The following is a 144,179-nucleotide window of genomic DNA, read 5'->3' on the forward strand; positions in this document are numbered from 1 at the left end:
TGACGTACCACATGTACGCGACCAATGACATATTCATGTAACCACGCAGTAATATTCATTATCTTTCTTACTCTTAAACCTCCCTTAAAGGTGAGTTATGGTATGTATCCAACACGTCTTTATTCATTATATACATATTTCTACATTCACCTTCAGAAATGAGTCTGCATTCTAAATGTTTATCACAAGTCACATTCTCTTCAAGGAATAGAGTATAATCATTGCGATGTACTTTATTATTTTTTCATACCAATTTGATGGTAAACATTGCTTTCATCTTTTGAAGGATATATTGAGAACCCTTATTGTTCTCCTTTTTATAATTACTACCATGATGACGATTATTATTTCGTTCCTTTCCACGATCATGCCAATTCACATGGCTACAGTAATTATAATGTCTTCTTTCAGACTCATCATCATTATAATTATCAATATAGTGCATTGGGGCCTAAACCCAACATCTTATCTTTATCATGCATCAAGACTGAAACATAATGTCTTAAAATATCATTCAAAATATTTAGGAGAAAATATGAGGCATATAATATAGATTATCTTTACAAGCCTTTGTAGTATATAACTTCTAGTGTCAATATTTCTTGTAAGCTCTTATCAAGCTTATACTATTTATTCATATGCTGCGAATGAAATCATTAACATTATTATTTGTATAAACGAAAAAGTGTAGTTGTAGTTCCAATTTTTCTAATTCTGAGCATTGATTATATGACCCATGTAGTGTAAATTAGTAAATGCATTAAATATGTAAAAGCTATTTAGCTCATATATTTTTGTAATGATAACTCCGTGAAATCACAATGAGAGAGAATAATTACTTCATCCCACAGTTGGCATGTCTTCTACTCAAGAAAAAAATAATTAGAAACAATAATTGGCCAATATTTTTAAACTTATAAATAACTGTGAGTACTAAGCCACGTTTAAGGCCACTTACTGTATAAATAAGCTTCAAAATAAATTATTAGTTCATAACTCATCAGTGACAAATTCAACTTCCACTTAAATAGGAGAAGCTTTAACATATAACCAAAAGTAAAAATACTAATAACCTTCATGTGGAGATCGAATATTAGCCTTAACATAAAGAGCAAGTTTAATTGGAAGAACATAATAATCATAGCACACAGAAATATCCAAAAACAAGAGGGAAATGAGCCAAATATCCTTATGAAAATCATTGTATTTAAATATTTTATTTGGTAGTAAACATGATACTCCGAAGAATCTCAGCTAGCTTAGCACTTCTTGGATATTTTGTAATCCAAACAATTGATTTTAGTAAAACATGACGGAAGTGGTTAGTTCATAAACAAATATGGACAAAGCAAGAATATAATTGGAAAAAGATGTACCTTTAGTCTTTTAGGCAGATTAATATATTGGGAATTAAAGCAGCATCTCTGTACAGCTTGTGAGCCACATCAAACCTCCTCCTTCTTGTATTAAGTTTTGAGGTAGAGAAACCTAAAACTAGGTTGTAAAGTCTTGAAGAAGAAAATCAGGCTTAGCTTGGCGACAATTTTGGAAATTTAATCTAGAGACTTGTGCTATCAACGTGTTATAAAATAAAAGCAATATAGCAAAAATATGGAATTAACTAGGACTAATAATAGAAGAGAATGACAACATTAGAAGAGAGGATTTATTTCTTCGTTTCAGAGAGTATGGAATAAGTTCATCAGTGAACCTATTTATAAAAATATTTTGTTGTTACAAAACCAATCCAAAACCTGATTGAAACATAACCAATTAAAAACTTGTTTTGGATGCATAATCAATCCAAAACCTGTTATGGATACATAACCAATCTAAAACATGTTATGGAAGACATCCATCGTTGCAAGTGGATGGATCCATTTGCAGGATTTATAACACAAGCATGTATGTTGGAAGTAATCCAACCGGTCCATTAATTTATCATCACATTTTTTTTCTTTTCCTTTTTTTTAATTCCGACAAGTAATTAAACAATTTTCCTCTAAGCTACTAATCACCACAGCCACCCCTTGGATTGTTGTTTCTCCTATTGAGCAGTGGCAATATTCTTTGGCGAAATATTAGTAACAGTTGAAGGCATGGTCCATGGAGGATAGCACAAAATCCTTAGAACGTAGCTAGCATGTGACCTTAAATTTAAGGCCGTCACATTTCCTAGTTAAATATAACTACTATTGCATCTTCAACTCTTCAATATCTCCCATCTTTACTACTGTTTTTTCATCACAAACTGCTTCTCAATTATGTCCAGCCTTGTAATTGACTTAAAAGATTAAAGGGTAGAATAAGTGTTGTAATTATAGTATAGATAAATAGAGTAGTGAGCAAATGCCGGAGTTACTTTATAAAAATTTAAAATTTTTATACCTGCTTTCATTATATTTCTTTAACAGTTTTGGGAACTTTTCCTATAAAAGTTTCTTTTGAAAATTGAAGTTGCTGATTTTTTTTTTTTTTCCCAAATTGGGCTTGCGAGTTTTAGTTTTGGTTTCCGCCAAAGGCCTTTCTTTAATTTTTTATTTTTTTATAATTGTTTTATCAATCAAATAGGCCATACAAGGAACTGCAATATATGTGTTTCATTAAACGTGGAATTGCTATGGATTTGGGACTCTAGGAGCATGTGGGATCCTATTGTTGTTTTATATAATTGTCCACCTAGAATTAGTATAGTATTAAAACTTTAATTACATTCGGTTATTAGTTTTGAAAGAATTCTATCATTATTTGTTATCAAATTCCTAGCTAAATATTAGGCAAATTATTATTAGATTACTATTTTATCCAATATAGAACTATCTTTTTAACAAAATATCTAAGGGTATAAAAGTCGATCAATATTTTAAGAATATTTTAGTCGTTCAACATTTAGCGTGAAACATTCGTACTTTTATAATAATATAGATAGATACCTTGTTTGGTAATACCTTGTTTGGTACACTTTTTCAACCTATGTATAACTAATACAAGCATTAGTTATACACCTTATTGTTTGAGCAAAATAAATGCTAAACTAAATAGTAACAATTTAATGTGGTGAATCTTAATTGAACTTAATAATCTCTAGATCAAACGGAATGAGATTTTGATATAATGAGAACAGTATAGGAGTGTTAAGTAGTATGTTCAATGCGTTATGGTTGGCAAAATATATAATATCCTAAAAATACCATAAATGCAAGAAATGACAAGAGTTATAATATAAAGGGGTTGTCACCCAATGATTGTGTGATTGGGCACCTCCTCTTTCTGATGATGTGAAAAGGTATGAAACAGATATGAATGTGGAATCTTCAGATTTATGGATGAAGGTTAAACAACATGTGCTTGAGTAGATCCAATAAGACAATTCTTTCGTATATTCTCCCTTTTTACAATGTATTCTCTCTTCTTTCAAATGACCCCCTTCTTGTTTACTAACCCTCCATGTTTATAAGGGACATTTTCCTAAAAAACACTAAAAGGTACAACATAAAGAATATCCAAAAGGCATATTCTTTATGTCTCTTTCTACGTTTAAACTACCGTTACTATCTCATTTCGGCTGACCGCTCTTGGTCGTCGTCCTTTGTCACAACGGCCATCAGTCGTTGTGTTGTGGTGACCTCGTTCCATGTCTTGCTTATTAACTGTCGTGGTTGCCAAATTTGGACCCATACAATTAGTCCCTCCGCTTGTTGAGATCGTGGCCCTGCACATCCTTGATAAGCGGACATTGTCTGTTTTCATTGGAAAATTTGGCTGTTGAATTGCGACGGTTTGGACAAGGCCGAGAGAGCGACGCGTTCCACGGATCCCTGATTGATGTAGTTTATCGAGATGTGACGTCACTGTTGATACCAAATTTTTCCCTAGGTAATTTTATACCCAAAATATTTCTAAAATAGCATATACGTGCATATGTAAGCACACCTAACAGTTTTGGTATTTTTAATGATCTTTAAACCTACCTATTACCTATTTTTACACCACAAAAATGCAATAATTACTCCCAAATTTATCATTTTGGTGAATAACTCATTTCGTTCTCACGTTTACGCCAAAATATAATTAAGGTAATTTTTGCATATTTTACAAATTTATTTGGCATTTTTAAAGCTAAATTGTATGTAATTGCAATTATAGCCTATTTTATGATTTACAACATTTTATAATTATAAAATTACTTCCAGCATTTTTAATTTAATATTTGTATATTATTTATTAATTTAGTACCTTCAATTGGTTTCAGAAAAAACCTTTTACTATTTTTTATAAAAATAAAATGGGAAAATGGCTATTTAAAATTTAGCCCCAATTACATTTCAATTACAGCCCAATTTGCATCCCAATTCAACCCAACCCCAACCCCCAAATCAATTTCAACCCAATTACCTGATCCAATTGCCCAAACCCACTCGTTTCGTTTTTTACAAATCTGAGCCGTTGATCATTTTTTGACAACGGCCCAGATCTCTTCTTTCCTTTTTAATTCCAAACGACCCCTAAACCCTACCCCATTCTTTTAGAAGCGCCGCCTTTAACTCCTCTCTTCTCTCGAGCTCTCTCGAAACCCTAATCGCTCTCTGCCATCTCCAACCCCAAATCCACCGGAATCTATGGTTGTTTTGACCATGGACGACCTATACTCACCCCCTACTACTCTCACGTGCTTGATACCTGAAGTTTCAAGGTCAGACTTCAAGGGTCTTTGCCCAGACCTTCGTCGATTCGAGGTTTTCAGCCATCTCCGGCCTTACTCCGGCGTGTCTTAGCCTCCTGAGCCTGACTCTGACCTTATCGACTCCAGATCTGATCTTGTTTCTTCCAAGCCTTTCTCATTTCTAGGGTTATCAGAAACCCTAGCCTATTCGAGGTTCTTTTTCATTTATTTGTTTAGATTTGTGCTTGATCTGTGTCATATTTGATGTTTTATGCGTTTTCCCCAAATTTCCTTTTCCAAATCTTTTGATTTCAAACTAGGGTTTCTGAGTCTGTTTGTAATGTTTTGTTCGATTCATCTGCCTATCATCTCTAAGTTCAATTGGTGTTGAAAACCTAATTTTTGGAGATTTGTTTGAGTTTCTGAGTCTATCTGTTTGATTTACTTTGTTTACACCAGATTAGTATTGAAAACCCTAATTTTTTTGGGGTTTTATTTGAGATTCTGAGACTGTTTATTTGTTTCACTTGCTTATCGCCTCTAAACTCTACTGATTTCGAAAATTCTAGTTCTTAGGGGTTTGTTCGAGTTCTTGAGTTTGTTTGTGCAACTCGACTATTTGAAATCGCTCAGTCTGATTCCTTTACTTTAGCATCTCGTTTTCTTTATGTGATTCCTTTGTTCTGAGTTCTTGTTATTTGTCAAACTCGACTATGTTTTCAGAAAGGTTTTCACCTAACTTTTGCATGCTTCTGATCTTTTCTCTATTACTAAGACAATGAAATTTGACCTACGTGACTATCACGCTATTACTGTATGTTGTTTCTTCTTGCCATAGCTTGGTCTCACATGTCTATTACTTGTGCACTTCATTTATATACTGAGTCAATTCTGTGATTGATTCTCAAACTCGTGATTGATTTTCAAAAATTTTCCTTACGAAATTCTGATTTTTTACTCGCCCGTTAAGGGTTAATTGATTCTCTCTCTTTGTTTGGCCTTACCAGATCCTTTCCAAAAATAAGTACATTCCTGTATTTAGACTTAATCCCTTACTATATGGTTTTACTACTCCTTTTATGGTAACAATCATTCTGCTTACAAATTGATCTTCTTTCCTTATATTAATCTTGTTAGTGTCCGTTTGAGCAGTAATCCCTTGATTAAAGGGGAATACCTGTGTTAATGATTCTGACTATGTTTGTTTCCATATTTGTGTTGAAACCTTATTTGTTACCTTATTCTCTACTCGTTTTCAAAACTATAAATACATGTACCTCTTCTCTTTCAAAAAACAAGTTCTAACAGAACAAGTCACTGCTTCTCTCAAATACACTTAGAATTTCTTAAACATTCGAGTTCTGTGGACTCACAAGCTTAAAGCTTTCTTCTCTGATTGTGGTTTGGCTGAAAGAAATCCTGTTTTTCTCTTTGCTTACTTTTTCTGCAACTGGTATGTCTCTCTTTGTTTAAATTCTGCCTCTCCACAACATGTTTATTCTTCAGCCTTTCCTCTGCTTGTCTTACTGTTTCGATGTTGTAATTTCTGCAAGTTTACTTACTTTTTTTTCTCTGTGCTTACATGAACTCCCACCCCCAATTCCCTTTGTATGTTGAGTTATGGTCCAGAAAGCATGACAACGCTTGACATTGTTGTTCATATGTATGGGGTAGACTCCCTTTGTCCTAAACTCTTTCCAATTCCCATTCCCTTTCCTCTTTACATGTATTCTGAGTTTAAGACTATGGTCTAACAATGTCATAATCATTGTCTGGACCATAGCCTGACCTTCAACAGGTCTGTGCTCATATTTGTTGGCTGAACAGGCTTGGTCAGGGGTATGCCAGTCTACCTTATGACTAGGTACGACCACCAGTCTGCCTTGGCACCCCTACCCCTCTATTGCACTTGCACTCATTCTTAGAACATTAAGTTCTGCCCCCCCCCCTTGTGAGCCTTGCTTTGGGATCCATGAGCTCTCTCTGAACTTGGACACCTGAGGGTTGGCTCTTCCACACTGCACTTTAACTCTTTCTAATTAACTTTTTGGGTGTAAGCACTGCCTGGAGTTTCTGAAACTCCTTGGATCTCTAAAACACCCTAGATAAGAGAAGGCTTTGGAAATCTGGATCTCGGAAGTGGTTCAATATCATATTGTTAGATACTAAGTCTGAATTAGGCTGCTCGGATGTAGCTGTAATTTCTGATGTATTTTTATTTCTGTCTTATTTTTTACTGGTATGTACTAATTTGTATAAACTCATGGGATTTTAGTGAAAAGGGGAGGGGGGTTACTTTTATGCACAAAGGGTAGAAACCATGCCTATAGGATTTAATTTCTAGTTTGTGCAACTCTACACGTAGAAAGCATGTCTATAGGGATTAACTTCTAAACTTTCTGCAACTACGCATATAGATACCATGCTCATAGGGATTTATATTTTCTGCACATAATGATACCATTAGGCAAACTGTAGGCTTAATTATAAAGTTGAATATAGATACCATGTTTGTAAGACTCCTGTTAAAAAATGTTAAAATCAGTTAACGTATAGAAAGCATGCCTATAGGAACTTCGAGTAGGAACTGTCTCATTTTTTCAAAACAGCACCAACCGTTTAAGTTACTATATACTTTGGTAAAACTGGCAGTCTTTTGTGATTTTCTGAACCTCGTAAGTTAACAAACATTTTCTAAACAAACTGGCATTTTCTGAAACTCTCCTTTTTCTGATAAAGTTTGTGAAATTTTTTCAACTAGTCTGCATGTCTTTTGAAGTTCCTTTCATTTCTTTTAGACCTATTCAAAACAGAACACTCTTTTCTGAAACTCGTTTCACTCTGGAAAAAAAACTGGTAACTCTTTATAATCAGTCTGCTTTTCGAAATCGTTAGTTCTATCCAACATATAGCTAAAAGTGGACTAGTCTTTAACAACTGCATTCGAGCGAGCCTAATGCGGCTTCCTGTCTAAAAGTATGAGTTGAACCAGTCCGCTTATCGCTTTAATTTTAAAGACCAAACCAGTATATGCAAGACATGCTAAACTCCATGGCTTATCTGATTTAAGGAGGTTTACCGGAGCCTTACCTGCTTATTTGCTTTCCCCTCTACTTGTATTATGTGTTTTTGATTGACGCCCTAGTGTTTTGTCCTTTGAAAGCTCTCAAAAGGCCCCAAATCCCTTTCCCTTTAGGATTAGTAGCCCTAAATGCCTTCGGGATTGATAGGATTGGGACGGGTACTAGCATGCAATAAGTAACGAAACTTTCCGCGTTTTAATACCTTAACGGGGTGGGATGGGTAGAATATGGAGATGATGACCGATGCGCTAATATCACATGCGACCCCTCTTTTTGAGGAGTGATTGTTGGGTATTGCATTGAAGTGATCCATATTAATCGTAAACCTAGGACCCCCTCTTTTTATTTGCTTTCATCTCTTCTCGTGAGACCATTCAAATCTTTTTTTCATAAATTTCTGCCCTCTCTACTTGCCTTCAAAAGTTTCAACCTAATTGCAATGTCATATGCGAGTCCTTATTTGAGCCTTGATTGTTTACTTGTAAAGTCACGATAGTAACATGGTCGGGACCACACTAGTGGATCTTGAGAGGTGCCTAACACCTTCCCCTCGAGATAATTTCTAGCCCTTACCCGAACTCTGGTTCTTCATCTCAATTCTTTCTTAAAGTGTCCTAATGCACTATAATCATTAGGTGGCGACTCTTCAACTTCTAAGACCCAATTCTCTAAAGGGAATAGAGTTGTCCTCCCAAATGTCGTATACCCGATTTCGACTCTTAGAAAAAGGGGGCGTCGACAGTCACTCCTACGCGCATCATCACCTTCCCGAGACAGCGTCTGATTGCTTGTCGCTTTGGTTTTAGTGCCATTTCTTCTATTTCGATTCCCGTGCCATCCAACCCTATAAATAGGTGAAGGTTTTATTTTTTCAAGAACTCTTAGCCCTTTCATTCCTTGTGTATGTATTGCCTCCTTTGGTCATCCTTTTCAGTTCTTTAGCTCAATTCTGGTAGCTCTGCTTCTTCGTCTTTCCGTTCAGTCACCGTTACTTATTCTAGGTTTACCAGCACACCCTTTATTACCAATATGCCCCGAACCCACAGTGCACGTGATGAGGTTTCTGATGCCACACCGTTATCTATGGACCCTCCTTCCGGCAGCAAGGATGTAGCAGTTGAGGAAGGAGACAGTTTTCCCACCGTAGAGGAGATACTCCCCAGAAACCCAATGTCCAGGAACGATTTCCACAAGGAGCCTATCCCTTCCCCCATTCTGGTGATCTCTGAGACCAGGCCAACTCACATAAATGAACTTCGGTCTACGTACAATATTCCTCCTTATATAGAGATGGTTCCAGCTGGGAGGGACCTCGTGGAGGTCCACAGACTAGGATACTATGCTTTTTATGTGTATCCTTTCATGATCGGTCATACCCTCCATCTTCTTCCGTTGGTGGAGGAGTTCTGTCGATTCTACGAAGTCTGCCCAGTGCAGCTATCTCCGTATATGTATAAGATTTTATTGGTACTAACGAAGTACGCGGAGTTGGTTGGGTGTGAGGTCGGTCTTCACCATCTTTTACATTTATTTTTCCCAAGTTTTCATAAAGGTACCACTATACATCTGCGACATCGTGGGACCAGGGCGTTGGTGGTTGGTATGGACGATAGGTCAAGCTGAAAGTTTTAGCATAAATATTTCTTCATCAAAACAGAGCACCTGGAGTCAGACCCCGCTGGATTTCCAAAGCAGTGGAATCATAACCGTAGGTGTTGGTGGCATACGCCTATTGTTTGTTTTCATTATTTCTAATTTTTATTTACCTGTGGCTTTTCTGCATAGTTGAGAGGCATACACCCTTTCCCGTCATCGGCATCGAGGATTGGGTAGCTTACGTGTTACCTCACGAGGTGGGGACTCGAGATTGGCCCGCCTTCCTCAAATATTTTGGGCCGAAAGTTCCGTCTGGTAAGTGTTCCTTTTGTTCTGACCTTTGCTTATTTGTCATCGTTCATTGATACGACTTCTTTGTGGTGATAGGTCGTAGGACTTCCAAGAAGAAGGCTCCAGTCCCGGCATTTCGCTAGGCCGTCGAATCGGCAGGGATGCAATTTACCTTAGCTGAGTCCGCTCGAGGGGATCGTACTAAAACTGTACCAATAAGGGACTCTCCTCATGACGTTGTTATACGGGACGAGGTCGCCTCTCGGCCTATTTACCAACTTGTGGATGAGTCTTCCAACGGGGATGAATCACCGTTGAGGAAAAGGAGGAGGGTGGAGCTCGGGAAGGTCGCCGCCACCGATCTCGAAAAGAAAAGAGTTGTTGCTTCGGGAGTTCCGTCCTCGCGTAGGTCAAGCACAGGAGCCATTTTAATGGTGGACGCCATTTTGGCGGGGAGGTCCCCTAGGGCTGAAGGGGTATGTCATGGTAGGGGATCTGTACGATCTGCTGTGGGTGATACGGCATCTACTGTTGGAGGGGGTGCAGTGGTGCATGCCGAGGACGACGGTTCAGGTTTGGACGTCGATCCTGAAGATATACGAGCATTCTTGGAGAGATATACTCGTGTGGAAGTGAGGAAGGAGGGTCCCGACCGACACATAGTTATCCCAGTGGATTATGACTTGTTGGCGAGTTCCGAGCAGGTAGCATCGGCAGTTGCCCCTTTGTACACTGCTTCCGAGAATGCGGTGCTTAAGGCGATGAGTGATGCAGAGCTATCGTGGAGTATTTCTGGCATGGCTTTGCGGGTAAGTGTTTTTCTCTCTTCTTTTTGTTTTTGAGTCATTTTGTATACCTGATCTATTTAAGCTGGCTTTCTTTCCTCTGCGTGTTAGACCCTCATCATGGAGAACGAGCGCGATCAGAGGGATAGGCGAAAGACGGCCGTTTTTGGGAAAGTGGACTCTAAATATAAGGAGTATTGCACCAAGTATCGTGCATTGGCCGATCTTTTTACTCAGGACATCGATTTTTAGCTGTTTCTTGACGGGCTTAAGTAGTAGGAGAAACAGTTGGCGCAAAAGGTCGAAGAGCTAAAAGAGCGGGACAAAGAGCTGATGAAGGCCATTGCCCGATATAGTGAACTTGAGGCGGCTCTTAAGGCCAAGGAAGATAAATTTGAGGTGAGCAAGAGGTGATGGCCGAGAATGTCGACCTTCAAGCACGGATGGCCACCTTAACTGCTGAGCTTGATAGAAGGTCGACGGAGGCTGTCGACTTGAGGGGCGAGCTGAGTATTAAAGCTGATGGATTGGCACATGCTGAAAGGGATAGAGTGGTTGACATCTCTGAGGTAGTGGCTTTGGAATTCACCCTTCGCATTTGTAGATCTAAACGGGACAATGAGATAGATACGTCTGCGCTCAAGGTAGCGAGGTTTGAGGAAAGTATCCAAGATCTGGAGGCGGAGTTGTCCGTGTTGAACGAACAAGTTACTTCTTTAAAGGCGGAGGATGTCCGACAGCAGTCGCAACCCTCTACGTTTCATGCTTCGGCTGATTCTGTCGTGCCGCGAGAATTATATGAGATATGGGTCCACGCCGAGGCTCGACTTGACATGTACAAGTCTCTTCAAACCAAAAGGAAGGTTTCTAAGGAAGAGCTTCAGGATGTGCATGTTAAAGCACGTACAGCTCGTGAGGCTTGTGGTTACGACCCCGATACGCCTGACGGGGACAATATTGATAATGATGATGCGGACAGGTTCGCCTCTAATTCTTTGGTATAATGAGGAGTATGCCACGGGGGATGATGCGGTGTAGGACTTTGTTGTATTCATTTTTTGCTTCACTATTTTTTTAGGGCATCCTTGAGCCCTATGTAAGAAAAACTTTTGTAATATATCCAGTTGTAATGGATCGATTACCTTTTGTTGTGTACCTCTAAATTATTATTTTTGTTTGTTGTGAGGGGGTCCCTAGTTTTTCAGCCTCGTGTGATGTTTTGTCGTAGACGACCGTAGATCTTAGTAACTCAAACAAGGTTGTATAAAGTAATTTGGGCGATGTCGGATGTCAAGTATCTCGAACAACATCAAAGATTAAATGGTCAGATCGAGGTTGAATTTTTTTTCTTTTGGCGATGGCCTTTGGCCGTAGGGGTATTATTTCGAGTTGGTCGAAATGTTAACCCGTTGTAATTCGAGCGAGGTCGAATATTAAATGATCCGAACAAGGTCGAATTTTTTGTTTAGCGATGAACTTTGGCCGTAGGGGTGTTATTTCGGGTTGGTCGAAATGTTAACCCGTTATAAGTCGAGCGAGGTCAAATATCAAATGATTCGAGCGGGGTCAAATTTTTCATTTGGCAATGGCCTTTGGCCGTAGGGATGTTATTTCGAGTTGGTCGAAATGGTAACCCGTTGTAATTCGAGCGAGGTCGAATATCAAATGATTTGAGCAAGGTCGAAATCTTCGTTTGGCGATGGCCTTTGGTCATAGGGGTGTTATTTCGAGTTGGTCAAAATGTTAACCCGTTGTAATTCGAGCGAGGTCGAAAGTTAAATTTGCAAAAGAATGATGGGGAGTAAAATGTTGCTTTATTTCATTTGCTGAAGTATTGTACATGTCAGTTTCATACATATATTGGAGTTTCCTTGTATTTTGTCCCTTCATCATTCGGCCTGGAGAGCTCGTCGGCAGGCGGGGCGATGAATTATACTTTGAACTTTGAGGCGTCCCCCTCATCGCCTCGTTAAAATCCTCCCGAGAAAACCAGATTGGAACAAAACCCGGGTGAGGGAAAAAGAGTACGACTTGAGGGGCGCCATTTTTCAAAAGTTGAAGTGTTTGAGATGGGCGACGTTCCAGTTGTTTTGTAGTAGTTTTCCTTCCATTGTTTCTAATTGGAATGCCCATTTGCTTGCTGCCACTGTGATTTTGTACGGCCCGTCCCAATTGGTTCCCAATTTTCCTTCTTTTGGGTCTCTGGTTGCTTGTGTTTTGGCCTTGAGAACATAGTCCCCGACTTTTAGTGGTCGTATTTTGGCCTTCTTGTTGTAGTACCTTTCCGCTTGTTGTTTTTGGGTTACCATCCTTACATGAGCCATGTCCCTTCGTTCTTCTACTTCGTCGAGGTCTTATTTTCTGTTCTCGTCGTTGTCTGGTCTGTTTTCATTGGAGTATCTCAGGCTAGATTGTCCGACCTCGATGGGTATAATGGCGTCAGTCCCGTAGACTAATGAATATGGCGTTTCACCTGTGCTTGTTTTTGGCATGGTGCGATAGGCACATAATACCTCTAGTAGCAGTTTCGTCCATAGCCCTTTGGCGTCCTCAAGATTTTTCTTTAGGATATTCAATATTGTTTTATTGGAGGTTTTGGCTTGACCGTTACCAACGGGATGGTATGGCGTGGAGAGTATTCGCTTGATGCGCCATTTTTTCGAAGAACTCGATCGTCTTTTTTCCGGTGAACTAAGGTCCATTATCGCAACTGATTTCTTTGGGGATGCCGAAGCGACATATGATATTTTTCCATATGAATGTGATGACTTCCTGTTCGCGTATTTGGGCGAACGCACCTGCTTCCACCCATTTGGAAAAGTAGTCAGTTAAAACTAAAAGGAAATGTGTCTTACCTCGCCCTGCTGGGAGGGGTCCGACGATGTCCATTCTCCATTTGATGAACGGCCCTGGTGAAATGACGGAGTGAAGGAGTTTGCCCGCTAGGTGTATCATGGGTGCGTACTTTTGGCACTGCTCGCATTTTTTGACATAATCCGCGGCTTCTCTTTTCATGGTGAGCCAGTAGTACCCTGCCCGAATGAGGCATCTGATGAGGGCTCGGTTGCCTGTATGGGCACCGTAGTGTCCTTCGTGTACTTCTTCAAGCTTACGCCTTGTTTGGTTTGGCCCTAGGCACTTTTCCAAGGGGCCACCGAACGTTCTTTTATAAAGGTCATAATTTATGAGGTTGTACCTGGCCGCCTGCACTCAGAGCTTTTTGGCTTCCTTTTTGTCTTGTGGGAGTGTTCCCTCCTGCAAATATGTCATGATGTGGTTACGCCAATCCCAAGTTAAGTTTATATATTGTACCTCAATTTGGTCTAGTGACGAGTGGAGGAGGGTGACCACGTTCTCCTTGGTGATATTTTTGGTTGTTGCTGCCAGTTTGGCGAGGCCATCTACTTCGATGTTTTGCGCCCGGGGTATCTGGTCGAGTCGACATTCATCAAATTCTGGCAGTAGCTTATGGATTTCTGCCCGGTATTTTTGTAGCCTTTGCTCTGTGATTTGGAAAGTCCCAGTTGGTTAACGACGATGTGAGTAGCATCTGAGGATGACTCGTCGTGCACCATATTTGAGGGCCAGTTTTAGTCCTGCAATTGTGGCCTCATACTTGGCCTCATTGTTAGTCATTTCGGGGCACCGTTTGGATTGGAGAATTAATTCGTTGTTGGGACTTCAAGTACGAGTCCCAATCCAAACCCCGACGTATTAGATGCACCGTCAGTGTAGAGGACCCAGAGGTCGGGTTGCCCAAGAGAGGTGCTAAGCGCTTCTTGCTCAACCTCGGACAATATTTCTGCACTGAAGTCGGCGAGTACTTGCAACTTTATCACAGTTCGCGGTTAATATGTTATATCGTGCTTGCTCAATTCTATGGCCCATTTGGCCAATCTTACCGACAGTTCGGGTTTATGCAGGATGCTCCTAAGGGGGAAAGTCGTCACCAATGATATGGGGTGACACTAAAAATATGGTCTAAGCTTCCGTGAAGCTATGACCAATGCCATAGACAGTTTTTCGAGGTAGGGATACCTCGTTTCGGCGTCAACCAAGGTTTTGCTGATATAATAAATCGGAGATTGTGTACCTTTGTTTTTGTGAACCAAAACTGTGCTTACCGCGACTTTTGAGACGGCTAGGTAGATTAAGAGGCGTTCACTGGGATCTGCCTTAGCGAGTAGTGGCGGCGAGGACAAGTACTCTTTTACTTTTCTCAGGGCCTTGATGCAATCTGAATTTCACTAGAGCTCGTTGTCTTTCTTCAGCACATTACAAAATTTATAGCATCAGTCGGATGACCGTGAGATGAACCTCGACAGGGCGGCTATCCGGCCCATCAGTTTTTGTACCTATTTTTTGCTGGTTAACATTGTGGGTATTCCTTCGATGTCCTTGATCTGGTCTGGATTGACCTCTATGCCTCTTTGTGATACCAAGAAACCGAGGAATTTGCCTGAGGTTATGCCGAAGGCGCACTTTTCGGGATTTAGCTTCATTCCATATCGTCTTAATATGCTGAAGGCCTCTGTAAGGTGGTCAATGTGGTCCTCTTTCCTTTTGGATTTGACCAACATGTCGTCGATGTAAACCTCTATCATTTTTCTGAGTTGGTTTTTGAACATTTTGGTGACCAACCTTTGAGACGTGGCCCCTGCATTCTTTAGCTCGAATGGCATGAATTTGTAACAATACGTTCCCTGATGGGTGATGAAAGTGGTTTTCTACTGGTCTTCCTCCTCCATGAGGATATGGTTGTAACCCGAGTAGGCATCTAAAAAGCTCAGCAGTTCGTGCCCTGTTGTTGCATCAATGAGTTGGTCAATATGAGGCAGTGGAAAAGAGTCTTTCTGGCATGCCTTGTTCAGGTCCGTGAAATCAACGCACACCCGCCATTTCCCGTTTTTCTTCTTTACCATGACCATATTTGAGACCCATTGAGGATATTTTGATTCTTGGATAGAATCGTTAGCGAGTAGCTTATCAACTTCAACGCTGATGGCCTTGTTGATTATTGTATTGAACTTTCTCCTTATTTGCCGCACTAGTGGATAGAGCGGGTTGACATTCAGCTTATACGTAGCGATGATTTTTAGGAATGCCTGGCATATCTGAATGGGAGAAGGCAAATAGGTCGACATTGTCAGTTAAGAATTTATGAAATATACCTGGTTCCGAGAGATTGTGTCTGATATAAGCCTTCTTTGTGCCGTCATTATTATCTAGTGGGACGGGATCGAGATCTTCTATTGTCGACGTAATGGCTTCCATGATATTGGGATCCTTGATAACATCTGTCTGTGCGTTGAATTTGGTTCCTGACATTGCTAATTGCTATGCTTCTGCATTCGTTCTCTTTAGTTGTTGGGTGTGTGCGTAATCTTGAGCGATGCGGTAGCATTCTTGCGTAGTGTGTTGTTCGCCTCGGATACTGAATATTCCCCATGGGGTAGGGAACTTGATTACTTGATAGAGGCTTGACGGGATGGCCCTCATGGCATATATCCACGGCCGCACTATGATGGCGTTGTAGGTCGTATCTTGGTCCATGATATGAAACGTTGTTTCTAAGGTGACTCCTCCGGCTAGAACGAGTAGTACTGTTTCTCCAGAAGTTCGGTCGACTGCATTATTAAAATCCGTTTGTGTGCGGGCCTCATCCGTGTGAGGACCCGAGGGTGGATAATACACGTGTCGCTTCCGTCGTCTACTATTATTCTTTTCACATCAGTATATGAAATACGTAAAGTAATAACAAGAGCATCGTAATGAGGGAAGAAAAACCGTTGGTATCTGACTTATCGAAGACGATACTATTTTCGAGGTCATCATACCGTTAATGAGTGATTGCCCACTTGAGTTTGTATGTAGTGGTGAATTTCACATGGTTTATTGCTTCCCCATCGCCTCCACCGATGATAATTTGGATAGTGCGAGCGGAGGAGGGGGGATTTGGAGGTCCTTGGGGTTGTTCACATCCGCGAGCAAAGTTGGCTCGCCCTCGGTCACTCATTAGTTCCCTCAGGTGTCCCTGGTTCAGCATTCTCACTACCTCCTGCTGTAGACCTATGCAATATTCGGTCTTGTGGCCCCGTTCCTAGTGAAATTCGCAGAGAGTGTTCGACTTCCAAGTATTTGAATCGGATTTCATCTTTTGTGGCCATTGTACCTTTGTGCCAAGCTTTTCTAGCGCGGTATCTTTGGACCCATACACTTATTTGGTATTATCATATGTATAACTAATGCATAACAAACCATGGTATTAGCAATACCAAGGCCATTAATGCATACATTAGTATGGTTAAAAACAAAATTATCCTTAAAGTCCCTTAAAGCTAAAGAATATGGAGGACATTTTTGTGAACAACTAATTTTCTTAAAAATTATGCAATACATTTTAATTTAATACACTACATCAAATAATGGATAAGAAATAATCTCTGCATAACTAATGCTTGCATTACTAACCCGTGCATTACCAATCCCTACATTACTAATACACTTTATTCAGCACTATTCTTATACACCCTATCAAGCGACCTTTTAGTTTTCTATGCATCATAAAAATTATAGTTGCAGTTAGGGGTGTACAAACCAAACTGATAACCCGCACCAACCCGAAAACCTCAGTCAACCCGGGAAAAAAAATTTGACTAGTGGTTTGGTTTGACTTGGTTTGGTATTGAAAAATAAAACCCGACCACAATAGGGTTGGTTTGGTATTAACTACAAAAAGTCAAACCAAAACCAAACCAACCCGACATTACATGTATACATATTTTATATATTAGATAGATAAAAATATTTATTAGAATGTAAGTTATAAATATTTCTTAATTTTTATTATAATTTCTTTATATAACATAATATTTTAAGTTAGTATTATAGCCTTGTTTGGCCCATAAAAGAATAATTGAGCCCAAACCAAAACCTAATCCTAAAGCAATAATAGATTGTCCTAAAGCTGTTCTGAAACACGTAAACAATTGAAATTATCTTGCCTCTTCTCCAAAGGCAAAAAACCTACGCTCTTCCTTTGCTCAAACCCTATCATCGGTAAAGCTCTCATCGATAAAGCTCTTTTGCTCTCATTTTACATGTTTTCTTTTAGCTGCATACATATACCTTGCTTTTCCCCAATTAACTAAGATTTTTCTTTTTCCGATTAGCAAATTTTTTTTTGCAAATATGTTGTATTCCTCCCTAATGTTGAATTCATTTGTTTATTTTGTTTTTCTAAGATGATTAACATGAGTAATTGATTATTACTTAAAAAGATATTGAAACTTGTTTACTTATATTTTGAATCATTTGGTTAAATAATATAAACTGTGTAAAATTAAGAGAGATGTATTTTTTACATTGTTATGCGATTTTGTCTTATTCCTCAACGTATGAGCTGGTGTATTTCTTTGCATCTGTCATTTGTTGTCACAATGCGAAGGTAAATTCCATGAGTTAAATAGTAACTGGATATGTTTTATTTGCAGGAACTCTTTCTAAGAATGGAAACTACAACTTCTGGAGCAGATGCGGAGGTGGTTGTCAATAATCCTTCGCCAGTGGCAGCTCAAAAACAAAGTGCAGATACTCCTCATCGACGCACTCCTTCTAAGAAGCAAAAAAGAACGACTCCATCAGAAAAATCTAAATCTGGGAATAGTGGCAGAGAGACGTTCGAGATTTGGAATCACTTCTCCAAATTATTGCTAAAGGTGGTAAATATAGGGCAAAATGCAATTATTGTCCTAAAAAATTTGCTGCAGGTAAAAAGAATGGGACTACCACATTATGGTTGCATTTAACTTCTACATGTCACAAATCTCCCTTTAGAGTCATTGATAAGAGACAATCAACATTAAAACCTATCAAGGAAGGGTGGCTAGAAGGTGGTTCGGGTGCTACCGAAAGGGTAGTGTATGATGTGGATGACATTAGGAGGGCGATTGCTGAATTTATAATTCTTGATGAGCAATCTTTTAGAGTTGTTGAAGGAGAAGGATTTAAGAAATTAATGGCTAAAGCCTTACCTAATTTTGAATTACCTTCTCGTGTAACTGTTGCTAGACATTGTTTGAGGATTTATCACGAAGTGAAGGCAAAAATTAAAAATCTTATTAAGAACCAACGTGCATGTCTCACTAGTGATACATGGACATCACTACAAAACGTAACTTATATAATTGTTACTGCACATTGGAAAGATGATCAATGGAATCTACAAAAGAAAATTTTGAACTTTTTTCCAACACCGGATCACAAAGGTGAGACTATTGCAAAGGGAATTATAGCATGTTTATTTAGTTGGGGCATTGAGAACTTGTTTACAATGACCTTGGATAATGCAAGTGCTAATGATGCTGCCATTAAGCATTTTAAGTTGTATATTGATGATTGGAAAGGGGCAATACTTGGAAATGAGTTTTTGCATGTTAGATGCAATGCTCATATTTTGAACTTGATTGTAAAAGATGGGTTAGATGAACAAATTGAGCCTATTACTCGTGTAAGAAATGCGGTGAAATATGTTAAGTCTTCTCCTTCAAGGTTTGCTTCTTTCAAGTCATTTGTTGAGAAAGCTAAGATAGATACTCATGGTCTTGTAAGTCTTGATGTTGAAACAAGATAGAATTCCACATATACAATGTTAGATACAGCTCAAAAATTTTAAAAAGCCTTTACAAAAATGTATGTGGATGGCCATAAGTATCAAAAGTATTGTCGAGAAATAAGTGCTTTAAGAGGAAATCCATCTGCAGACGACTGGAAGAATGTGAAAGCTTTTATCAAGTTTCTTAACATTTTCTATCAGACAACTTAAAAATTTTCAGGCAGTTTATATGCTACTTCCAACTCTTTCTTCCATGAATTTTTCAATCTTCGAAATGTTATTATAAAGCATACCAAAAGTGATGATCGTACTTTGAATGATATGGCATGAAGAATGAAAAGTAAGCTTGAGAAATATTAGGGTAAGTTTGAGGATATGAATATGTTATTGCTTGTTGTTGTTGTGTTGGATCCTAGATACAAGATGAAGTATGTGAACTTCATTCTTACTGTTGGTTCTTTGTTGGGAAGATTAAAGTCTGAAGATGTGGTAAGAATTTTAACTTGCTTGTATAATAACTACATTGATTCTTTTTTTGTGGCTTCTAGTGACAATATTGGAGGCGATACTAGTATGAGTGAAATTGGTGATTTGTTGCAATCAAAGTGGGAGAAACTTTTGGAAGATGAGGGAAATATTAAAAAAAATCTGATCTTGAGATATATTTGATGGATGATGTGGTAAAGATCAAGGATTTTAATATCTTGGCATGGTGGAAAGTTTCATCTAGTAAATATCCAATTGTTTCAAAGATTGCAAGGGATGTTCTTTCTATTCCTATTTCTACTGTTGCATCGGAGTCGGATTTTAGTACAGGTGGTCGAATTCTGGATTCTTATAGGAGTTCTTTATCACCAAAAATAGTGGAAGCACTTATTTGTACTCAATAATGGATACGATCACCTTCCAAGGAATATAAGTTTGAAGACATGTTAGAGAAAGTCCAGAAAATTGAGCAAATTGAGGAAGGTAATAATTTATTCAATTGTTAATGAGTATGGTTATTTTTTACATTAATTAATATTTAAATATGTTAATTGTTTCTTCTTCTTTTTTCCAGAATATGTAGACTCACCTTTGAGGATTGATTAGAGGGATGATTAACTACAATTTGCTTCATGACTATTTTTGGAAGTGAGGTCATTATGCCTTTACAAGTATTTTGAAAACATGCTCCTCTGTTTGTAATATCTACTAAGATGCCCAACTTCTTAGAGTTTAATATATTCTCTTTTTGTTTATCTTTTAGGACTCTTGGGTGTAATGTCTATTTCTTAAAAAGTTGGTAATAATTCTTATGTAGAGTGCAATATGATATGCAGTTTATATTTTTGGTGATAATTTTCTCATTCTGCCTACTTTCTAATGGGTGGGAGGTAAGGGCTAGGAGGTTAGCTAACAGGGACGTAAAAAATGGATAAATTGACAAAGCTGACCAAAATATATGTAGTGAGAAAACTCTTTATTTTCGTTGTATTTTCGTATTAGATACAGACTTAATTAATTAGTTGTCATAATCACAATGAAGCTCCTTGCTTTCTGGTCTTCAGTGTATATCCTTTAGAGAAGGCCTAGGTGGCGATTATTACACCACATAACAAATTTACTTGTTAGAACTTATACATCAATAAGTTTTCTTGTAAATGTACATCTTTTTAGTTAAGAAGAAGGAAGTAGTTAGTTCCCTATAATGGTTTCTAGAAAACGACCCCAACCTTCGTGAACTTTGTGTGATAAAGTTAGATTATTTTTGTTGTTAGTATCTTTTAATGATTTTTATAAGTACTCTACTTAATCCTATGAATCGTCAGTAAAATAAGGAATATGACTAGAAGGATCAAAAGGAGAACAAAGAACATGCGTAAAGTATAGTTGAGGTCAATGCTAAAAAATAAGAAATGGCTGTTATTGGTAAAATTGTATTTAGGACTATAGAAATATTTGAAGCACAACTGCACAAGTTTATCGGAACGAAAAACCCGAGAAACCCGAGAAAAACCGATATTGAAAAATCCGACTTTTATTGGTTTGGTTTGATCTATAAATTTAAAAATTCGATACAATTGATTTGGTTTGATAATTATAAAATCCGAACCAACCTGACCTATGTACACCCCTAGCTGCAATATGTGCGAGTTGTCGCCTTTTTGTCCTTTATTTTGCAAAGGGAAAAGGGGCTATATTTACCTTGTACCATTAGAAATACTATAGTATATTATTATCGTATCATGGAATAACGACTAAGAGATTAAGAGGGTAAAAGGAAAGTTCGAGTTAAAGACAAAAATAGTTACGCTAAATTGCTGGAAACTTATAAATATTTAGAAAATGAACAATGTGCCACATCAATACAGAGCTAAAGTTGTTTATCAAATGAGAAAACGGAAAGATTTTTATCCTCTATAGAACTTACAAGATAACTTTTACATAGAAATCCTCCAGTTCTTCTTGATTTTTCAGAGATCGATTTAGATCTTGCTGTTATCATTATTTAAGTGTAAATAATAGAAAGAACGTTGTACATAAATTGGAAGATGAATTAAAGAGGTCCAACATAATTTATTTTCTCAAAATGAAAAGGGAAGGACGTTATGTTCCAGCTCATAAATCAGGGGAAAGGAAAGGGTTAAGTGCCCAAATAGCCATTCTTAGGACTGTTATTTAGAAATTAGGCAATACTTATTTTTTTCTAGAATTTTGAACAAAAAAATCTTCAATTTCAAGACAATTCAGGACATTTCTCTCCAAAAAAATTAAACTGAAAAACGAAAATTCAAGATATATTGACTAATTTTTAAATAGTAATACTTTAGAGTGGCTACTTAATGTCATTTCTACAAAAAAGATAATGTATAATCCCAGCTCAGAAGACCGACCCAATATTAATGTTAGGCCCATCAAGTTAACGGGAAAAAATAAGCCCAATTAAACCCATACGGTCTCGCTAATCAATTGACGAAAGAGAAGCAATGCACAAAACCTTTAAAGGGCAAAGATCACTTTTAGTGCCGGGCGCCCGAAACTATTTATACACACACAAAAAAAAAATATTTTTTCGACTATTATTTTGAGAGCGATTATGCGCTGTAATTTTCCAATCTTAAACAGCTTCTATGATCGATTGAAAAAAAAGTTCTAAAGCATTCATATTTGGAGGAATCACTACACTTTGCAATAACATTCAATAATCTTGAATATTGATTTGTTTTCTTATCTAAGGCAATTGTTGCATGAAGTATTTACAATTATTGGATAATATAGACACTTGAAACTAAGAATCAAGTTTTTTTTTTTTTTTTTTAGGAAAAGTTTTTCTTGTTTGATTAGGTATGTGCATCAATTAGAGTACTGTTTTCTATTTTTACGATTTTTTAGAACTTTTAATATGAAAAGCAAGTCTACACTTCAATATTAGATTGATTATTTATGTTTTAGGACTTGAGTAATTCTCATGTCCCTTTTCTCTCAGGAATAGTTTTTTATTATGATCAAATTACAAATTTGGCACTCTTTATTTTTTACATAGATTTTGTTAATTTTTTTCTTTTCTCTACAAATTTCGATGTTCTCTAAAAAAAAATGTAAGTCTTCGAAATTTTGAAGGTAAACAAAAACTGGAAACTGTTTTTTTCCGCATTTTTTTCTCTCTTTCTTTAACTTTATACAAACGAAAAACCACGACCAGGAGCAGGAGCAACGAACAAAAATGCATTTCCCCTTTTTTCCATTATTATTCGCTCTCTTTTCAGTTTCCCGAGAAGATATAAAAATATTCTCTTAATAAATCCCGTATATCGGGGCAGATTGATTTCGACCTCAACGACCCCCTTACATATTGGAATTTCCCGTTATACCGTTGGCTTCTCGCCGTGGGTATTTTTCTCATTTTTTTTTGTTGATCGACAACAGTGTGTGTGTGTGCGTGAAAATGGGGTCCCTAGAGCAAGAGCAAGTTGTTGATTCTGAGCTTCATGTTGACAACTCTGCTTCTGGTCAGTTAAATCTCATATCTTTTTTTGAGGTTTTCTCCAAATATTTTAAAGGGTTTGAGGTGTGCATATTTCTCTATCTTTTGTGGATTTTTCTTTCAAAGTTTTTTTTTTGGTTATCTTGAGGGGCTTGTGGCCTGAGGGTGTTGCATGTTTATCTATCTTTTGTGGGGGTTTTCTTTCAAAGTTTCTGTTTTTATTTACCTTTATTTAGGTTGAGGCCTTGAGGGTATGGCTTCTTCTTGTTTCCTTTTGGGTGCATCCATAAAGTTTTGTTTGTTTTAAATGAAAGAAAGTAATGCTGCAAAATTAGCTTAATTGGTCTTTAATTCATTACTTAGAGCTGCTGGGAATAGGGATTAAAAGAGAAGGTGTGATTGATAAACAAAAAGATGAAATTAGATGTTGTAGTTAATCATTGACTGGAAAATGAAAGACTCTCAAGTGATTTGTATCTTTTGCCATTTTTTATTTTTAGATAAATAGGCCAAAATGAGAAGTACAAAAACTTGGAATGGATGTTGTCTAGCAAAATTTCAGGTCACTGAATTGTGAAAACAGGTTTTGTCTTCTATTTGTGCCTAGCCGGTTATTTTAGTGCCCGCGCTGTTCCATTTTATGCCACTGGTGTTTGAAAGGGCAGAAAGTTTAAGATGTTTAAAGTAAGTTGAAAAGTTAGTTTGATGAAGGAAACATCACAACAAAGTTCAAATTCTGAACAATTTAATGAACTTAAAATTCTTCAAAGTTTCATTCAAATTGAATGGTTGCAAATATTGTATGACGTCACACAAAGGAAATAGTGTTACATAACTTGGGGTGGATGGTTAATTGATTTTATCAAAAAGGAGGGGAATTTATGGATTATATGATACCATAAAAGTATTTGAATTTTGAATACTATCAAGCTGTCGTGTAAAAGGTAATAACTTACTCTTATTATTGTATTTTTCTTTTCTTTTCTGGATTGGATGTATCAACTGTCTAGCCCCTGTGGCTTCTAGTTGAAATTTTAACTGATTGGTAGTAGTTTACTTATTTCATATTTCTGGAATTTGGCAAGCTCTAATCTGGGGGTTGGGGGTATGAGTAACCTTAGGAGGTTTAATTTGGAAATTTGACCAAAATCCCCACCCCTTCGGGTTAATCGAGTGATATCTAGTGCTTCAAGTCCAACTTCGTTTGCCTCGTAGAAAACTGAATCTGCGCCGAGTGTGCTACCAATAAATTTGTAGACTACAACTTCTGAAGCCTATTTTGGCACTCTTTAATCCTAGGCGTCTAGTGATTTGATAAAGGTTTATCGTGTGAAGGTCTATGTAGTCTCTTGTTCATCGTGTATACAAAATTCTAAGTTCTGAAATGGTGATTTTAACTTGGGAAAGTGATTTATATATTCCATCAGGACTCCTTAACAAGCATAATAGGGAGCTAGAGCATCTGAGTCTGACGAACCAGCCACTAAAGACAGTGAAATTCTTCGTTTTAGCTGTTCTAAAGTGTCTTCAAGAGTTCTCAGTTAACAGCATAGTCAAGTGCAGTTGTCTTGTGATCATGCTGCTAGCAGCCGCAGGTGGGATTTTGTTTTTGAAAAGTGGCAGGGCCTATGAGGAGGTATGTTGTTTTGTTCTCATGTTACAATGCATTTCTTCATAGTGGCAGATACAATGTGACTTGAGGAACTTAAATAACACATTTCTAACATCCCATTAGTCTACCATGTTATATGTATACTAATATTCTGGGGCTCTTGGACTTTTTTTTTTTTTTTTTGACAAAGGTAACAGTTATGTATTATAAAAAAAGAAACCCAGCACAAAGGATGTGCTGGTAACCATTTACAGATTCCAAAAGGACTTTTTTGTTTTTCCTTCTTGTTATCCTAGCAAGAGTTCGTTAAATAGTTAATCCTCTGAATTAAAGTTAGAGGATTTAGGGTATAGCTGAAGTAAGGAGCATTATTTCTTTTCTGCTGGGATGGGGAGTGGGGGTCTAGGAGGTGGCAAGTAATGAAGCATTTATGTTTCCTCTGTTTGGACCTGATGTACATTCTTAAGAATCATGGTATCTTTAGATGCTTGTTTGGAGATCATTTTTCTCCCGTATAACATGCTTTCTCAAACTAAATCTACTAAGGCGAAACTAATCTTCATCCAGTATTTCACAAAGAAGCAATAAGAGCAATTTGAATTTGTTCCTTTTTCTTAAATGGACTTTAAGATATATCCTGGGCAGTCAATCTTTTCTACATCATTTTTCCTTCTAAATTTCACATCATAGTGGTAAGACCTCTGTTATCATTAGTTAATAGCTACAGATATTCTTAGACATTGCTCTCTTAAAACTGTGAAAACTTGGGAGTCTGTTCTCTAGTGATTGAAGGAAACAAGCTCCAAAAACACTACAATTGATACATTTTATTCCTGCATGGGTGGATTATCTTCCAATCGTCCTTGCTATCCCGTATCACATGCATGCTCATCTAACTTTTTACTCTTTTATTTTGACTTTATGTTTGCTTTTCTTCAAGACACTGCAGCCGGTTCAGGAGCTTCTCAGCTATCTTCGGTTTGGACTCTGGTGGTTAGCTCTTGGCGTGGCTTCATCAATCGGGCTGGGTGAGTGGATATTTGCTCTTGGCATGTCGTTATAAAATTAAAATAACTCTGTTTGGTGTTTCTTATGACAAAAATGAAGTCTGTTCAGTGTTCTCTATCAAGTGAGTGATAGGCTGATAGCATTGTCTTTAAGTTGTAAGTATTTTCTCGTTGAGATAGTATTTGTGTTCCAACTTTTAGCAATGCACTACTATGGTATGATTGTCATCTATGCTCCTATTTTACCTTCCCTAGTCAATCATGAGATCATCTCTAACAGGAACCGACTATTGTAGGTACTACGTGTTTTTCTCATTTTCTTTAATATAGCATTTTAGCTCAATCCCATTTGTGTTCTGTCCAAAGTACATGACGGGACTTTGCAAAGTAGTTGGCAACTGGACTTGACCATCTTTTCTTTGATCACATTGTCAAGCAGTTCCTGCTTTTAGTATTTGTAGAGATAGTTCTACTGGTTTCTTGAGCAAGCATTTGAAGTTCATCGATGTGTTAGTTTGTGTCAAGAGTATTTTTTAAAAATTTATGTTTGGCGTGGAATAATGATCATTATATAAAAATAATTTTGAGCGAGCTGACTATTCTACGCATACTATCATGCTTTCTCACATGAGCTTTCTTTATTAGAGATCATAGTCGGACTTGTAAGTCATTTCAATTCTGGTTTCTTGACCTAATCTCTCAACAACCAATATATTTTCCTTTATTGCTGATATGTGGAAGTCTTATTGTTTATAGAATTATCTGGAAGTGGTTTTGGTGGTAATTATAGTTGCAGTTTATTTTACTCTTTCACTTATATTTTTGTCATTCCTCATCCTTGTCTCTCTTTGTTCTAAAAGGCTCTGGTCTGCACACTTTCGTCTTGTACTTGGGCCCTCATATCGCTCTATTCACAATAAAATCTGTGAGCTGCGGAAGGGTTGACATAAAGAGTGCTCCATATGATACAATTCAATTACGAAGCGGTCCTTCATGGTTGGATAAGGAATGTTCTGAATTTGGTCCACCATTGTTTTCTTCCCGCGCACGGGTACCATTGACTAGTATACTGAATCAGGTTCAGTTGGAGGCTATATTGTGGGGTATTGGAACAGCTCTTGGAGAGCTTCCTCCTTATTTCATCTCTAGAGCTGGTAAGCAGCATTTCCAATGTGATTTCTTCTTGTACAGAGGTGCTTTACATCGCGTTTGAACTTCTGGAAACTTTTTTACTCCAAATAATTGTATTGGAGGATATTTTTTTTTCTCTGTAATCTTTTTCTTCATCTGTTCTTGGGATGACAAGTATCAATCTTTTTGGCAATCATACTTCAATCCATTTATATTTCTTTCCCTTCCGGCTTCTAAAAAGCTGGCGAGAAAGATCATAATGTCAAGAGTCCTTAGGGCAGAGCACAATTACGCTATGTGAGGGACAGCTACCTCTCCTTCGTGGTAAAGGAAAAAAAGAAAAAAAAAAAAGGAGAATTGGTTTCCTCCTTGGTCTTTTTAATTCTGTTGGAGGTATTTTCTAGTCTGGCTAAGGGCCTGATGATATTGTCTCTCCTGTTGAGCCGAGAGTCTCCCAGAAACAGCCTTTCTACCTTTTTCGGTGTAGGGGTAAGGTCTGCGTACACTCTACTCTCCCCAGACCCCCACTAGTGGGATTTTACTGGGTATGTTGTTGTTGCTAAGGGCCTGATGAAAATTTTACAACTTGTAGTTCTTTATACCTTCAGCTTGGAATACCTTTGGGAATGTTATTTCCACAGAAGCTTTGAAATAGAGTTAAGTTCCTAAATTCCTTATCTAAGCCCACCTACCATCTTCCTTCTACAGCAATAGAACTTCTTTCTTTTTTCAACTTCATGTGTTTTTTTCAGTTCTATAATATTTCGAGTTATCCACAACACTAATAAGTTTGGATATATAGTTCCAATTATTATCTTGCACAGCACCGCTTTACAGTAATGCATTAGTGGCAGAATGGCCGGAGTCACCAGATTAATGTGGTACTGATGTTTTCCGTGCTCTTGAAAATTGCAGCTCGTATCTCTGGTAGCGAAGGGGAACTTGTGGAAGATTTGGATTCTGCTTCAAAAGAAGATAGTGGAATTATCAGCAACCACTTAAAACAGATAAAACAGTGGCTTCTTTCTAACAGACAGTATTTGAATTTCTTCACAATTCTGGTTCTTGCTTCGGTAATCCTATCTCACTATTCACGTTTTGCTGGGACCTTATTTTATCCCTCTAACAGAGTCTCTTCAAATTACGTCTATTACCCCCTCCTTTTGATCTCTGTATTGCTTTATTTTTCAATCCTCATTAAGGTTTTTAAAAAACATAGCTTACGCTAGAAGAAGACCAGTAACCCCCCCCCCCAAGAAGAGAGAAGGAAGTACCTTTTACTGCTTGACTGCTTCCTCATTTTTTATCATTTGATAAATAATGAAATGTCTTTGTTTACGGTCTCTCTCTGGGTTGCTGCTATATTCTTAAAATTTCATCATAAAATAAGAATGAACAAGTAGATTTGATATATTTTGTTTTCTTCATTTTTCTGATGTTTCTTTTTTCCTTATTTCTGGGAACAAGGGCACTTCTGTGCACAATTAGATGCCCCACTTTGTAGCTGTGAAGTTAATTTTCTAGAATCTTATTTTTATTCCAGATCTCAATAGTTAGTTTTATTATTTAATTACTTGCAATAATCATTACTGATTTAGCATGTTTTAGTCCCCCCCCCCCTCCAAAAAAAAAAAAGGTGGGGGTTGGGGTGGGGATCACAATCTGTTCTCGTCTTTTCTAACATTTTTGGGGGTACACAATTGTGTTCTTGTCCTTTACAACGTTTATCTCTTTTTATGTATGATGCTTTTGTTACTGCCTGCCCATTTTTATGTTTGTTTTGATAGCCTATTTAGTGATCTCATTGTTTCCTGTGAAGGTGCCAAATCCTCTGTTTGACCTTGCTGGTATCATGTGTGGCCAATTTGGTATTCCATTTTGGAAATTCTTTATAGCAACACTGATCGGGAAGGCAATTATTAAGACTCACATACAGGTCTGCATCTACCAAATGTTATCATTTGTTGTTAAGCTCCCAATGCTTCTCTGGTTATAAGTATTTGAACACTTGCCAAATATGTTTGCAAACTTCATTTAAAAGAGATTATATCATGTATTTTTTCTGAATCTTAAGGTATAAGACAGGTGGATATACCGTTACCAGGCTCTCCAGCTCCTGCTTTCTTCTCCCTCATGTTTTCTTCTATCCTCACTTCCCCCCACCATGTTCTGCCCAGTCTGCTCCTTCAGTCCGTCCTTGCTCTTATTCCCCCTCGTCATGACAATGGACCATCAATTACTGCACAATCGCCTTTGATTAAATTCCGATTGTCAGGATTTGATGAAAACTGTAAAAATGCCCTGTTTTACAAACCAACATTGCCACACTTAGTATACTAATCACTATAATGCGCTGTAAATTGGATTAATTTGGACAAACTTTATCTATGGTCATATGTGTGGATTATAAGTCTGCATTTTTGGAGCAATTTTGAACTAATTACTCTTCACTTGTGGTCAAGAGCCGAAGAAATAGGATGTCAAAGAACAGAAAACAAACAGTAGCTAGCTTCATATCTCAACAACATATTAAATTTTGGTTGTTGATTTGAAAAAGTTACTTTGCAGACAGCATTTATCATCTCAGTTTGCAACAATCAACTGTTGGACTTGATAGAAAATCAATTAGTTCGGGTGCTTGGTCTCATCCCTGGAGTTGCTTCGCTTCTGCCAAATATCATTTCCAAACTACACGTCGCTAGAGAGAAGTACATGGCAGCATCCCCTTCAGTGTCTAATGTAAAGGTAATACACTGACTCATCAGAAAAATTAACGTAGAGGTAATGCTCTCGCTACTGCTTCATGCAGGTTTTTTCTATGCTAAAAGTAACTTTCTCCTTCCACCTTCTGAGCTGGATTATACCTAGAACTTTACTGTTGTTTTTATAGGTGTAGAAGGTTAGTTCAAAGAAACTTATGCTGTCATCCAGTTGGTATGCATAAATAAGCCATGTAACTTATCAGAAAAGGAAAAGCCTAAGCCTTACGATACTTGTTTATGCCGAAAAGAGTTTTATCATCTCAGAAGAAAAAAGACTTTGACTAAACTAAACTACTATAGAGTTTCCGCTTAACATGCAAACACTATAATCAGAGTCGGTATTCACACCCATAACTTGTCACCTGAAGATCTCCTTGGCTAGATCCTAGTGAACCTGCTTGTTGCTTGACCCGTCAGTCTTATTTGTGTCTGGATGGCCTGTTTTATACAATGATGTCAACTGTTATCCATTGAACAAATATGCAGTTTAAGCCTGTGTGCATACATACAAGACACAATCACCGTATGAACTAAAAATGGTGTTCTGCTGCAGGCAAAAAAGTGGGATTTGTCGCTTGGTTCAATGTGGAATACTGTTGTGTGGCTCATGCTCCTGAACTTCTCAGCCAAGATTGTAAATACAACTGCCAAGAGCTATCTCAGAGAGCAGCAAGAAAAAGAGTTGGCTGCACTTGAAAATAATCGTGCTAGGGGATAACAGATTCATAGTAGTGCAGCATGTGCAAGGCTCTAATTTAGTTGCTGGTTGTTGATTGAAAAAATGATCCTTTTAGTTGCTGGTAATAGATTGTGGAGTACATTTTTGAAGTTCCATAATCTGATTTCTTATATTGGAAATTCAGCGCACATCAGAGGGAGAGGCTTCTTTTTATGTCCTCTGCCCCTACTTCATGTATACACCAAGAATAGTCTGAATTGTACTTGAACCATAATTCAAAGAAGAAAGTATTCAGATTGGAGGAATCAACTTGTGATTTTTTTTATTTTTATTTTTATGTTCCTGACCCACACATCACGGGTGCTGTTACCATTGAACCAAAGCCCAAATGGTATATCGTGCTTGTTTTCTCTCTTTTATTTTATCCTCTCTAGGGATCTATTTTCTAGGTGGATAGAGAATTCTGTTTAGATGCTCCCGAGATCATCTAAGAAGCAATCTTACGTTTTGCGTTGCTCTGACTATACGCAAATGAGCATTGCTTGCATGTTTCAAGAATCTATTGGTTTCAGTTCTGCAGAAAATGTTAGCTCATATAGGAGAAATGAAGAGATCACCCATGGCACTACAATGTCTCGTCCAGTTTCTGTAGCAAAAGATTTAACCGGGCAAAAGGGGCTGTTGCTCCACAATTCTTTGACAAGTGAGTTGATGTAGCAGTAAGTCCAGCTGAAGTTACGGATAATACAAGTTTTCATTCATTTAGGCGTAAATTTTACAAGAATGTGGATGGAATTCAACACTTCTACAGAGCAACAAACCGCCGAATGTATCTGACTACATAGAATTACATACAACGTGAATAAAGTTGTTGATGTTTTGCTGGCAGTAACAGCAATTCTAAGGATCATTATTCCTTTGTAGGACCGAATGCAACTCAGAGACGCATTACCAGTAGCTTTCTCCATTCACACATCTTTACAAGGATCAACTATTTCGACATGTACAAGTTAAGTGAACCCTACCTCCCTCTCCCACCTCAGATCCTCAGAGAATTCTGAGAAAGCAGATCGGGGGTCACCATCTGATACAGCAAAGTAATATTGAGCAGTTTCACCATCAACTTGCATGCTTCTCCTTAGGGAGTCGATCACCTTTTTCTTGCTCCTCTCTGAGGTCAATCTTTGTAACATTGTAGTGAGCTTTGGATCAGGGCCACCTTCCAGATACAAAACTGCCACTTCCCTTTTTGCATATATATCCAGCTCAATATAGCAAGTGCCATTGATGAGGCAGTCTGAATTGTTAATAGGAATGAGTAACCTGTCCCTCGAGTATATACCATGGTCACTCAGCATATTGTTCAAGCGCTTTATATCCATGACCTGCCAATTAAAGGAAATTCTTACTCTGTTTGGATCATTGTCCCCCATCGTTTTATAATGTTGTATTGTATTGTATCGTATGGTTTTATGAATAAAATGTTTTGATAGATTGTATTGTTTGTTATTGTTAAATAATATTTTGCTGTTTGGATTGTATCGTACTGCACTGTAACTAATAAGTTTACTAAAACACCCTCAATTGTTTAAATATTAAATTTATAAAAAATTATGCATAAAAATAATTTTAAAAAATAAAACAGGAGAAGGCAAAAGACCTTAAGAAAGCAGAACAAAGGAGCGAGATAGAAAAAGGCAAAACAAAGGAGCTCAGCTAATTAGAATTGAGTTAAAAGCAAAATAGGAGAAAAAATAAAACTGAAGACAGCAAAACACCTTTAACGTTGGCGGTAGAAGTTCTGGAAAAAAACAAAGTAGGTTATAGGTTGGAGATTTGGAGTTAAAAAGAAAAAAGGTAAAGGGTAAAATGGAATTGTGGAGTAATAAGTTAGGGCATAATTGGAAAGAAAAATAAGAAACAATCCCACCAAACCAAATCGGTTGTTTAAAAAAAGGGACTTTTCGTTGTTTCAGAACAATGGAATTAACAATACAATACAACTAATTTTAATGAAACAATCAAAACAAATATTGTTTTGGGATAACAATACAATACGATACAATAGGGAACAACCATCCAAACAAGCTGTTAACCAAGTAGAAACCCACATCACTTACAAGCACAAATGATTAGTTTAAAAGAATAAGAACAAGTTATGGCTTATCCATTTATAATTATAATAACATATGAAATGAAGGCCTCTCATAATTATTCACAGCGCTGCTTCTTGCTCCTGGTAGCTTATTGTCAACCTTCTCCATTATGTTTAGAGACCATTAGTGAAAACAACGATCACACAAAACAATTTTCACTCATACACCTTGGAAACACAAACACTCCGGCACTAAAAAATGTCTATGATTTTATTCTATTCCTGTTCATTCTTTCACTGATTTTTTCAACATTTTTATCATTCACCTTAGACTTAGAAATCAGTTCAGTTCATTCTTTCACCGGTTTTTTCAACATTTTTATCATTCACCTTAGACTTAGAAATCAAACCTTGAATTAAGGACAAAAAAAAAATGTGAAAAAAAAATATATACATACAGAAAATACACATAGAGACAGAGAGAGGGTATACATGGACGGAGTACTTGACGGCGAGGCTAGCAACGTTATCACCACGGACGATGCGATGAGAAATGGCGAATTTGGAGAGGCTATTATCCCTCCAGAAACTACCGGAGGTAGGATCCCCGATGACGTCCTTGATCTTCCAAGGATCCTTAAATGCCTTAGTCTGCATTTCACGATCGGACGCTACGATGTTCCAGATCCTACACACACACGCCGCACGCGCCAAGTCTGGGAGAGCGAGTTTCTCGAGGATGGCGCGTAGAGTGTCGTGGCATATCAAGGCAGAAAAATTGGAATTCATCGGAGATATCACGGTGTCTCCGCCGTTCACGACGGAGGTTGAGGAGGAAGACGGCGGGATTTGAACGGAGTTTTGGATGTCGGAAGGGTTCAGTGGCTGTAGAAGCTGTTCGTCATCATCACAGCAACATCCCATGGCCAGATAATGGTGTTTGTGCGCATACCGCGTATTTGGATAAGGTGTGGACTAACTTGCACCGCGGATGAATTTTAGCGAGTTGATAAAAGGGGAAATTTATGTGTTGGAAAAGGTACAAGTGGGGATTTGATTTTTTCAAAATACAGATATCAAGTGGGCGTTTGGACATAAGAACGGTAAAATTCCAAAAAAAAAAAAAGTGAAAAAAAATTTCTAAGACAAAATGGTATTTGAAAATTTTGGATATGAATATAATTTTGGGTTGTTTTTGAAGCTTTACGAGTGATTTGAATGGAAATTTTGAAAAACAACTTTTTGGAGTTTTTAAAATTTTCGAAAAATTTCAAAATATATTTTCATGTGAAAATTAGTAATTTTATGAACAAACGCTCATTTCGAAAAAAAAAAAAAAAATTCGGGAAAAAGGAAAAATTTTATTATGTCCAACCGGGCTCCAAGTCGCTTAACCTGAAATGTGAATTATATGTTACTTATATATTACACGTAATGCTATTGCTGGCCATATTTTTTAGAAAGAAAAGAAAAACTAATATTATGACTAATAAAGTCTAGCACGTAGCTTGATTTGTCAAGAGTACATAATTCCTAGACTACATTTTCAAAAGAAGAAATTACAACAGAAAGAGGTAGATCATAGATCATTAAAATGTCAAAAACTTGAAAGTTACTGTAAGTTAGTTTGTTATTGAAAAGTTGGAAGTGAGATTCTTCCCACATTGGAAGAGAAGTTCCCTTTGGAGCTTTTTAAGCACTTGTCCTTTTTATGTGTTTGATTTAAAACACATATTTTTAAGTGTGTGCAATTAAGTACACTATATATTTATATATTATATAATTATATAATCAAAGATTTGGACTTGGAGGTTGGGCGCGGGCCGGGTCGGATCCTAAAATTAATTACTTTATTTTGTGACAGAAAAATCAAATTTATTTGAATTTTAAATTCAAAATTCGAATAAATAATTATGTCTGTTATGAAAGGGTCCAACCAAATATGTTTGTTTGTGAGACAAGACATCCTAAAGTTAAACAAGACACAAGAATTCTAACGAAGTGGCATAGAAAATCACAAGTATTATTGTAGGCTTTGTTGTATCCTGAAAAAAATTGTTTTGTATTTTCCCTAAATTAGTATACATGCGATAACTCTTTAAGGACAGTCGATTTTCACGCCTCAAAGCCATTTTTGTTTATTATTTTCTAATAGTTACTTCCATCCATATTTGACAAGATCGCCCCCTTCTTTGTTGTTTTCTTTGTATATTGGTTTCAGTTTCTGATGATGTCTAATCCACGGGATACATGTGAGCTCCCACCATCAATATGTACCGGATAACTCTATCCACCAAGGTCACATTCCTAGTTCATTGTTAATGCACACTGAGTTGTTTGTTTTCGTGCATATTACTTTATTGTTGCAACTATCTGTTTACTGTTTCTTTTTCACTATTCTTGAGGGTTTACCGGAAATAACCTCTCTAAGGTAGGGGTAAGATATGCGCACACATTACCTTCCCAGACTCCGCTTGTGAGATTCCACTAGATATATTGTTATCGTTGTTGTAACTCTATCCATCAAGGCTTTGATAGATGAGAAGAAATTACTTAATATTTTTGTCTACGCTAGGATTTGAAGCTATGACCTAAAATTCTCAACCCACTTTATTGAGAACTTTGCCACATCATTGAGTGCATTTCCCATCTTGTTGAATACAAAATTTGATTATTTTAAAGTCTCAACTCTTTTTCTTCTACCACACAAGTGCATGTCTTGGAGGGGTATTACTCGGTCACAAATAATGAGGGAGGATTAGAGCAGGCAGGAAAATATAGAAGCATTATGTCACGTCCTTAGTTGTTAACTAAGTATACGTGCGGCACTTAACAACTCGCTCACGATCTTGCACAACTTGTTCACGTTCTTGCTATGTCAAGTCAACATTACTACACTCACGATCACTAAGAGAATGGAAGAAAAAATACAAGAGAATTGTTAAAGGAAGCTTTGTATTAGAGAGATTGTTTGTTTGATGAATTACAAATGAATGGTCCCCTTTATATACTAGTCTCCTAAGGGCTAGTGTGTAAATATTAATTATTACACAAGTCCTTGATATTTACAAGATAAGGGCTTTTTTTAGAATTCTCTACAAGCCTAGAAGATTCCAAGGACTTTTCTAGCAAATTCATACGGATCTAGGTTCTTCCTAAGGAAATGTCCATACATCTCTAGAATCTTCTCACAAATGCTAGCCTTCTTCTTATGTAAGCTTCCACATGGTATTAATATATGTCAAATGGTGCCTATGTGGCATGATGACATGGCGGTTCATCACACTCTCCCCAGCCAATATTGCGACGATCGCGGCGCAATGCTGCTACATAAACTCTCGGATCTTATCTTTGAATTGCCACAAGTTTTCATATCGTTCCCACGTGGCCTTCTCCGGTGATTTCCCTTTCCAATGGAGGAGGAACATAGCGGTGGCTTTTTGCCCTTGTTTTCGCCTGGCCTGGTAATCTATGATAGCCTCAATCTCCCGATCATGCGAGGCGGTGATAGTCATTGGCGCCCGACTTGATTGGCCCCTACTCGGATCATCCTTATCTTTATGATATGGCTTAAGCATGCTGGCATGGAAGACAGGGTAGATCTTAATATACGATGGCATGTAAAGCTTGTATGAGATCTTGCCTACCTTGGCAACGATCTTAAATGTCTCATACTTGCGAATCAGATTCGGATGCATGCTCTGTAGTGCCTTGAACTGTCTTGGGTTAAACTTTACCATGACCATGTCCCCAACTCTATAGTATGTGGGACGCACTTACGGTCCGCAAACTTCTTCATCTTCTTAGCTGCCTTATCCAAGTAGGACTTAGCAGTGTCGAGCTGCTCCCCCCATCTTTTGGCCATATGATAAGCCCCCAAACTTTTTCCCTCGAACGCGGCTGGTAAGGAATGTGGAGTTTGTGGTTGTTGGCCTGTGGCTAGCTCAAATGGTGTCCGTCTCGTGGACTCACTCCGCTGAAAGTTATAAGAGAATTGGGCGATGCCTATGAGCCTTGCCCAAACTTTCTGATGTACGCTTACATAATGCCTCAAGTAGCATTCTAGTAAGGCATTGACTCGTTCCGTATGTCCATCCGTTTGTGGGTAGAAACTAGTAGAAAAGTGCAGCTCCGTACCAAGTATGTCAAATAATTCTCTCCAAAAGTTTCCAGTAAATCGGGGGTCTCGATCACTGATTATATGCTTTGGTAAGCCCCAATACTTCACCACGTTCTTAAAGAATAGCTTAGCGGCTTCCTTGGCTGTGCAACCTGGTGAGGCGGGCATGAAGGTGGCATATTTGGAAAATCTATTCACTACCACCATAATAGTACCATAACCGTCGAACCTTGGTAGGCAAGTGATAAAGTCCATAGTCACGCTCTCCCATGGATGCTCTGCAACTGGTAGTGGCTCCAAAAGTCCTCCGGGTTGTTGTTGCTAAACCTTGTCCTGATGACATATAAGACAAGTCTGCACATAACATTCTATATCATCTCGCATGCGTGGCCAATAGTAGACTAACTCAACCAAGGCCCTGGTGCGATGTTGGCCTGGATGACTAGCCCACATTGTATCATGACTCTCCCTTATAATCCGTCGTCTAATATCTCCAAACTTAGGCACATAGACCCGCTGACCCGTAGTAAGTCTTCTACCCAAAAACGTCTCGTCTTGCCCTGGTTGGCTAACTCGATAAGTTGTTTGGTTGCTTGATCATATTGCATGCCTTCTTTTATAGCCTCCTGAATATCCCACATCGCTGAAGTGATTGCAGCAAGCTCGGCTTTCCGGCTCAAGGCATCGGCTACAACGTTACCTTTGCCCGGCTTATACTCCAGCGCATAATCAAACTCGACCAAGAAATCCTGCCACCTAGCCTGCTTTGGTGTGAGCTTCTTCTGTGTCTGAAAGTAGCTAGTAGCCACATTATCAGTCTTGGCCACGAACCTCGACCCGAGCAGATAATGACTCCATGTACGAAGGCAATGCACAATGGCAGTCATTTCCTTCTCTTGTACTGTGTAACGCATCTCCGTTCCATTTAACTTGCGGCTCTCAAATGCTATGAGATGTTTATCCTGCATCAGGACACCCCCAATGGCAAATTTTGAGGCATCTGTGTTCACCTCAAAAGTCTTGGCAAAGTCAGGTAATGCCAAGATTGGCTCCTCTATTACAGCTGCCTTAAGGCCTTCAAACGCCTTTTGACAATGCTCCGTCCAAACACATGGCTTGTTCTTCTTTAGTAACTTAGTAAATGGTGCGGCCTTTGCTGAGTATCCACTAATGAACCGACGATAGTAGTTAACAAGGACAAGAAGGGATCTCAACTCAGTTACCTTTATGGGTGCCTCCCACTCCTGGATAGCATGTACCTTAGCATCGTCCATGCGTAGCTCGCTATTGCTAATGACATGGCCCAAGAAGTTCACCTTTGATTGTGCAAACTCGCACTTCTCTCTCTTGATGTATAACTCGTTCTCCCGCAAGACTTGGAAAACCTTCCTTAAGTGCTCCATGTGTTCCTCCAAGGTATTGCTATAGATGACTATGTCATCTAGGTAGACTACCATGAATTGATCAAGGTAGGGATGAAAAATCTTGTTCATAAGGGTGCAAAATGTGGCCGGTGCATTGGTTAAGCCGAAGGGCATCACCAACCACTCAAAGGCTCCATATCTCGTCACACATGTTGTCTTTGGCTCATCCCCTTCCGCAATGCGAACCTGGTAGTAGCCCTTTCGAAGATCCACCTTGGTAAAGTACTTGGCTTGCCCAAGTCTATCGAACAAGTCAGCAATTAGCGGGATCGGGTACTTATTCTTCACGGTGACCTTATTAAGTGCTCGGTAGTCTATGCACAAAAGCAACGATCCATCCTTCTTCTTCTGGAATAATACTGGTGCACCAAAAGGTGCCTTTGATGGGCGAATGTGACCAGCATCTAGCAGCTCCTTCAACTGTTTCCTGAGCTCCTCTAGCTCGGGAGGTGCCATACGATATGGGGCAAATGCGGGTGGCTTAGCCCCTGGCTCCAACTCAATCTTGTGATCCACCTCTCGCCCGGGCGGAAAGTGCTTAGGCAACTCCTCGGGCATGACATCTTTGTTTTCCTTAAGCAACTTCTCTATGCAAGGCGGCAATGTCTCTTGAAATTTTTTGTCTTCCTCTAGACTTGCAATGGTTGCCACGAACGTCGGCTCCCCCTTCTTGATCCCCTTGACAACCCGCATACTGAGAGTTGTGCTTGGATTTGTCTGTGTGGCATAGTCACTGTAGGTACCATGCAAGCTCCTTCTCGCTCCATAACCAAGAGACGTTGGTGGTAGGGGTCGATTAAAGTATGACAATGTCTAAAGAACTCTTGCCCCAGTATGATGTCAAAGATATCCATAGCGGTTACGGTAAAGTTTGTCATACCTTTCCAAGTTCCCAATTTGACACCAACTCCACTAGCTACCACACGAGCATTCTGTATCTCGGCATTCACGGTCTTGACGCGAGAGTTAGTTGGAGCAAGCTTCAATTCTAGTCTCTTTGCGGTAGCCTCAATCACGAAATTATGAAGTTGCTCCAGTATCCACCATTGCACGAGCGGGCTTGTTGTTGATGGTGAGATCCACGTACTGATTGCCATTCTCGGTAGGTTGGATAGCTTGTTTCGTGACAGCATCACATACTCCGATCATACCCAACTGTGCGGTTCCCGGACTCTCTCCTTGTGACTGATCCTTCCGCTCACGTACCATGGCACTGAGGCTCTTGAGGTCAGGACAATTCCTGAAGCCATGTGGCCCTCCGCATATATAGCATCCCTTCTTCTCGACCTGCGCCTTCTTCTCGGCGTAGCCCTGACGACCACTCGACTTTTTGAAATCTTGAGTCTTGGAGTATTGTTGTTGTATCTCCTTGACTTTGCCACGGTCTCCCCCACCTTTGGCATTGTTAACCTTTGACTCCTTGACATTACCTTTGTTGTGCTTGTTATGCCTGAAATCCATCAATGATTCGGCCTCCACTATAGCTTGGTCTATAGCAGTGACTTGTCGGCGTTGCAACTCTTGCTTAGCCCAATTTTGTAACCCGTCCATGAAGTGGAACAACAAGTCATCATTGGTCAGGTCGGGGATTTGAAGCATAAGGGTAGTGAACTCCTTGACATAGTTACGTATGCTCCCTGTTTGCTTCAATTCCCTAAGCTTGCGCCTTGCCTCGTACAAGACATTGTTTGGAAAGAACTGTAGCTTGAACTTCGCTTTGAACTGATCCCATGTGCTAATAGTACATAGATCTTTATCCACGTCGGCCATCTTCCTTCTCCACCATAGCATGGCAGTCTCTGGGAGGTACAATACCGCAGTGTTGATCTTGGCCTCGTCGTCCCTCACTTTGTTGTGCCTGAAGTAGTTCTCCAAGTGCCAAAGGAAGTTTTCCACTTCTTGTGCATCACGAACACCTTTGAACACCGGGGGTTTGGGAGCCTCGATCTTGGCCTCCCTCGTCACCACAACATTGTTGGCTACCTCGGTCACGCCAGCATTGACATGCTCCTCGAATGACTCTTCTTTGCCTTTATAGCATCGATAGTACTCAAAGCCTCCATGAGTCTACACTCTAAGGCCTTGATGGTTTGCCTTAGTTCCATCTCAGTCTGTGTACGTCCCTCCAAGTCATTTCGGATACTCTCAATCTCTTCAATAGTGTGCCCCTCAAGAACGTTAAGGGTGCCTTCCACCTTCCCCAAGCGTTGGCCTAAGATCTCCACGGCGTCCATCCCCGTGTTTATCTTCATCACCCACTCTTTACCGAGCGAAACGTCCTCTAGAAGGACCTCCACTTCATCCTCGCTCGCCTCAGTGGCAGATGGTTCTTGGGATGTAAGCCCTTCGTTTGACACAACCTCAGGTGGCACCTCCTGACTCTCGTTGGTGGTATTCCTCTTTTTGCTACGACCGCTCTTGCCAGCAGCATCCTGGATGACGTTGGCTTGGGTGTTGGCAGCGTTAATTTCTCTGTCGTTCGCCATTCCCTTAGTTGAAACTTTCGCTCTGATACCACATTGTCGCGTCCTTAGTTGTTAACTAAGTACACATGCGGCACTTGACAACTCGCTCACGATCTTGCACAACTTGCTCACGTTCTTGCTATGTCAAGTCAGTCTTACTACACTCAAGATCGCTAAGAGAATGGAAGAAAGAACACAAGAGAATTGTTAAAGGAAGCTTTGTATTAGAGAAAACTTGAATTGTTTGCTTGATGAATTACAAATGAATGACCCCCTTTATATACTAGTCTCGTAGGGGCTAGTGAGTAAATATTAATTATTACACAAGTCCTTGATATTTACAACATAAGGGCTTTTTCTAGAATTCTCTACAAGCCTACCAAAGACTTTCTTAGCAAATCCATAAGGATCTAGGTTCTTCCTAAGGAAAATGTCCATACCTCTAGAATCTTTTCACAAATGCTAGCCTTCTTCTTATGTAAGCTTCCACATGATATTAATATATGTCAAATTGTGCCTATGTGGCACGATTGACATGGCGGGTCATCACAATTAGCCATAAAGTTTGAGTTCCGCTTTGATGCTTTGGATGGACCGTCGAAAGCAGAAACTGGACACAGTTGTTAAGCACACAAGTATGCATATTACAAAGAGATTAAATGTATTTGAAGGATTTAGGGTGTAACAGCCAATCATCAGTGTGCCTACACCTCGGACTACATTACAGACTCTCAACTTGATCGGATGCATAGTACAACACTTATACAATAACAAAAATTAGATAGCAGAAAAACTCTGAGCAGGTACCACTATGAAACTGCAGCTAGAGTGGGAAAAAAAGAAAAGAGGAAGAATTTAATGGTATGAATCTATTCTAGTCTTAAAACTTAGAAAAAGCCAACACTGATGATTTTATGGAAAGCAAGTCACATGGCCCACCCCTGACCAAGCCCATATGCATCCATATATCCGGCATGAGCATGTCCATGGCTATGACCATGCTCGTGGCCATGGCCATGGCCATCATGACCATGATGGTGGTGTTGATCACCACTCTGTGCTTCATCAAACATCTTCTGGATATGTTCAGGTACAGGTTCTTCCTCAGTTTGTTTCACAGACTTAGGCAAGGAGGAGACAAATTGATAGATGCTTTCAGCTATCTCCTCAGAATTATGCTCCTAAAAATCAGCAACAAGGTGTTTTAGATCATCTTTCAGCAACATATATAATTAAGCTATTAGTAGTTCTGCTGTCAAAAAGAAATTAGCCCTATAGCATCTGTATAGTTCAAAGTTCAAACTTTAGAGGGAAAAATGGTAAAACTTTGGTATCAACAGGAATGCATATGAATCAAGTAAAGACAAGTTTCTGAAAATTATGCGAGTTCCTTTGTATGAACAAACATGAAGAGCATCTCATTCACAGGCTCACAGCACAGCACACAGCTGATGCCATATCCATGCTCCTTTACACATCAGTGTAGCGGTATAGGTAAACTACTATACCAACAGACAAGGCTATACTTTTATATCCAGATCACGTAGAAACAAGAAAAGTGCATCATGATCATTGCACAAAAGAGACCCCACCTTTGAGACGGGCGTACAACATAGACGGTCACTGACAATGTGTATTTAAATTGCACGCATCTAAAAATGGCTATCCAAAGACTTGGACTAGAGAGGAGAGAGTTGAACTCTTCAAACATTTTTGGTCCAAGACCAAGAAGCAGTTAGTTGAAAAGTTTAAAGCTCAGCCTTCACAACTTATCAGACAGACACTACGTGTGAAGAGGCTTTGCTAAAGTCATAAAGAAAATCTGGCTGCCTTTCATGTACAGTTCCGAGTACTCGTGATTTGATCTGCAAATGAGACTAATCTGCTAAAGGACGGAATTGCATATTTTCTCTTTTCTTTTTTGTCAATAAGCTATGTCCACTGTAGATTACAACTGGAAAGCACTAAACAAGTGTGACTGGAATTTATCCGCGAGAAAGCAGCCAATCAGGCCAAATTATGAAATGGAGCTCATAAAGTGACAAAAAGCTTCATGAGGCTCTAGTTAAGGGCATGATTTGAGGATTATTAAGAAGAAGTTGCCTTAAGATGAATTCCAGATAGAAAATGAATAAGTAAGCAGAAAGATGTACCAAATTGTGATGATTATGGTCCTGTATGGATATTATTGATGATACCAGGCGTAATTATACAAATAAACACATAGGTAATAACCTTATCACCAAACATAAGGTTATGCAAAAAACACATTTAAGGTGGCAATGGCGTAGGTGGTTGTGGTAATGAGGTGGATGGGGGAGAAAGAAGGATAAGGGAGAGAGTGTAATATCACAGCCAATTCCCACCCCCATATCAGCGGGACTGGATGATGTAGTCTCCACATCGGCAGCCATTAATAAAAAAATAGAGAAATGTCACTTTAAATATCAATAGTGCAGTCACTAAGAGAAGCTTAACGGACTAAGGAACTCATTTTTAAAGCTATCAGGTGCAAGATGTGGTAATACCCCTCTCGGCTTGAGTAATAATAATTTCACTTATTTCATTTATTTATTTATTAAGTATACTAATTTCACTTACTACATATTAAGCAAATGAGTGAATGAAGAAAAGATTTGATCATTACAGCACGAGTAACATCGCCATACACGATGATATGGTCAAACAATAACTTCACTTATTCCATTCATTTATTTATGTTTTTATAAGTACTTACTCATTTATAACTTGTATGTGGGGTTCCCATCAAATCAATAAATTGTTATCTTCAAAAAGTAAAAAGACTAACTTCGCTAGTGATGAACAATTCTGCAAATAAATGGATGAAGAACAGATTTGGTAATTAGCACATGAATAGAATCATGATATTAACTAAGGATGCTATTGCCAAACACTTCTCCAGAATTAAGGAGCATTCAGCTAGAAGTCATAAGCCCCTGTGTTTAACTTATTATGCTATTCGACGAGGGGAAATGCAGCACAGGACCATCCAGCTAGCAATTTGGGTATTCTTTTTTCTTTCTCATAATTTAATAATTTCATAAACAAGCATCAAGTAGGTGTAAAAAAAGTATCCATGGTTGCATGTATGACTCAATCCGAGTCATCCACAATCGTCTATCAAGTTTGTCCCGCTTCTTTCATCACAACATGGTATTTTAATCCTTACTCTAAAGATAAAAGTGAAACAAAAGATACTTTTTAGTGCTTTCTATATCTGCTTGAGCTATTTGGCCTCAAGACACATATTTCAAGTGAAAATATTAGGAGAATCTTCTTCTAGATTTTGTGTCAAGAAAAATTAAAGTAACTGATCTTCAACCAGCCTTAAATTGTTTGGCATTGTTATTTGACTGCTATATGCTTTCTCAGCAGAATTTTCAAGAGAAAGACTAATCATGTTAGCATATAAATAAGAATAAACTATCACACATGCCTACACTTCCACATCTGAGGGAGCCTCATTCGGGCATCTTCACCAAAAACTATGACCTTTACAATTCCACTCTATACGTCAAGCAGATCGAAACACACATCTCTTTGATACTCGCCCTAAACTCATTTAAATTTATAGGAATTAACATTTTCAGACAAAACAAAAATGAATACTCATGTTCTTTATCCTCACCTGGGGCCACCTCCCACCAGAATGAGTGACAAATTTCGCCTGTGGGATTGCATCAGCAACTTGACGTCCCTCCTCGGTCCACTCTTTGGACAGGGCATCAGACCAAATTACTTGCATTGGTAGACCTTTCACACCATCTAAAGCAGCCCATTCATTCAAAGCAAAGCTACAGTTTAGGCTCTTCCCCATCCCAACAACAGCTCTTCTTCCATCCCTTCCCTTCAAAAGAATCCTATGACCCTCAGCCTCCAAGTCACCAACCGACTTCGAACAGCACGTTCCAAGTAATCTCCTAAAAGCAAATCCAAATCCCAAAACAACATCCCTCACAACTGGCATTTCCAACACCCACAATGGCAATGCTGTTCCACTCGTCGCACTATCTAGAACAACCACACTTCTAAGCAATCCCCGGTTCTCCGAAACCCAATTAGCACTCAAACCCAATGCAGAATCATGCAAAATCAAATCCACAGGTGACAATCCCATTGAATCAATCACTTGACCTAACACTTTTCCCATCTCTTCAGGTCCCAAATCAATGGCCTTAACGACATTTCTTTTCGAAACCCTGATCTTATTATTTTCCTCATAGTTCACATATCCCTGCTCAACGAGCTGATCAAACCCCCAAAAGATACCCTTTTCTTGAATTTCACTATACATATCCCTAAACCTCTCTAAAACCCCACCATCACCCACACTCTCTTCCTCCACAACTATCGTCTTATCCGAAAACCCAGAACCAGGGAGATCAATAGCAACAGCATGAACACCTCTAACCCCCAAAAAGTTAACAACTTTTTGAAACCCAAAAGAACTACACCCTAGACCATGTACAATAAGTACATGATCAAAAGACTTTGAGGGTCCTTCTTGGATAGTAAAGACTTCAACTTGTGGCTGGTTAGGGGTGATTTGAACTTTGATATTTTGCCCTTTAGAGTAGTGTTGGCGTAGGTTAGGAGGCAAGCTAAGGAACCATGTTTTAAGGTCTTGTGGGTAAAGAGAAATGAGGGTCATGAATATGAGGGTTATAAGAGAGACTGAAATGGTGAAATAGAACCAGAAATGAAGTGGGTTTGTTGTTGCATTTGTTGTTTTTGTGGGTTTGGTGGGATTTGGGGAGGTGGATTGTGGAGGTTTTGAATTGGGTTTTTTAAGGGGTTTTTGGTTCTTCTGTGGAGTAGGTGAGTCTGGTTCTTCGGTTATGATCGCCATTGTTGATGAGTAGAGCTGAGAGGTAGTAGCATGAAGGAGTGGAATCCGAGATTTGCAATGGAGAAGAACAATAGGTGCGACGAAAAGTAAAGGGGGTGGTGTGATCTGTGTGATCTGTGTAAAGTAGCTTTTGTGTTTTTCAAAGGTGCAAATCAGGTGAAGAATAATGGATGTACAAGCTTTAAAAGAGAAATTGGGTATCATCATTGCAGTTTGGCTTGTAATTTCAGAAGAAAAAAAAAAGGATAATAAATACTTTCACTTACTTAGTAAAACACCTCCGCCCACAATCGTTGGGTTATGAGTTCGAATCCTAAAGAATAAGTATAAAAACACTATACATCCTCCTAAATTAGAAGAAATATTAAAATATATATATATTTGATACTTTTCACTTCCATTTGACAATTTGAGGTGTTTGACGAGAAAAATAGGAGTATGTGTTTTTGAATAATAATGAAGCAGTTTTTCTATTTTGATAATTATAAATTTCTACTTCTTTTAATAAGTGAATACAAAAAATTATTTTTTTCAAGATAAAATATCATTATAGAAAATTATATTTTTAGTAAACTATGCCTCATTAATTTAACCATATGGCCTCACATCCAATCTAATGCAAGAAATATGTATCATATGCATGCATCTGTTACTTAATTATAGTAAAATGATATATATTCTCAGTTTAAGTTTTAACAGCTAAGATAATATTACTTAATTTAATATAAATATGGGGTACAATTTTATTTTATTTTTTACTAAATGCAGCTCTCTTCTTCTATTACTTTTTCGTTTCTACCATCTCTCCTCAAGCTCTTGGAGTGAATTTTTAATATTATATTATATTTTAATATTATAATGTAGACAAGATCATGTCGAAAAAAATAAATATACCAGATATCTAACAATATTGCTTTGATTTAATATTTACATATTAATTAAGATTTTTAATATATATTTTATCTTTTATATTTTAATTAAATAAAGAAATAGTAATTTTCATTAAAAAAATTAAAATCAAATCTTTATTTAAATAGTATAATCCTATTAATCCAATCTTGATTTGGTTAGAGTCTGTTTGGTCAAGCTTCTAAAGGCCAAAAGTACTTTTTTGACTAAAAAAGTACTTTTAGAAAAATTTAAGGTGTTTGGCCAAAATGAAAAAAATATTTCTTAGCAGCAGCAGAAGCAGTTTTTCTGCTTATGGAGAGAAGCTACAAATTCTAGCTCCTTCCAAAAAGCAGAGTTAATTTATTCAAGACAAAAATAACCTTAAAATAAATGTATATATTTCAAATTATCCCTTATTAATTTAATTTTTCTTTTTCATTTCCTTTTGCTGTACATTTATTCTCTTTTTTATTTTATTTAAATTTTTATTCTCTTTCTCCTATTCTTAAGAGTAGATTTTAAATTTATATTGAATGATGTATTTTGACATATTTAAATTATCATGTAAATAATAAGTAATGCCAAACACTCAATATTATTGCTTTGGAATACCTATATTTTTATATTAATAAGAATTTTAAATTTATATTTTACTTTACGTTTTTTATTTTAGTTGAATTCTTTTCTAATAAATGTTTAAATTTATTTTTCTTTTCTAAATAATACTAATCGCAAATTGAACATTTATTGTCCTTTTTTGTAATTTTATACTTAAAAGTGCTTTTTTAAAAGATTAGTCAAACACGATGAGCTTGCAAAAAACACTACTCAAATAAATCGGCCAAACACAAATTACTTATTTTGCAAAAGTACTTTTTCATAAAGCACTTTTGAATAAAAGCATTTTTCAAAAGAAATAATTGTTGGGCCGAAGTACTTGTCAGACAAAATATTTCGACCAAATAAAATTTTCCGTCATGAAGCCATTTTTGACAATTAAAGGCCCTTTCAAGTTGTACTCAACAACCATTCTGAGCCTATTTTGAATTAGACACTTTATTTATTCACAACAAAAAATCAATTAAACACCCCACCATGTCAGCCTCATCGGTGAAATCCACCTGAGCTGCCAACCTAAAATTAGTTTTTTTTTTACTAAAATAATGTGGACCCACCTAATTTTCACACCCCATCTCCTCCAATTCTCTCCTCCACCATTCCACCCTCCGCAACCCTAAATTTCTCCATTACAACCAATCTGAAATGCGGAACATAAACTTCCAAACAAATAAAATTTTACACTATCCCTCTGAATACTAAAATGACAATGTTGTTTATTGTACAAGTATAATGTTCGATTCTTGTTGTGTCTTTTTCCCCCTTATCTAGTTATCCATACCCTAAACCTCTTCAACCACAAAAATAAAAAACGACAAAAAGAAAAGAGAGAGGTTAGATGAGATAATTGAAGAATAAAGAAGTAGGTGAACAAAAAACAATTCGACGGAAAAAATATCCATTCAATTATCAGACACAACAATCAATTTCGACGGAAAAAATGAAGGCTGCCGGAAATTTTTAACCCATCTGATTCTTCTTACTCTCTCGTCAAAAAAATGGAGTTTCTTCTTCTGCTCTTCTTTATCTTCATATTCGGACACCAATGACCTGCCATTTTCCGAAAAGAATTTGTAGCTTCAAAGGCGGCGATTGGTGGCGATGCGTCAGAAATGGAGGAGCCGGCGGCTGCTATGTAAAATGAGAGAGGAGATGATAAAGAAGTTATATTTTTTGTTAATTATATGTGTCAAATTTTTATGGCAAAATTACACGTGTTATTTTTTGATTGGTCCATGTGATATGTCACTGAGTTGTTCAGCTGGTTGTATTTAGCCTTATTATTACCCTCCTTTAAATTTTCCTTCAAGTTAAGTCGACACCAAAACTCCAATCTTATCTCTCTCTCTCTCTCTCTCTCTAAATCAATGGAGTCATTGGCAGCTTCATTTTCAGCTTCCACCACCACCATCCTCAATTCCTCTTCCAAACTCCACCACCACCCACCTCGACGTTTCCGCGTCCTCTCCCTCTCCCTCCCCATCTTCCACAAATTCAAAACTTGCCCCAAATTTTCCTCAAAATCTCCAAATCATCTCAATCTTCTAATTGTCCGAAGCTCCAGTTCCAGTTCCATCACCGCTAAGCCGTCCTCGGAATTTCAGAAAAAAGGTGGTAGAGACCGTAAAGAGGAGGATAACAAGCTTCGTGCTCTTCGTGAGCTCTTTACTAAGCCTGGTGTTAACGTTGACGCTTATATTATTCCTTCTCAAGATGCCCATCAGGTTGTATTTTATTGCTTTTCTTGAATTCACAGTCCCTCGATTTTTATTTTTTTAGTAACCGTGGTTTGCGATAAAGTTATGCTTGTTTCAATCGTTGTGTTAATTGTAGGCTCTTGGCTTTAGCTTTTGTGTAGCGTAGTTTTGAAAAACCTAATGACTTTTAGAAGTATTAATGTTATTCCTATGAGTGAGTTTTGGTAATTCAGTTTAAAATAATGTTGCTATATTGGTTCTAGAGCCTGCTGATTTGCTATATACCTGATTAAAAAAAAAGCCTATTGATTTGCAATATCTGTTCATTTTGGTAGCTGTTACTCAAAGATTTGTGTTTCTAAAGAATTTCCGCTTTCTGTTTAGATCAAGATTTGCTATTTAATTAGGCAACACCTTCTTGACATTTTTAAGTGGTCATCTGATGCATATGAGTTTCGTGAGTTAAACAAACTTTTAGTGATGTCTTTTTATTGCATTGACTTGATTCATGACAACATGTAGATAATGAATCTCCTGGTTTGTTAATCCTATTTTTTGGGGAAGGTAGTAAGTAATTTCTGGGACTATCTAGTGGCTGGGAAGGCAAGCAACAAATTAAATGAACTATGTATTACCTTATTTTATGAGTTTTACTAAATTTGAATTGCTCTTATTTGTAGAGTGAGTTCATTGCTGAATGTTATATGCGAAGAGCCTATATATCAAGATTTACTGGAAGTGCAGGCACTGCGGTTGTAACCAAGGATAAAGCAGCCTTGTGGACAGATGGACGATACTTCTTACAGGTTTGTATTATGTGCATGGCAGCTCTAGTTTTAGTGATCAGTTTTCAAGGAAGTAAACTGAACAGTTTGGTTGGTACCCTTTGTCGGTACCTACTGTCTTCTAATTGATTTCTTTTTCTCTTTGGTGTTTGTAAACAGGCTGAGAAGCAGTTGAACTCGAGTTGGGTTCTCATGAGAGCTGGTAACTTGGGGGTGCCTACTCCTAGTGAGTGGCTTAATACTGTCCTAGCACCTGGTTGCAGGATTGGAATAGATCCCGTAAGTAATGCTCAAATATGCTTTCTGATTTGTGCATTGTTTTAACTTTTAAGTTCCAGTAAAATCTAGTATTGGAATGAAAACATGTATACTTATAGGGAGAAGTCAGACGTATTCCTCAATTTGTCAACGAGTTCACATATTTTCATATTTCTGCTCATGCCTGGAGAAGGGGCATGACTCCCCCCTCTCCCCCTTCTACCATTCATCGGACTGCCCGTTCTATGTTCCGGTGTTGGGTTAGTCCAAAACATGACTTATTTATTTTTGACTTGGTGCCTTCTAATACTAGTTCATCTCTTCTAGTTCAAAACTTCAAATTTGTCAATCTTGCAAGCGTTTTTCTATTTGAGTTGACTGCATCATAAGTAACCTTGCATTTTCTCTCCTCTTATATCAGTTCTCTTTGTTTTGGTGAAGGGAGCAGTTTCTTTTTTCATCTGATGCTGCAAAAGAATTCAAAGAGGACATTTCTAAAGGAAACCATGAGTTGGTCTTGCTGTATGATTTCAACCTTGTAGATGAAATATGGAAGGAGTCGAGGCCAACACCTCCAAAGGAACCAATTAGGTTGCATGGCCCGAAATATGCTGGTGTAGATGTGTCGTCTAAGCTTTTGTCATTGAGATCTGAGTTAAGACATGCTGGTGCATCGGCAATTGTTATCTCCATGCTTGACGAAATTGCATGGCTATTGAACTTGGTAATCCTCTTTACTTGTTCTTTAAAATCTTTTTTACTTGGTCAAATGTGCACAAATAGATCATTTTTAAATTAGATTCCTGCTTATGTGAGATTTTTTTGTCACGACCCAAAACTTAACCTATCGTGATTGCGCCTAACATGGTACTAGGCAAGACGACTACTCAGACATTTCCAACACTTTCACTTTGAGATATACTAAAATAGTTAAAATAACTAAAAATCTCATAAAACGGAATAGAATATCATAACTCAATACATAAGTTTTTCCAAAACCGGGGTGTCACTGAGTATATGAGCATCTACATAAAGACATAGCAGTACACTGTCTAGAAAGTAGAACTGAATAAATAAATTGAAAGATAGGGGAGGAAAGTCAAGGTTTGCGGACGCCAAAGCAGCTACTTCGATGATCTCCGAATGTCTGAACTCTGTGAATCAGCAACTGCCGTGATTGGAAACACCTGGATCTGCACACGAGGTGCAGGGTGTAGCGTGAGTACAACCAACTCAGCGAGTAACAAGTCTAACTATTGGACTGAAAGTAGCGACGAGCTTTGCAGATACAGTTCAATTACGGAATTACAATACAGAAATGTAGGCATGCTTTCAAGTTTAACGGTTAAAGCCCAAACAGGTAAATCACGTTAAATTCAATTGAAACAAGATATGGTACATCTCAGTATCTACGTGACAGTTATATAAGCCAACTGAAGTACAAAACAGTAATGAAATCATATGCATACTCTCAGAGTATCAGTCACTCAGTCCTTCCATTCACTCCATCCTCACAGTCACTCCATCCTCACAATCACTCCATCCTCGCAATCGCTCGGCACTCGCGCTCGCACTTAATAGGTACGTGCGCCCAATGTAGATGTGCAGACTCCTGAGGGGCAATTCCAGCCCAAGCGCTATAATAAGCCAATCATGGCATGGATCACATAAACATGTTGCGACATGCAGCCCGATCCCATAAATATCCTCACAATCGGGCTTTCGGCCTCACTCAGTCATCAATCTCTCCAGTCTCTTGGGCTCACAAGAATCATGATAATCAGCCCAAACAATGATGATATAATGTATCAACAAAGGATAACAGAGACTGAGATATAATATGCAAATAATAGCTGTGACTGAGTAAAAACTTTTCAACTTAAGCAATTAATTCAACATGTAACATGACCTCTGTGGGTCCTAACAGTACCAACATGTAGCCTAGGTAGGATTTCTAACATGACCGGCAACTCAATTTCTCTAACACGTGGTGAAAACACAATTAACAACAAGATTGATCAACTATAAAGTTCCATGGAATCAACCAAGTCACAGTTCTTATGGTGCACGCCCACACGCCCGTCACCTAGCATGTGCGTCACCTCAACACCAATCACATAACACGAAATTCGGGGTCTCATACCCTCAGAACCAAGTTTAGAAGTGTTACTTACCTCAAGTTGTGCAAAACTCTAAACCAACAAGCCCTTGCCTCGCGAAACGGCCTCTGACTGCCTCGAATCTAGCCACAAACAATTCGATATAATCAACTCAAGCTATAGGAATCAATTCCATATGAAAATGCTAAGTTCTTAATTAAAAGTCAAAAAGTCTAACTCAAAAGTCAACTCTCGGGCCCACGTCTCGGAATTCGATAAAAGTCACAAAATCCGAACATCCATTCAACCACGAGTCCACCCATACCAAAATTACTCAAATTCGATACCAAAATCTCTATCAAATCCCTAAAATTCGGCCTAAGGACTTTCCTCCATTTTTTTCCAATTTTTCAACCCAAATCACTAATTAAATAATAAAACCAAAGATATAAACATGGAATTTAACCAAAACTAATTAAGAATCACTTACCCCAATCACTCCCTTGAAAATCTCTCCAAGAATCGCCTCCAACCGAGTTCCCAAAATCAAATTTGTGAAATAGACACAAACCCTCGTTTTGAAATATTTAAGTTCTGCCCAGATGCCTTCATCGCGATCACGGAAAATGCTTCGCGATCGCGAAACACAACTATGCTGCCTAGAAATTTAACCCTACGCGAATGCGTCAAACACCATGCGAAAGCGAAAAACTAATTCCTCAACCTACGCGATCACGGCCTTTTTCACGCGATCGCTGAGAACAAACGCGTGACCCCAGCTGCTGCCTCCTATACTCTACGAGAACGCGACCTTAGCCACGCGTTCGCGATTCATTGCATCCCACAACTACGCGATTGCAATCCTCATCTCGCGAACGTGTAGAACAAGGACCTCCACTGCCCAATTAAGTCTACGCGATCGCGTATAAGGAAACCAGATCAGTGACACCAGAAAACTTCAACCAATCTCCAAGTCCAAAATTTGACCAATTAGCCATCTGAAATCCACCCGAGTCTTCCGGGTCCTCAACCAAACATACCAACAAGTGCTAAAACACGATACGAACTTAGTCGAGCCTTCAAATCACACCAAACAATGTTAAAATCACGAATCGCGCATCGATTTAAGCCTAATAAACTTTTGAACTTCTAACTTCAACATTCGATGCCGAAGCTTATCAAATCACGTCCGATTGACCTCAAATTTTGCACAAAAGTGAAAAATGACACAACGGACCTACTCCAACTCCCGGAACCCCAATTCTGAGCCTGGTAACCACAAAGTCAACTCTCGATCAAACTTCTAAATTTTCAACTTTCGCCATTTCAAGCCTAATTCATCTACGGGCCGCCAAATCACTATCCAGATACACTCCTAAGTCCAAAATCATCCAACGGAGCTAACAAGATCATCAAAACTCCATTCCAGAGTCGTTTACACATAAGTCAACATACGGTCAACCTTTTCAACCTAAGCTTCTAACCTTGAGACTAAGTGTCTCAACTCATTCTGAAACCTCCCCGTAACCGAACCAACTACCCCGGCAAGTCCCATAACAACAATTAAGCGTAAAATGAACAGTAAATGGGGAGAATGGGGCTACAACTCTCAAAACCACCGACCGAGTCGTTACATTTTTGGTCTGAGGTATAGGAAGAAACTATCCTTCTATTGTTGTAAATTCGGTTAACTGTGGACAAAAAGTAAGCCTATCAATAGTTCTTACATCTGATAATCTTAATCAGTTGAAAATGGAGCTCGGATGAGTTCCATTTCAGCATAATTATCCTTTTAGTTGTGTCTCTTATGTTCCTCTTCAAATGAACCGGAGCGGGATCGCTCCTGCCGAGACGGCCGTTGCTCACCGGATTTCCTGCAAATAAGCAATACAAGCATATATGGTGCGTAATTTAAACATGATGCAAATTCCCGTCGGACCATGAAGGTTGTCTTTGGGCGGTTAGGATGACGTCCTTAGACCATGATGTCCTGGGCCATGAAGCGTATAATAAAGGATTCGTAGGCCATGAAATGATGCTCTCGGGCTATGAACAATATCTTGAATATTTTACACTTGCTCTAATATAGAGTTTTCCTTTTTTATTCTTGATAAGTTTATAAGACTAGTAATCAATATTCTATGATTAACAATTGGGTTATCAGTTAAATTTCAGGGAACCAGCTTCATTCTGATTACCAAATTTAGTATTTCTAAAACTTGACGTTAAAAGCTTTTTCCAAGATTATCTCTGGCAGTATTCACCGGATGAGAAAAATTCTGGTGATTATGTATTATATATGCTAGCACGTAAAAATATTTTAAGTGACGACATAGATGTAGTTTGATTGTTTCATCAAAAGAAAAAAAAGATAATTTGATTGGTGCACCCAACTTCGACATTCAAGATCTTTTGATTTTTGCCTGCACACTGATTAATTCTTTGAAAAGATGAGATTAGCATAGAAATATGAATTTTAGTGGAAGATTTAATTTTGATGGCCCTATAAATAGTTAGTTAGTGGATTCGTTGTAATTTTAATGGCTAATAATTTTCTGTCTTCAAAGAATATTAATTGTTCAACTTCCAATAGTGGTTCAATTTCTAGTCCTCAAGGATATTTATAACATTGGAAGGCATATGACAAGATTTCAACGATGCACAGCAAGTGTCTTAGCATGCTTTGGCTTAAAGTTGAATGATGACTTAAATTTCTTTCAGTTGTGTGTTTTCTTATTTAAGCTGCTTATTCGTTTAGTTATTTACTTGTGTCTCCAGAGAGGTAATGATGTCCCACATTCACCAGTCATGTATGCATACTTAGTTGTGGAGATAGATGGAGCAAAATTGTTCGTTGATGATACTAAAGTAACACCTGAAGTTATGGAGCATTTGACAAATGCTGGCATAGAATTGAGAGCATATGAATCCATTCTCTCTGAAATTGAAAGGTGATTTTGAAGCATTAGGATTTTCTTTTTTTCTTTTTTCTTTTTTAGAATTGCAAAATTTGTCTTCTCGTCAACAGTTCTATGTCTTGTTTGGTATCACTCTGGCAAGAACAACTGCAGGGAGAACTGCAGCCCCAGAGAAGCTTGCATTTATATTAAGCTCAGCATTTGAGTTTCAACTCTACAAGCAGCATCCTAAACTTAAATGCTAATGGAGATATTTTGCATGCTGCAATTATGTTGGTCCCTGTTTCTAATAGAAGAAACTCTTCAACAACCAAAGCATTAGTAAGATCTGTGCTTTTGGAGAGAGTTTCTCCATGATAAAATTTGACTCCAGAATTTCCCTTTTCAGTTTGGCAGCAAAAGGCGCAAACCTTTGGTTGGACACTTCATCAGTCAATGCTGCTATTGTAAATGCATATGAATCAGCTTGTTACAAATATCCTTGGAATTCTGCAACTAAAAGCAGGAGGAAGAAGACTGCCAACCTCGATTCCAATGGTCAATCTGGAGGACCATGTGCAGTGTATAGGAGTTCTCCTGTATCTCTGCGTAAAGCTGTAAAAAATGATGCTGAGTTAGAAGGGATGCGTAACTGCCATCTAAGGTAATTGAAAATCCAATCCACCCCTTTAAGCATATGTCAATTGTCAATAACTACTGCCTATTATCTCACGATCTATATTTTCAAAAGCATACTATTTCACCACTTCCCACTCTATAAGTGATGTTGCTGCCATATAAGTCCGCCAACACTTTCATTATGCCTTCCACAAACCTCCCCCATGAGGTAGTCTAATATATTTTGTTCTCCATCCTCCCTCTTGCGTTCCGTTTTTGTTCTCCAGAGAGATAGCTCCTCCATGTCAAACCTGCATATCCTTAATTGTAATCTACGTGTCGGAAAAAAAAATTAATAAATAAACAACAATAGTAATAATAATTAGGGTATAAGAATAATAGTATTAATGTCTGGATAACTTTGAATCATTTTCTTTTACTCTATGGAAAACCATACTGTGAATTTTTTTGTTGTACGAGAGATGGTTGCATAGCTTTATAGCGTGCCGTTCATTCTTTTTTGTCTTTTTATGGTGAAGCATTATATACTTACTTTGAGGGATTGCTACGTCTTATTCAAGTATGCATGGCTTAGTAATACTTTAATGGATAATCAATTTTTTTTTTTTTTTTTTACCAAGAATGGATAATCAATCTGTATCTTCCGATGTAGGGACGCGGCTGCCTTAGCTCAATTTTGGGCTTGGTTGGAGGATGAAATCCAAAGGGATGTCATTTTGACAGAGGTAGAAGTTGCAGACAAACTTCTTGAGTTTCGATCCCACCAAGATGGCTTTCTTGATACAAGCTTCGACACCATAAGTGGTATATTGGTTTCTACTATCATGATTGAGCTGAATTACGAAACTTAAATAGTAGTGAAAAGCTAGTGTTTGTCTTTGTGGACTTTATAGTGGATAATAATAGCAGCTTCTTCTCGAGTGAAGAAATATGCAGAATATATACAGCTTCTTCTTGAGTGAAGAAAGATCAGAATATACATATATCAAAATTATATCCCATGCTTATCTATATTTCTTCCAATTCAGCTTCGACCACAGCTTTATGAACTTTAGAATGCTTTAGATCTGGTGGAGATAGAATTTTGTTACTTCGACTTTTGTTTTCCATATTTTCTGTTGATGCTTTCAGTAGGAGAATAATTCTACTCTCTAAAAATATAGGTCTTCCTTACATTCTTCTCAAAAAAAATATATTTTGGTCTTCCCTCTTGTGCTTAAGCTTCTTATAGCTGAAGAGCTTTCACGACTTTGGGTAATCTGAATGTATTTTTGAATAGTCAAAGACAGTAGGAAACATTTGTACTCCCTCCCCTCCCAAACATTTCGAAAATCTAAAACATTAGTATTGGCCGGGAAAAGATGTAGGCCCTTATATTGACCTTTTGTGCTCTAAGGAATAGAATATAGGACAACCTTGTATTGGAAAGAAAAAAAAGTGTTTCCAATAAAAGTTTTGGCTATATACTGTAATGGTATTTTGCTTTTGAGGAGAATGATATTGTTTTCATGTTGGCTAAAAAGAAATTTTGGACTGTTATGTAAGTTGAACAAAGGAAGTAGTTGATGACTTTGGGATGAAACGGCAGGTATTTGCAAGGTCACTTTGCATTGTCCTTTTTATAAAGTTCGGGATTTATTTACAATGGAAGATTCCATATTTTTTAACAATACTCATCTTGGATCTGATTTCACCAACACAATTCATCTGGTAGTTTTTCTCTCTCTTTTTGCTGGATTCTGCTTGTTCAAATGCCCTACTTGTGTCTTGTTGTCTATATACATTCAAGAAATCTTCATCCCATCCTACTAATGGAAAATCTTTATGGCTCCCATTATGTTCATAGCCATGTCTGCATATTCAGTGCCCTATGGCCATCAGTTAAATATCACCATAGATGCTACTTGATAGTTTGTAAAGTGTTAGAGATAGCTATGTAATTGTCCCACATTGGAATAGGAGTAGTATCCCCTTTGTATAGAGTAGCTATAAATAGCACCTCTTGTATTGCATCACATACAACATATCAATATATATCATATTTTCTCCCGTGCCTTCTCACATGGTATCAGAGCTATCGTGAGAGATTTATCGCTGTGCATAAATTCCAGCGATTCCGGGAAGTAAAATCAGTCACCGGAACCCTTTTTTCCGGCGACTTTCAAAGTTGTTTTGCGTCTGCTTTGTCTCGGTCAGTGTTGTGCACAAAATCCAACACTACCACAAGAGTAGTCACTGTCCGGCGACCAAATCCCAGTGAAAATCTCCGGCGGTACTGTAGCTGTCCAAAGAAAATTTTCCGGCGAAGTTCCAACGTTGCGTGGGCCACCTTCTGGTCATTTTTTGGCGACGACTCTTCAGGACAGATTGTTTCCCTTGCAATTCCGAGCCTACCCATCCAGGTTACACCAAATTCCGACCACTTTTTTATTTTTCCGGCATGAATAGTGATTTCAAAAAAAAAAAGTGGACTTCCGGCCATTTTTTGAAAAAGTTCCTTCAGAACAGTTGGGTCTTCTGGTAATTCCGATCCTACCCCTACTGTTTTTATTTCATTCCGACCACTTTGAATATTTTCCGGCTGCAACAGTAACTTTCCAACTGCTACAGTAGTTTACTATTCTGGTTCAGTGTTCCTTACTCTATTTTCAGTGGATTACAGTTGATTATTTCTCTTATTTGGTAATAATTTACAAGATGTCTTTGGGAAGTGATGTTTTTGGGTCTAAAAGCATGAGTTCTGGAAACTCTAATGTTATGATTACCTCGGAACCTTTAATGGGAGGTTCAAACTACTTAGCTTGGGCTTCATCTGTCGAGTTGTGGTGTAAAGGTCAAGGTGTGCAAGATCATCTGATTAAACAGTCTAGCGAAGGAGATGAAAAGGCGATAGCGCTTTGGGCAAAAATTGATGCTCAATTATGTAGCATCTTGTGGCGTTCTATTGATTCTAAGTTGATGCCTTTGTTTCGGCCATTCCAGACATGTTATTTGGTTTGGGCAAAGGCTCGTACGTTATACACTAATGATATATCTCGCTTCTATGATGTGATATCACGGATGACAAACTTAAAGAAGCAAGAATTAGATATGTCTACTTACTTGGGTCAGGTACAGGCAGTCATGGAGGAATTTGAGACATTGATGCCAGTTTCTGCTAGTGTGTCAAAACAACAAGAGCAGCGACAGAAAATGTTTCTAATTCTTACAATCGCTGGACTTCCTCATGATCTTGATTCAGTACGAGACCAGATTTTGGCGAGTCCGACTGTCCCTACAGTTGATGAATTATTCTCTCGATTACTTCGCCTTGCTGCAGCACCAAGTCACCCAGTGATTTCATCACAGATACTTGATTCCTCTGTTTTTGCATCCCAGACAGTGGATGTTCGGGCATCTCAAGCTATGGAGAATAGATGAGGAGGCGGTCGTTTTGGGAGATCTAGACCCAAGTGTTCTTATTGTCACAAACTTGGACACACTCGCGAAATGTGTTATTCCTTAAATGGCTGTCCACCCAAAAATGTCTATGTTGCTCATAGCGAGACTACAGGTAACCAGGGCTTTTCTGTATCTAAAGAAGAATATAATGAGCTCCTTCAGTATCGAGCAAGTAAGCAAACATCTCCACAAGTAGCCTCAGTTGCCCAGACTGACACTCCTATTGCTGGTAATTCTTTTGCTTGTGTTTCCCAGTCTAGTACTCTTGGACCATGGGTCATGGACTCAGGCGCTTCTGATCATATCTCTGGTAATAAATCACTTTTGTCGAATATTGTATATTCACAGTCACTTCCTACTGTTACTTTAGCCAATGGATGTCAAACTAAGGCACAAGGAGTTGGACAAGCCAACCCATTGTCTTCTATCACCCTAGATTCCGTTCTTTATGTTCCTGGTTGTCCTTTTAGTCTTGCATCTGTTAGTCGTTTGACTCGTGCCCTCAATTGTGGTATATATTTTATTGATGATTCTTTTATTATGCAGGACCGCAGTACGAGACGGACAATTGGTACAGGTCGTGAATCAGAAGGTCTTTACTACCTTAACTCGCTCAGTCCTTCCACAACATGTCTAGTTACAGATCCTCCAGATCTAATCCACAGACGTTTAGGACATCCGAGTTTATCCAAACTTCAAAAGATGGTGCCTAGTTTATCCAGTTTGTCTAGATTAGATTGTGAGTCGTGTCAGCTTGGGAAACATACCCGAGCATCCTTTACGCGTAGTGTTGAGAGTGATGCAGAGTCTGTTTTCTCCTTGGTTCATTCTGATATATGGGGTCCTAGTAGAGTCAGTTCAACCTTGGGATTTCGTTATTTTGTTAGCTTTATTGATGATTACTCAAGATGTACTTGGCTTTTCTTAATGAAAGATCGTTCTGAGTTATTCTCTATATTCCGGAGTTTTTGTGTTGAAATCAAAAACCAATTTGGTGTCTCTATCCGCATTTTTCGCAGTGATAATGCCTTAGAATATGTATCTTCTCAGTTTCAGCAGTTTATGTCTTCTCATGGAATTATTCATCAGACATCTTGTCCTTATACCCCTCAGCAAAATGGGGTTGCAGAAAGAAAGAATAGGCACCTTATTGAGACTGCTCGCACACTTCTAATTGAGTCTCGTGTTCCGCTACGTTTTTGGGGCGATGCAGTTCTCACAGCTTGTTATTTGATTAATAGAATGCCTTCATCTCCCATCAAGGGTTAGATTCCACATTTAATATTGTTTCCCCAGTCAGCCTTATACCCTCTTCCACCTCGGGTTTTTGGGAGCACATGTTTTGTTCATAACTTAGCCCCGGGGAAAGATAAGTTAGCTCCTCGTGCTCTCAAGTGTGTCTTCCTTGGTTATTCTCGTGTTCAGAAGGGATATCGTTGTTATTCACCTGATCTTCATAGGTACCTTATGTCAGCTGACGTCACATTTTTCGAGTCTAAACCTTTCTTCACAACTGATGTCACTTCTGCTGACCACCATGACATATCTGAGGTCTTACCTATACCGACTTTTGAGGAGTTTAGTAATCCTCCTCCACCTTCAACCACAGAGGTTTCACCCATACCAACTTTTGAGGAGTCCAGTGTTATCCCTCCTAGTTCCCCAGCCACAGGAACACCACTCTTGACTTATCATCGTCGTTCGCGCCCTACATCAGGCCCATCTGGTTCTCGTCCTGCACCTGACACGGCTCCTACTGCGGATCCTGCTCCTAGTACACCGATTGCACTTCGAAAAGGTATACGGACCACACTAAACCCTAATCCTCATTATGTTGGTTTGAGTTATCATCGTCTGTCATCTCCCCATTATGCTTTTATATCTTCATTGTCCTCGGTTTCCATCCCTAAGTCTACAGGTGAAGCATTGTCTCATCCAGGATGGCGACAGGCTATGAGTGACGAGATGTCTGCTTTACATACAAGTGGTACATGGGAGCTTGTTCCTCTTCCTTCAGGTAAATCTACCGTTGGTTGTCGTTGGGTTTATGCAGTCAAAGTTGGTCCCGATGGCCAGATTGATCGACTTAAGGCACGTCTTGTTGCCAAAGGATACACTCAAATATTTGGGCTAGATTACAGTGATACCTTCTCTCCAGTGGCTAAAGTGGCATCAGTTCGCCTTTTTCTATCCATGGCTGCAGTTCGTCATTGGCCCCTCTATTAGTTGGACATTAAGAATGCCTTTCTTCATGGTGATCTTGAGGATGAGGTTTATATAGAGCAACTACCTGGTTTTATTGCTCAGGGGGAGTCTCGTGGCCTTGTATGTCGCTTGCGTCGGTCACTTTATGGTCTAAAGCAGTCTCCTCGAGCCTGGTTTGGTAAGTTCAGCACGGTTATCTAGGAGTTTGGCATGACTCGTAGTGAAGTTGATCACTCTGTGTTTTATTGCCTCTCTGCTTAAAGTCTATGTATTTATCTGGTAGTCTATGTTGATGATATTGTTATTACGGGCAATGATCAGGATGGTATTACTAATCTGAAGCAGCATCTCTTCCAGCACTTTCAAACTAAGGATCTAGGTAGATTGAAGTACTTTCTAGGTATTGAGGTTGCTCAATCTAGCTCAGGTATTGTTATTTCTCAAAGGAAATATGTGTTAGACATTCTTGAGGAAACAGGGATGATAGGTTGCAGACCTGTTGACACGCCGATGGATCCGAATTCTAAACTTCTGTCTGGACAGGGGGAGCTGCTTAGTGATCCTGCAAGCTATAGGCGGCTGGTTGGTAAATTAAATTATCTCACAGTGACTAGGCCCGACGTTTCTTATCCTGTGAGTGTTGTAAGTCAGTTTATGAATTCTCCCTGTGATAGTCATTGGGATGCAGTTGTCCGCATTATCCGGTATATAAAATCGGCTCCAGGTAAAGGATTACTGTTTGAGGATCGAGGTCATGAGCAGATCGTTGGGTACTCGGATGCTGATTGGGCAGGATCACCTTCTGATAGACGTTCTACGTCTGGATATTGTGTTTTAGTAGGAGGAAATTTGGTGTCCTGGAAAAGTAAGAAACAGAATGTAGTTGCTCGGTCTTGTGCAGAAGCAGAATACCGAGCAATGGCTATGGCAACATGTGAACTAGTCTGGACCAAACAATTGCTCAAGGAGTTGAAATTTGGTGAAATCAGTCGGATGGAACTTGTGTGCGATAATCAAGCTGCACTTCATATTGCATCAAATTCGGTGTTTCATGAGAGAACTAAACACATTGAGATTGATTGTCACTTCGTCAGAGAAAAGATACTCTCAGGAGATATTACTACGAAGTTTGTGAGATCGAATGATCAACTTGCAGATATTTTCACCAAGTCCCTCACTAGTTCTCGCATTGATTATATATGTAACAAGCTCTGTACATATGATTTATATGCTCCGGCTTGAGGGGGAGTGTTAGAGATAGCTATGTAATTGTTCCACATTGGAATAGGAGTAGTATCCCCTTTGTATAGAGTAGTTATAAATAGCACCTCTTGTATTGCATCACATACAACATATCAATATATATCATATTTTCTCTCGTGCCTTCTCACATAAAGAATGTATAATTCTTCCTATTTAACTTTTTTCAGATGTATGGAAGTTTTATGTGATGGAGTGATATTCAATTTTCCTTAACGTGTCACGACCCATTTTCTGAACAAGCCGGGACCGGCACTCGATCACTAAACATGACCAAGCGAACCATCTTTGCTTATCAAATCTATTATAACTCCAAACTTTATATGCAACACGGCAATACTCTAACCAAATGCTTTTGATTAATTTAAATATTTAAATAAATCAACTCCAAAACTTTATTCGTAGTAACTACTGAATTACTGCTAAGTTATTATCAAAAATATCTAAATCTTAACCCAATGACTATGTCTATGAAGCCTCTACTGATAAACTGACGCACTGCTCGGGACATGAGATTTCCTGGCCAGTTTTCTAAGTAAACAAAGAAATAACCAAATAAAGATGACTCAAAGGAATACTCTACGAACAAAAGCGGAACTCACCAATAACACTGGAAGAGAAGGAAGTCCTAACCCGTAGCCTGGTCGCTTGCAAAACCAGTTCCTATGTTGTACCGCAGACCAACGTAAGTTCCCAAAAGAGAACGTCAGTACCATCCATTGTACTCAGTGAGTCTCAATAACAGGGGCCGAAACTTTAATAACATATACATTACGAGCAAAGGTTCTAAATGCATGTAAAACATTAAGCTTATAAGAATAATTCTAAAATAATTGCATAATAGCAGTTTATGAATATTCTAAAAGAAATTCTTTTCTTTTTCTTTCTTATAAAAAAAATACTTCTCTTTATACTTTGGGAGTTCCAACTATCCTAACTTAATTCTGTTTCAGTCACCGTGTGATCGGCACGGGTTCGATCCCAACCTGATCGAATAGGCCCAATCCACGAGGTGCCACTCGCTTCATGGTTCTCAGCGCATGTATCATGCCTTCGCATGGCTAAGTAAATTCTCAGCAACGAGACCCTCGGCTCGTGTGCTCCCTACTTTGGCGCAAGTAGTTTCAGGAAGTCAACGCCTTGGTCAGGACCCTCGGCCTGGTCGATGACCCCTTCTCAGAATAAAGGATACTCCCAAAAATCTTTTCTTTCTAAAACTTCTTCGTCTAGATCTTTTCTTCATAGAACATCATGTACATGCTCATGCTGGTATCCTTAAATGTAAAGCATGGCATAAGAATGAAATAAACATGTAAAAGTATTTCTAAAGATTCTTGGTTCTTCATAAATTTTCAACATGAAAATAGCATATAAGAATAACACAAAAATCTGAAAATTTATGCACGTATATCATAATAAATCGTCTAAACTTTTGTGAGAACAAGTCTAAGTTAATAGGTACTCACTCGCTCTAATTAAGTAAATATAAACTCTTTTAAGCAATTCATCAAACACCTTGTATGCGTGCTTTTGTGAGTTAAACCACTTTAGTAAAGGGTTGTATCAACTCACCTCAAAACTTCTCGAGTCAATACGTAGACCCAGTCCAATTGCACCAGTCAAACAATCGATTCTACAACAACCAATACATTTTAATCAATTTTAAAGTTTCTCACCTCAACATGAAATTTACTATTGATACCGAGAAAGAAGGGAACTAACTATTCAATTCTTACCTATTACTACCGTAGGATAATTAACAATAGGAAATTTTATATACCTGAGTTCAAGAATTAGTGGTTTGTAAAGAACCCTACGATTTTCTTTTTGTTGCCTGTGTTTGCTGCGTTTGCTGCGTAAGAGAACAGCGTTCTGTTCCTTGTGCGAATTTTTACTCCTACTGCTTTCTTTCTTTGGATCTCCTTTACGTCCAAGGTTAGGCTTTTAACGCCTTAAGCCTTTCTTTTTCCAACAGCCCTTTATGGGCTTAGGAATGTCCCTCCAATTTTCTTTTGTTATTTTTTTTTACTTAACTAATTATTAATGATACTCACTTTTAATAATTAGAAATATTATATTATTAATATTCCCATAATTATATATCCAACTATTTATAAATAGGGAAGTAACTCAAAAATCAATCACAAGGGTTTAAATCCATAAAGAAGAAAAAAAAAATTGTGCACTCAAGGCAAGATTAAAAAAAAAAAAATCTATATTTAGCGAGTCTTGAAATTTATATAAATTTGAGGAGTGTTACATAATGGCTTATTGTGCAGTAAAATTTTAGATTACTTATTTTGAGATATCGATGAAAAAAATGTCTGAATCAGCATAAAATGAACAATGACCGGCTAGTTAGGTGTAGAATTTTCACACGATGGTATTCTTTCCGGTCATTTTCATAACTACAAATTTATATGTAGGTGTGGGTGCCAATGGCGCTATAATTCATTACAAGCCAGAGCCAGATAGTTGTAGCATTGTGGATGGGAAGGAACTCTTCCTCTTAGACAGTGGAGGCCAATATATTGATGGAACGACTGACATTACTAGGACAGTGCATTTCGGTGAACCATCTGCGAGAGAAAGAGAATGTTTCACCCGAGTGCTACAGGTAAGCTATACCTTTCTGCCAGCAATGGTACATATGTTATATGGTTGAGTTTTCTGAAATTGGATTATACTTCAATGTAAATCCTTACTAATAGGAAACCTTAGCTGATCGGAAGACTTACATTTCAAGCATCTAATTATAAAACATTAAGAAAATAAAGGGAAAGGAGAACCTAAATTGGAGCCGCCTAGTGCCTCTCTCTCTCTCTCTCTCTCTCTTTAATTGGTAAGTAGTATTGATGTCAAAAGCAGCACTAAGAAAGTGCTGCAGTTACATCCAAAATGTTGCAAGATGGGAGCAAGAAAAAAGAACCTAACAGCTTAATGCTTTCTCTCTGGGGGTGCAGCGTCTCCCTCTTATGCCCTAACTTTGTTCTATTTATAGATATTGTGAAATGACTTTTTTGTAAACCAGAAACTTTTCAGCTGCGCATAGGTGCCATAGCTGTAAATTTTTGCTGAAAATCTCCTTTGATGGACGCCAACATGGACTTCCTTCAGCTTTGCGCATGTTTGAGTATTTTGACCATGTCTTCCGGAAGGAGTGTCCAAATGATGAACCGTGTAATTTGATGGAAACTAGACTTCATGAGCTATGATATAACCAATTTTCAAGCTCAACTCTTTATGGATAATTTCCAGCATATTCTTGAAAATAGAGTTAAAATCCATCTTGTTTATAGCATATTTCAGAGAAGCTCCTTTTTTCCCCCTCATTGGCAGATTTGACAAAATAAAGGTTTCATAAGAAAACATTATTGTGGAATCAAATTGGGTGCCATTTCAAAAAAAAAGATACAATAGTTTCGGACTCCCCCGAGCTTAAGGTTCAATTATGAGTAACGGATCAACTAATGTAGTAAAACAGTGAAAGGAACCTATAAAGTACCTCAAAAACTTAGGTAGCTTAGGTAATTGATTTTGTCCATGTAAAATCAACTCATCAATGACATTCCTTTTAAGTCTCCATTTCAAATGTTACCCTTTGAAGCACATGTCTTGAGGTTGTATTCTTGGTATTCTGTGGTACCCCGTTTTGTTGCATTGCTAGATAAGTGCTTCTATAATTGTTTAGATACGTTGTAGTTGATTAAAACATTTTCAGGGTCACATAGCACTTGACCAAGCAGTTTTCCCTGAGAATACCCCTGGTTTCGTGTTGGATGCATTTGCGCGGTCTTCCCTATGGAAGGTTGGCCTTGATTACCGGCATGGTAAGTGTGCTCAGTTCTGTGTTCTTATACTATTAGGAGGTTTTAGTGACAAAGTATTTCCTTTACACGTGCTCGTTATTTCCTCTAGGAACTGGGCATGGTGTAGGAGCTGCACTAAATGTTCATGAAGGCCCACATAGCATTAGTTTCCGCTTTGGAAATATGACTCCCTTATTGAGAGGAATGATTGTCAGCAATGAACCCGGTTACTATGAAGACCATCAATTTGGCATTCGAATTGAGGTACTTTCCCCATTTCTCCATATTCCGTACCTAGAAAGAATAGAAAGCTATTTTCTTTTTGTTTTTAAATCATGAGTATCTCTTGTATGTTTTAAATTTTTTTAGTTATTTGAATCGATAAATGGGTTCCTAGTGAAACTTCTCTTCCTTTTCTCTTAGGGAAGTTCTCTATACATCTTTTAGTAGATCAGCTGCTAAATTTTGATATTAAAACATCCATAGGTATATTAGTTGAAGCATACACTTCCTTATTTTCTGTTCGAACTTAAAAAAGTATCTGAGAGCTCATAGGTTGCTACAGTTTCAGGTCAAGTTCCTTATTTAATGCTGAAGAAAAAAGTTCATTAAAATCTGATGTTAAAATCTCCATCTTGGTAGAAGCGGAATATGACAGAAAAAATTGCGACTTTTCCTGTAAAAACTTGGAAGTTATAAGCGGTGTGTGGAGCTTCTTTTCTGCATGAATTCTCATTTGATTTGATTGTGAAAGAATTCAGTGAGGATGTTATGCTGTTGTTTGGTGCTCTATTGGCATCCGTGTACTATACTTTTGGTTCGCAATGTAATCATGTTTACCTTCCATACTTAATTTCTTTGCCCTAATGCAGGTTACGTCATAAAGTTGTGTCTGGTTTTTATTATGTAATCTGATTTTTACTCTTGCTTGTTATCCAGAATCTTCTTTACGTTAAAGAAGTAGACACACCAAATCGTTTTGGAGGAATAGGGTATCTGGGATTTGAAAAGCTTACTTTTGCTCCCATACAGGTATGGTAGCTCACAATGATCTATCTTTGCTTTTACTAGTGAATTTTACCCTGCTGTTAAACAGAAAGAGATTGGCCTTGGCAATTCTAGACTGTACAGTTTCTATTACGCACAGGTTGCAGGTCAATCTGTTTATTTCTTCTGTAGTCTACTTCTCCACTGTAAAATTAGGAACAGGCTTTAGGTAATTAAATAAATTCAAAGAGCTTGGAGGTTGTCATTGAGAATGGATGCAACAGACATGAACCAGTGAGACATTATTACTCTACATCAGAGTGCAGGAGATTATGGGATATATATGACATCCCATGCATTTGACATTCCTAAAGACTCATATATTATAAGGTCTGACATGCCCTATCATGTATGAGTGTATATAAGCTTCAGTCACGAATTTAGACTTCAAAGCCATCTTCAGATGACTGATAAATGAATTCCGTTGTTTACCCTTCTGTTCTCGTGACCTGCACTGATTGACAAATCAACTCATTCTGGAGTGTGTGCACTATGCTCCATCACTCTTCTGCCATAATTTCTAGTGATATGACTACTTTTTGCTTCTTATCATCCAGACTAAATTGGTGGACTTATCTTTGCTCTCTGTTGCTGAAGTAGAGTGGCTCAATAGTTACCATTCGCAAGTTTGGGAGAAGGTAAGTATCCCAACCATTTCTTTTGTTCTTCTTTCTGTTCCCATGATATTTAGTATGTTCTGTGTAGAATGAACAAGATCCTTACTTGACTACCAACAAGATCCTGCAACCACTTTGCTGTAATCTAGTATATCATAAGAGATTCAGGTTATGATTGTTGTATTGTAGCAGGTCAACTGTGCTGTTGGCATATGATTCCTCATATGCTGTTATTGTGCTGTCTATTGACTTAGGTTGAGGTAGTAAAATTCATGACGTTTGTTATCAAAGTTAAGAAACTGCTCTTTTTGGCACTGTAGTTGTTTTTGTCCCAGTTTCCTTTGTCCAGGAAAGACAAGTGGAATAGTTGTTAGTTGTTTCCTCCTCCTCTTCCTTCCACACCCCCCCAAAAAACAAAGAATAATTGTCGTTGCTTTTTCATGCTCAAGACTGCTATTTGATGACTGGAAATCATTTTCAGGTGTCACCTCTGCTGGATGGTTCTGCACGTCAATGGCTTTGGAATAACACAAGGCCTCTTACAAAGCTGTAATTCCTGTATAGACACTGTCAATACTACGCTGTTCCATCCTTCACCATTTGTTGTACATAGGAGATAAATAATTTGATAATTAAGAGTTACAGCTACTCATGTACACTATAGACAGGTAAATGAACTTTGTAGTACAATATTAGCCCCCGGGATTTTGGTCTTAGTGGTAAAAGTGCATGACGTGATGTGTGGGTTAAGCGCACATCACGGATTCGAACAGACAAAAGTCCGGTATTCAAGTGGAGAGGGGTAGAGGTTCTGGCTCATTATCCACCGAGTTTCGAACCTTGTGCCACTTGCATTGTGAACTGAGTAGCATTAATAAGGATGGTAAAGGACCTCTGTAAATGTACAATATGATTATTCGATTTAAGGTTTAGCCTTGTGGCTCATCTCAGATATAATGATTGCGGCAAGTATATGATATTCCGAACAGTAATCTTAGAAGTTATTTGTTACGCGAGAAAGCAGTGAAATCCAGCTTTACTCTCAACTTAGCTAAAAAAGATTACTATATAACAAACCAGATTGCTGTGACACCCCCCACCCCCAAAAAAAGAAAAAAGAAAGACTGATATGGTAAATCATTGAATAACCAGAATTGGCCGAATCGACATGCTTTTTGTTTAAGTGTTCAATAGGTAATAGGCTTTCTTTAAGTGCCTAACGGAATAGTTCGAACAAGTTTAAGGGGTTGTCCATGTATCGAGCCAATATTATGTCACATAAAACAGTCATTTTGGATAAGAATATAAGGTATACCGATATAGAATATAATGCACTAGAGCCACATTCAGGTTTCCTCTCAATATAGAGATACCTAGATTATTACAAAATTGGTGAAAATTACAACAACGTACAAAGAAAAAAGGAAGTATGTTTTGACTAATAATATGAAACAGGGAGAAGAACAACAAGGCCAATAGAGATCCCAAATAGAAGAAGTAATAAGCCAGTAAAATTGACAATGAGTGCTTCTTGTCCCTTTTGAAGTCCTAAGGCTATGAATTTCTGAATTAAGCCTGTCTCTGCACTTACTATTCCCATGAAGAAGACGGCTATTCCATAGAGAACATGCCATGGAGCTAATCTAGCCCTTCTCCAGTTTTGCGCCCCGGGGAAGAAGAATACCAACAAGGAAACAATGTACTGTCCAAAATTAACATTATTTTTGTACTTTTTCTAATTGAATATCAGTGATAGTATTATATTTGAGCAGGTTATTTATTTGTTCTTACCAGCAAGGCATATAAGCTAACGGTGGAAATGCCAATCCAGGAATGCAAAGTAAGGAGGTTAGATTTTCCAGTATCATGTTGAAACTTGAAAATTGCAAAGAGACCAACAATGCTAGAACCAAGACCTATGGAATGCAGAAACATGTGGAAGTATTTTCTTGTCCTCCTTTTTGCTGGGATTGTGGTAAATGCCATTATAGCTGAAACAAAGTAAACCCCATATACTCAATATTTTAGTTCGAGACCAAGGCATTCTTTACAATTTTCTTATATTTTTAGAATTTGTTTTTCATCATTGTTTCAGAAATTTGTACCTTCTCCGGAAATTAGGACAAATCCAATGATCATAAAGAATGGATGTAGCTGCATGAGGATCATTGACATCATTAGTAAGAGAAAACGAGAAAAAAAGACCAAAAGGAGGATACATTTGAGTAGCTGATTCATGATAATTGATCAAAAATGTTATGGCACGATTTAAAACAACAAGTTCAAAGGATTTTACTTTATTATGTCAAGGAAGTTTTTTTTAAAAAAAATATTAAATTCTTTGTCCAGTCAAATATCGCCATAAAACGGAGGAATGTAATAATAGCTAGAGGGAGAAGCATTACATTGAAAAGTTTGGTTGAAGTGAAAGAAAGTCCATCTCTGAACTGAAGCAGCCAGACCAACAACAGAGTTGTGATTGCTATGAACAGCAAATGTGCGAAGAAGGTCAGCAGCGTCGACACTGGCACCCCCGCCGTTCTGTAGCTTCCACGGCTCCTACTATTTCCTTTCTCCACCATCTCTACTCCTTACCTTTTCTTTTCTAAACTGATATATATGGACGAGGGAGAAGAGAAGAAGAAAGAATTTATAAGTACATACTACATGATATATGCTGTAAATGTGGTCTTTTATAAAGGTTAGCTAGGCAAACAAAATTTCATTAACTATCTTCATTATTTTTTGTTTCTACTTAAGCAGTCAAAGTACATTATATTATCTTATATTTAACGGAAAGAATTTTGAATTGCTATCTTAACAGTTTTGGAAGAACGTAATTGAAACATTATTTATTTGGTCTTACGGCTCAAGGCACAATTAGTAATTGCCATATGCTAAAGTTAAAATTGGGTTGGGTTGGTAACTACGAGAAAGATATTATCCGGCAGGCCGGTCAGCTATATCAATACATCCCAAGTTTGAACAATATTATCGACCTTTTCAAACCTCCATTAATTAACGCTGTGACATGGTAAGTTTGCTTTTTCTTTTTCCTCTCGAACAGTGACATGGTAAATCATGGAATAACCCAAACTAACTGTGCTGTACGCGTGCGTATGTATTATGTTACATAAAACAGTCATTTTAGATAAGAAATATAAAAGATCCCGCGATCTGCACTCTTCTGTTTTCAACCCAAGATAGTGTCCTCCTACGTGGTACTTTGCAATTACAACCTAGTGTAAAAATTGCAGAATCAACTTCCAACTCCTTTTGTTATTAGCCCATCTTCAACCAAGCATATTATCGCGTGAAGTGCAGCAATAGGTAAAAATTGCACGGGGCATCCTATTTGGTCGCCTCCATTTAACTTATACCCATTTTTTTTTAATAGTTTTAACTTGTACCCACTTTTTAAACAACTTAAGCCTCCTTTCTCCTCATCTTCCTCCTCCTCCTCCTCCTTCTTCTTCTTCTTCTTCTTTCTTCTTCTTTCTTCTGCTGTTGTTGGTGCTGCTATGAAACTTCAGTTCATGGGATGATTGCCATAAGTATGTTTATCAGATTATTTAAAAATAAATTATAAATAATTACGTAAGTTAGTAGACAATAATTTGTGAATATTTCCACGTAATTCTGTTCTTTTCACGTTTATTGTTTTCAAAATTTATGATTTAGATACTGTTGGCAATCTGATTATTTTATAGTAATAATATACTATGCAATTAAAGGGTCATCACCTGTTTTAATTGCATTCTGTGCTTTTGAGGCCTTGAAAACCTCATTTAGAGTCGCCTCGATTTGCGTGCGCAGTCCGGGCGCTTAGCCGGAAAGCTTAAATATGAAATTCTATGAAAAATGATGAAATTTGAGTTTAAAATGAATAAATTTGACTTCGGTCAATATTTTGGGTAAACGAACCCGGACCCGTGATTTGACAGTCCCGAAGGGTCCATAAGAAAATATGGGACTTGGGCGTATGCCCGGAATCGAATTCCGAGGTCCCAAGCCCGAGAAATGAATTTTTAAGTAAAATTATTTTCTGAAAATGTTTAAGGAATTTTGAAATGAAATCTAATTAGAAAGCGATAGTATCGGGCCCGTATTTTAGTTCCGGCACCCGGTACAGATCTTATATATGGTTTAAGTCTTTTCTGTAAAATTTGGTTGAAAACGGAGTCTGTTTGACGTGATTCGGACCTAAATTGCTAAAGTTGATGTTTTACGAAGTTTGAGAAAAATCCTTTGATTTTGAGGTTATTTTGGAGATTTGATCGCACGGATAAGTTATTATGAAGTTGTTGAGTTAGTACGTATGTTTGGTTAGGAGCCCCGAGGGCTCAGGTGTGTTTCAGAGGCATTTCGAAAAGTTTTGGACTTAAGAAAAATTGCAGAAACAACTGATCTGGTGTACTGATGTTTTCTTCTTCGCATTCGCGGGAGAACCCACGCGAACGCGATGCATTAATTGTTGCTGAAGGAATTTCCCTCTACGTGAACGCGTAGCTCAGGTTGCGAACACGATGCACTGGGGGGATATGCCTTCGCGAACGCGGTCCTGGCCACGCGAACGCGAAGGCCAATCGAGCCTGGGCGGGGGTGGGGCAATTGTCTTACGCGAACGCGACCCTTTGGACGCGAACACGAGGGCTCGAGGAGATGACTCTCCGCGAACGTGAGCCCGTTCACGCGAACACAAAGGTCTATAGGCCTGACCCATCGCGAACGCGAAGGGTCTGTCGCGAACGCGAAGAGCATTTTCGGCTAGTGATTTAAAAAGGCCAAAAACAGAATACTTTCGGGATTTTATAAAAATTTCACAAACCTCTTCTTCTCCAAAGCTCTTAGGAGATTTTTGAAGCTTCTCTTCACCATAATCTCTTGGGTAAGTAATATTTAACTTGTCTTATTCATTTTTCATCAACGCCCACTAGATTTTTAGGCCTAAAACATGTAATTAAGGGTAGAAATTAGGGATTTGGGTAGAGTTAGGTCTTTTAGATTATTTGTGATTTAGACCTCGTTTTGGGGTCAAATTTGAAAACAAATTATACATTCGGGCTCATGGGCAAATGGGTGATCGGGTCTTGGTTCGAACCTCGTGTTTTGACCAAGCGGGCCCGGGGTCGATTTTTGGGATTTTGGGAAGAATGATTGGAAAGTTATAATTGAACGTTGGAATTGGATTGTTTAGCACTTATTGATGATATTGAGTCAATTATGTATAGATTCGATTGGGTTTGAGCCGAATTTGAAAGGAAAAGCGGTGTTCGAGGCTTGAGTTTGTCGTGAAAGTTCGAGGTAAGTGTTCGGTCTAACCTCAGCTTGAGGGATTAGGAGTTGAGTCCTATTTTCTACTTGCTTCTTGTTGAGTGCAACGTATATGCATGGTGACGAGTATCTATACGTTGCTATCGAGCATGACCGTGAGTCTTAAATTTGAACGTTGTTTTGCTCTTAGATGGCACTTCGGATGCTTTAATTAATGATCTCCTATATTGAGTAAAGATTGATTTTATCCTTGTAGATCTTAGTTATTATTGAGTATTGTCACTAATTGAGCTGAGTACAAAATGAGTTAGGATTTGGTTATAGCTGATTCTCCCTTGCCGGGATGACTATTTCGATATTGTTGTTCCCTTGCCGGGAAGTTATTATATTATTTTTGTTCCCTTGCCAATATTTCTTGTAATTTTGTGATGACTTGTAAATGGGAGCGGGTGGTACGCCTACCACAAGATATAATGAAATGGGAGCGGGTGGTACGCCTACCACGAGATATAATGAAATGGGAGCGGGTGGTACGCCTACCACAAGATCGATGAAATGGGAGCGGGTGATATGCCTACCACAAGATCGATGAAATGGGAGCGGGTGGTACGCCTACCACGAGATATAATGAAATGGGAGCGGGTGGTACGCCTACCACGAGATATAATGAAATGGGAGCGGGTGGTACGTCTACCACGAGATATAATGAAATGGGAGCGGGTGGTACGCCTACCATAAGATATGAGAAATGGGATCAGGTTGCACGGCTGCAACAAGATGAAACTGAAAGTGAAAGTTGCCTTATTTCTTTTATCCGTGTTAGAAGTTAAATTGTAGTTTCCTTATTATTCTTTGATATTCTGTTTTATCTGCTACCCCGAAGCATGCTCCCCTTTCCCAGCTTGAATTGCTTATTACCTGTTTACTTTTTTCGCCATATATTATATAACTGCACAGGTTTATCTGGAGTCTGGTCCTAGCCTCATCACTACCTCGTCGGGGTTAGGCCAGACACTTACCAGCACATGGGGTCAGTTGTGCTGATACTACACTCTGCACTCTGTGCAGATACCGGAGTAGCTTTTGGTCAGCAGCAGTAGCTCGGGAGCCAGCCTTCAGTCTACCAAGACACCGAGGTAGCCTTGCAGGCGTCTGCAGGAATGTCTCCTCTATCTTATTTCATATTCTGTTATCTCATGTATTCGAGACAAACAGTGCTATATTTCTTTCAAATGGTTGTATTTAGTACTCTTAGTAGTCCGTGGATGTTGTGACACCAGGTTCTGGTTAGAGGCATGTGATGGTCTTTGAGACATTTTTGTTTTTTACTTATTTAAGACTTCCGCTAAATTTCATATTCCGCTGTTATTTAACGGTTTATTTCCTTGTTATTATAATTGGTAAGAAGTTTTAAAATAAAGGAGTTAATGATTTCTAAGTTTTTGGCTTGCCTAGCTTCTACGAGTAGGAGCCATCACGACTCCCGATGGCGGAAAATCCGGGTCGTGACAAAAAATAAGGTGATTATTTATCTAGTATGTTAGAAAGCTTTTTCAAAAACTTAAGCTTATATAGTGCTGAAGTTTTTACAAATGAACTAAATAATTTCAGCATCTTCTGCTGAAGTCTTTGAAGAAGTTTTATGACAAAACTAATGAATCCAGGACAAAAAAACTTCAGTTATTTTAGTGCTGAAGTTTTAACAAATGAACTAAATAACTTCAGCATCTTATCGAGGACAAAAAAACTTCAGCGTATTGCCTTTGCTACTTCAGGCCCATCTACTAGAATGCTGAAGTTTTGCGTGATTGTCTTTGCTACTTCGGCCCCGTATAGTGAAGTTACGCGAAAAAGTGGGTATGCTTGCAATTTTTTTTGCAAAGCGGGCACAAGTTAAAATGTGACCCAAAAAGCGGGTATAGATGCAAATCCCTCCAACAATAGCCACTTTTAAGTCCGTTTTTTTATAAGGGATATTATCACTTTTAGTCCGCGCCAAAACTATTTACATCCGTTACCCAGAAAAGTATATAAAATTTGTATAATATATATATACAAAAATGTAGATTTTTCGGGTATTATTTTTACAACGGCTATACAATATTATTTTTTCTTTTTAAAATATATCCACAATTTACAATGTATTTACAAATTAGCCAATTCACCTAAACTTCAGGACTAAATATCTTGAATTTAAAAATTCAGGACATAGTCCCTAAATTTTTGAGCTACTATTTTAAAATTCAGGACTAAATATCCTGAATTTCTGAACTACTAATTTAAAGATCAAGATATAAGAATCGAACTTCTGGACACGATGTCCTAAAGTTTGAGCGAAATTGGCTAGTGTTTAAATACATTATAAACTGTGAATATATTTTAAATAGCATACCTAAAAGTGGCTACCTGGTGTCATTACCACCATATTATCGGTAATGCCTTTCCGAGTCCAAGCTTGATTGCCTGTTCGAATTCGATATCTTATCGACTTGATATGCGACATTCAGAAGCTCAACCCACAGCCACTATATATATATAGTTTGGTGTGATAATGGCAGAGTCAAATGCGACCATACTACACATGAATCCATAATCAGAGAAACTATGAGGAAAAATGTCCACAACGTATCTAGCACTAACAACTACTTAATTAAAAAAATTGTCCATTTCTTTGGAGGGAGGGTCCTCTCCTCTCGAGTCAAATACAATCATGTAGTCCTTCGGGGCATCAGATAAAGATTGGAATGATACAAAGAAAATTAGCATGATTCCTAGATCGGCCCTTCATTATTTAGGGAAAGAGTAAATTTGTGTCATTCTTGCTATTTCCGTCATCAAGGCTAGGACGAGGAGTTAAATGAAACAATTCCATCCCATACTTTGCCCAAGGTTAAACTTATTTGTCTCCGAAAAACGGTTAAGGGTCTGATTTGCCCCTTTACTATCATAAATAGATCTTATTTATCCTCCGTTTAAGTTTTCTATCAAAATATCCTTACCGTTATACATTAGGGTCATATTTATCCTTACACATTAATAACAACATCCCTTCTTTTAAAATCCACTTGGCATCCCTTTATTGGACCAATTGACCCGCCCCATTTTTTTTAATTCAAACCTGCCCGATCCCAGCAACAAAACTACACCCATCCATTGGTTTGGTTTTGGTTTTTTATTTTAAAAAATCCGATCAAATTTGGTTTTGTTTTGGTTTTAATAAAAAGAATAACCGAAAAAATCGAACTAAACCGATTATAAAAGTAGTTATTTGAATTTATTATTACATACATATATATAATGTTTCTTAAATTTTATGGTACATATTAGTCCGCCCCATTTTAGTCTAGTTCTTTATTGTTACTATAATAATTTAATTATTTGCCTTTACATTCTAAAAGAAGAAAAAAACTTGGGGTGGGTCAATCGATTTTTAATTACGGCAATGTTAATGAAATGTTAGGGAAACATAAGTTTATCAGCTAAAAGTGAAAAAGAAAAAGAGAATCGTTGTCCATTTTAGCAGTCAGATTTGGCATTTATCTTCTTATGGAGACATATCTCAGTGTCATGAGTCAAAAAACTATATTGTTATAACAACAAAGAACTAAACTAAAATGGGACGGACTAATATGCACCATAAAAATTTAGAAACTTTATATAGATTAATAAATTCAAATAACTACTTTTATAGTTGGTTTGGTTCGATTTTTTTGGTTATTTTTTTATTAAAACCAAAACCAAACCAAATTTGATCGTATTTTTAAAATACAAAACCAAAACCAAACCAATAGGTGGGTGTAGTTTTGTTGTTGGGATCGGGCTGATTTGAAATAAAAAAAAAAATGGGGCAGGTCAATTGGTCCAATAACAGGATGCCAAGTGGATTTTAAAAGAAGGGATGGTGTTTTTAACGTGTAAGGGTAAATATGACTCTAATGTATAAATGTAGGGTTATTTTTGATAGAAAACTTAAACGGAGAATAAATAAGACCTATTTATGATAGTAAAGGGACAAATCAGACCCTTAACCGCAGAAAAATTATCTATAATAGAACAGCCGAATATAAATTATTTGAGCATTGTACATATTACAACAAGAAATCTATTAATAACTCGAGTTTAAAAAAAATCCTCTATGAGCTTTCTATTCTACAATAATCATTTTGTTTGGTATTTATTTTGGAGTAAGGAAAGTGTAGGGAACAGCTGAAGCTTTCTCGTCTACCATTGGTCATAGCGATTTCTGGGCTGCTGGATCTGATGTAGAAAGCTCATTATACATATCAGATATTGCTTTGGCAAAATAAGCCTTTGCCTGCGGTCTCTTCACCTGGAAAATTGGAACAGAACATGAAAAGTATATTAATAAAGACATTTGGGATTGTAAGAATACACCATTATGGACCAAAAGAATAGCTTTTTATCATTTGATTTGCTTCAGATTTTAAAAACATGAGACATGCAAGGAAAATTACCTTGAATGTGGGAGTGAGCAGACCATTTTCGATCGTGAAAGGCTCGATAACCAATGTTACAGCTTTTGCAAATTCGAAACCTCTCAACTGTGTCAAGAGTAAAAGGAGAGCATCAACTTTCAGTCCAATTGAAACTTACACTTCTCATCTTAAGAAACTAAAACTCAGGAATTAACAGAAAGCTAAAGTCAAACACATTACCTGCGCTTCCCTTCCGACAGCATCCATCTCAGCAAGAACTGCAGCCTTCGCTCTTGGATCATTACACAGTTGTCCCAAACTTTCATACTGGAGACAGCACATTAAAACCAAGGGATTATCAGCCAGCTTCTTCAATTGGTGAATACATTAGGTTACACTTTAGTTATCTCCTTAAACGGATGATATAGAACTAAATGCTGAAAATGTCTTACTAGTTCATATTTGTGAACTTTTATGTCTTTAAAGTATAATAACATCTTATTTAAAAAAAATATGAAAATAAACCTATATAATTATCCAAAACTGTTAATAACTGATCATTTTACCATGTTGTTTGAATTTTGAGTTTACAGTTTGCTGGGACATGTTACATTCCTATCTCTTTGTCCAGTTCCAGTCTGAATCAGTTCAGACTGTATGGCTAATTCTCCTTGAGCCATCATTTCAAAGTTTTCCGAGAATGTCACGCCAGAGTATGCAAGTCTTGTATCTACTAAGCACTTTCAATTTTAATCGCACACCATTTGGTTTTGCAGCAATATGAAATATTTAGTGATTGGCCATTTTCAGTGACAAGTCAAATTGGTTCCATCTAAAATCTGTAATCATTATAAGTGGTACTTAATGTATTAAGTAATCTTGTAGTTCTTTCATTGAACATATCTAATGTCTAATTTAAAGTAACAGTTAATGCAATAAGTGAGCTTGTGATTCCATTTTTTAAGGTAACATCCACGTACAGCTCCGTGAGAAGGGCAGTGGACAGAAATGGCCGAGTTGTACCTCACTCTCGTCTTTAATGGGGTCTGCTCTCTTCTTCTTTTTTTTGTTGGTAAAGTATGCCAATATGATCTTAATGAGGTGTGCATGGATTTGTCATATCACTTAAAACATTCAGTTTTAACTGCTGAACTTGGTAAATATCGGCCGCTCATAGTAGTTTTGTTCCCTAGCCCTGCATTGTGCAGTTGGCTATTATGGCTGCACGGGATGAGCAGTTTTCCAACAATGGATAAAAACACCAGTTTCCAAGTTTATAGGTGTGACTTAGCTCAATATGCCGGTCCAGTGATTTCCTTGACAAATTTGCTTTAGACTGTTTTATGTGATAAGGTGACTAGATATTTATTGTGCTTAGCAAGCTAAGTGTCAATTTCCTGGATTCACTTGACCAAAGGAAAATCATTCAGGAATATATCAAAATAAGTCATCATCAGAATAAAAAAGCTGGCCAAACATTTAATTACCAGTATATTTTATGGGAAGCTCTAGAAGCAAACTGTAATTTTCTGCCTGTGTGAATATAAGCACAGCTCATGTGCTCTGTGCAGAGTTAATGATAAGATACTCAAAATATGATGGTTAATGCTTGTTAAAAAAAATGATGGTTAATGCAATGAAACACGAAATCTAAATGATGACCTCCACACAAGTTGCTTTAAGTGAAGCATTTGCCAAAATGAAAATGCATTGGCTAAATGTTGAAGATTAAAAGCTACCTTGATTCCCTCAGATGATGCCCATTCCTTAAAGACATCTGGCTCTACACAAACCACTGCTACTAAAGAGGAATTAAAGCTATCACCTGCAATGTTGCAGCAGTGAGCAAAGGAGACACCATTTAATGATTCCGTAAGAGAAAAGTTCATTATCTGCTTACCATAGACAAAGCACTGTGCAACAAATTTGCATTTGGCATAAACATTCTCAATTTTCTCAGGAGCTATGTATTCACCTTGTGCCAACTTGAAGATATTCTTCTTCCTATTCATAATGAGCATTCAAAGATCAGACTACCATTGGTGACAAGCAAGGCTCAGTATGATAGATGTTTCTAATATCACAAGAGGCATACAAACGTTGAAAACCATGTAACCTAATATAAGATTTAATTGATGGAATGGAAGGGTTAACGAAAGCTCCTTCCGACCACCTAGTCGCCCACAAATATGGGGCCCTGGTGGAGAAGTGTTGTTTGTATCTCAAAATGAATTTGTCCGTCCTAATCATATCAAATAGATTCTACCTATCAATAATCTTCAAGCGGCCTCCAGGTAACCATAATCCAATATCACCAGTATGCAGCCACCCGTCTTCATCAATTACCTCCCTCCTGTTAACTACTATGTCAGGCAAATTATCTCGGAGAAACTTGTCGCAATCACAAAAAGAATAATGAAATATCAATGTGCAAAGGTTATGTACGTCTGCACTTCATCTTTGTAATAGCCTTCAAAAATAATAGGACCTCTAACACAAATCTCTCCACGAGGATGAGGCTGATCTTCTGATGTGTAACTCATTTCCGGAACATCCACGAGTTTTATCTCTGAAAATAGCAGTCATAGAAAAGTTGAAGTCATTTAAAGTTTTTCTTTAGCACCCTTTAGATTAACTCTAGGGCTGTAAAATGTAATAGAGGAAGGGGAAAACCATTTCTATGCCTCAAACAGTCCTAAAATTTAGCTCAAGAAGGGAATAATATGGAAGGAAGAGCAAATCAAGAGACATAACTCTTGACAGCAAAGATGTTTATCTGCCATCACTAATTAAAACCTTACCACACGCAGGATTTGGTGAACCAACATGACCAGTTAAGAGATCACTATCGTCCATTGAGCTTATGACACATGAAGTCTCAGTCATGCCATACCCTTCCATTACTAGACAGCCAAAACATCTGCAAGAAGGAATTTGTTCAGAGCATAGCCAACTACTGATAGTCCTCAGCATCAACAAGAGTCACAATATGATGAATAAAATCTTCCAGTACTTTAGAGTAGCAATAATGGTCAACTTACACTCTCAAGAACTCCATCACGTCTGGCGACAATGGTGAAGCACCTGAGGTCATAAGACGAACTCGCCCCCCCAGTTTGTCCTTTATTTTGTTGAATACCAATCTATCCCACATTGGTGATGGTTTTCTACCTGAAAATATGAGATTTGAGTATAAAAGAGATAGAAGTTCATGAAGATGGGCCACAAAAGCAAGCAAAAGTATTTTTTGCAAATCCCAGATGGGTATTGTACAAATATCTTTTCTAGATGAGTGTCCGTCGCAATCATCTAAAGCAACCTCAGGAGCATCACAAAAAGTTTTAGACAACTTACCATTCATGACAGCTTGCTTCTTAGAGTTGTAGGCAGCATTGAACAGTCTCTGCTTCAGAACGCCAGAAGTTTGTACAGCATTTGTGATCCTACAATGAGCAGATCGGCAAAGTCTAAGACACCCGCCTACAAAGATATATACTATTTAGCACATCACATAAACATTACCCAGCATATATCCTGTTGTACAGACGAGGAACACTGCTAAATATTGTAGGTCTAAGTGCCGCCAAATCATCCATCAATTTCAGATTGTCCTGCAGAGTAGAAAAGGTAATAGTAAGTAATGCTTTGCAAAACAGATGCTGTCTATAAGAGCCCTTTTAGTGTTAATAATTCATAAACTGAATTAGTGTAGAGCTAAACAAAGATTCCAAAAGCACCAAATTTTATCTCTACAAAGCGTTTGAAAAAGTGCTACATGTGGATTGAAATAAGCCACTTTTAATAAACCCAATTTGCTCGCTGATCATGAATCCAGGATCAGAGGTCTAAGAAACAAGGCCACACCAAGAAGCTAAGACTAAATACTACATAATATCCAATTAACTGGCATACCCCTTGGTAGAAGCCAACAGCAACACCATAATATGCCGATGTAATTTGGTTGGCACGTTCATAGATGTGCGCGAGAGGAAGATAGGATATGTATCTGTAAGAATATTCACATAAGCACTAAATCAGGATCAAAATCAAATATACACAACATAGCACAAAAATATTTAGGCCAAACTCACATGTCAGAAGGATAAAACTTGATGGAAAGGGTCATGCCCGCAACACTTGCTATCAGGTTCGCATGGGATAGTACGACACCCTTTCAAGAGGGGCAAAGAAAAAGGAAAATAAGAAACTGAGAGCCAGATAAAATCTTGTTAACAAGAGAAATAACCCCTAGAGATACTGGTTTATTTAGCAGATTCTGAAGTTGAAGAAGTGATACCTTTGGTGTACCCGTAGTACCACTTGTATAGCATATGGTAGCAATGTCTTCAGGCTTGGGAGGGCAAAAGGGTTGCATACTGCTGCGGCCCTATTGGAAAACATGTAGATCAGTCATTGTAAAGTTTCTAAAGCAGTATAGTTAAGTTGTAGGAAAGAGAGCAAATGATGTGCAAGAATGCCCATAATATAACATGACATTAGAGAGAAAATACAACTTATTAGACAGGTTAGATAAACTCTGATTACAACTTTGTTACAACTTAGAGGTAATCCCCAGGTCACAAAGTTTTACTTTTAACAGATTCAAAACATGATAGACCTATCTCTACCTTCCCCCGTCTCTTTCCCTCCCCCTCCCCCCCTCCAGTCCTTCATAAACACGCATATAAAAGACAGAAGGAATTCTAGGTGACACAAAGTAGAGTCGAAGCAAATCAATTTGCTAGCCATAAAAAAGGAAAAGGGAGAAGATCTACAACCTCAATGGCATCTTATAAGGTGTCTCTCCCTCTACTAATGATGCTCTTAGCTACTCAACATAAGACACAAAGACTAGGAGGGAGGTATATCTACCAAATTTATCCCTCTGAATTCAGGTTGACGCACCAAATTCGGAACAGCTATAGTCCAAGTAACATATTTATGTATCATTTAAAGTACCTGACTCAGCAGCCTTGTATATGATAAGAGCTTCATTCCCGTTGTAGATGGAAGAGATGGCAGATGTTCATCTATCCCACCCACTACCTACACCATCAAAGACAGTGTAAGCAAATAAACGAAAGATATAACAAGCTGCCATCACATATTATATGAGCAAACCAAAAATAGGAAAAGCAATAGCTCTTACCACAATCAAACGTACAGAAGGAATCTCCGATAAAAAGGTCAACAACTGAAAATTCCGTGAAAGAAATGTCATTAGCGAGAACTTCAACAACTTTCACCATTAACGTAGAAGGATTACAGAAAATAAAAATTTTAATTAGATGTATCTAGTAAAAAAGATTGTAGTCTCAAAGAAAGCAAGCTTACTTAGTATAAAGTACCAGCATTAGACTAGCCTTCTCAAATAGTTTATAAGGATCTCTTTATAGATGAAACCTAGCTAAGACTGGGAGAAGAGCACAGGTAAAAGTATGTGAAACTTGAACAACAAGGAACAAGGATTTTCTTTATTCTCTCTCTCTCTCTCTTTCTTTTGAAAAGGACGGAACTAGCATTTTCTTTGTGAAACAGCATTCAGAGGAATGGAGAAACATAACAATATCACCAGACAGGATGAAGAGGTCAAGGTAGCTAAATAACATAAATGAACTAGAACTAAGGACTAGAATGAAGTGTTAAACTGAGTCATCTACCAGTATCACTGTCCTAAAAGAGTAAAAGGTCATTAACCCTACTCGAGGAGTTTCATCGACTGTTAAAGCTTAGCACTCAATAATAAATGGGGGCTTCTTTGATTGTTAAACATTTCATTTAGTTAAAATTTAGCACAGGCCACTGAGAATGTATTATGGAGTTTTTTTCTCAAACTAACATTAGTAGACTATGGGCAACGTAATAGAGTCCTCCACAGTTCTATTCATGCTGCTGAAGTGTCTAAGAACTCAAGTTGATCAAAACAATGTTAGCATTAACGCCTCATACTGACATGTCTCAGAAATATGTAAAAGGAGTATACTCGGCTTATGGGGAGGAGTTTCACTGACCGTGTTCAAGGTACCAGGCACACAAAAAATGGCCTGTACATCAGCATGATTGACAATATATTTAACAGCATCAGGACCTACAAACAACGATATAACAAGTTTAATATATCTTACCAGCCAAAGAAAACTTTAATGAAAGGCCACCTACATACCAAGAGTGTCATATAGTGGGACTGAAGAATATGAATACGCTGAGCAGGCATGGTCTACGATCAGCCACTCAGGCCTATTTATGAAATAAAGTCCCACGCGAGCACCCTGGTGCATTGAAATTGGAAAAGGTCAATGATTATATAGTCATTGGGGCACACAGATATGAGTCATAGAGAATCACCGACAAAAAAAGTAAACTGACCCACTGAAAAAGTTAAACGTCCAGAAATCAAACATGATACTGAGTTTATCACACTAACATACCCCAATAAATTCTAGTTAGTGTTTGAAAAAGAACAAGGAAGTTTGGGAAAATTTTGTGTGGAAATTTCTTTCTTAGTTGGTAAAAGAATGTACGTAGTTTAAGAATGTGCACTGATCCACATTTGGTATACCGGTTGCAATCCATAATAGTGAAGTCCAGAACCAATTGCAGTCCGAGCAGTCCCTGCCTCTCCATATGTCATCCATTTGTAGCTACATCAAAGAAATGGAAGAAATAAATGTGCAATCAGAAAACTTCTCACCCTCATCTCATCCAACCAGGCATTGTCAATCAGTAGAAATGCTTACTCTCCAATAGTTCCATCTACCCGAATACGTGTACCCAAGTATTTGTAATCCTGATAGGTTTGAACTGCATGTCTGAACACAAAATATTATCAGATGAAACAGGAGATGTACGACCAAAGTATGCAGACAATATCAAAAAATAAGCAACATATCTCCTTTACGAACAATTTAAATAAGAATGTACATAAGGTCAATGAGATAATATTGTCGCAGTAATAGTGGACTATACAGCAGACCAAGAATTCAAAAGGAAAAGAGAAAACAAAACTGTGCCAGTAAATGTCACAGAAAACCAAATTATCTATTAGCAGAATACAAGGTGCATGCCTAACTCTTCTCTATATTTAAAAGCGTTAAAAGTAAAAAGTTGAAGATGAGATTCTTACTCAAAGTTATCATGTAGTGTAGCAATTTCAGGATGATCAGGAAATCTAGTAATAAGCTTCAGAGGAGATCGTGCAGATCTGCAATAATCATCACTTAGTTCCTCATATGATTCCTAAAGTTATAATTATACATACATAATACATAATACATTATATATGTATGTGTGTGTATGTACATGTGTGTGTATATATGAGTGAATGTGTGCATTATATGTACGGCCACACCTGTGAACACGTAAATAAGAAACAATCATGTGTATTACGCGACTGAAGTAGAGAATACACGCACCTGTACACATTCCATTTTCCTGTCTGCAATTTTTCAGGAAGAACTACGCTGAAACCCTGACCTGATTATAGTTTAACGTGTGATTAAGTAAACAATGAAAAAGAGTAAACACAGTAATGAATGAACAATAGCAAAAAGCAGAAACCACTACGTAAAAGGCAGCAGGACGTGCTACAGTCTATGCATAGCTTAGCATGTCAGATACAGAACACCAGACAACCTTGTAACTTAAATATTTTTTTTGTACATAGAAGCATAGGCGTGCTCAAAGGAGTGCACAAGATATTAAGATAAAATATGCAATCTCGAAGCAGAAGTTCACAAGTTTATCTACACATCTTAAACAGTTTGTTTGTACATATTTAAACTTGCATTTTAAGGATACTCCTTGCACAGAATAAGGACCACACACATTCAACAGGAGATCATTAGAACTCACATTACTGTTTATGTAATTATATTTCAGTAAATAGTCAGTATTCGAATAGAAAACTACGCGAGAACGCTTGCTGTTCCAGACAACTGAATAACTTTGGACATATACCGAACATAGAGGTCTAAGTACACAAGACTACTTCAATTTGTTTCCAAACCAATAGACAAATATGCTTCTAAAATGGAAGAAACTACAAATAGCACCCATGTCTTTGTTTTCTTTTCCATCTCAGGGGTGCTTTTCATGAGTAATATTATCTTAAAAAGCTTGATTAGGTAAGCATATACATGATTCGCTTTCTTAGCTTAATGAAAACTAAAAATAGTTTTTTCTCCATAACTCTGAGCTCTTACTGAGAAATGTATTCGAGTCTTAGAAACCAATTTCTGCTCGATGTCTCCATATTAGTGCAACTGTTAAAGGAGATACGGTAATGGAACGCCAAAAGCCACTCACCCTACTCAAACTGGGGGCTACTAAATTATACCAATATGTTTGAAGAATATGCCTCATAAAGCAATGTCAAACCTAGTTATATTCACCTCGAGTATCTCCTCTAGAGTATATCACCTGAGTGAGAATACAGCCATGTCGTCCTATAATGATTGTTATAAATGGCAATTTACTACGGAGGAAGCCTACAATCGAAATATCTAAAGTTTCCGCGAAAGAAGGCGGACAGCAGGACATGATGATAATATCACTCTGTGGAGATTGAGGTAGTCAAAGAATCATCTATTATGCAATTCAATAGGATTTGTTTCCAAATGTTATAAAAGCTTATAAAAATTTACTGTTCCCCTGCAGTGCCATTCACAAAAACAAGCATTTTTCAGTCTGCAATGCAGGACTAGCATGGGACACCCGCGTGATTTCACACAATTTCTTACAGGCCAACAGAACACCTAAGGGGAGCTCATGGACAGCTCTAAGGGGAGCTTGTCTCACACAAGATAATCTCTGTAGAAGGAGTTTCCAACTAGCTAATAGATGCTACATGTGCCAACAAAAATCAGAGTCTATTAACCATCTTCTTCTTCACTGCCCAGTAGCCACTTCCATGTGGTCTATGTTTTTTTCCATTATGGGAATAAGCTGGACCCTACCTCAGGGCATTAAGGAAGCAATTGAAGGGTGGAACAAGTGGAAAGTTGACAGAGCCATCAGGAAAATCTGGAAGATGATCCCTCCATGCATCTTTTGGGTTCTTTGGACAGAGAGGAAGCGCATATGTTTTGATGGAGTTTCAACTCCTCCTCATTTTTTGAAAGCTAAAGGTCTAGTGTACCTTTTTAGTTGGAGCAACCCAACCCCTGTAAATAATGTTGCCTCCTATCTAGATTTTATCAGTTCACTTACTTTGACTTAGGCCATACTTTTGTTCCTTTGTTTTTTTTTTTTTTTTGTTGTAAGCTCTCCGACTGGAATTGAATCACATTGTAATGGAGTTAACAATGGCCTATTTTGTATTTCTGCATCTTCTGGATGCCATCAATGAATCATCTTACTTCATCCAAACAAACAAAAAACAGGCCAACAGAACACCTAGTAGCAAACTGTCTGCCAAGAAATAATTCCTCCAACCATATTCTCAAAAGATCACAACTATCGTGGTCAATTACAGATTCTAACCAAGCAAAGAGACTCCTGTCTCTGACTCCCATGTTTCTCCCCCTCTAACACCCCACCCCTCAAACAAAAAAGTGAAAGCATAGAAAGCAATGAAAGAGGGTAGGCATTCTGAATTTACAGATAGACTTCAGGAAGGTTATTATCTATTAATATGGATTATACTTTCCTTTCCACCACCCATAAAAACTATTTTCGTGCTTTCTCCTTCAAAGTCTAAGATTTTCTGATCTTACTATAAGGAATACTACTGTGAAATAGTTCTATGCAACATTACATGAATCGCAAGACCTCAAAAATAAAGTTTGATTATTCCATCAGCTATCAAAAGGAGAAAAAGTAATGCTGATGATACAGTTGAGGAGTTGGCTGCTATCTTGGGTTGTAAGGTTGAGAGATTTCCAAAAGTATATTTTGGGCTACCTCTGGGTGCTAGAAAAAATGATCAGAACATGTGGCAAGGGGTTTTGGATAGATGTGCAAATAAGTTGGTTCCCTGGAAGAAGCAATATTTATCTATGGGAGGTAGAGTCACATTGATTAAAAGTGTGTTAGATGGAATGCCAACTTACCTGATGTCACTCTTTGCTATGCCTGTAGCAGTGGAGAAAAAGATAAACACCATGAGGAATAATTTTCTATGGGATGGCAATGCTACTAAAAGAAAATGCATTTAATTAAATGGCAAGTGGTGTTAAAAGATAAAGAAGGGGGTGGTTTGGGGATTAGGAATTTGAAAGCCCACAATAAGAGTCTACTTTTTAAATGGCTATGGAGATTTACTCAGGAAGGGGATAAAGTATGGAAGAAGCTGATCAGTGCTATTTATGGAATCAAGACTGATTGGAGACCTTCCTCTTTGCAGTTGAATGCAAAAGGAGGTATTTGGAAGTGTATTAGTAAACTTTGGGAAGAATTTCTGAAACATACAAAGCTGGAAGTTGGGAATGGGCAAAAAATTAAATTCTGGCCAGATTTATGGATAGGGGAGGAATACTTGAAATCTAAGTATCCTTCTCTATTCAACTATTCCCTTAATAAGGGAGGAGTGATTGCTAATTTTTTCACAGAATCAGGCTGGCAAGTGGAGCTTAGAAGAAACCTGAACGACTGGGAGATAGAAGACTATTGTTTCTTACTTCAGCAGCTTGATTCAGTCTCAATTAATCATAGTAAGACGGATGCATTGATCTGGGCAGAGGAAAAGGATAAAAAGTTTTCAGTCAGAAGTTGTTAGAATATGCTGATTAAACAGTCAAGACACAGGGTGGATAATTGGCCATGGAAGATGATATGGAAGACAAAAGCTCCAGCCAAGGTGGCATGCTTTGGTTGGATAGCAACTGGGGAAGCATGTTTGACACAAGACAATTTGCAAAAAAAGAGGTTTTAATCTTAGCAATAGATGCTATTTATGTGAAGGAGATCAAGAATCAGTGAATCATATTATGCTTCATTGTAGAATTGCTAGACAATGTTGGGATTTATTCTTGAACATATGTGGAATTTCTTGGGTGATGCCACCGACTGTTAGGAGCTTGTTGGAAGAGTGGTATAGTCAAAGAGTACCTAGAAGACTGAAGCAAATATGGAGAACCATCCCATTATGCATCTTCTGGACTTTATGGCTGGAAAGGAACCAGGCTTGTTTTGAAGGACATAGGGAGCACATTTTTAGAATTAGAAACAAATGTATTCACAACTTGTTTTATTGGTGTAAAAGCAGTGTATCAACAGCATCAAAAGTTTTTAGAGTTTCTGGATTTACTTGGAAGCTTATAGGATATGACTGTTTTGGGGTGTTCTCTGTAACTTTTGTACCATCTTGGTACCTTATTAATAAAACTTTTAGCTTATCAAAAAAAAAAAGGAGAAAAAGTAAAGAAACAAGAAAACGAAGTTGGTTATTAAATATGTGTGGGTGTCTCCTCCGAATGGTGCAAATTTGAAGAAAAGTTTCCTTTATCCTTTGTCACAAAAAAAAAATGACTTCTCAACACATGCTTATGAGTAACAAAAATAAACCCAGAAACAAAAGTAGAGATCACTGTTCCACTGATAGCTAAACCTCAAGATCCTCAGGAATCAAATCTTCAAAAAACTAAAGTCCAAGCACGTTCTCAACTTTTTAAAAATAACCTTTTCAATAGTACTTTAGAATGAGGGAAAAAAACAATAAAAATAAAGACTTGAGTCAAGTCAGTGGTCTTAAAAGATAACACCACCTTCCACCAGTAAGCAGATACATATTCCATAGAGGGTCCCAGAAAACCACAAAGCATAAACAAAACCCCTAACCACTATTCTGATTTGGGTATCAAAATACTTCGTACACTCAAAAAGCTTCAAACTTTAGATTCTTTCCCACCACATCACAATTCCACATATCACATCTAATTTTTGTATCTACACAGAAGTAAAAGAACAGATCATTGGGTAATCAGGAAGTAGTGAATTACCTTGAACAAATTCGCCGGCGGTTGGGTTTGACCGGATGAATGAGAGTGACCGGTCATCGATGACCGGAACAAGATGGTTTTGAATAGCTTTCAGACGTCGCTCTGCCGATGATTCCATTGGAAAAACACTCTTCTTTTCTCAATAAAGTTTTCTTGCTTTTTTCCTCCTTTAGAAACTACCCATTTCAATGTACTCTACTTCCATAAACTTTTCTTTTTCGGATTTTTACCGTAAGCTGAGTTGTATATATATTTTGATAATCTCAATAGAAAATTAGTATTCAAATAGTATAAAGATATGTACAGTATAAATTATGATTGGCACACTATTCAAAGAAGATGATGTGGGGGTAGTGAGGGGGGTGGGGTTCGGAGGAAGAAGAGAAGTAGGATAAGGGTCGTTGTTTTTGCAGATGGTGATTATTATTATTTATTTATTTTGGCCAAGGAGATGGGGATACGATTTACCGAAAGAGGTTAAAGAATGGGTCAGGGGCTAACGTTCGCCAGCTAGGTACGGCGCCATTTAGTGGGCGTTTGGACATACAACAACAACAACGACCCAGTATAATCTCATAGGTGGGGTCCGGGAAGGGTAACATGTACGCAGACCTTATCCCTACCCAAAAGGTTAGAGAGGCTGTTTCCAGGAGACCCTCGGCTCAAAAAAGCAACAGGAACCGATATATTAGTACCATAAAAATGCATAATAAAATAACCGCAATATAAAAGATATTAAATACACAATACGAAATACGAAATACGAAATATATGGCTAGTATAGTAAAACTAGCAGGTAAAGCCCTACATCAATAGACGACCAATGACATTCTTAGTCTAACTCCTAACTGGCTAGTCTCACTCTATTGTGCTGTAGAAATATTCACAACTTTTCCCTAACCTACAACCTTAATGCTCGACCTCCATAATCCCCTGTCAAGGGTCATGTCCTCAGTAATCCTAAGTCGCGCCATGTCCTGTCTGATCACCTCTCCCCAATACTTCTTAGGTCGCCCCCTACCTCTCCGCGTGCCCACCACAGTCAGTCGCTCACACCTCCTCACCGGTGCATCAGTGCTCCTCCTCTGAATGTGCCCGAACCATCTGAGTCTTACTTCCCGCATCTTGTCTTCCATGGGGGCCACGCCCACCTTCTCTCGAATATCTTCATTCCTAATCTTATTCATCCTTGTATGCCCGCACATCCACCTCAACATCCTCATCTCCGCTACTTTCATCTTCTGTATGTGTGAGTTCTTTACCGGCCAACATTCAGTTCCATATAACATGGCAGGCCTAACCACTGCTCTATAAAACTTACCTTTTGAAAATTAGAGTTTTGTTTGAATATGAATATAATTTTGGATTGTTTTTTAAGTTTTATGAGTAATTGAGTAAAAATTTTAAAAAATAACTTTTTAGAGTTTTTCAAATTTTCGAAAAGTTTTAAAATGCATTTTTAGGTAAAAATTAAAAAATTTATGAATAAATGCTGATTTCAAAAAAAAAAAAAAAAAATCTTATGTACTACAAAGGGACTCAAGATTTTTGAGACAAAGATTTTTTTTTTTTAGCAAAGACTCGGTGATAGGGTGCAGCAATTATAGGAGTTTGTTCTTTTCGTTTCTTCTTTTCACCGGGAGGTTGGTGGGAAAATACTACTCGTAGTCGGCGTTTTCTTGAAACAAGTAATTTAATCAAAGTGATATTACATGCGTATCACTCGAACATAATTGATAATAATAATAATAATAAAATATAAATAATTATGTTTCGACCCCAAGCAACTTTGGAATAACAATATGAATCATTATTCCTAGCACAATTCATAACTTTTTTCCGTGGAAAATGTACTCTTATAGTTATTTACCCCAAAAATGAGTAACAATTAAATTTGTACGCAATTTAAATGATATCTTGGAGTCTCCTTCCTCTTTCCTCTTTTATTGTTCATTTCATTCGAAATAGTTGCATTTATTTCAGATTTTGTTTGTAGAACTTCTAGTAGCTCGTGTACTGCCTATTCCCAAAGATCTGGAGTCACAAGTACACGAGCTACTAGAAGTTCTACAAGCAGAGCCTAAAATAAATACAACTGTTTCGAACGAAACGAATAGTAAAAGAGGGAAGAGGAAGGGGACTCCAAGATCTGCGGACGCCAACAGATCTACCTCAAGTCTCCGCATGCAATAATCCGAGCTGACGCACCGCTGGGACCAATACCAAAATCTGCACAAGAAGTGCAGAAGTATAGTATGAGTACAACCGACCCAATGTACTTTGTAAGCGTCGAGTCTAACCTCGACGAGGTAGTAACGAGGCTATGATAGGACACTCACATAATTAAACATGTACATACATACATACATACATACATACATACATACATACATACATACATACATACATACATACATACATACACACACACACACACATGTGTGTGTGTGCGCGTGCGCGCGCGAAAACAAGAACAAAATAGAGATTTAACAATGTACAATTGGGAGGGGACATGCCAAAGGGGAAAAAATACGATAACTACAACAGGTATGACATCACAAGATAGCCAAATAAATCATCAACCAATAAAGACGGATAAACATACGGTATAAATATGGCACAGTATCATACTTCTTGCTTTTACTCTCATCCTTATCATGAAATGATGATATAAGTAGAATGAAATGGCACGGCATCACCCTTCATGTTTTTACTCTCGATTTTCCCATGTAACAATGAATAATTGATATAGATGGCACGATATCACCCTTCGTGCTTTTGCGCTCAATCTCACCATGAAACGATGGATAAATGATATAAATGGCACAGCAACACCCTTCGTGCTTTAATTCTCTCCCTCGCTATGTATTAATCAATAAATGAGATCATGCAATGGCATGGCATCACCTTTCGTGCTTTAACATTCTCATTTACCATGTAGTAAAGATAATATAAATTCGGGAGATAAATGGCGCAGTGAATGGGCTTTACGTCAAATATGATGCCAAGATACCAATCCTTAACTTCCAAATTACTCAATCATTATTAATTAAGCAACAATTACGGAAGGAATGATCAAATAAGTAACAATCTAACCTAAGCATGGATATCATAATTAAAAAGGCAACAAATCACAAGGAAATAAGTTTCACCCATATGCTTTATCCCAACAACAACGCATAAATACTCGTCACCTCACACATACGTTGTACCCACACGTAATCACGTAGCAAATAGGCAAACAAGTCATAATCCCTCAAGTCAAGGTTAACCACGCCACTTATCTAGCTGTGCAATCAAATCAAAGCTCAACGAGGGGGCCTTTCCTCTAAATTCTGCCTCCAAATCAATCGAATCTAACCAAATATCGTTCAAACAATTCAAAATAAGCTTTAGAAACTATCCATGAGTGAAAAAGATTCAATATTTAATGATTTCGGAAAAAGTCAACAAAAGTCAAATTCGGGCCCGCTTGGTCAAAACCCGAGATTCGGACCAAAACTCAATCATCCATTCATCCCGAGCCCGGTTACGTAATTAGTTTCGAAATTCAATCTCAATTCGAAGTCTAAATCGCAAATTTACAAAAATTCCTAATTCTACCCATATTCCTAATTTATACTATGAAAATCCTAGATTTGATGTTGAAAACTTATGAAATGTAATGGGTAATTGAAAAGAAATAGATTAAAGTCACTTACCAATGAATTTAGGAAGAAAATCTTTTGGGAAAATCGCCTCTAGAGTGTTTAGGGTTGAGAGTTTGAGAGAAATAAGCTAATTCTCGTTCCCCCCCCTCTTTTGTCTAGGCACAAACATGGGGTTCGCAGATGCGAACCCGTAAATGCGAGAAATGCTTCGCAAATGCGAATAAGTCCACATCTCTGCTTCCATCGCAATTGCCATGGTTTGTTCATAAATGCGAACACTGGAGCTTCGCAAAAGCGACCAATTGATCGCAATTGTGATTCCTGCTATCCAAGCCCCCACTTCGCAATTGCGAAGAAGTTGTTCGTAAATATGAACCTGACAGAGGCCCTGTATTATGGCAAATGCGAACCAGACCTCGCAATTGCGAGGTCTGAAGCCTGTGCATCAGAATCGGCAAAGTTCAAACTCTTTCAACACTCCGTCACGCGTACGAAACTCATCCGAGCCCTCGGGGCTCCAAACCAAACATGCACACAAGTCCAAAAAATCATACAAATTCGCTCGGGCGATCAAAAAACCAAAATAACACCTAGAACTACGAATCAGACATCAAAACAAATGAAATTTTTAATGAAACTTAAGAACATACAATTTTTCAAATCGAGGAAGACTTTACGAAGCTATTCGATGTCTCGGAATACAAAAATAATGGGTAAAACTATAAATGACCTATCAGTCATCACAATAAAAAAGACACATTCTAATTAATTCAATGTTAAATATGCATAGTGAAATATCTCAAGGGTCAAAATCAGAATTCATCGAGATTAAAAGTACAATATATATATATAAATATTTTTTTTTTGGATTGACATGAATGTTGCAAATTATTGTTGGACCACTTTTTGCGCAGCGTACACGTTGGCAACGTTCTGTTTCGTTTTATTCATGTCCCAATCTTCTACTTTCTTTTAAGAAACTTCGCTTTCCTAGTTGGTTTTGAGAAACAAAATTGTATTTAAATACAGGTGAACAAATTTGTCATTAAAAATTATTGGGCCATGAAAAGAAATAAAAGTGATAAATACAAATTGATACTAAAAAAAAAATCCTGCATATTGAAAAGGAAAAATTGAAAATGATTTTTTAATGTTTTATTTACTCTTTTATTCTTCATTGTTTAATTTAAACAAGTTAAGAGGATGAAACTATATATAAGAGTAAATGATGCAATCAAAGATTTTAAATTTGAATTGTTTACGTGATGTTTTTTTATCAAACAAACCTGTCAAAATCATTTCAATGCTGTATTTTCATTTTTCCTTTAATGTATAAGTGTCTGATAACTGCTCTCCGGTTGATGTATTTAAAATTTTAAATTAGCCAAAAATGGTTACGATCAATGTGGATATCATCTACTAACAAATTGCATTAATTTCTTTATGCAGTCAATTAATGAAGTTTTCAACCACACAAATTACACAATCTTAATTGAGTGGAGTACTTTTTATGACGTTAATGAGCAGGGACAGATCCGGTACAACAGTCACGGATTCACGTGAAACTAGTTTTTGCCTAGATTATACTGAAAAATTCATTTAGTATATTTAATCCGGTCCAAAATAAGTAATTTTTTAACTGTTTTCACACAGATTAAGAAATCCACTTTTTAACATTAATTAGCAATAAAATTAACCATATTAACCTTTGCTATCTCACATAAATACTTCTAGCACATACTCCAATACTATTTACTCCAAGGGCAATGTAGGAAAAAATAATTAATTCATTCTTGAAATCTGGAAAAATCACTTATTTTGGACCACAAAAAAAAGATCAAAAAATTACTTATTTTGGACCGGAGGGAATATAAAATTTTTAGCTTGGAACCTAATTTACTAATCCGATTATCATTATATATTAACGTAAGATCGTTATAAGAACACATAAACTTAAAATTCTGAAATTACCGTATTTATGAGAATATTCTTTGATGTGAATGGTGAAGATATTGTCAAAAACAAGTCAGCTAAATGTGAGGAATAGTTAAAAGGGATCTCTTTATTCAAAAGAGGATCCACGTATTTATAAACCGAAAGTTATTGGAGGAAAAAACAATGTGAAAGCTTTTGTTTTGAAGTCCACACAAATCTTTATTTCTTCTCGTAAAAGTTAATTCACCTTTTACTAATTAATATTCCCGTGATTCACAATAAGTGATCAATTTGCTTTTGGCATGCCTATTAAGAAAATATTAAATTCTATACAAAAATTTCTAGTATGACTAAACTACCCTTAATTAAATATTTAATGTGAGGAGTAAGAAAACTTTTTAGGGAGATAAAGGTGATTTTGTAAAACAAATTGAATTTCTCTTGATTATATAAATGGACACTTATTTTGAACCAAAATTAAAAAGTAAATTGGTGTGGACCGGAGGGAGTAAGACATTGAATATTTCACGAATCATATGCAAAAAATATAAAATGTGAATATCAAACATCTGTTTTTTTTTTGGGTTAGAAAATAGTAGCATGTCAACCTTGTAAAAGAAGTACGTAACAACAAAAGAATCGTCAAACTAATTACCACTCGTTAAATTAATACTAATATACAAATCAAAGAATGTAAATTACACATTCATTATAATATATTTTATGCATTTAAAATAAAATAACATGTCCAAAAAGCATCACGGCTATGTAATTGATAATCTAAGGGAAGGCAGTCTTTTAGTATGATAGTGGATAGAGATCAATCTTTTGTCTGGGGTGTGAATGTGTATTGTCATACTATCCAATACCGGCAGAAAAATACAAGGACAAATTCGTATGACGACAGACATGAAAAGGGTAACGAGACAGTGCTCTCAATTACATTAACAATATTGGTGGTGCCCCCGGGATCTAGTCGATCCTGGAATTATAGGTTTCCACTTCTTGTCGTTTTCCTCGATCTTCTTTTCCCCTGTCTCGATTCGTTTTGTCAATTCTTCGAGCATTTTTATGATAGCAGGTAGGGCTGGGCATATATCGGGTATAACCGATAGCCCGAACCGATAAAAGCTTATTGGGGTATTGATATCGGGTTATTTGGGTAAGTAGTTCGATAACGATTTAATGTTATTTGATTATTGAGTTATCGGTTCAGATCTCTTTTTTTTTCTCATCTTAATTCTTCAACTAAGATTCTAGTTTTATACTTTAAAGAATTAATTGTTTAAATTTTTAATTTTTCTATTTGTTTCTTTTGTTGCACTGATTCATAAGTATTTACAAGATTAAGATTTTATAATTTTCCTATTAGTTATGCCCGCCTGCAGTGAGATAGTTAGTAAGATTAGATTCTTGAATGTCTTATTCCTTTCTCCTACTAATTTATAACTTTGAAATTGAGATCATTCATTGGAATTTTCAAATGCAAAGAATTTTTTTTTCTAAAGTTGAAATTTAATCCATCTTTTCTTATGAGCAAAAATTCAGTTCCTTTCTCTTTATAGTATGATCACGATTTCTATAATACAAATATGAATTTTTTGGATATTTTTTATTCTTATAGGATAAATCAATAATTGAACCGATAAAGATCGATAACCGACAAACCAATACCCGAAAACTGATATCTTATCAGTTTTGCTATCAGTTTAGCATATTTATATATCGATAACCGATATATAGAACCAATAATATTCACAACCGAACCGAATCAAACCGACCGATGTCCATCCATAATTTGTCGCAGGCTAAAAGTGATCTTTGACCTTAAAATTTCTTGTTCATTGGAAAATTTTAAAGTAATGGTATTAGAAGCCCAAAACAATCAAACAATTTGCCATGTCGTAGGAAAAAAAAGAGTTGTACTTCTATGTCTAGGTTATAGTCAAAAATTTGCTTTATTCATTGTGATATTGTACATCAACCAAATACACGATATAAGAAAAAAATATCGTACATCTATACTCTCGGTTAGGGGTGTCAATGGTTCGGTTCGGCTGATTATTTTATAAAATTTGTACCATACCAATTTTTCGGTTATTCTATTATATATAACCAAAATTAGACTTTTCGAAACCGTCCCAATCATGTCGGTTTCCCTTCGGTATCGGTACGATTCGGTTAATTTTCGGTATTTTTTTTAATATCATGTAAAATTCACCAGTAGAAGTAGAATTGTAATAACATATGTTCTTTTATAGGACTTAGCAAAACTCTCTAGACATTTTTACTGTTTAAAAGAGTGATGAATTAAAAAAAAAAAGAGGGCTAGAGTATAGATCCATCAACTATTCTACAACAGCGTAAAAGAAATCAAACAAAGGCAGAGAAAATATTAATCACACGAGTTGAACGATATACCAAACTGAGACTCAAGAATAAAGTCTATAGAAGATTAAATATTCAAAAAGATAAATCTTAATTATACGAAAGGAAACATATTCGATACATTGTAGTTTGTTACTCATAATCGCTAGAACACTTGTGTCTTTTTAATAAAGATACTTGAAATAAGTTAGTTTAAATAAAAGTAGCATAATAGGTTTTAGGAATTAGTATTTTGAGTTTAATTACTTGTTGGCTTGTAATAGTTTTCATAATTTCAAGGCTCAAAGAAATTTAATGCATTATTATTTTTAAACTTACTAAATAAATATATTTTCTACATGTAAAATTTATTCGGTACGGTTCGGTATTTTTTCGGTTTATTTTTATAAAATAAAAAATCTATCCTAATTATTGGTGCGGTTATATATTTATATAAAAACCTACGGTTTCTTAAAAAGAAATTTAAAAATCGATTTGGTGCGGTACGGTTCAGTCGGTTTAGTCGGTTTTCGAATATCCATTGACACTCCTAATCTCGGTTATAGACAACTCTTTGATTTATTCATTATGATATTCGATAAACACATCTAATATGTTATTAATCCATATATGCACACTTAATCATCCACTATGATTCTTACAAAAGATTGTTATCAATCAAATGTGTCAGTATTTCTTTCTTACTAACTAGAGTTTATTAATCAATGTTGATTAAATAAATAAAAGTATCATACTTGAGTAGTTTAACAAATAGAAGAAACATTGAGTTATGGTACTCATTTTAACTTTTTATTATTCTGTTCATAGTTATTATTCTTAAAAGATATAAATTCGCCTCATGGGTCTATTTGCTTTTGGATGAGATCAACAACAACGATATTATATTCAGTATAGTTTCACAAGTGGGGTTTGGGAAGGGTAGAATATCGCAGTCCTTACCCTTACCTTTAAGAAAACAGAGAGTTTATTTTCGATAGACTCTTGGCTCAAGAAAAATAAATGGATGGACATTAACAAGCAAACCAAATCTAACAACCGAAGTGAAAGTACCAACAGAACTAACACAAAGGAATACAAACAAAAAACCAAAACAAAGGTATTAACAAATAATAACAGAAGTCTATGGACACGAAATACACAAAAGACACTAAGAGATGTATCAAAGCTACTACTACAAATACGGACAATGCTCGGCTACCTAAGCCTTTACCTTTATTTGCAACCTCCGCACATTCGTCTCATCCATGATCATGTCCTCTGTAAGTTAGAGCAACACCATATCTCGCCTAATCACCTTTCCCCAATATTTTTTTAACCTACTTGTACCTCTCCGCTGGCCTTCCAATGCCAGCATCTCATATAGAGACGGATCTAGAATTTGAATCTTATGGGTTCCAAATATTTGGGCAAAATTAATACTTTAAGCAAGTGAGAAAGTTTTTTAATGTTGACTGGTCAGTATTTAAAAGAAAAAGAGAAACAAAAAGTGCCTAAGTGCCTATGGACCAACACTTGCTTATGGGCAGGGGTGACAACTTAGCCCAAACTCATCCAACCCGCCCAATCCGTCTAGAGATAAGTGGGTCCGGCTAAAAATATTTTAGCTCATGGGATAACTTTGGCTCTGCCCAAATTGATCGAATTTGGGTTGAGCCAAAGTTAACCCATTATTTTTTATAGCCCATTATTACTCATTAAGCAGCCCAAATACAACCTATGAAACTCAGCCAAAACAAAGTGATGTCAACCCAACTTATCTAGAAATATACTTAATTGCCCCAAATTTTTTTTCTTTTATTTTTCTGGACCACCCACCCACCCAACCCCATACCCCCAGGAAACCGCCTACAAAAAATGTTTACTTTTTTTTTTGTATTTTTAATTTTCTGCACCACCCACCCCACCCCAGCTTCCACCACCCCATCCACCCACCCACCCCCGTCCAAACCCCCTAAAAAAATTTATACTTTTTTTTTTAATTTCAATTAATTATTTTCTATTTTTTTATTTTTCTGCACCACCCCTCCCCCCACCACACACACACATGGCCGAACCATTTAAGTCTCGCCTCCCGCACTTTTCCCTCTTTTTCTAGATTATGTTGTGGAATAATTTTCACTTTTGTTTTCTTGAAGGAGAAAAGAGTTGCATGCAATATTGCTCATTAAATTGGTAGCTGAATTCATATGTCCTTTCACATATCTAGCTAGTTTAATTTATTTAATTCATGCAATGTTGTTCATTAAAGAGTTGCATGCAATATTGGTAGTTTAATTTATTTTAAATATAGCTCTGATACCATTTGTTAGGATAAAAAATAACAAGACGTCATGCAGAGGCTAGCAAAGTAAACCTTTGCGACGATAAATGAAATGACAAATAAAATATACTAAAAGAGGCATAAAATTATAATATGATCTGGTCAAGTGACCTACATATATATGCTTTACTAAAATAAAAGAGAAAAACACTTATAAGAGAATAAATTCTCTCCCTAAACAAAACTCTCGTGATGATTACTTTGTGGATGCTATCTTATTTTATTTTTTTGTATTTTTCTATGAATAAGAGATCCTCAATTTATAGAGGTTCTTTCAAGGAAAGAATATATTAAATACGAAAGAAATTATAGTTTTCTTATAGGAAAGTAAAACCAATTATGGTAATATTTTCACATTCCTTTAAAAGAAAAGTAAAACCAATTATGGTAATATTTTTATATTCCTTTAAAAGAAAAGTAAAACTCAATTGTGGTAAAAAAAAAGGCAATACACTCTAATAAATCTCTCCTTTTTGGCCTGATTTTCTAACAAGATTTGATCCACCTCCGCTACAAGCATTATCTTCATCACTATTGCTTGACATGTTTTAAAAATTAAACTCTTGCGACTTAAAAGTATTGTGGCCCTTTAGGTTAAAAATGATTCATTTGGAAAGGTTAAAAGTGAGTCATTTGCAGGGTTAAAAGTAAGTCATCTGTGGGGCTAAAAGTGAGTTTGGATTTAAAGATATAGTAGCAGAATTTAAAAATATAGTTGAACATTATCTTCACATGCAGTATTCCGAGTATTTTTTTTTGGATTAAAAAAAATCTCCAGTATCATCAAATTGGGTTGCTTAATCTAAATCAATCTTGAACTTGTCTTCAACCTCGCTTTGAACCATTAGCTCTGATACCACTAGCCCTGATACCAATTGTTGGGATCGTAAATAGCAAGGCATCATGCGAAAACTAGCAAAGTAAATTTTTATGAAAATAAATCAAATGACCAAAAATATATACTAAAAGACGCATAATATTATAATATGATTTGGTAAAGTAACTCTACATATGGAATAATAGTAGAGAGATATGGCGGATAAATATGATGCCACTTTTCCTGTTCTCTCTGCTTCTTCCTCTCGCCCTCGCCCCCCTCGCCGCCTGGCGGACGTCGAACCCAATTTGAATACCCCGGATGATGGGTTTGGACACTATGTGTTCCAAATAGAAGTTAAAACTCTTTACAAAGAAGAAATTGGTGGTACTCGCAGGCTAATCTATAAGTATTGCGATGCAAAACTTAAGTTTGATAAAAAAACCAAAAATTATATACCATGTAAGGCTACATTCTATCTCTCATTTGACAGAGCTATTGCAGCTTATGTTATTATGGTAGAGGCTATAAAAAAGAGTACTAATGTTGCTATCCCTCTGGGATATACCAAATTTCAAGGATTTGGTGTGCTGTTCGTTGAAAAGTTATACCCATCTGCTCATAACAAGCCCAAGCTTCTATGGAAGATGCTCAGGAGTAAGCATATATGCTTTAACAATTTTTTTACTGAGAAATTCAAAAAAATATTTTCGGCTATCAAGGCTATACATGACAGTGGGAATTATAATGGAGATGTTAAGAATGGGGTTATGTATCGAGACGATGGCACTGTAGTTCTGTTTAATATCAAATCGGATGGTTTCCCTTACGATGTCCAAGAGCATATAAAAATGATTTAAACTCCTTTTGGTCGCTGATGGAGCCTACTATTCAAATTCATAAAGATGAACTTCCGTGAATGTTGGACACGATTCCGTGACATGTTGCTCAACTACAAGCCATCATCAAATATAAAAGAGCATACCGAGTATTCTGAGTGGCTATTTGATTCTCCCATTTTTTGGAGCAATTCCACAAAAAAGATCTTTTTTGACACACTTTCAGCAACACTTAAATTGTATCATGCTAACTGTTACGCGGCGCCTTCCTGAGATTCCTTGGAAGGGCGACGTAAGGCTAAGCAACTGATGTCAGTGCAGTTGTTGTCCGCCAACTGAGGTCCCATCCATACGCTAGACTAGATTGTCAGTGTCGTACGGAAAAACCAATGTCAAGAGCAATTGAGAGAACATGAATGAGAATTGAGAATGAAAGAAAGCTTGATTGCATTAATGAAAGCTATTACATAAAGGCAACGCGGTGTCGAGGGGGAGAGACACCAGTACAGAGAATTGTTTGCTTGCTAGAAAGTTTGATTGTTTGGTCCCCCTTAATAATGCTTAAAAAAATTAATCCAAAGCTACAAGACTAGACTTGATTAAGCTAGAGAAACATAATGGAAGTACATGGAATAAAACTACTCTATATTTACAATGAAAAAGACTTAGTTTGCTATAAGGCAGAAAACAGGTCCGTTGTCGGCAGCATAGTCTTTGGCATCAGGGTCTGCGCGCGCGGCGTTATCTGCGCGCGCGGCGCTGTTGGCATCTGCCTGCGGTTGGGCGCTGACGAGGGATATCGGTGGGGCGACAGAGGCACATACGCGCTTGTCACTTGGCGCGGTCAAGACCACGGGGCCGTCTGTGGCGCTAGGCATTGGAAGGCTTGCTAGGACGCCACGGGGCGCGCCCAAGGGGTCATGGGGCACGGCTGGAAAGCCGCCCATGACATTCTCCCCCACCTGAGTTGGCGACGTCCTCGGCGCCTTACTTGCAAGATAATCTTCAATTAGGCTCTTGTAGGCTTTGAGGTTTGTTCCCCTCTCCCAAGTGTTCTCCTCTGCATCACAGCCCTGCAATTTCACCAAGAACTCTTGGTGATCTTTCCTTGAGGCATGAATCACTCTATCATCAAGGATAGCTTCAACACGCCTTTTCCCGGTTGAATTGGGCCCTCGAATACTGGGTATTGTGAGCTGGCTCCTTGAAGGATCCTCCGTATCTTCTCGAAAAGGTTTCAGGAGGCTGACATGGAAGACAGGATGAATTTTCCACCAAGCTGGGGTATCCACCCGGTATGTAACTTTCCCAATACGCCTTTCAATGGACAAGGGTCCGATATTTTTTTGCAATAAGCGAGGGTCATGGACCCCCGCAAATAAGTAACGCTTTGGAATTTTGACCATCACTTTGTCTCCTATTTGGTATTCAACAAAGCGACGATTCTGATCAGCATGCCTCTTCATCCGCTTTTGAGCCTTGACAAGATAGCTCCGCACTATCTCCAAATTTTGTTTCCACTCTTTAGAGAAGCTAGCAGCTCGAGGATATTTAGACATATTTGGTGCGTTGACTGTGTGTGGGAGTAGCGGTTGCTGTCCGGTAACAATTTCAAAAGCACTTTTGTTTGTATTAGAGCTCTTTTGTGAATTGAAACACAGTTGAGCAGCATCCAGAAGCTTCACCCAATTCTTCTGCGATCCGGTTACAAAATGACGGAGATATTCCTCCAACATACCATTGAACCGCTCCGTCTGGCCATCAGATTGCGGATGAAAACTTGAGCTGTGACTCAGCTTCGACCCAAGGCACTTAAAGAGTTGGGTCCAAAAGTTGCTAGTGAAGCGTGAGTCACGATCACTAACAATGTCTTTGGGTAGGCCCCAATATTTGACGACATGAGAGAAGAAGAGTCGAGCTGTATCTTCTGCTGATATATATTGTGGGGCAGCAATAAAGGTAGCATATTTGGAAAACCGATCTACCACAACCAAGATAGTTGTTAGATCTCCGACCTTGGGCAATCCGGTGATGAAATCCAGGGAAACACTTTCCCAAGGTCTCTTTGGGACAGCTAGTGGTTCCAAGAGTCCCGCCTGTGTTAAGTGGTCTGACTTGTCCTTCTGGAATACTAGACAAGTCTTCACATACTGAGCAATGTCATCGGCCATTTGAGGCCAATAATATGCACGACGAAGTAACGCCATGGTGCATTCTTCACCGGGATGGACGGCCCACAGAGTATCATGACATTCCGCCAGAAGAGTCCTTCGTAGATCTCCTCCTTTAGGAACATAAAGTCGGTTCCCTTTCACTTTCAGAAAACCATCTTCCATGTAGAATTGGCGAGTCTTGCCTTGTCCTACCAAATCAACCAAATACTGTGCAGCAGGGTCTTTGATGAGTAGATCGTGTATCTGGTCCTTGATGGAGGTGGCTACTTCGCTCCCCCTTAGGGTGGCGAGTAAGCACACCGATGCTAGATCAGCTCTCCGACTAAGCGCATCAGCAACATGATTGGTCTTCCCACTTCGGTACTCCAGGTTGAAGTGGAATTCAGCTAGGAGTTCCTACCACTTGGCCTGTCGACCATTCAACTTTGGATGGGCCATGAAATGGCTAACAACTGTGTTGTCTGTCTTGACCACGAACGGGGTTCCCAGCAGATAGTGCCTCCAGAGGCACAAGTAGTGGACGACAGCCAATAATTCTTTCTCATGGGCGGCATAGCGCCACTCTGCATCTTTTAGCTTCCGGCTCTTGTACGCTACAAGATGCCCTTCTTGCAGCAAGACGCCACCGAGGGCATAGTCAGATGCATCTGTTTGTACTTCGATTGGCTTGGCCAGATCAGGAAGGGCCAAGACGGGGCTACTAGACATAGCCGCTTTCAATGCGTTGAAGGCCTCCGCTCGCTTGGGTCCCCATTCCCAAGGCGTGACCTTCTTGAGGAGTTCTGTCAATGGTACTGCAATGAGGGAGTAGTTTTTCACGAATCGCCGATAGAAATTGCATAGACCAAGGAACGCCCTCAAGGCGTGGATATCCTTAGGTGGCGGCCAATCTGTGATTGCCTGAATCTTCTGCTGGTCCATCTTGATCCGCTCTTCCTCGATGACATGTCCGAGGAAGTCAATTTGCTTTTGAGCAAAGGAGCACTTAGATAGCTTCACATATAGTTCATGCTCGCGCAATCGAGCTAGGACCTTCCGCAAGTGCATCAGGTGTTCCTCCAATGTTTGGCTATATACCACAATGCCATCCAAGTAGACCACCACAAATTCATCAATGCACTCTCGGAAGACTTGGTTCATCAAAGTGCAAAATGTAGCTGGGGCGTTAGTCAAGCCGAATGGCATAACCAGGAAATCGTACGACCCATATCTTGTCACACAGGTCGTCTTGTGCTCATCACCCTCTGCAATCCGAACTTGCCAATAACCTGTCTTCAGGTCTATTTTGGTGAACACTGTCGCACCACCCAGTCTATCGAACAAGTCTGCCATTAGCGGAATAGGGTACTTGTTCTTCACAGTAATTTTGTTTAGAGCCCGATAGTCCACACAGAGTCGTAGACTACCATCATGTTTCTTTTGGAATAGCACAGGGGACCCGTATGGGGATTTGGAGGGCACGATAATCCCTGTGTCTAGCATTTCCGTCAATTGTCTCCGAAGCTCGGTGAGTTCGGGTTGTGACATTCTGTAAGGCGCCCGGGCAGGTGGCTTCGCGCCCGGCACCAGCTCAATTTCATGGTCCACAGTACGCCTAGGCGGTAGTCGCTTTGGCAAGTCTTGTGGCATGACATCTTCAAACTCTAGTAGTAGCTCCTTCACGGGTTCAGGAATGGGACCCGAGGAGCATTCTATATCTTCAATGCAGAGGGTTGCCAGGAACGTGGGTTCATTTCTTTTGACCCCCTTCTTCAACTGCAAGGCTGAGATGTTTTCAACGGCCATCTTCATAGGCATGCACGGGATAATGCAGGGCTTGGTCCCGTTTGCTCCCATCATCAGTAACATGTCAGCATACGGTACATGCATAGTGTTGGTTTGCCTCAGGAATTCCAATCCAACTATAAACTCGAAGTCATCTATGATCACCACGCGCAGGTTGAATTTTCCTTTGTAAGGGCCAAGCTTCATCGGTACTTCTTTGGCTATTCCACCCACTGGTTGGGGAGGTGAGTTGATAGCTTTGACACGGCCTCTACCTTTCCCTACAACTAGACCAAGACGCTCCACCTGAGTCGAGGCTAAGTAGTTGTGGGTAGCACCCGTGTCTACCATGGCCCGAATGGGCTTGCCATTCACCTTCATCTCAACGAACATTATGGTCCTCTCGTGCTTAAGAGGAGTCTCATCATCCGCCTTCTTTTTTCCTTTCTTGGTGACTGGATATGGGTCCTTCTTCTTACGGATACCAGCACTAGTCTCTGCTAATGCCTCAGAAATGGAGCCAACAATTGCATTGAAGGCACCTACTGGTTCAGTCTGATCCGCATCGTCTGAATCGTCATCCGTCCCATCATCAAAAGTCTAATGGGCGTTCATCTGTGCATGTGGGCACTCATTGTTCCAATGTGGTCCGCCGCAATGACGGCATCCTGAAGGAGGCTTCCTCCCCCGATCATTGTTGTTAGACGCAACACTGTTGCTGTCTGTGGATGGAGCCTTAGGTTTGGTTGAGCTACGATCTCCCCCACTTCTGCTAGGGCCACCATTGCTAGACTGGCCCCCTTTGAACCCCGCTCGGGCAGGCGGTTGAGGCCTATCCTTCCGAGCTTCCATTTGATAGTCCCTAAGGCATTCAGCTGCTTGGATCGCCTTGGGCAGGGTATCTATTCGTTGTCTTTGTAGTTCCATACGGGCATAAGGTTTCAGCCCTTCTAGGAAAGTGAAGAGCTTGTCTTTGTCCCCCATGTCGCGTATGCTTAGCATGAGCGCGGAGAATTCCCGCACATAGTCCCGCACAGATTTGGTCTGGCGGAGCTCCCGTAGCTTTCTCCTTGAATTGTATTCCACATTTTCGGGGAAGAATTGTAGGCGGATGGCTGCCTTCAGTTCTGCCCATGTTTCGAGAACATCTTCACCGGCCTTGATGGCTTCGTATTTCACCCGCCACCAGAGTTTAGCATTACCCTGCAGATACATGGCATCAGTTGCTACCTTCTTAGCTTCTTCTAGGCCCCCAACAACATCGAAATATTGTTCGACATCAAAGATGAAGTTCTCCACTTCCTTGGCATTCCTAGCTCCACTATATGGCTTTGGCTCAGGAATTTTCAGTTTTTGTGTCGCGGAAGTGGGGTTTGCAGCGCCCCCGATCTGGTTTCCACCGCCTCGCAGTAGGCCCTGTAAAGCAGCATTGACAACATTGAGCTTGTCTGTCAAGTCGTCAATAGTTTGTTGCATGGCAGTCACCCTGTCTTCCTCTTGTGCCCTGTAAGCTAAATCCTCGGCACGCTCCTGTTGAAGTCCCTCGAATTTGCCAAAAATTTTGGCTGCCTTTGTGGCTGCCGTTTGCCGATCTCCCTCGGAGTCACGACTGATGTTTTCTATGTCAACTTCGGCCTGGAGCACCCTGCGGTCCAGGTCATCCAACCTTTGCCCTAGGCTGGTTCTTAGTTCAGGCACCGTATCCATGATGGGCAGTAATCCGTCAACCGTCTGTTCAAGGGCCGCAATGCGGTCCCCATGATTCACCATGGTCAGAAATGGTGGTAATGGCAATGCGTTCCCTCGTCCGATGTCGAGCCTAGGCTCTGATACCAACTGTTACGCGGCGCCTTCCTGAGATTCCTTGGAAGGGCGACGTAAGGCTAAGCAACTGATGTCAGTGCAGTTGCTGTCCGCCAACTGAGGTCCCCTCCGTACGCTAGACTAGATTGTCAGTGCCGTACGGGAAAACCAATGTCAAGAGCAATTGAGAGAACATGAATGAGAATTGAGAATGAAAGAAAGCTTGATTGCATTAATGAAAGCTATTACAGAAAGGCAACGCGGTGTCGAGGGGGAGAGACACCAGTACAGAGAATTGTTTGCTTGCTAGAAAGTTTGATTGTTTGGTCCCCCTTAATAATGCTTAAAAAAATAATCCAAAGCTACAAGACTAGACTTGATTAAGCTAGAGAAACATAATGGAAGTACATGGAATAAAACTACTCTATATTTACAATGAAAAAGACTTAGTTTGCTATAAGGCAGAAAACAGGTCCGTTGTCGGCATCATAGTCTTTGGCATGAGGGTCTGCGCGCGCGGCGCTGTTGGCATCTGCCTGCGGTTGGGCGCTGGCGAGGGATATCGGTGGGACGACAGAGGCACATGCGCGCTTGTCACTTGGCGCGGCCAAGACCACGGGGCCGTCCGTGGCGCTAGGCATTGGAAGGCTTGCTAGGACGCCACGGGGCGCGCCCAAGGGGTCATGGGGCACGGCTGGAAAGCCGCCCATGACATAACTTGTGTAGTCCAGAAATCTTCAACATGGATTTGTATATTCCTAACTAGAGAACGAGAGCTGTTAATTAGGGTTGTGCACGGATCGTATCAGATCGGATTTAGCATATTTCGGTTCGAATTTCGGATTTCGGATTCTAGAAAATGCAATCCGAATCCGATCCGAATTAGATCGGATTGGATCGGATTTTAAAGTTTGGATCGGATCAGATATCGGATCGTATTATTATGCCTCAAAGTTAAACTAATATGTATATTTTCTTTGTAAAAGAGGCAATACATTAAGAAAAATTCATGTTTATGCAATTGTGAGAGTACTATGGTGCCAATATAGCTAAATCTAGCAATTATAAAGGTAATAACTTGGAGGTTGATGTAAATTAAAGTGTAGTATTTATACATGTCCTAATAATTTCGGATTTCGGATTGGATTGGATTAAAATATACCAATCCGAAATTTTAATAAACATAATCCGGAATCCGATCCAATCCGAAATCCGAAATTCAAAATTGAATGGATCGGTTCGGATTTCGGATATCCGATCCGAATGAATAGCCCTACTGTTAATGGGCAGCACACGTTAAAGAATTACTATAATTATATTCAGAATTATGAATGATACTCCAACAAATACACATATGGAATTATTGTGCTTGGTAGAAATTATTTAGCTCACCACGAATTTGCTGAGGGAGCTATTGTGGAGCTGGAGGCAGAATTTCCTAGCATTATAGCGACCCATATTATGAGTTAGCAACATGAGAAAATGCATTATCCTTTCGAAAAACCCCGTTCAAATATGAAAAGTTACATTTGAAATACGCTGAGAAAATCAGGGTGAATAATAAAGTCAGAGTTGAAGATCAGAAAATGATCATGCATCACATTAAGGAGCAAATGGGATTTTATTGTGCCTCCGCCCAAGAAGAAGAAGAGAAGGGGCTTAATTTTAAGGCTTAATTTGAGGTGGAGAAAAGGAAGATGAAAGTAGTGAAGAATTAGACCTCACTTGAAAAGATTTTCAGATTTATACTGAAACTCTTGATTTAGTAGGAATCTTTTGGTATTAGACATTTTGAAACTTATGCCAACTATTGAATTGTAATATCTATGCATTTGAGCAAGAACACGTTTTGTTTTTATGGATATTAATTACTAGCTTTCTGGATGATTTGGATTATTAATGTTATGAATAGTTTTATTTTGTGATTTAAAAAAAAAATGGAATAATAGTATAATAACATCAACTAGCTGAAGATGGGCAAATTTATAAAGAGCAAAACCTGTCTTCATTTTTTTTACCCTATCAATAACCATCCTAGGTATTAAAACATCAAAAGCTACAAAAGATATAGTGTTTTTCAAGACATAAGCTACAATATGCTAACACTGGCGGCAAAATTAATAATACTAGATTTTAAATATTATCTGCTTTGAGGGTGTATCAAAAGCCCAGAATATTGCTCGCTCCTATCTTCAACTATTGATCAACTCAAATTAAGTACTCATCTAGAGTTGGGTCTACACAATAAAATCTCATTTGCTCCTTAATATAATACGTGATCACTTTATAAGCACCAGAGGTTTGATCAACGTATCACAAAATAGATGGATCTATATTTGTACGCCATGAGTTGATGGGATAATGCATATTTTCTTGTTGCCAACTCATAATATGAGTGAGTTATAATACTAAAAAATTTGGCCTCCAGTTCCAAAGTCAGATCATCAGCAAAAGAGTTGTGAGTTAAATATTTCTTCCAATCATAACAATTCCAAATGATTTGTTGTACCAATGCTTAGGATCTTTACCAGAATCTTGATTTCTACTTCTATATTTGTAGCAATTACATAATGAGGATCGATGAACGAAACTCCCTCTTCATTCAGGAATATAGGCATCCATATTGAAGATTCTGTCATCCACAAAATCAACCCTTGTAAGTATTTTGAAAGTGTCTCAAGGAAGAGACCTTTTATAGAATTGGTCTAGAATAGTGGAGAATCAAATAGCCAGTTACAATGCTCTTGAAACGTTGCCGCATCTGATAGACAGTCGTGCACCATGTCAAAAAATCATTGAACTAGAGGAGACAAGGGATCCAGACGTCCATACATATTCATAGTAGGATCGATCAGGGAGCAAAATGAGGTGAAATCTTTTTGTAAACGTGTAGCAAGGATGGCTCAAGGGGTTAGGCTAGCAAAGCCTTTGCTTTAGGCCCCCTAAATTTTGGGGCCCCAAAGTTATTTTTAGTTGTGAATTTACTATCTTATTTTCGGTTAGACTATATTAAAGTTTATAGAAAAAAGAAAAAAAAAATACAAAATCCTTATAAGTTGGAGAAAAGGACTATTTATTTTTAACACTAGAAATATTTTAAAACTTTGAATTAAGATACTCAAATCTTCATATTGATAAATAATATTTTTTATAATAAGATCCAACATAACGAATTATAAATACGTGGCTAACATCTTATTAACTTGAATTTTCTTACCAATATAAATATTAATATTATATTTTATAAGATAACTACACAATAGACAAAAAGAAAGAAAGAAAAAAGAAACCAATGTAATATTAATACTATATTTTGCAAGATAACTATACAATAGAATAAAAAGAAAAAAAAAACGAAAGTCCCTTATTAAAAGTTGGCTTTAGGCTACGAGTTTTATTGAGACGCCTTTGACGTGTAGTTTTACGGAGGACCTTCCATTTTAGATTACAAAGAACTACTCTGCCATCACGTCGATACATGACCCCGTTCTTAACATCTGCATGATATCCACCACTTTTGTGTATAACCTGGATACCCAAAAGTATTTGCTTGAAATTCTCTGTCTGAAGATTGTAAGGCATATAACCTTATTCTTGCGAGCCTTCCATAGAGACTCGGCCCTTTTACCGGGATTGGTAGATGCAGGGGCAATGGTAAAAGTATCAGATACATGACATAATATTTCAACAAACAAAACACAACTTCCTTCGAATCGGGTATAGCCAAGAGGTGCAGTAACATGAATACTCTTTTGCTGAGACTCTAGCATAGTACCATACGCTTGAACAATTTTCTCAAATGTGGCATAAAATGTAGCCGTACATTCTATAAAATCATTTGCTTTCCTATCAAACTTAAGTTTGGCTTCCTAATACTTCAATTTGGGATCATCAAAATTTAAGACAATATGCATAACTTTTATTTTGAATAAATAGCTTCCATACCCAGCATCCGGGGTATTCCACGAGGGTTTTAGCCTCACGAAGTTCGGGGGTGTGTGTGTGTGAGAGGAATAAGATGGGAGAGGGGGGAACTCGTCATCATCCATCGAGAGAGAAGGGATCGGGAAGTTCAGTATGAGTATCATTATTTTTAGATAATGTGTTCTAGTTTATCTAGCTTTATTAAATTGTTGCATCTATTGACTGCATGCCTCGGGTATAATCTTTAATTAGCTGAAAATCTTTTACATTGGTATAATATCAAATTTTTGGATGTTTCAAATCGAGTTTAGTTGGGTGGGCAAAGATTGCCTTTTAGAGGTGTATGATCAAGCACGTTGTTGTATGTTTCATTAATTCTTTATCATTTTTCTCAGGTCAAATATGATTGTTATGAGTTTGTCTTTCGCTTTGAAATTCTTGACAAATAATCTATTTATCGGTAGGATGTTGTTGTTGGGATTTCGACGCAACAGAAACTATTATCGCGGTGCATGCTCGTAAAAATGGGGAGATCCCCTTTCAAAGCAACATTTATTATATTGCATGTACACTTACTATGACAAGCCTATTTGGTTTGCAGCTTTGAAAGAGAAGGAATGATTTTGTTAGGGACCATGACATAGTTAAGGAAGCAAAAATATCCCTTTGCTAAACAAAAGGGTGAGTGTCTAAGGCCTATCTGAAGTGTAAGTATCATTGTTCGATATTTTTAGTTTTAATTTGTTTCTTAATTTGCGAATAGAATTTAAGATAATTTATAACATTTTGTTGTATGATATTGTAAAGATAAAAGATTTTAACAAAGTAAACGAGAACTTGAACAAGAAAGCAATAGAAAATTTGATTAAGCAACAACCTATAATTTTGGATGTTCCTTTTATTCCAAGTCTTAACGATCATCTCAGTGAAGTAAATTAATGTAACTTTCTTTTTCATTCTTTCAGCTATAACTGATACGATATATGTTTTGATTGTGTTTTTTTTTTTTTTTTTTTTTTTTGCAGAAAGTATATATGGGCCCCACCAAGATAAAAATTGAAGCCATAAAGAAACTGATTGAAGAAGGTAAAAAAGAAGTCATGCATGTAATGATAATTGTTGGGTATGGTGTAGAAGATGGCGTGGACTTCTATTTGGTGAAAAATAACTGGGGAAAGGAACGAGGCCACAAGTATTTTTATCTTGGTATCTTTAATTTAGTTATAGTTGTATTTTGTTTGTTTATTTATTATTTTCTAAAAGAAAACCCAAAAAACTACAAAAAAAACAAAAAGCGAAAAAATAATTAGTAAAAAGGACCTATTTAGCAAAAAAGGGAAAAAATGTTAACTCTTCTAAGAGGGGACTGGGGGCAAACAATAAAAAGAAAACAAGGAATTGACTAAAAGGAGGGAATAAGGAAAGAATAAGAAAGGGATTGCTCGTTTTTCAAGGAAAACTATGGTTCTCCAACAGGATGGGACGGGACGTCATTTAACCAGGACTATGGCAGGACCGATTTTAACAGAACGGGATAAATTGGGAGAAACGGTAGGCCCATGCCATCCCGCTAACAAACGGGATGTGATGGGACGATTCGCGGGCCCTAAGTGGGCCTTTTTATTTTTTTATTATTTAAGCATTACATTTGGCAATGACTAGTTTTTTTATCAAGGACTAAGTTTTAAAAGTTTGCAACAACTAGTTTTTTGACTTATTTAATAAAAATTAAACACACAAATGAAATACGAAAATGGAACACGTAAAGTAAACACAAAAATTAAGCACTAAGATGATACACAAAAATTAAATATTAAAATTAGGAGATGAAATGAGTGCACCGTGATTAAATATTAAAACTTGAAGAAATTACCAAAAAATTGCTCCAAATATATGACGAATTAATTTGAAACTTGAAAGTTGCTCATAAAATTTGCCCAAATACTTAAAATGTAGTTGATTGTGAGAAAATTGAGAGAATAATATAAATAGAATATAAGAGATTTGAGAGAGAATAATTAATTTTTGTGAGAAAAATAAAGAAGGATGGAGATATTTATAATTAAAAATAGGGACAAAGTGTAATTTAATAAACTTAGAGGTTAAATTACAAGTTTGGAGGGGGAGGAGGCAAATGTGGCCGTTTACCGCTGTTGGAAACGGCTAAATTTGCAAACAAGGTTGTTGCCCAACGGCGCTATTTCAAAAAAATTTTGAAAATTCACTCAAGACAGGAGGGACAAACAGAACGGGACGGAATAAACGGGATGAAGTGGGCAGCCCATTCCGTCCCATGTAGTATTTAATATGGGCCATCTCATTTAGAACTAAGTGGGCCGGGCCGGGACGCCCGGTCAGTTGGACAGTCAATAAGGAAAACAAGTGAAAGGAGAGAGAGAAAGAGATGGAAGAGAGCTAAAAGAAGAGCCGAAAAAGTGGCACTGGTTTTCTTCTTCCCCAAGAGTCAGCCCTAATATCATATGCTAGCAGCTATGAAAACCATTCAAAAGCAGCTCGAAAATCTCCCATCCATAGCCATGTAACCCAGCTCCAAAATCCCATTTTATAGCCATAAAAATCTGCTCCAAACAGCCTAAAAATGCAGCTGAAACAGCTGCAAAAACAATCATAAAACTGCCCTAAATTCCAAGCTAAAACACCTCCTGAAGTATCCCTAAAACACCAGCAAAACAGCTCCAAAAACTAGCTGAAAGCAGCCCCAAAAACTACCCCGAAACCCATTAAAATCCAGTCAAGTCCCAACCTCGTTCCCCCGTTTTGCGTGAGGTTCTAGAGGTCCTGTTCAAGGTCCATTTCTGGTGAGGTTTTCGTTTATCCGAAATCCGTTTCCGTCGAGGCTGTTCGAACTCTGTCCGACATCATGTTCACCTTCGAGTTGTAGCCGGCACTTTCCCTCCGTAATTCAAACTTGGCGATTTTTTTTATCAATATAGTGAAGAAACTTTTTCACCTTAAAGCTCCGTTTCTTTCCATTTCAGTAATGTTTATTGCCATGCTCCAGTCACTCTTTGAATCGTAGTTCTTTGTTGACTTTATTTGGCATGAACTTTTTATCGTAATATTCTGTGTTTAGTTGTTTTCCACGATTAGTTGGTCTTTTAATTTTCATTATCAGTTGATTTGATTGTTGAGCATTTTGGGTTAAACGTATATTTTTTATTTTTATGAATCTAAAGTCATGTGTAGTAGTAGGAAGAGAGGTTGTTCGGACGGTGTCCGATCCAGATTCGGAAATACGGATCCAAGTATGGATATGGGTCTGAAGATACGGCTAAAAATAATTTAAATATCTAAAAATAGAATAATAAAATATGTCTAAATTATGAGAAATTATATGTGAAGAGCTTACAAGATATTCTGAGAAGGAGAAATATGATCAAAGAGGAGAATCCGGGAAGGAAATAAAAAGAAAAGAATTGACATAGAAATTTTTATATACTAGGTATTCCATTTTCTCAGATTTCATCCTAGCTTTCGTTTTTATTTCAGAAATGGTTATATTTGTCCCTAATTCTCTGTCAGTTTTGGTCAAAGTATCCAAAATCGATTGACCGGATCTAGTACGGATCCCACACCTATACCCCATCCCTGTCGTGTCGACACGGTGCGACACCAAAAATAAAGAGTCCGAGCAATTTAGGTAACAGTTTGTACATGTTAAAGCAAAGATGTCTGGGCCAGCACATTTTGTATATTTGGGTCGTGAGGGTTAATTAGATTTTAAGGGATTTTTTGTTTAATGAAGTATGTATTACTGAAAATGGCTAATGGACAGTGTAGTAGCCTGGTGAACTAGTAACGGGGCCTACCGATTAGTTGGTTTTAAAAGGCCAGTTGTACTACGATCAATTTTAATCTATCTGGGTCAAAATAGTTTCTGTCATGCCCAAATTAATAATAGCAAAACCTAACACATTTTCCACAAAGATTTTCTTAACTCTTGGGCTTACAAAAATCTTAAACTTTGGAAAGATAATTCATGAACATTGCTAGTTCCTCTAATTATGGGTATGATTTCTGTGGCATAGCTATGATACGTAACCCCAAGTTCAAGTGTACATTCGTGTCCCTTGGCCCTCAACTTCAAATAAATTAATAATAAGCATATTGTAAATCACAGTTGTGTTTCACGTGGCGTAATTTACAATAAGTCAAAACAATAAGTACACGACATCGTGACTTGTTTCAAATAAACTGCATAATTATTTAAAATATATGATTCAAAGTGGTGTAGAAGCGGGAATGCTTAAAAGGCTCTAAAACATGTAATATTTTAAATAATTTAAGCCAAGTGTATTTAGTAAAGCGATTGTCCACGAAATCCGAGAGTGCCTCACACATTCTCTTGGGTTAACATAATTCCTTACCTGATCTTCTGTGTTTTGCAGACTTAAAACAGAGTTAATCTTCCTTGCAGCATGGAAACACATGGAAAACCGTTCCTATAGACAGCTAAACCGTTGCCATAAGGGTATTAGAACGGTTCACAGCCCGTTACATCAGTCCGCGTGCCAATAGAGCTATAGGAACAGTTCTTGTAACGGTTTGCGTCGCCGTTGCTACAGATGCGTCTATCGCAGCGATTTTTCCTTTCTCTGTTGGAACGATTATTCTCTCCAATTGGAACGGTTTAAAGCCGTTACTATATTATATATGCAACGGTTCCTAACCGTTACCATATTATCTAACGCGACACTTATGTAAGCTATTGTTACGGTTAGGTATGAATATACCAACGGTTTCTTTAATCTATTGTCACGGTTTTATTTGTATTGCTACGGTTTACTATGACAATAAAGGAAAAGGTATGGCAACAGTTTTAACTATCTATTGGAACGGTTTATCGGTCATTTAGGAACGGTTTATATTGTCTAATGGAACATTATTTGTGTCCTATTGCAACGGTTCTGGTAGGCTATTGTAACAGTTCAGTTAAAACAAAACTATAGCCCCTATTATAAATAAATATTTATACATTTAATAAATTATAATAACACTAGAATTTAAATAAATCACAAAATGAAACTATTAATAATATAAATAATCCATCAAGCTAATAATATTGATAAAGCAAACGTTACCCCAAGTGCATAAGTTTAATACATTTCAAAAGAGTAAGCTTCAAAATGTTGATAACAAAAGATTCCTAGAACTTTCATCTATAGCAATTCAAAATTCATCTCAAGTAAGATCTAGTTCTTCATTGCCATCATCTTCTATTTCGTGATCTACTCCACCTGCAAAAGAGGATAAATAAAGTCATTACCCTTCAAGAGAATCCGGTCTAAGATATCGTGTAAATAGTTCTTGTAGATTAGAGAACTAATAATTCAAGAGTTTTTGATGTTATCCCCTACTTCTGATTTGTGATTCATGTTGAATTTGGTGATATCACTATAAATATTTAGTATCAATTAGTCTTATGATACGCGCTTTATGCGTGTACCCATGTCAATGAGTATAGAACTTTTTAAACAGACGTATAAATATTATTAAACATTATATTTGTATGAAAAGAATAAAAATAAAAATACAAATCTCTAAAAATAATAAATCTTGATCTTTCCACCTCAATGCCCCAGACGTACGCCTGGTATGCACCAACGCCTTATGCATAAGCTCGTCCGAAAGCTTTTTTGCAATCGTCTGTAATTAGATTTGTATGTAGATCTTCAAAAATTCATTAACAATCCTCTAAGCAATCAAAAACTTTCTTTATTAATCGCATTTCAAGATTTGAGAATATAATATCGTGTCACAAAAGTGAATTTGATATTTGTCAGGTCTTGATTATTTATATTTTTATTCAAATTTTATTTTTTATGTTATTTCATTCGACAATAAATTATTTTATTTATGGTTTATGAAAGTTATTATATATTAGTTAGTATTAGTGAGTAAAATTTTATGAATATTCATTAATGTTTTTTTTAGTAATGAATTAGCGTATTGAATTATTTGTCAAATTATTAATAGCTTATTAGAAGCACACGATGGTCAAATATAATATGTAATTGTGAATTATTCCTCTAAGAGGAAATGTTGTTTTCTAATTTATTTAATTCTTAACTTGGTTGCCTCTCAAAACATATTAATAAAGGAGACATTAGTCTTTAATTTACTTTTTTTATTCAATTACTTCTAACCAAATTTATATAATGGAATAAAGTTATAGATAGTCAAAATATGGAATAAACTTTAATGGTAAAGTACTTTTTAAGAAAATAATTATATAAATTTGATATATAACAAAAATTTTAAATATTTAATTTGGAAGAAAACTGTACATTGATGGAATCTTAACATGCTTTACCAAATTTATAAATACACGTTCCTAGTTTGTAGGTCTAAAAAAGTAGGAACAAATTACTATAAATGAATTGTTCGATCTATACAAGGTCAAATTTTTTTGATTTAATGTCCTAAATTTTAGACTTATATGTAACCATTTAAATAAGGAAAACTTTAATAAGTAAAATTTTACTTGATTTAAAACTTCTAATTGTTAGGAGATAATTTAAATGACAATCTTGTCCAATATAAAATCAACGTTTAAGGGTAAAAAAGGCGAACGACATTTCGCTAAGGGCCTTCGTGCTTTTAATATAGTATAGATATAGATATATCTATATGCCTCCGTGCTTTTAATATAGTATAGATATAGATATAGATTAGTATGTTGTGGATATACACAGCTGTATATGTTGAGAAGGTTATTGAGGATATAAAAGCAGGTTTGGGGGGTTGGGGGGGGGGGGGAGAAGAAAATTAAGTTCATGTAAACAAGAAAAGTTGGATCCTTATAGCATTACTCAGGATAAACATTTTGTCTGAATTATGAATAAGTAACAGGTCTAGTTCACTTAAAATTAAATATATGCAAAGTGTAAAAATTACTAGACTATCCTGACTTTGCGAGAAAGATAGAAGTGGTAGAAGCAGCAGCACAAGGAAGGAGGAGAAGAAATTCTGACTTTGAGGCCTTGAGGATAAAACTGAGTCATGAATCACTCCCGGGAAATCCAACATGCAGCAAAAAAGAAGAGCAGGTGAAAGAAGTAGGTACATGTTCTTTCATATAGATTATAGTCACCCACAGCTAAAGAAGTTTTTTCTCTTCTAAAGCATTTGGATTGAAAACAAGGAAAAGCTATGGACTGTTTGATATGCTACTGCATGATAAACAAAGTGTAAAAAAACGGGTTTGCAAAAGCTGTATCTAGAAATGGCCGACTATAGGCAATATTAACTGCTGTTAAGAAAAGTTAGGAAATCAGCTGGGAACTTGATACAGAGACTAGCTAGCTAGCTAAGGGAGAAGTTGGGTGCCAACCTACATTCCTTCACATAAAGTAAAACAAGAAGCAAGCAGAGAACAGGTCACAGGTCACGCAAAAAGAATGGATGTAATTACCTTGTGACGATCGAAGTTAAAATATTTAAGAAGATCCTTAAAGTGAGACTCCGAAACATCTACCGGCCTATTCTCCATTCGAAGCTCGTCATTCTCATTGGCTCGAAAGTGTTTTTCCTTCAACTGATTCTTATACTTTCTCCAAGCAGTACCAATTGATTCAAAAATCCATGTTTTCGCCTCGTCAGGAATATCATATTTTTCCTACAAATTTAGTGCAATTGGGTTAGTATAAAATAAAGAAAAAAGGAAATATCATCCACGTGTATGGCTTAAAGAAAGAATAAAACAAAGGCGTTTGAATAAGTCATATTACAATGGACAACCAATTCTAAATTTTAAAATAAATCGATTTGACACAACTACTTTTGTACTAATTCTAGAATTTTCCAATGAATATCAGTTCGAACTATAATCTGACTTGCAATTTTTTATTAAAAAAAGAATCTGACTTTAGGAACTGAGTGGAATTGTCCCTACCAGGAAGAAGCAATTCCTTCAAGAAGTTTTATTGAAATGTCATGATAACAAGATTAAGATGAGCTTTATGAATTTGAATTGCAGAATATTGACCAAAATTTCGGCACTCATCTTCAAATGTCTTTAACATAAGGAAGACTCTCGTTGAGGATAAATTTTTTCAGTACTTGCTTCGAATATATATGTATAATATTTCTAAAATTAATGCATAAATACAATTTTGTTACTATGTACTTTTGTATTTAAAGTGCATATTGTTGTAACGTTTTGGTGACGGTGGGATCCTTTCTTTTTTATGTATATTTTTAAAGTTGATACACAAACACATTTTTGTTGTACTTTTGTATAAAAGTATAAATCATTCTAATTTTAATACAACTATATTTTGTTTCTATTCATATAATGAATGTTGTTAATGTGGAATTAGTAATATAAAAAGTGTTGGAGCACGAGGGAAAAATATTTATCTTTGTGATTTAATCAACTTTTGCAATTAATTGCTTTATGTATATGCATGAAAATTTTATTCTCTTATCTCAAATATATTTACGAAGAAGATTAAGCATTTCATAATTTCATGTATTTGATCGCGCGAAGCGCGAATAAGTTGACTAGTCTTATATATAAAAGAGGAAAACAAGTGTTGACTTGGTGTCACACCTCCTTTTGGCGCGCCCACCCCGATGGATAAACGCACAAGGGAGTTTTTCCAATTTAAGTGACAATATTCGAAATGAGATTTGTTTATTTATTTCAGAGTCGCCACTTGGGATAGGTTTGGCTTTTGGTGTCCCAAGTCACCGGTTTATCTTGAATCCCAATTCGAGGAAAATATTCGACTTTCCAAATGAAGTCTGCGAACCAGAAATCTAAGTAAGGAATTATGTTGACCCGAGGGAAGGTGTTAGGCACCCCCGGATCCCGTGGTTCTAGCACGGTCGCTTAAATTGTTGTAATGGCTAAAATATCTGATTTTAATACATGTTCAAAACTATAGTGCAATTTTAATTATTTACCGCTTTATTATTATTTTTAAAGGAATTGCAATGTCGTGAAAACGCGTCTCGAACTACGTCGCAATCAATGCACCCGTGGTTGTTGACACATTTCGACTCCGTTAAGATTTGGATTTGGGTCACATAAATGTGCACCCGAGTTTAGGGAGATAACATTATTAAATATGCGCCTAAAGATACTAACGCGTTATTATTTTGGGAAAGCCGCAAAATTCGCTAAACGACATGTCCCGAAATCTAAGCATTTAAAATAATCATCTATTAAGGGCCCCGCAATTTATGCATTTTATTTGGCGAAACTCGTCTCATTTTATTAAAGGCCGATCCTAAAGTGACTACGATTTCTACTCTACCTCTTGTCTCTAATAATAAAAGCAATATCCTAATTGATAAATAAGTCGGATTGTACCATGTTAAACTATATATTGCAATCTTTAAATCAGGCCTCAAATCAGATTATTCCCTCATGGCCTATGTCATCAAAGCTTTAATCACAGTCAACTTTGTTATCAATCCCAAATAAGAAATACCCAACAACAAAATCATTCTAACAACATTACTCAAAAGTAATTCAATATCAATCTATGAGGACATTGCAAACACGAGCAATTAAACCCAAATAACAAGAAAAAAACAAAGTAAACATGATATATTCCATGAAAGTATAAACCAAATCTTCACAAATAATTAAAACAATAACATAAAGGATAAAGAAGAAACCGACCTTAAAAGAAGCTTTCTTTATATTTAGCCTTTGTTCGGAGGTACAAGTAAGCAACAGAAATGAGAAACTGAATGGAAAATCAACGAAACAACAACAACAGAAACAACGAGCAATATACTCGAAATCGCGGATCAGACTACGAACGGGATCGGAACCTCTTGGCCAAACACGAGCATCTCATTGCAACTCCGGTTTTGTTTCGATTTTTCTTCCTTTTGAAGTAAAATCTAATCAAAGTGAAAAATGGATATAACTCTCTAGTCTTATGGTGTGATATTGTTCTCCATATTTATGAGTGTTTTTGTGGTAGAGAATTCTCAAGAATGAGGGGGTCTACGCCATTTTTAGTTCTTTCTGCCGCTGTATATTCCTTGTTTGCAGAATGTATATCGTCTATATCCTATGTATATTCAGTGTGTACAGAGTGTATACCTCCCCCTTTTTAGCTCTAGAGGCTAACTTTCTATCCTTTTTTTTTTCTTTTTGGTGATGGATTTGAGGTGATTTTATGGCTCTTTTTGGGGTGGCCGAAAATGGAGACATGACTGTCACTTTTTTTTGCTTTTCATCCCTTTTGTGTGTTGTTTTTTGTGTGTTTGTGGAGTGTGAGTTGTAAAGTGTAGAGAGTGTGTGTGTTCATGTGCTAGCATGTGTTGGCATGTGTTATGTCATGGGCTGCTTTCCAGACATGCCCCATGACCCCTTGGCCGCGCCCCATGGCGGCCTAGCAAGCCTCACAATGCCTAGCGCCATGGTCGGTCCCGTGGTCTTGGCTGCGCCAAGTGACAAGCGCGCATGTGTCTCTGTCGCCCCACCGATGCCTCTCGCCAGCGCCCAAGGGCTGGCCAATGACAACAGCGCCGCGCGCCCTGACAATGCCGCATGCGCAGATCCTGATACCTCGCCAGCGCCCAGCTGCAGGCCCATTCCAGCAGCGCCTCGCGCACAGACCCTGATGCCAAGCACCAGTGCACAGCCTCAGGCCAGCACATCAAGTGTCGCGCGCGCCCACAGCAATGCGCGCGCAGACCCGCAAGACAAAGATGCTGCCATCGGACTTAGTTTTTCCTTGTAATAATCTAAGTCCTTTTCATTGTAATCATAGACTAGTTTTCATCATTTTCATTTCAGTGTGCTTCTACAGCTTTATTAGGACTAGTCTTGTAATGTTGGTTTATTTTTTTAAGCATTATTAAGGGGGACCAAACAATCAAACATTTCAATCAGCATTTTCTGGTGTCTCTCCCCCTCGACACCACATCATTGTAATCATCATTTTCAGTCATCAATAAAATCATCATCAGCATTCAAAACCCAATTCTCTCTCAGCTTCCGCAATTGCTTACGACATTGGTTTTCCCGCACGGCACTGACAATCTAGTCTAGCGTGCGGCGAGGACCTCATTGGCGGACAACAACCGCACTGACATCGGTTGCTTAGCCTTACGTTGCCCTTCCAAAGATCATCAGGAAGGCGTTGCGTAACAGTTGGTATCAGAGCCTAGGCTCGACATCGGACGAGGGAACATTTGCCATCATCACCATTTCTGACCATGGTGAATCATGGGGAGCGTCTAGCATCCCTAGAAGAGACGGTTGACCGATTACGACCCATCGTAGAAGCGGTGCCTGATCAAAGCAACAACCTAGTGCAAAGGTTGGACGACCTGGACCGCCGAATGCGGCAGGCCGAAAATGACATTGCAAACATCAGTCGTGACTCCGACGAGGACCGACAAGCGACAGCCATTGAAACTGCCAATATTCATGGCAAATTTGAGGACCTCCAACAGGAGCGTGCCGACGATTTAGCCCATCAGCAACATGAGGCAGACAGACTAACTGCCATGCAGCAAACCATAAACGACTTGACAGACAAGCTCAACGTTGTCAATGCTGCCCTACAGAGCCTACTTCGAGAAGGCGACCATCACATCAGGGGTGCAGCAAATCTCACCCCCATTCCACAAAAGCTTAAGATACCGGAGCCAAAACCATACGACGGATCCCGGGATGCTAAAGAAGTGGAAAACTTCATCTTCGACATCGAACAATACTTCGATGCCGTGGGCCATTTGGAGGAATCCAAAAAGGTAGCGACTGCTGCCATGTATCTTCAGGGCGATGCCAAACTTTGGTGGCGGGTCAAACACGAAGCCATCAAGGCCGGTGAAGATACTCTTCAGACATGGGACGAATTGAAGGTAGCCATACGCCTGCAGTTCTTTCCCGAAAATGTGGAATACAATGCAAGGAGAAAGCTACGGGACCTCCGCCACACCAGATCAGTGAGGGAGTACGTGCACGAATTCTCCGCACTCATGCTAAACATACGCGACATGGGGGACAAAGACAAACTCTTCGCATTCATAGAAGGTTTGAAACCTCATGCCCGTATGGAACTACAACGACAACGGGTAGACACCCTGCCCAAGGCCATTCAAGCTGCAGAATGCCTTGGCGACTATCATTTGGGAACTTAGAATGACAGGCCCCAGCCGTCTGTCCGAGGGGGATCCAACGGGCACCATCCTAGCAATGGTGGCCCAAGCAAAAGTGGGGGAGATCGGAGTGCATCCAAAACTAAGACTCCTCCCTCCAACAGCAACAGTGTTGCATCCATCAACAACAATCAGGGGAGAAAGCCTCCCTCAGAATGCCGTCATTGCGGCGGGGCACATTGGAACAATGAATGCCCAAACATCAAGGTCAATGCTCATCAGACTATCGAGGATGAGACAGATGCATCAGACACATCTGAAGACAACCAGGTAGGCGCCTTCAATGCAATTGTTGGCTCTATCCCTCATGCCTTAGCGGGGACCAGTGCATGTCCTCCTAAGAAAACATCAGTCCCAATCACCAGGAAAGGGAAAGAAAAGATGGACGAAGGACTTCCTAAGCAAGCGAGGACCCTAATGTTCGTCGAATTGAAAGTGAACGGCAAGCCCCTTCACGCATTGATAGACACGGGTGCCACCCATAACTACTTGTCATCAACGCAAGTAGAGCGCCTAGGTCTTGTGGTACAAAAGAGAAAAGGCCGCGTCAAGGCTATCAACTCACCACCTCAGACATTGGGTGGAACAACTACAAGTGTCCCAGTGAAACTTGGCCCATACAAAGGAAGCATCAACCTGCGCATCGCAATCATAGATGACTTCGACATCATAGTGGGTTTAGAGTTCATGAGGCAAACCAACACCATTCCGGTACCATTTGCCAACATGCTCCTGATGATGGGAGAAAACGGGGCCAAGCCCTGCACCATACCATGCTTTCCATAAAGATGGCCGCTGAAAACATCTCGGCCATGCAGTTGGAGAAGGTAGTCAACAGACATGAACCTCAGGTTCAGGCTACCCTTCGCAGCAACAATCAGTCATCATGTCATCGGCCTCAGAAGACTAGTGACGCTCATCATCGTGTGAAGACTTGTCAGCCATGCCACAAGGACAAGTCGGATCACTCATCACAGCCAGGACCCTCGCAGCCATCACATGTCCCTCAGAGACCATGGGAAAGTGTTTCCCTCAGATTCATCACGGGATTGCCCCAAGTCGGCAATCTTGCATCCATCATGGTTGTCATAGATCAATTTTCAAACTATGCAACCTTCATAACAGCCCCGCAAAATGCATCAGCGGAAGATACAGCTCGACTCTTCTTCTCGCACATTGTCAAACATTGGGGCCTGCCCAAACACATTGTTAGTAGGCGCGACTCACGCTTCACTAGCAACTTTTGGACCCATCTCTTCAGGTGCTTTGGGTCAATATTGAGTCACAACACAGACATCCATCTACCATCGGATGGCCAGACAGACCGGTTCGATGACATGCTGGAGGAATATCTCCGCAACTTCGCAACCGGATCACAGAAGCATTGGGTGAAGCTCCTGGATGCTGCTCAACTGTGTTTCAATTCTCAAAAGAGCCATCATACAAACAAGAGCCCTTTTGAAATTGTTACCGGACAACAACCGCTTCTCCCGCAAACGGTGAATGCCTTAACCATGCCGAAATCTCCTCGAGCTGCCAACTTCTCGAGCGAATGGGAGCGTAACATGGAGATAGTGCGGAGCTATCTCATCAGGGCCCAAGAGCGGGCAAAAAGGTTCACCGAACAGAAGCTTTGCTTTGCCCAACATCAACCAGGGGACAAAGTAATACTATGCATCCCAAAGCGGTACTTGTTTGCAGAAAGGACCCATGACCCTCGGCTGCAACAAAAATACATCGGGCCCCTGCCCATTGAAAAACGCATTGGGAAGTCCACATACCAGGTCAAAACTCCATCCTGGTGGAAGATCCATCCAGTCTTCCATGTCAGCCGCATGAAATCATTGCTTCGCTACAACAACAAGCTCACAGAACAAAGGGGCGCAGACCTCCCATCCAACAACCATCAAAAACATCATCATCATCATCATCATCATCATAAGGCTCCGAGGACGGCGCCAACTCAGGTGGGGGAGAATGTCATGGGCTGCTTTCCAGACATGCCCCATGACCCCTTGGCCGCGCCCCATGGCGGCCTAGCAAGCCTTACAATGCCTAGCGCCATGGTCGGCCCCGTGGTCTTGGCTGCGCCAAGTGACAAGCGCGCATGTGCCTCTGTCGCCCCACCGATGCCTCTCGCCAGCGCCCAAGGGCTGGCCAATGACAACAGCGCCGCGCGCCCTGACAATGCCGCGTGCGCAGATCCTGATGCCTCGCCAGCGCCCAGCTGCAGGCCCATTCCAGCAGCGCCTCGCGCACAGACCCTGATGCCAAGCACCAGTGCACAGCCTCAGGCCAGCACATCAAGTGTCGCGCGCGCCCACAGCAATGCGCGCGCAGACCCGCAAGACAAAGATGCTGCCATCGGACTTAGTTTTTCCTTGTAATAATCTAAGTCCTTTTCATTGTAATCATAGACTAGTTTTCATCATTTTCATTTCAGTGTGCTTCTACAGCTTTATTAGGACTAGTCTTGTAATGTTGGTTTATTTTTTTTAAGCATTATTAAGGGGGACCAAACAATCAAACATTTCAATCAGCATTTTCTGGTGTCTCTCCCCCTCGACACCACATCATTGTAATCATCATTTTCAGTCATCAATAAAATCATCATCAGCATTCAAAACCCAATTCTCTCTCAGCTTCCGCAATTGCTTACGACATTGGTTTTCCCGCACGGCACTGACAATCTAGTCTAGCGTGCGGCGAGGACCTCATTGGCGGACAGCAACCGCACTGACATCGGTTGCTTAGCCTTACGTTGCCCTTCCAAAGATCATCAGGAAGGCGTTGCGTAACAGTTAGCGTGTGTTTTCATGTGTGTCTCGACTGAAAATGTTTTGGGCTATGTCCGAAAATTAGGCCTAAAAATGGATCTTTTGAATCCAAATGTTATTCTTTCCCCGCAACCGAGAATAAAAACACGATCCTATTTAATTAGTCCCACGTAAACAAAATAACTATTAAACTGAGAGTGGTAATTAAAACAAAACTATTTTTGGATATTTTTCAAGACTAAAATGACTACAAAACATTAATGAAACTATTTTTTTTTTGTAATTTTCGTTTTTATATAGAGATAAAATTATAAAGTACTATTTTTGTATTTTTAAGGATTAAAAAGACTACAAAATATTAATGAAATTATTTTTTGTAATTTTCGTTTTTATATAGAGATAAAAATATAAAGTACTATTTTTGTATTTTTAGAGTTTATGAGAAATACATGAACTAAAATTTATATATCCTTTTTTTTGTAATTTTTCATTTTGTGACGAAAATAAAGTAAAGAAGTCAAAAATAGTTGAAATAGCTATATTAGGCCTAAATTAAATATTTACGCTAAAAATGTGAAATTCTCGGGGAGGGTCAAAAATCACACGTCTACAGCTGCCCCTCTTTGACTGGAAACACGAAGAGTTTTCCGACAAAGAACGACTAGACATGTTTTGACCCGACCCTTATTCGGAGAGACTAAAACTAAAGAAAAGGAAGGGAATGTGACCGAGCCCTGGTATCTGAGCTGCCTACATATCCTTGGCTATAAAGGAATCAAGCCACGTGTAGTTCGAAAGTGAGTGAGAATATGGAGTGTACCGAAGTGAAGAGCCGATCGAGGTGCCATTTTGTTGAGGTTCCGGTCCGTGGTCCTGTTATTACATCAAAATCAAAATGAAAAAAAAACTAACTAAGCCCATCAGCTACTAGTTACAAAATTTCTATCTATAAGTCCTCTGAACCTTGGTCTCGAGTCTTGAATGGTGCTTCATGCAGACTTTAGATTTGAACCTTGACGCTGGTTAGCTGCAGGTGCCAACTCGTTCTTCTTTCTTCGGCTCTCCAGATCAGGACCAGCCTTGCAATGCTTGTGACCTAGGCCATGTCTTGAGCAACCCCATCTTTCATCAACTTCTGCATTTTTGGATTGACTTCTCGCCTTTCTCTTCTTCTTTTTTTTTTCTTCTATATTTTCTTTATTGTGACTAAATTCTGTCGACTTGAATTCTTGAGGCGAGCTTCTGCTACTTCTAACTTGGATTGAACGTTGGGGTTTTTTGTTGTAACCCTCCGCTCTCAGGGCGGATCCTACAACCAAAACAAACAAAACAAACAAAATTTCCTACACTTGTTTGCACTAGGAAGATTTGTGAGTCATTAGCAAAATTGTAAGCCACTGATACTACTGATGCAATGATAAGCGTAAACTAAAGACTAGACTAGGATGTGTGTCTCCTACGAGTAAAACCAAAAAACTTTGACTACCAAATGCGTCTGCTAAAATAGAACCTGAATGAAACAAACTAGGAAGTGCATCTCCTAAGGGTGAATTTAAATGACCAAGACTAAGAAGTGTGTCTCCTGGGGGTGAAAACTTCAGTGACTAAAACTAGGAAGTGCGTCTCCTATGATGAAAACAAACTTTTAGGAAGTGCATCTCCTATGGGTAAAAATAAACTTAGGAAGTGCGTCTCCTAGGGGTAAAGATAAACTTAGGAAGTGCATCTCCTATGGGCAAAATAAACTTAGGAAGTGCGTCTCCTATGGAAAAGATAAACTTAGGAAGTGCGTATCCTAGGGGTAAAATAAACTTAGGAAGTGCGTCTCCTGGGGGAAAGATAAACTTAGGAAGTGCGTCTCCTAGGGGTAAAATAAACTTAGGAAGTGCGTCTCCTATGGGTAAAAATAAACTTAGGAAGTGCTCCTAGGGGTAAAGATAAACTTAGGAAGTGTGTCTCCTATGGGTAAAATAAACTTAGGAAGTGCGTCTCCTAGGGGAAATATAAACTTAGGAAGTGCTTCTCCTAGGGGTAAAATAAACTTAGGAAGTGCTTCTCCTAGGGGAAAGATAAACTTAGGAAGTGCGTCTCATAGGATAAAATAAACTTAGGAAGTGCGTCTCCTATGCGTAAAAATAAACTTAGGAAGTGTGTCTCCTAGGGGTAAAGATAAACTTAAGAAGTGTGTCTCCTATGGGTAAAATAAACTTAGGAAGTGCGTCTCCTAGGAGTGAAAATAATCTTAGGAAGTGTGTATCCTATGGGTGAAACTTTAATTATTTTAAACTAGGAAGTGCGTTTATGAAGGAAATCTTAATTTAGGAAGTGAGTCTCCTATGCATGAAAATAAACTTAGGAAGTGCGTCTCCTAGGGGTAAAAATAAACTTAGGAAGTGCGTGTCCTAAGGGTAATAATAAACTTAGGAAGTGCGTCTCCTATGGGTAAAACTTTAATGATTTTAAACTAGGAAGTGAGTCTCATATGCATGAAATATTAATTTAGGAAGTGCGTCTCCTATGCATGAAAATAAACTTAGGAAGTGCATCTCCTATGGGTAAAAATAAACTTAGGAAGTGCGTCTCCTATGGGTAAAAATAAACTTAGGAAGTGCGTCTCCTATGGGTGAAACTTTAATGATTTTAAACTAGGAAGTGCGTCTCTTATGAATGAAATCTTAATTTAGGAAGTGCGTCTCATATGCGTGAACCATTTCCTTCTTCCTGAATTACCTTATTACAGAACTGCTTTCCTTAAAAACTCGTGTTGTCTTTCCTCGAAACTGCTGGGGATAACACTGCTGGGGAATTATTTACTTACCTGTTGGGGGATAATACTACTGGGGGAATCTCCTTTCTTCCTTTTTTTTTCCAAAACTACTTCCTTCAAAACTTTTATTTTCTCTCAACATTGTTGGGGATAAAAATGTTATCAGCTGGGGATAACGCTGTCGAGGATAACACTGCTGGGGGATTTTGATTCCTTCAAAACTAGTGCTTCACTCTTCTGAAGGTTGCTGGGAATGACACTGGCCTTTTGCTTTTTTCGAGCACACGTTTCATCCTTTTGTTCTGTCCACTGGGGAACAACTTCCTTCATTAAAACTTGTTATGCTGGGGGTAACACTGGTTCAAAGACCACTTCCCTTGAGACTGATGTTATCTTTATTCTTCCCCAAATGGGTACCTGACTTCTAGAAAATTTTCTAAATGAAAGAAAAATTTTCTGCCCCAGTTTGATAATCTCCCTTGTGGCATGCATTTCCGTCATCAATGTCATTTCCTTTACCTGTTTCAAATCAAACAAAATTTGTTAGTTTAAAACGTGGTGGTTGGTTGTGATACTCCTACTGGGTATGGCTTTTCCCTTTCCCCTTCCCTGCTCTGCATTCCATTACACTATCAAAACTTGCTTGGGATGATATTATTTGCTGGGGATGATATTCCTGCTAGTCTTAGAACGACTTGCCCTGCTTTGCGTCGTTCGGCTATCTTGAAACTTGGGCGATAACTTCCGACCTTATTGTCGATTCCTTATTCACCAACCTCTCAACGTTGTTTTCCATCTGACCATGTATCTTTTCCATGATAGCTGATTCCCCTTGAGGATTTTGCAATGTTTTGCTGATAAACCACATTCTTTGTTCATTCGTGTCACTGAAAACAACCTTTTCTGCTGGGGATATCCCTCTTCTTTTCTGGCATAGCTCGGAAACTGGCATTTCCACGACCTTTTAGTCTCATATGAATTTCCCAAATCATGCCCATTGCTCTCCGCGTTGTTCTTTCTTGATTTGTCCACGGGCCTTGGCCTTGAGGTCTATAACCTTTGATTTCGGCGGGGATATCCCTCTTGACACTCGTCCATCCTTTTGTCAATCTCCTTTTGCTGGGGATATCTTTCTTGACACTGGCCTCGCGCTTGTTCCTTCCTGACTTAGACCATTTGGATGTTCTAATTAGATCTGGTCTTGCATAATTGGAAAGTTGATGGCAGATTTTGAAGTCATTTCTCACTTGCTCTGACCAAACAGACTCTACTGGGGAAATTTTCTATGAAAGGAGAAAGATAAAAAAAAAGGAACCGAATAAAAGACAAAGGAAAAAGATGACTCTTTAACAAGAGAAACTATAAATAAAAACCTATCAAACGCAGATACCGACTCTAATGGTCATGACATGCACATGTGGCCTATCCTCTGCCGTTAATCGTCTTTCAAGATCTTCATTTGGTGATTCCCCATCTTATTCTCAATCTTATTCGACTTGTAGTGCACGAAGGGTTTTCACTATAAGCCTCTCTCATTTTGTTTTTTCTCTCAGCTTTCATCGCCTTATGGTGCCCGTGAAGATCTTCACCGATAAGACTCTCTCATTTGTATTACTTTCCAGCTGGGGATTGGGGTGTTACCCATAAGACTCTCTTTTTATTTCTTTTCTGTTGGGGATCAGAGTTCTTTCTGCTGTGGATCAGAGTGTTATGTTCACCGGTAAGACTCTCATTTGTCTGACTTGGCATCTTTTGAAGACTGATCAGAAGGTCTTTCTTTGGACCGTAATGTGGGATTTTGGATAGGCTAGAAAGAAAGGGTATTAAAGGCTCAAAAACAAATCAATTTGGGGTTCAAAATTACAACCTTCGGAACCATATTTGTTTACAACAAGCGCAACCCTTGCCCCAGTTTCTTGCTTGGGGATTTTTTAATTTTTTGTTACACTATGACCGAGCCGTGAAGCGCCTACGTATCCTCTTTGAGGAATCAGGTCGAACGTAGTTCACAATTCCTTGTTGTGACTTTCTTTTGTTTTTGTTGTCATTTTTTTTCATTTTCTTTATATCTTTTTTTTTCTTTTTGTTGTTTTTGTTGTTTATTTTCTTTTTCTTTTCTTATCTTTTTATGTTTGTGTTTTTACTCTTTGCTACTTATTCCGAAAGAGGGGTATGAAAGAAAAAAAATAAGGCTCAAAGGGTTAATGAAGGATAAAGTGTTTGGATAGCCGAATAAAATACCTCCGTCATTCTAGTCTTCAAAACATGCCAAGTGCAAACAACACAATTAAACAAAGATTTGTAGCCTCTTCTGATTGTGCCAGACTTGATAACCATATACACACATTGGGCAACACTCTCATTCTCATTCCATGAACGACCCCCATGTCAACATGACCAACTCGCCTTTAACGGTTTCCTTTTTGTTTTACTCTCCCCAGTTTCACATGGTTCGGGCTTCAAGTGATCTCAAACTATTCCTATTTCCTTTAAGTGTCCCGATCACCTCCCAATGGTTTAATGATCAACTTTTAAGATTAGGCCAAAACTGTGTGCGCATGTCATGTCACTAGAATCAGTGTTTGAACAAAAGACACAACAAAAGGATAAAAGAACTAAACAAAGAAAATGACTGGAAATAATAAAAGACCGAAATTTGCATTAGACTAATGGTGGAACGGTTCGAATAACAAAGTAAGTAAAACAAACCAAAGTACACCATGAAACAAACCTGGACAAAACTAAATAAACCATTGTGGCAAAAATGGAAGGATAAGAGGGTTTGACACAAGACAATATCCAGATTACAACCCTAAGAATAATCCAGACAACAGAAATGACAACAAAATAAGCCATCAAAGATCCTCTTCGGCTGACCCAAAAATGGAGCGTCTTTCCAACTACCAAGCACGGCATCTTAGCCACTGAGCTCTATATCAACATTGCCAAGACCATCACCAACTTCAGTATCATCAACATCAGTCAACAAGTTCTCAAGAGGATTCACGTGCTCCCTGTCACTGTCATTGATCACAATTACCCCTTCCTGAATCATTCTTTCTATTTCCTTTTTCAAAGAACGACAGTCTTCAATGTTATGTCCTTGGACATTAGAGTGGTACATGCATCGTACAACAGGATCAAATCCTTTTGCATATGGGTCTGAAGTATAGCCAAGGAGCGGCTCAATCAGGCCAGAAAGCTTTAACTTTTCAAACAAGCTTGTGTAGGACTCCCCAATTGGCGTGAAACTATTTCTTTGCCTTTGGTCCCTTCCCTGACCTTGTTTTCTTGGTTTTTTGGGTGTTTGAAAATGTTGTGAAGGCACAAATGTATTATGTGGTGCTGGCGCTCGCCATAGGGAGTGACCTGGTGGTTGGACAGATGACCAGACATTGTTCGGAGGATAATACTAAACTGGATTATGTGGAGCTCGGGGATATGTTTGGGCATGATGGACAGAAAATTGTGGCTCTGGTGGGTAGTAAGGTTGTGGGGGTCTGGATTGGTAGTAGGGTGAAGGACCTCTAGATCTGGACCAAGTACCCGCTTCGACTGTTGCGACTTCTTCCCCATTCTTCTTCCCGAGCACACCTTCCGTGCCGCTCTGAATGGCCTGAGTTGTTGCCTTAATTGCCGAATAGCTCAGGATTTTGTTGGACTTAAGTCCCTCTTCGATCATACCGCCCATTTTCACCACCTCGTTGAAGGATTTGCCAACTGACGTCACCAAGTGACCAAAGTAAGTTGGCTCTAGAGTTTGCAGAAAGTAGTCTACCATTTCCCCCTCTCTCATCGGAGGATCAACTCTGGCTGCCTGTTCTCTCCACCGGAACCCAAATTCCCGGAAGCTTTCCCCGGGATTTTTCTCAAGTTTCAGTAATGTGAGACGGTCTGGGACGATCTCAAGGTTGTACTGAAAGTGACCTGCGAATGCCTGTGCTAGATCGTCCCAGGTGTACCACCTGCTCGGATCCTGTCTTGTGTACCATTCTAGCGCAGAACCGCTCAGACTCTGCCCAAAGTAAGCTATCAGCAGCTCATCTTTACCACCTGCTCCTCTCATCTTGCTACAAAAGCCATCTTTACCACCTGCTCCTCTCGTCTTGCTACAAAAGCCCCGCAGATGTGCCATAGGATCGTCGTGCCCTTCGTATAGATCAAACTTTGGCATCTTAAACCCTGCCGACAATTGAACGTCAGGGAAATGGCACAGGTCCTTGTAGGCCATACTGACCTGGTTGCCTAACCCGTGCATATTCCTGAAGGATTGCTCCAGGCTTTTAAATTTTCGAAGCACTTCGTCCTGCTCTGGGCTCTTAGCCGGCTTTTCAATCTCTACCGGGACCTCAAAGTGGGGATAATAGGCATGTGGCTCGGGTGCTTTGAATGTAGGTTCCGGGGGTAATATTGGTTATCGTGAGCCTGAAATAATGGCTCACTGGACAATCTTTGTAGCGTGGCTGGTGGGGGTGCCACGAAAATAGGAACATTTGGGGGAAGGTTCTGATTGAGTGGTGGAACTTGGGGATCATAGGCATTTCTTCCCTGATAGTAGTGGTGACTCGGGAAGCTTGTCGAAGGGCCGGGTGGAGGATATTCCGGCGTGTGTCCTGGTGGGAGAGTAGGAGTAACGGGTGGTTCAGGCCCCTTTTGTACCCTAGCCAAGGCTAGCTGCATTTCGTTCATCTCCAGTCTCATTTTTTCCATTGCCTCCTTCAGCATCTGACTTTCCGTCTTTTCCTCCTCAATACTGTTTTCTGAGTTAGTCATGCTTTTCGGTATAGGCCCTTTAGATCTTGTTTGATAATGGTATGGTGCCAGTACGTTCTAACAAACTAAATGTTTGAGATTGGAAAAACAACAAACTCATCAGCGTTAGAGTTTTAACACATATTGCAATTGCACGTTGGAATGCAATGTACCTAGGCAGTTTAACCATTTATATCATGTCTTTTTCTTTTTTCTTTTTTCTTTTTGCTTTTTTAGTTGTGGTCGAATCTTATGGAGATTGCCTACGTATCATGACCCCGCATGAATCAGACCTTGCGTAGTTCGGACCAATGCAAGGTAAACAAATATAATAAAACATATTTTGGAACTTTCAATTTTTCACAGTAAAACACACTTTGATTACAATGATTTAAAAAAAAACTGACAAACTTAGACCGAACTAATAGACTCTGGTGAAAGACGAGATACAAACTTGAACATTAAACAAACCACATACTCTAATGAAAAGAAATTAAAAAACAGACTAACAGATTCCTTCCCCCATTTGCCACTTTCAACCAAATGGCTGTTTTTTGCAGACGTGGCCCCTGCCCAATTTTTCATGAATTTTGAGACCGAGGAGGATCTGTTTTATGACACTTTTACAAACTTGTCCGTTCTTTTACGAAAATAGCCTTTCAACAACTGAAAGATATTCTAAGGCTATCTCGGCAAGAACGGTTTAATACATTGCCGAAGCTGGCTCGGCTTATTTTGACCAACACATCCAAGCGACATGCACTTGCCCACTGACAATTTTTTCTTCTTATTTTTTTTCTTTTAAATTAAAATAAAAGACCTAGTATTGCAAATACGGCCTTTCAGCGCCTCGGGGACGAAGATTTTTAGGTTGTGTGGGTCAATCGGTCAAAATCTAAAAAAGATCCAAAGGTGGCTGTTTATACAAAGTCAGCCTTCCGGCGTCTCTTTCGGGAACATTCGGCTATTTTTGACAAAAATAGCATCACCAGACTTATTTATGACTCTTTCTCTTGTTTTTCAAAATAGGAAACCCGATATAGCAAACACGGCATTTCAACGCCTCGAGGACGTAAATTTTTAAGGCTGTGTGGATCAATCGGTCAAAATCTAAAAACAATGACCCAAAGGTGGTTGTTTATGCAAAGTCAACCTTCCGGCGTCCCTTTCGAGAACATTCGGCTATGTTTTGACAAAGCAGCGTCACCCGACATATTTATGACCTTTTCTTGTTTTTCAAAATAGAAAACTCAATATTTCAAACACGGCCTTTCAGCACCTCGGGGACGAAGATTTTTAAGGCTGTGTGGGTTAATTGGACCAAATCTAAAAAAATGACCCAAAGGTGGCTGTTTGTGCAAAGTCAGCCTTCCGGCGTCCCTTTCGGGAACATTCGGCTATGTTTTGACAAAACAGCGTCACCCGACTTCTTTATGATGAAATTAAAATTTGACATATTTTTTTGGCTATTTTAGCAAAAGGGGAGGTTGGACCCGATGAGGGTTGCTTACGTATCTCACGCCCTGTGAGAATCAAACCATGTGTAGTTCGGGCAAATTAACTGAACTATTTTAAAACAGGACTTTTTTTTTTATTTTCATTTTTGGCAGCAAATAACAAAATCACTTTCAAAGCACGACTCTTTTCATTTTCATTTTTGGCATTTTCATAAACAAATAAAAAAACTATGTTAAAAATAAGACTCTTTTTCATTTTTCATGGCAAGACAAACTATTTTCCTTTTCTATTTTTGAAAACAAGACAGAACAACGACTTTTTTTTTTTCTATTTTTCCTTTGCTTTTAGTAAAACAAACTAATAAAACATTTTTTTTTTCATTTTCTCAAAATTTCGGCAGAGTTTCGACAGTATTTGGGCATTGGGTTTTTCAAAAATAAACAATTAACTCCCTAACCGCAATTTCTTTTTTTTTTCTTTTCCTCAATTTCACAATATTCCTGATATTCAAAAGCCGGTCAGCATGCGGGCGTGAGACAAATAAATACACGAAAAACAAATAGGATGCATCAGAATGGTCTTTTCATTTCAGGTTGCTAGTCCTAGACGGACCCAACCCATGTGTTGAGTCCCCTAAGTCAAATGCAACGTGATGCAAATAAGCGTTCCTACTAGGGATCCGGCATGAAGTCATGTTATTCTATGTTCAAAACCTGGGTCGGTGTTCTAGACTGTGTGCCCGAGCTGAAGACTCGAGTCGAGGAGGGGAAAACTTTCCGGGAACCAAAAGGCCATCCGGCTTAGTAACTTATCTGAGCCTCTTTCTTATTTCAAGGTATGACACTAACAGAATAGGGAGTCTCAACCAGTAAGCACATCCCTGGAGGTGAAGAGAGAAGGGTGTCGGCACAATTTATATACAGTGCAGATAATATCAAAGCGGTAACATATAGCACGTTCAACACAGAGCATGTAGGAAAATCATATATAACCAAATACAACAATTTATCTAAGCTTGAATTCTGAACCCTGAACAAAACATTCTGGGTTCTTGTCCCCAACGGAGTCGCCAGAGCTGTCACACCTCATTTTGGCGCGCCCACCCCGAAGGATAAACGCACAAGGGAGTTTTTCCAATTTAAGTGACAATATTCGAAATGGGATTTGTTTATTTATTTCAGAGTCACCACTTGGGATAGGTTTGGCTTTTGGTGTCCCAAGTCACCGGTTTATCTTGAATCCCAATTCGAGGAAAATATTCGACTTTCCAAATGAAGTCTGCGAACCAGAAAATCTAAATAAGGAATTCTGTTGACCCGAGGGAAGGTGTTAGGCACCCCCGGATCCCGTGGTTCTAGCACGGTCGCTTAAATTGTTGTAATGACTAAAATATATGATTTTAATACATGTTCAAAACTATAGTGCAATTTTAATTATTTACCGCTTTATTATTTTTTTTAAAGGAATTACAACGTCGTGAAAACGCGTCTCAAACTACGTCGCAATCAATGCACCCGTGGTTGTTGATACATTTCGACTCCGTTAAGATTTGGATTTGGGTCACATAAATGTGCACTCGAGTTTAGGGAGATAACATTATTAAATACGCGCCTAAAGATACTAACCCGTTATTATTTTGGGAAGGCCGCAAAATTCACTAAATGGCATGTCCCGAAATCTAAGCATTTAAAATAACCATCTATTGAGGGCCCCGCAATTTATGCATTTTATTTGGCGAGACTCGTCTCATTTTATTAAAGGCCGATCCTAAAGTGACTATGATTTCTACTCTACCTCTTGTCTCTAATAATAAAAGCAATATCCTAATTGATAAATGAGTCGGATTGTACCATGTTAAACTATATATTGCAATCTTTAAATCAGGCCTCAAATCAGATTATTCCCTCATGGCCTATGTCATCAAAGCTTTAATCACAGTCAACTTTGTTATCAATCCCAAACAAGAAATACCCAAAAACAAAATCATTCTAACAACATTACTCAAAAGTAATTCAATATCAATCTATAAGGACATTGCAAACACGAGCAATTAAACCCAAATAACAAGAAAAAGCAAAGTAAACATGATATATTCCATGAAAGTATAAACCAAATCTTCACAAATAATTAAAACAATAACATAAAGGATAAGGAAGAAACCGACCTTAAAAGAAGTTTTCTTTATATTTAGCATTTGTTCGGAGGTACAAGGAAGCAACAGAAATGAGAAACTGAATGGAAAATCAAAGAAATAACAACAACAGAAACAACGAGCAATATGGTGTGAGATTGTTCTCCATATTTATGAGTGTTTGTGTGGCAGAGAATTCTATAGAATGAGGGGGTCTACGCCATTTTTAGTTCTTTCTGCCGTTGTATATTCCTTGTATGCAGAATGTATATCGTCTATATCCTATGTATATTCAGTGTATACCGCCCCCTTTTAGCTCTAAAGGCTAACTTTCTATCCTCTTTTTTTCTCTCTTTGGTGATGGATTTGAGGTGATTTTATGTCTCTTTTTGGGGTGGCCGAAAATGGAGACATGACTGTCACTTTTTTTTGCTTTTCATCCCTTTTGTGTGTTTGTGGAGTGTGAGTTGAAAAGTGTAGAGAGTGTGTGTGTTCATGTGCTAGCATGTGTTGGCATGTGTTAGCGTGTGTTTTCATGTGTGTCTCGACTGAAAATGTTTTGGGCTATGTCCGAAAATTAGGCCTAAAAATGGATCTTTTGAATCCAAATGTTATTCTTTCCCCGCAACCGAGAATAAAAACACGATCCTATTTAATTAGTCCCACGTAAACAAAATAACTATTAAACTGAGAGTGATAATTAAAACAAAACTATTTTTGGATATTTTTCAAGATTAAAATGACTACAAAACATTAATGAAACTATTTTTTTTTTGTAATTTTCTTTTTTATATAGAGATAAAAATATGAAGTACTATTTTTGTATTTTTAAGGATTAAAAAGACTACAAAATATTAATGAAATTATTTTTGTAATTTTCGTTTTTATATAGAGATAAGAATATAAAGTACTATTTTTGTATTTTTAGAGTTTATGAGAAATACATGAACTAAATTTATATATCCTTTTTTTTGTAATTTTTCATTTTTGTGACGAAAATAAAGTAAAGAAGTCAAAAATAGTTGAAATAGCTATATTAGGCCTAAATTAAATATTTACGCTAAAAATGTGAAAATTCTCGGGGAGGGTCAAAAATCACACGTCTACACTTGGCACCTCTCTTTGGCCAAGGAATCTATTTATCTTCGCTCTCCTTTTTTTGGCTCTTTCTCTCTTTCCTGTAATTATGTATTTTGTAACCGACTCTAATAATCAATTACACATAACTATGCCTGAAGCTTTGTCACACAAATAATAGCTGAAACGTCTGAACAATGAAAAGGTGTATAGTAACGGTTCTTCTCTTATACAAATTGGTTGTATGTCATTCATCTTCCTAATTGTCAATCCTTTTTTTGCTTCTTTCCTCAAAAACCTCTCCGATAATATTTGCTTACACTCCGGTTGACATTAACAAAATTCATAGAGGATACCAACTAATTATTCAATGGTGATAAAGTGTTCTCTTTCTTTTCCTGTCAAGAGATCGAGTAGTGAGTGGATGTAAATTTATACACTCCTAATTAATCTCAAATTCCAACACAACAACCTTATGGAGGTCCCGACAGAGCTGCAGATTGCTAGTTAGTGAGTAAAATGTGTCTAGACGATGAATTTCAAGTGGCCAAATTAAGCAGCATAAAATTCAAGGCTTCGCATCTATTTGCAAGTGATCTATCATGTTTTTCCCGTTCTTAAAATTTTAGTTTGGAGGTAGGGGGCTTGGGAGAAATGGGGATGTCACTGAAAACCTTGAATTGCATATGTGCTAGAGGGTATGCAGTGCAGAAAGACTATATTACATTGGCCATTATTTCCAGCATCAGTTTAATTTGGGAATATCTATTTTCTTTTGTAGTACTTTGTTTGTTTAGAACTATTTAGTGCAGTATCTTATTATTACACGCATGAAAATATATGAAAAGCTTCTTATGCTTTCTCTTTGCTCTCTCGCGTTCTCTTCTCTAATTAATGGAGATTTTTGCATTTTTCCATTAAGTCTTGACATGGTATAAAAGCTAGGAGGATCAATTTTGCTCCTTTTTCTCCGTTCGTTGTTTGACTAACGGTTTTTTACCCCTTCTTGAAACTTTAATAGAGTTAAATTTTTTGTTGTTGTCGACTTTTTATTTTGGTTCAATATTGAGAGAGTTGGTTCATGCGGGGGTGATCTTGATTCGACTTGTGCGTGTGGCTTTGGTTGTAATGTAAGATTTAGATTCATGTATTTTTTTCTTATGATGGTAGTTTTTGAGTCAGCTTACGGACACCTTGACAATTTCATTGTGCTGCCTCCCACAATCATAGATACTAAATAACTCTACTCACCAAAGCTTAGACAGTGTTTTGCACATAATTTTGGAGACAATAGTTTTGTTTTCCTTTTTTTCTTTTACTTTTTTTTTGGGCACAAGTAATTGGTATTGCAAAAACAGAATCCACAATTGAGTATAGCACGAGTTAATGAGTATTTTCTTTAAACTTGTGTTTTTTTAGGTAGCTGTCACACCTCCTTTTTCACCCGCGCCACCTCAAAGGGACGCGGAAGGGAGTTTTTCCAATTAAAGGACAATCGAAACGGGATTTATTTATTTATTTCAGAGTCACTACTTGGGAGATTTATGGTGTCCCAAGTCACCAGTTGAATCCCGAATCGAGGAAAAGAATGACTCTGTTTAACAGTCTGCGCACCAGAAATCCGGATAAGGAATTCTGTTAACCCGGGAAAAAGGTGTTAGGCATTCCCGATTTCGTAGTTCTAGCACGGTCGCTCAACTGTCATATTCGGCTTGATTATCTGATTTAATACATGTTGAACCTATGTGCGAATTTTAACTTTTAACCGCTTTTATCATTATTATTATTATTTTTATCAAGAATTGCAACATCGTGGAAATACATCTCGAACCACGTCACATCAATGCACCCGTGGTTGTTGGCACATTTCAACTCTGTTGAGATTTGGATTTGGGTCACATAAATGTGCACCCGAGTTTAAGAAGATAACAATATTAAATAGGTGCCTAAAGACTAACGCGTTGTTATTTTGAGAAAAGCCGTAAAGTTTGTTATGCGGCCTGTCTCGAAATCTAAGCATTCGAAATAACTATCCGTTGAGGACCCCGCAATTTGTGTATTCTTGTTTGTCGAGCCTCGTCTCATTCATTATTTTTTAAAGGAATTTGCAATGTCATGGACATGTATCTCGACCCCCTTAAATCACAATCAATGCACCCGTGGTTAGCGACACATTTCGACTCCGTTGAGATTTGGATTTGGGTCACATAAATGCGCACCCGAGTTCAAGAAGATAACATTATTAAATACGCGCCTAAAGCGACTAGCGTATCATTATTTTGGGTAGGGCCGTGAAATTTGCTAAACGGCCCGTCCCGGAATCTAAGTATTTAATACATACATTTAACGAGGGCCCCGCCATTTATGTGTTTATCCAACGAGGCTCATCTCATTTATTTTAAAAGGACAATCCTAAAGTGACTACATTTTATTAAGTTTGTCTCTAAAATAAAGTCTCCGAATTAATTACATGCTTTTAAAAAAGGGACGTGACTTATTAGTTATTAGTCTAAGACAAATGCAAATGGGAAATTGTAATCGAGCTTGTACAAAGAGAGATTGTTTAGTTCCTTATTCTATTAGTTAATAACACTAAAGTTGAGATTATGAATAGAACGCGAGATTGACACCCGATAATATCAAAACAAACCAACTATTCTTTGATTAATTTAAACTAACATTATTAGATGACTTGGACTATTGGAATTGACTATGTGGGAGACAAAACCATTTTTGTTTTCTTACTCTTTTTACGACTTGTCGAAGAAATGCGTCAATGCTTAAAAACCGACATTAGGCTAACTTCAATCACTAACATTCGAGAATATTAGTTACTAGCATTATTCACATGTTTGTAGAAATAGATTCAACAGTCCAGTTTATGCATTCGGCAGGCATTTGCACGATATTAATGAATGAGATATCCTAATATACAAATCAGTAGAAAAACTAGATCAGACTTAAAGCTTCAAATCTTCATGTATATTCATGCTTATGTTTTCGGCTTACAAGTGACCAAGGTTACAGCTGTGTACCTGGAAATGGCAATACAAGAAAATGAAAGAGCAGTCAGCAACAGTAACAACACGGCAAGACAACAGCAACCCAACAGCAGCAATTCAAACCAGATTCGAGGCCCGGAAAAATTTGAAGAAAACCAAACAAGCTCAATAGAACAAACACAAAAGTTTGTAAAAAGACTAAACAACAACAACCCATATCACCACAAACAGACTCAACCACGCGTGTATTAAACCCGAAACTAAACTCGTCTCTCACTTTGTTTTTGTTTTCTCTTTTTCAACTCTCCAACACTCTCTTGAGATTTTCAGAATGTCCTCCTCTCCAAAAAAATCCTCTCTCAAAACCTATCTCCTCCAAACTATGCCCCCTTGTGTCAAAATGACTCTTATTTATAGCAAGACTCTTGTCTTGAACCGCTAACCCGAAATATTTTTTCATAATTGCATGTTTTGTTCCCCACTACCCTATGTCTTCTTTATTTTAAAACCCTTGTCCCTTATGCCTACATGTTTGGTCCCCCACTATATTAAACAACTACATTATTCCCCACTATCTTGTGTCTTGTCCCCCATTATATTAAATAAATATACCACCTCCCCACTAACTTATGTCTTGTCCCTCATTATATTAAATAAATATATTACCTCCCCACTAACTAATGTCTTGTCCCCCACCATGTACTATTTTAATATTGTTAATGCCTAGTGGACAGAGCACTCAGATTAAATAATTGTTCAAATTTTCAATTCCAAAAATACCCCTCCGACCTTACTGAAATTACCATTTTACCCCCTAAAAGTACTGCAATTTACCAATCTACCCCCATCAGCTATAACCAATTCACCTAATCAATTCCAACCAAAATACAGCAAATATAACCAATTCCTAAACAAATTCAATCAACAAATCCCATGAACACAGATTGAATCATACAACATCAGATTAATGGGAATAAGTTAACCATATTGGGAACCAATCCTGGTTAACTTAGACAAAAAATGAATGAGCAAGGAGACAACAATATTAACAACAAAAGTAAACTGAAACAACATGAATCACAATTAACTGAATCGAAATGCAAACTAAAATCATATGATGAACAACCAAGAACAGGAAACCAAACAATACACAAAACGAAACCATTTGAACCAATAGCAATAATAAACATTTATGGGAATAGCCACAGTTTTATACAAGACTGATTGAACTTCCTAACTTGAAATATGCAACGGTACAAAGAAGAAGAAAAATCAGAATAAACCAAACATTTAATTTTGCACAGAACGAGAATTGAGCAGAAGATGAACGAAAGCTAACAACAACACAAAATAGACCGGAATCGTACCATATTAAAGGGATTGGGTTTGAATGGCAACCTCGACGCACAGCAACTCGACGACCTCGACTGTGTATGAACTGTTTCGACAACCTCGACCAAAGCTCGAACAAACGAGATGGTTGGGTCTCATTTTGGACTGGAGGCGTCGGGCTCCGGCGACCCTACTGGACGACGACATATTGTCGTGGTGGAGCTGGGTGTTGAAGGAGACATCGAGGAGTGGGGTGTGGCTGTTGTTCGCTGGACGAAGCAGAAGCCGATGGGGAGCTTCTGTGAGTGGCTGTTGTGAGTGGTCGTTTGGGTGGAGAAGATGAAGCAACCCCAACGTCCATGGTTGGAGCTCGACGAAGCAAGAGCTGGGTGATGGTGGTCTTTTGAAGACGAAGCAGAAGGTGAAGCTGGGGTGCTGGTCGTCGCCACTGGTCGACGAGGAAGGCAGCCATGGGAGCTCGAGCTCGAGCTCGACGACGAAGAAGAAAGCAGCCTGCTTGGCTTTTATTTGGAGTTGTTGTGCAGGGTTATGGGCGACGGGGACGAGAGCTAGGAAGGTTTGTTGGCGGAGCTGCTGGTCGTTTGGAGACGACGAAACGCACGCATCGAAACTGCGCGCAGCAACTCACGTCGACGAACTTGTGGTTGTCCATGGCGGGGCTGTGCGACGTGGTCGTGGTGTTGGTCTAGTGGTCGTGAGGACTGTGCGTTCGAGCTGGAGATGGTGAAGGAGAAGAGGAGGCAGCCATGGTTGGGGAGCTTAGGGGGGTTGTTCATGGTGAGGGTGAAGAGAAAGAGAGGGAGGGGGCGGATGGGTTTAGGTTTAGGTTTAGGTTTAGAAAATGAAATGAAGATTAGGAGGGGTTAGGTCATTTGGGGTTGTGGGGCGGACCGGGTCGGGTCGACCCGGTGGGTCTTTGGGTTGGATAAGGGGTTATTTAGTTTGGATAGAGGTGTTTTGGGCCTAGGTTCAAAATTGAAGAAGAGTCCTAATTCCGATTTTTCTTTATTTTTTTGCTCTCTTTCTTTTACTTTCTAATTAATAAAACTAAAATTAAATTATAAAAACCAAAAATTATCTTAAAATACTAATTAAACTTCTAATAATAATTATCACCCAAAATTAAACATCAATAAAATAAAATCACACAATTTGGACATTAAATGCTAAAAATACAAAAGATGCCTATTTTTGTAATTTTCATTCTTGTAAAACAAACTTAATTACTAATAATTGTAAACTTAAATCCTAAACGCAAATGCGACGTATTTTTGTATTTTTTATTAATTTATAAAATAAACATGCGCGGACAAATGCAAACAATACAAGAAAAATAACACAAAACTCACAACAATTGCAAACAAACAAAAATTGTTTTATTTTTTGGAATTTTGGGAGTAATTCTTATATAGGGCAAAAATCACGTGCTTACAGCTGCCCCTCTTTGCCCGAAGACACAAAGAGTTTTCGTGCAAAGATAAAGTGAGCGATTTTTGCCCATCGGAGTACTCCGTGTGAAGCATTTTTTGAAAAAGATTTAACCGAACCTTTGCTTCAAAGGTTTCCTACATATCCCTGGCTAGAAGGGAATCAGGTTAATGTAGTTCGGGAAGTTTTGGTAGCTGGGACTACCATGGGACTGCAATGTCACTGCTGTTGCATGCTGTTATTACTGCTTGCCGACCACCTTATTACACCATGCTGAAAGAAAACAAGAAGCTAGACTAAACTATAGTTTATGAATTACAAAATCTTATCTAGATCATGCTCTTGTGTCTCTTGTTGCTTTGATGTCTTAGTGACTCCTCTGGTATTTCTTTACTTCCTCTTTGTCTTGTATTCTCTCTTGATTGCCTGCCTCGAACTGCTTATGTCCTTCTCGGGAGCTTCGCATTATTTTTCCATTGAATCTTGAACTGCCTTCCTTTGCTGGGGATTTTTGTTGTTTCCTGGTGGGGATTTCGGTTGTATCCCTCTGCTTTACTGATTTGAAATGTATTCCTCTATTATATGGGCAGG

At 38.2% G+C, this 144,179-nt stretch overlaps 6 protein-coding genes across 6 annotated transcripts; 2 read left to right on the forward strand and 4 right to left on the reverse strand.

Annotated features, from left to right (window-relative positions):
• Positions 1–22,686: 22,686 nt before the first annotated feature.
• LOC107802783 (vacuole membrane protein KMS1-like) lies at positions 22,687–30,495 on the forward strand. Its single transcript, XM_016626351.2, has 8 exons — positions 22,687–23,024; positions 24,427–24,635; positions 25,552–25,639; positions 26,479–26,772; positions 27,665–27,822; positions 28,569–28,685; positions 29,318–29,494; positions 30,065–30,495. The coding sequence occupies exons 1-8, from the start codon at positions 22,961–22,963 to the stop codon at positions 30,227–30,229; spliced, it is 1,272 nt and encodes a 423-aa protein (XP_016481837.1). The 5' UTR covers positions 22,687–22,960; the 3' UTR covers positions 30,230–30,495.
• A 430-nt stretch (positions 30,496–30,925) lies between these two features.
• Positions 30,926–33,357, reverse strand: LOC107802784 (F-box protein At1g55000). The gene is made up of 2 exons (XM_016626352.2): positions 32,778–33,357; positions 30,926–31,575 (listed from the first exon to the last, which is right to left on the reverse strand). The coding sequence occupies exons 1-2, from the start codon at positions 33,207–33,209 to the stop codon at positions 31,201–31,203; spliced, it is 807 nt and encodes a 268-aa protein (XP_016481838.1). The 5' UTR covers positions 33,210–33,357; the 3' UTR covers positions 30,926–31,200.
• A 7,564-nt stretch (positions 33,358–40,921) lies between these two features.
• LOC107802785 (protein AUXIN RESPONSE 4-like) lies at positions 40,922–45,387 on the reverse strand. Its single transcript, XM_016626353.2, has 2 exons — positions 43,944–45,387; positions 40,922–41,475 (listed from the first exon to the last, which is right to left on the reverse strand). The coding sequence occupies exons 1-2, from the start codon at positions 45,369–45,371 to the stop codon at positions 41,221–41,223; spliced, it is 1,683 nt and encodes a 560-aa protein (XP_016481839.2). The 5' UTR covers positions 45,372–45,387; the 3' UTR covers positions 40,922–41,220.
• Positions 45,388–47,083: 1,696 nt separating this feature from the next.
• Positions 47,084–68,377, forward strand: LOC107802786 (aminopeptidase P2). Its single transcript, XM_075217661.1, has 13 exons — positions 47,084–48,397; positions 49,051–49,176; positions 49,315–49,434; positions 49,862–50,137; positions 54,291–54,463; positions 54,819–55,073; positions 55,701–55,852; positions 64,381–64,571; positions 65,676–65,784; positions 65,873–66,027; positions 66,703–66,795; positions 67,368–67,448; positions 67,909–68,377. Exons 1-13 carry the CDS (start codon positions 48,041–48,043, stop codon positions 67,978–67,980), a joined length of 2,160 nt encoding a protein of 719 aa, XP_075073762.1. The 5' UTR covers positions 47,084–48,040; the 3' UTR covers positions 67,981–68,377.
• Positions 68,378–68,744: 367 nt separating this feature from the next.
• Positions 68,745–70,114, reverse strand: LOC107799909 (ascorbate-specific transmembrane electron transporter 1-like). Its single transcript, XM_016623047.2, has 4 exons — positions 69,833–70,114; positions 69,533–69,581; positions 69,219–69,418; positions 68,745–69,129 (listed from the first exon to the last, which is right to left on the reverse strand). Exons 1-4 carry the CDS (start codon positions 70,007–70,009, stop codon positions 68,866–68,868), a joined length of 690 nt encoding a protein of 229 aa, XP_016478533.1. The 5' UTR covers positions 70,010–70,114; the 3' UTR covers positions 68,745–68,865.
• A 6,611-nt stretch (positions 70,115–76,725) lies between these two features.
• On the reverse strand, positions 76,726–89,501 carry LOC107799911 (long chain acyl-CoA synthetase 6, peroxisomal). Its single transcript, XM_016623048.2, has 23 exons — positions 89,074–89,501; positions 84,550–84,610; positions 84,261–84,338; positions 83,875–83,946; positions 83,697–83,778; positions 83,301–83,406; positions 83,149–83,225; positions 82,287–82,331; positions 82,097–82,183; positions 81,435–81,524; positions 81,229–81,308; positions 81,050–81,143; positions 80,660–80,748; positions 80,492–80,580; positions 80,179–80,308; positions 79,939–80,057; positions 79,583–79,706; positions 79,404–79,490; positions 79,038–79,141; positions 78,877–78,962; positions 77,378–77,464; positions 77,177–77,263; positions 76,726–77,031 (listed from the first exon to the last, which is right to left on the reverse strand). Exons 1-23 carry the CDS (start codon positions 89,189–89,191, stop codon positions 76,933–76,935), a joined length of 2,091 nt encoding a protein of 696 aa, XP_016478534.1. The 5' UTR covers positions 89,192–89,501; the 3' UTR covers positions 76,726–76,932.
• Between the last annotated feature and the right edge of the window lie 54,678 nt (positions 89,502–144,179).

This window comes from Nicotiana tabacum, chromosome 7, assembly GCF_000715075.1.
Source record: "Nicotiana tabacum cultivar K326 chromosome 7, ASM71507v2, whole genome shotgun sequence".
Lineage (NCBI taxonomy): Eukaryota > Viridiplantae > Streptophyta > Magnoliopsida > Solanales > Solanaceae > Nicotiana > Nicotiana tabacum.

Coding starts and splice junctions, on each gene's coding strand:
- LOC107802783 (XM_016626351.2), top strand. CDS start 22,961: ATGGGGTCCCTAGAGCAAGAGCAAGTTGTTGATTCTGAGCTTCATGTT. Junction 24,636..25,551: donor GTGGCAGGGCCTATGAGGAG/GTATGTTGTTTT, acceptor CTTTTCTTCAAG/ACACTGCAGCCGGTTCAGGA. Junction 25,640..26,478: donor GGCTTCATCAATCGGGCTGG/GTGAGTGGATAT, acceptor TTGTTCTAAAAG/GCTCTGGTCTGCACACTTTC.
- LOC107802784 (XM_016626352.2), bottom strand. CDS start 33,209: ATGGGATGTTGCTGTGATGATGACGAACAGCTTCTACAGCCACTGAAC. Junction 31,576..32,777: donor CCGTCAAGTACTCCGTCCAT/GTATACCCTCTC, acceptor TTTAATTGGCAG/GTCATGGATATAAAGCGCTT.
- LOC107802785 (XM_016626353.2), bottom strand. CDS start 45,371: ATGATGATACCCAATTTCTCTTTTAAAGCTTGTACATCCATTATTCTT. Junction 41,476..43,943: donor CTGGTGGGAGGTGGCCCCAG/GTGAGGATAAAG, acceptor GCTGATTTTTAG/GAGCATAATTCTGAGGAGAT.
- LOC107802786 (XM_075217661.1), top strand. CDS start 48,041: ATGGAGTCATTGGCAGCTTCATTTTCAGCTTCCACCACCACCATCCTC. Junction 49,435..49,861: donor GCAGGATTGGAATAGATCCC/GTAAGTAATGCT, acceptor TGAAGGGAGCAG/TTTCTTTTTTCATCTGATGC. Junction 66,796..67,367: donor TTACTTTTGCTCCCATACAG/GTATGGTAGCTC, acceptor CTTATCATCCAG/ACTAAATTGGTGGACTTATC.
- LOC107799909 (XM_016623047.2), bottom strand. CDS start 70,009: ATGGTGGAGAAAGGAAATAGTAGGAGCCGTGGAAGCTACAGAACGGCG. Junction 69,419..69,532: donor TGTCCTAATTTCCGGAGAAG/GTACAAATTTCT, acceptor ACTTTGTTTCAG/CTATAATGGCATTTACCACA. Junction 69,130..69,218: donor TTAGCTTATATGCCTTGCTG/GTAAGAACAAAT, acceptor AATTTTGGACAG/TACATTGTTTCCTTGTTGGT.
- LOC107799911 (XM_016623048.2), bottom strand. CDS start 89,191: ATGGAATCATCGGCAGAGCGACGTCTGAAAGCTATTCAAAACCATCTT. Junction 84,611..89,073: donor CGCCGGCGAATTTGTTCAAG/GTAATTCACTAC, acceptor AACTATAATCAG/GTCAGGGTTTCAGCGTAGTT. Junction 81,309..81,434: donor GTACTACGGGTACACCAAAG/GTATCACTTCTT, acceptor CCCTCTTGAAAG/GGTGTCGTACTATCCCATGC.